The 144,179-nt window shown below is 38.7% G+C and overlaps 2 protein-coding genes and 3 pseudogenes across 5 annotated transcripts; all 5 read left to right on the top strand.

Annotated features, from left to right (window-relative positions):
* The first annotated feature begins 250 nt into the window (after positions 1 to 250).
* Positions 251 to 66,301, top strand: LOC148864707 (hyperosmolality-gated Ca2+ permeable channel 1.8-like). Of its 2 annotated transcripts, XM_088974416.1 has the most exons (11): positions 251 to 901; positions 21,984 to 22,136; positions 55,312 to 55,447; positions 58,242 to 58,343; positions 58,446 to 58,565; positions 58,690 to 58,770; positions 58,929 to 59,269; positions 61,950 to 62,195; positions 63,310 to 63,634; positions 63,882 to 64,115; positions 65,862 to 66,301. In XM_088974416.1, the coding sequence occupies exons 1-11, from the start codon at positions 588 to 590 to the stop codon at positions 66,021 to 66,023; spliced, it is 2,214 nt and encodes a 737-aa protein (XP_088830542.1). In that variant the 5' UTR covers positions 251 to 587; the 3' UTR covers positions 66,024 to 66,301. The 2 variants fall into 2 exon arrangements, with proteins under 2 accessions (XP_088830542.1, XP_088830543.1); XM_088974417.1 differs by lacking the exon at positions 21,984 to 22,136 and having other exon boundaries at positions 254 to 901.
* Positions 66,302 to 88,204: 21,903 nt separating this feature from the next.
* On the top strand, positions 88,205 to 89,259 carry LOC148864708 (receptor-like serine/threonine-protein kinase SD1-8 pseudogene; annotated as a pseudogene).
* A 6,542-nt stretch (positions 89,260 to 95,801) lies between these two features.
* LOC148864709 (uncharacterized protein At4g26485-like) lies at positions 95,802 to 98,755 on the top strand. 2 transcript variants are annotated; one of them, XM_088980998.1, is made up of 4 exons: positions 95,802 to 95,905; positions 97,018 to 97,207; positions 97,325 to 97,526; positions 98,319 to 98,755. In XM_088980998.1, the coding sequence occupies exons 2-4, from the start codon at positions 97,045 to 97,047 to the stop codon at positions 98,614 to 98,616; spliced, it is 663 nt and encodes a 220-aa protein (XP_088837124.1). In that variant the 5' UTR covers positions 95,802 to 95,905; positions 97,018 to 97,044; the 3' UTR covers positions 98,617 to 98,755. The 2 variants fall into 2 exon arrangements, with proteins under 2 accessions (XP_088837124.1, XP_088837123.1); XM_088980997.1 differs by having other exon boundaries at positions 95,889 to 96,009.
* Positions 98,756 to 119,303: 20,548 nt separating this feature from the next.
* Positions 119,304 to 121,099, top strand: LOC148864710 (tetrahydroberberine oxidase pseudogene; annotated as a pseudogene). Its single transcript, XR_016110487.1, has one exon. The product of XR_016110487.1 is annotated as a tetrahydroberberine oxidase pseudogene (transcript).
* Positions 121,100 to 128,828: 7,729 nt separating this feature from the next.
* On the top strand, positions 128,829 to 130,403 carry LOC148864711 (tetrahydroberberine oxidase pseudogene; annotated as a pseudogene).
* Positions 130,404 to 144,179: the final 13,776 nt, after the last annotated feature.

Consider the following 144,179-nt stretch of genomic DNA (forward strand, 5'->3'; position numbering starts at 1 on the left):
ACATATATGCTATTCTTTGGGTTATACATGGCCCAGCTTTGGGATTCAAACGGTGAATTGCTTTGACCTCGGAATTCAAATTCCCTGATCAGAATATTCCAATCTAAAGGTCATTTCTAATTAAAGTCCTTGGAACTGGTTATAGATCCAACACATACCCTATCAGATCCCTCTCACTCTAGAGTCTTACCGTTAATCCGTAAACCGAAACCGTCCCATCTTTAGCAGGATTTGCTTTGTCTCGACTCTTGTACTGACTGCAGACAGCTTTCAGACACGCGGAAAAGCTGAAGCCGAGATAGAGGAATGGCAACTCCTGCACACAAACGTTGAATGTTGAAACAAAAATGGCAACCAGAGCTACCTTCCTTCCACATTCTACTATTTGTTTTAAGCAAGCAAAATCAGTAAAGAAAAACTATAAAAGCCAGAGGCCATGTCAGCCCATTAACTTTAAAGTCTTTTGCAACAATATTCTTATCTTCTTCTCTGGTTATTCCATTCTTGTTTTCTAACCATTATTTTCTTCTCAACCCTTTTCTTCTTCTGTGCTGCTTCTCTGCCTGTTTCTCTGTCTCTGAGTTCTAATGGCGTCTCTTGGAGATATTGGAGTATCTGCATTCATTAACATTCTCAGTGCATTTGCATTTTTGCTGGCTTTTGCTCTTCTGAGGCTTCAGCCTGTGAATGACAGAGTTTATTTTCCAAAATGGTACATAACTGGCGGAAGGAGAAGCCCGAGGCATACTGGGAATTTCGTTGGGAGGGTCGTCAACCTCAACCTCAAGACTTACCTCACTTTTCTCAACTGGATGCCTGAGGCTCTGAGAATGAGCGAGTCTGAGCTTATTGACCACGCCGGCCTCGACTCTGCTGTTTTTCTTCGAATTTTTCTACTCGGGTATGTGGATTTTTCGTGGTTTCTTTTTTTTTTTTTCAAAATTTCCTCGAATTATTTCCGGGGTATTGAACCATTGGTTTTCACAGTTATATAGATATGAATTATTTCTGCTGGTTTGAATGCATTAACTTTTAAACGTGGAGAATTTAATGAAAGCCCGCATTCTTTGCAAGTCTTAAATAAATTTGTCAACTTCTTTTCCCCGTTCATTTTCTAATTTGACTATTTTGTTTCTTTCTCTTGTTTCCCTTGTAGTTACTATTAGGAGCTATATTTTGTTATACTTCAGACCGGCATGTAGTTGAATGTGGCAACTTACTCTTATTGGATTCCCTGCAGATAGAATGTGCTTTAACTTCAATCTGTAACTCTTATTAGAGTTAGTTATACAATATGGCTGATCTACATGTCTTTCTTTTTTTTTTTGCTTCATTTCTTTTCCCCTTCTTTTTTCCATTTACGTTTCATTCCTCTGAGTTTTAATGTGTGTTTATTGGTCCAAGTGTTACACATTTTAGAATTTAGTATGTGAACGTAGTCGAATGAGGGTAACTTGAAGAGAATTTTCGACGCCTTTTATGCAAATGTAGTGTTTCGCATTTTTAGAATCTATGTTTCTAGACCTACTGATTTAATTTAGTATGTAAATGCAAATGCAGCTGAATGAGAGGAGCTTGAAATCCCTACTGATTTAATTTAATTTGGTTTTGCAGTTGATTTTGTGGAATTTGAAAAAAATTTTTGTGTTTCTAGACCTTGCAGATAGATACAGATGCCATTTTTTGGATTGGAAATTTTAGAATTTGGAAAGGAGAAAATTTTAGTTGAATAAGAAGGCTAATTCTTACTGGAAGCCAACGTGGATTGAAGGTTTTCAACCATTTTTGAGTGGCTTAGAAAGTTAAGTTAGTTAGCCTTCATTATATAAACTTTGAATGTGCCTACAGAATATCTCCTTGTTATGTTATTTTTCGTAGTAAGTTCTTTTGAGTTGATGAGGAGACCTGGGCCCAAAGCTTCTTTCCTGGTTTTTGTGATTCATGAAGCCTAAAATGCAAGAGTAATAAAAAAATGAGATAACAGTGAGGTGAGTGTCATTTTCTACTTTCAAGGGTGCTTCAACTAGTAGAGTGACTTAGTAGATGTTTACCCGGCCTTGTCAAGGTTACATCAAGTTATCAACTTGAGCATCAAAGGATATTTGAGAAGCAAAGTTGATCCTCTAAGCATTCCTGAAATTTCAGGAGTTGGTTCCAGTTTTGAGAGAGAGAGAGAGAGAGAAATCTAAAAAAGTGTTGGTGGCACTAGTTCTAATTAATATATATAGGTCTAAATCAATGTTTTAAAACGTGGAGGCATGTTGCGAGGCGTTCCACTACCTAGAGGCGTGAGGCATAGTTCAGAATGCAAGAGGTATAAGCCTCCTTAAGAGGAGGGGGGTTAGGAGGAGGAAGGGGGATCTCACTTTTTCTTTATTTTTAATAAAAATCTTTTATGCTAAGAAGAATAAAGATGCATAACATTAGTGAAAGGGGGGGGGGGCTTTTCGAAGCGGAGGCGTATGCCTGAGGCATATCTCACTTTTTCTTTTTTTCCTTTTTTTTTCTGTCTTTTTATATTAGATGTGCGTGAGGTGTATGCCTCTAGCATGCCTCATGAAAAAAGCGCAAGCTCAGAGGTGTTAGCGCCTCTAGCATATGCCTTTGGGTGTTTTGGGAGCGCCTCGCTTGGAGGCGCACCTCTAGGCGTACGCCTCCCACGCCTTTTAAAACACTGGTCTAAATCCCTAGGATTGAATGGTTTCTCGATGGCATCTTATCAAGATTGTTGGGAAGTTATAAAATGTGACCTAGTGGAAGTGTTTAATGAGTTCTATCATGAAGGGGAAATCTCTCGAGGAGCAAACTCAACTTTCATTGCTTTGATCCCTTGAAAGAGGGTAGCCAAGACAATTAGGGATTTTAGACCCATAAGCTGATGAGTTACCGCTCAATTCGGAAGCCCCTTCGAGGGTGGCTTAACCTCCTAAAACAGAAGATGAAGGGGAAGAAGAGAAGGGAAGGTAGGAAGAGAATGGACTTAGAGAGAGAAAACGAAAAGATATTCATTCACACCTTTTATTATATGATTATGGCCTTATATAGCTGGCCTTGTAATCATAGAAGGAATATCCTCTGATTGTAGGGTAGCTAACTCTGGAAGATATCATGGAGGGAATATCCTCTGGCTACAAAGTAACCAAGTCTGAGTGTAACTAACTATGGGGCTCTGTTGCGTGTCCTTTTTGTCTCCTCGTGAACTGCTGATGGGTGGTGGTCTGCTCCACTCCCATAGTTGGGTTCGGGGGGAGTGTTTGGGTCCCAACAATTCCTCCCTCCTTAGCATTGATCTTGCCCTCAAGGTCTAGGTTTGGAAACCTCTCGTTCAGCCTTAGATAAGGTTCCCAAATGGCCTCCTAGGGAGGCAGGCCGACCCATTCTACCTTGGCTTCTGGCACAACCTGCCCACCTCGTTGAACCCAATGGAAATCTACAATTACGATAGGCTCTGTGTCAATGTCCCCTTCCTCAGTGAATTGGGGTAAGTTGGATGAGACAGGAGTATGGTTTCCCACAGCTTTCTTGAGAAGTGAGATGTGAAACACCGGATGAAGCTTTGAGGTAGCAGGGAGGTCCAATCTGTAAGCAACAAGGCCCACTCTCTCCAGTACCTTATAGGGCCCATAATACTTGGGAGCTAGCTTGTGCCAAGCCCGTCATACCACTGAGACCTGGCGGTAAGGTTGGAGCTTAAGGTAGACAGAATCACCCACCTGAAACTCTAATGGGCGGTGGTGAGAGTCATAGCGGACCTTCATTCGTTGTTGGGCTTTTGTCAAGTTGGTCTTAAGCAGTCTAAGGATCTCGTCTCTTGCTAGTAGGCGGGTCTCTACTTTTGCCACCTTGGACGACCCATATTCATAAGGTAATATGGGAGGGGGTTCTTTGCCTTATAGAGCCTTGAAGGGTGTCATTCCTGCAGCCGACTGATAAGTCGAGTTGTACCAGTATTCTGCCCACAGAAGCCAGTGGGCCCACTGTCTAGGCTTCTCCCCTATGAAGCATCTAAGGTAGGCTTCTAAGCATTGATTAAGAACTTCAGTCTGTCCATCAGTCTGCGGGTGATAACTTGTGGATGGGTGCAGTTGGGTTCCCTGCAATCGGAAGTATTCCTTCCAGAATGAACTCAGGAAGGCAGGGTCATGGTTCGAGACAATGGATCTTGGGGTTCCATGCAGTTTTGTGACGTCCTGTATGAAGATGTCAGCCACCATTGCTGCGGTGTAAGGGTGAGGCAATGCAGAGAAATGGCTGTACTTGGTGAGACGGTCAACCACTACCATGATAACCTCCTTCCTTGCAGAACGGGGAAGTCTCGTGATGAAGTCCATGGAGAGGTCTTTCCACACTTGCTCTGGAATCTTGAGGGGTTGTAGAAGGCCCGCGGGAGACTATGAGGAGTATTTCTGCTGTTGGCAGGTTTGGCATTTGGATACATAGTGCAACACATCCTTGCGCATTCCTACCTAATGGTAGTGGCTGCTGAGCCTCTTTAGGGTCCGTAGCACCCCTGAATGTCCCCCCAACGTGGAGTCATGAAACAACCTTAGCAGTTCAGTTTTGTGGGCGGAATTTGGGGCAACCACAAACCTGCCTCTAAAGAAAAGATCAGGTCCTACAATTTGGTAACCTGCAACTTGGGAAGGGTCACGTCTCCACTTATCCCTAATGTCCTGTAGCTGCGGATCAGACTTGGCTTCTTGCCGTATAGATTCAAACAAGGGAAAACTGAGCTGAGAGCAGGTCAGTTGGGCTAGCTCTTCTACCCGTGATAAGTACTTTGTTTGCAGGCCCAGGCTTATACTCTATGTGGTAGTCAAATCCAATCAGTTTACTAAGCCATTTTTGCTCCTTCGGGGTGTGCACCCTTTGCTCTGCTATGTACTTCAAACTTCGTTGGCCTGTCCTTATAATAAATTGGCATCCCAATAGGTATGTACGCCATTTCTGTACTGCCATTACCACAACCATCATTTCATTAACATAAGTGGACTGATTTTGGTGAGCTGTTGAGAGAGCCTTGCTGAAATAAGCAATGGGCTGCCCTTTTTGCATCATACGGCCCCTACCCCTACACCCGATGCATCACACTCTATTTCAAGGGCTGAGAGAAGTTCGGAAGAGTGAGGATTGGAGGACTAGAAACTGCTATCTTCAAGTCTTCAAAAGCCCGTTGGGCATCATCAGCCCAACCGAAAGAATCCTTCTTTAACAGACGCGTTAGAAGGGGCGGCCATAAGTCCATACCCCTTAATGAAGCACCTATAATAACCGGTAAGCCCAAGAAAACCCCTGAGAGCCTTTACAGTAGTGGGCTTGGGCCACTTTTGGATGGCGTCTATCTTTTCTGGGTCTGCCATGACCCGCCCTACTGCAACCACATGGCCTAAGTACTGAATTTGTCTTTGTCCAAAGGAACACTTTGTCATTTTGGCATGTAACTGGTTCTCCCTTGGAGTTGTGAGGGTAAGTTTCAGATGTTCCATATGGGTGTCCCAATCCCTGCTGTAAACCAGAATGTCATCGAAAAACACCAGAATAAATTGCCTTAGGAATGGCCTGAAGATGTCATTCATGAGGGCCTGAAAGGTGGAGGGGGCATTGGTGAGTCCAAACGGCATAACCAGAAACTCATAATGACCATCGCGGGTTCTAAAGGCCATCTTGTGGATGTCAGCCTGGTCAACCCGGATCTAATGATACCCGGACCGTAGGTCTAGTTTGGAGAACACTTGTGCTTCCCCTAACTCGTCCAGTAGTTCATCAATGAGGGGTATCGGAAACTTGTCCTTCACTGTAATCTGATTTAGGGCCCGGTAATCTACGCAAAAACACCAACTACCATCCTTCTTCTTCACTAGGAGTACAGGGGATGAAAAAGTGTTGGTGCTGGTCTGTATATTCCCTTTGTCCAATAGCTCTCTTACTGCCTTCTCAATTTCTAGCTTCTGGAAATAAGGGTATCTATATGGCCTCACATTGGCCGGTTTGGAATCTGGTAAGAGGGGTATCTGATGGTCATGGGCCCGGGGTGGAGGTAATTGGTTCGGTTCCTTGAATATGTCACCAAACTGATCGAGTATTGATCGTAAGGCCTCGTGTTGGGCTTCCGTGGGTTGGTCACAACCTTGATTGTTTAAAATTGGGACTGTGGACCGAATGCCTAAGTGCATAAATAAGGGCTGTCCAGCATCCTTGGAGGCCTGTATCATGGAAGCTAAAGTATCACCTTGGGGACTAGGGGGCTGTACCCCTTGTAAATGACAAGTCTGACCATCCTGGTAAAAATCCATTGTCATTTTGGCCCAATCACAAAGTGCAGGACCTAGGCCACGTAACCAATGAATCCCCAAAATAATATCAGCCCCCGAGAAATCCAATGGGTGGAGATCTACCACGAAATTATGGCCCTGTATGAGGTTCTTTTCCTTCTTACATACACCATCACATAACATCTGACTCCCATTAGCCACATGGATCGAAAAGAGAGGAGTGGGTTGTATAGTCATACCTAGTTGCTTTGCCAAACGACAACTGATGAAATTTAGGGTAGAGCCACTGCCAATCAAGATCATCACAGACCGACCAACCAATCTTCCTTCTACTCGCATGGACTAAAGAGGGTTGAGGCCCATGAGAGCGTGTAAGGAAATCGACTCCGACAGGTTCTGGTTCGTCGGATATCAATTCACAGTCTTCTAAGTGCTCTGGTTCTGTCCCTTCCGACTCTTCCTCTGTCTGAAGAAGAAACACTCACTGGACCCGACACTTATGGCCCGACCCAAACTTGTCACCACAGTTGTAACAGAGGCCCTTCTCCGGCCATCCATGTACCCTAGTCGCCATTCTCTCGAACTCGAGCTGGTAGTCTGGTACTGTCCCAGTCTGCTTTAACCGAGTGAGGAGTTCATCGTAATCCATGAACTTTATCGGCCCAAAACGGATGCACAAAGCTTCAGTGAACTCTGCCCAAGTTACCTGGAGATGATTTTGACGATACCACTGGAGCCATAGAATCGTGTCTCCTTCTAGGTGGATGGAAGCCATGGAGACGCGCTGGTGTGTAGGGTTTTCGTGGTACTCGAAAAATCTTTCTGCTCTAAAGATCCAAGGAATGGGATCTCCACCGGAATAGTTGGGAAAGTTGATATTAGTGACTTTTCCGGTGGGGTAACACCTTGTTCGTTGGCTACTGGAAGCAGAGGCTTCCGCCCCTACTGGGTGACTAGTCTCGCTGGATTGTTGCTGAGAGGCGATGCTGGAGACGACCACTTTGAGTTCCCTGAGTTCGTTCAACACTTGGTGGAATCCAATCTCAAGCTGATCGACTCTATCATCCAGGAACGTGTCTGTGGCATAGCTGGCCTGGCTCTGATACCAACTTGATGAGTTACCGCTCACCTCAGAAGCCCCTTCGAGGGTGGCTTAACCTTCTGAAACAGAAGATGAAGGGGAAGAAGAGAAGGGAAGGTAGGAAGAGAATGGACTTAGAGAGAGAAAATGAAGAGATATTCATTCACACCTTTTATTATATGATTATGGCCTTATATAGCTGGCCTACAGGTGTAATCATAGGGGGAGTATCCTCTGATTGCAGGGTAACTAACTCTGGAAGATATCATGGAGGGAATATCCTCTGGCTGCAGAGTAACCAACTCTGAGTGTAACTAACTATGGGGCTCTGTCGCGTGTCCTTTCTGTCTCCTTGTAAACTGCTGATGGGTGGTGGTCTGCTCCACTCCCATAGTTGGGTTCGGGGGGAGTGTTTGGGTCCCAACATAAGCCTTCTGGGTAGTCTCTATAAAATTTTTTCTAAGCTCTTGGCTGAAGGGTTTAAAAAATTATTGCCATCGGTTAACTCTCAATTCCAAGGAGCTTTTGTGGAAGGGAGACAGATCATTGACCAAACCTTGGTGGCAAATGAGTGCGTAGCCGAGAAGAGGAGAAAGAAAGAAAAAGGCCTAATTTGCAAGCTAGATTTAGAGAAGGTTTATGATCTTGTGGATTGGTCTCTCATCTTTGAAATATTAGAGAAGATTGGGGTAGGAGAGAGGTGGAGGAAATGGATTGGTGGTTGCTTAAGTTTAGTGCATTATTTATTTTTGATCAATAAGTTTAGTGCATTATTATTCATCAAAAACAAAAAAAGTTTAGTGCATTATTCAGTCTTAGTTAATGGAGTGGTTGGAGATTTTTTCCTGCTAGATAGCGTTTGAGACAAAGAGACCCCTTATCCTCTTTCCTCTTTACTATAGTGTTAAGTAGGATGTTTATTAAGTCTAACCATGAGAGGGTTCTTAGAGGATGGAGGGTAGGTAGGAATGAGGTGACTGCCACACACTTGTAGTTTGCTGATGACGTAATCATGTTTTGTGAAGAAGGCAGTCTTGAGGACTTGAGGAGCATGAAGGACACCTTTTTTTTTTCCTTTGAAGCAGTTTCTAATTTGAGAGTAAACTTGGGGAAGAGTTGTGTAGCACGAATTAATATGGAGGAGGACGAATTAAGATCTTTGGCAAGACTCTAGGGTGTGAGGTAAGGAATTTGCTTTTAGATTATCTCAGTCTCCCATTAGGTGGAAACCCGAGGTCAGAAGTCTTTCGGAAGCCGGCTTTAGAAAGGTTCACTAAAAAACTTGCACATTGGAAAAAAATTACATTTCTTTGGGTGGAAGAATAACATTGATCTGGGTAACATTAGCCAATTTACCTATTTACTATCTTTCCACTTTTAGAATCCAGCTAAAGTAGCAAGTCAAATAGAGAAAATCATGAGAGACTTCCTTTGAGAATTAGGGGACAAGAAGAGGGATCATTTGGTGAAGTGGGAGCAAGTTAGTAAACCCAAGGAGAAGGGTGGATTGGAATAGGGAACCTAACCTCTGGAAATACAACATTTTTAGGGAAATGCTTATGGAGATTTCCGATGGAAAATGGCAGACTGCATAAGGTTATCGCAAGAATTCATTGGATAACGAACAATAGATTGGATGCAAAAATAGCCTCTTCAACAACATCACTATGTCCTTGGAAATCAATATAGGCGGTATACCCAAATTTCACAATTATATCAGATATAATGTAGGAAGTGGGATCCAAGTATTGTTTTGGGAAGACCTTTGACTAGCTAAACCCCTCTTTAGTTTGTTTTTTCTAGCCATTATTCCTTGTCGAACTATAAACGACAACCTGTTTCGAGATTTGCTTCCTTGACTCCTTCAGGGATTAACTGGGATTTTGGGTTTAGAAGGGACTTGAGGGACAATGAGTGTGAGGCATGAAAGAATGGTAGGATCCATCTAATGGACGCCAAGAAGGTTGCGGAAAGGGTGGGCGAATTTAAAAAATTTCCTACCTTCTTCCAACTGGGAATCATATTCCCTAAATTTAGAATACATTATTCAAGGATTCTACTTGAACCATAATCAAACCAGATCTGAACTAAAAGAAAACAGGAAGGATTATACCTGATCCGGAGAAACAATATCTCCCAAAGTTGGTGTTCACGCCCAAAGAAGAAACCAAGATCCGCTCCTACTGAAGATGACACAGCTGTGGATGGAACAGAACCAGCAGGGTGCATCCTACACACTGGATTCTTCGCAAGAATCCTCTGGAAACCTTGAACACCGAATCCTTTTGGTTTTTCTTGCAAGACTGTTGTCAAGAACTGATTTCTTGACTTCCTGTTGCTACAAAGATCTAATCTTCCAACAGGGAATGGTGGCGGCTGGAGGAGGAGAAATCCAGGGACGAAGAGGGCAGAACTGTCTCTTCTCTCTGGGGTCTGTGAGAGATCTGATCTCAATTAACAGGATGTGTTTCTTGCTTACTCAAACCCCCTAGTTCGAAATCTGATATTTCTGCTAGGGTTTTCTCCTCTTTCTTCTTGATTAAGAAACCTCCCAATATTTTTGGGAGTTATCCCATTCCAAATCAGTATTTGGATAGGGGATAATTTTTATCCTATCTGTAGATTAAGTTAGTTAACTCTTGATCTTATCAGGAGGTTACCAGATTCAAATCTAATTTGAATTTGGTCTCTTAGAGTGGATAAGGTTAAATATCCAATCCTTTTACTAACATTAATCTCAGATTCGCCCCATGAACAGGTGATCATATCAGCCCAGTTCGAAATGGGCTTTTGTCCCATTAAGTGTTCAGTGTTTAATCAGTTTCCAATTTGCTGCCCAGTTGGGCTTCTTTGTATGGCGTGGGACCCAAGCATTGATCTACACACCAGCCACATGGGTTCGGCGCCCAGCCGAATTCACTGAAAGACTCAGTGACCCCCTTGTGCTCATCACATGGACCCTATGGGCCCAACACTTACATTAAGTGGTCCCTGGGCCAAGCCATCTTATAAAAACCCAGGGACTGTGGGCAGGTGCAAGATTAGCCCATCAGGTATTATCCTAAATGGTCTTACACTTAACCTCTCAACCCTTAATGATCAAGCACTGCTCGACAAGAGAAGACCTCTCTCTCGGCTGCAAGGAACAGTGCCGCACTCTCTACTCACATGGATTCCAACGAGTGAAATCAACTGCCGGCAGTTTGGTTTCCATCAGAGAGAGTGCATTCCCGATCATTACCATTGTCCGACAAAGGGGCTAATCATGTCACTATGGCCACTCACTCAGATGAATTCTCAGACTGCCCCAACATGTCCAAGTTTTGACCCCCACTAAGGATCTCACTGATTGACACATCAAAGACAGCCCGATCTGACACCTAGTGATGTGTCATAATCAAGTCTAGGGGTCAGGTGCAACTTTCCAGTTTTGCCCATCTGTCTCCAAGGTCTAGGGCAATACTGGAAATCTGGTCCGGTTCAAGGGTTCAAGCAATCCCATACTGCATGTGCCTTGGGTCTTACCCTGATGGCCGAAACAAGCCATCCCAACACTTGGTGGCACATAAGTATCAGCCTTGGCAGGATAAATCTCCCTAGACTTATCCAATGGCTGTGAACATTTAAAACTAACACAAGTTTCTATAAGTGTCCAGTTTTAGGGTCTTACACAGAATTATACCTAACAACATGAATCAAACATGCACTTTAATTTATTTCCACTAAATAACAAAAGTACATCAAATCTGATTGAAGCTAAGGGCATACAAGACTGTCTAACAAGGCACTCATCCAATTACTGGGTAAGCTCTACTAAATTTTCCTTGATCAGTCAATGGAGGACACTAGAGTTCGGTCTTGTACCCCTAATGGTGTTTTCACTTGTGCTTCCTTAATGCTCCCTTGTAGTCCAATAACTTGGAGAACTTCCTTGTGAAAGAAGTGTTAAGAGTGTAAGGGCATTTTTGTGCTTTATGAATATTTATATTTGGGCGCCTATTCAAGGGCACCTTTGTAATCTTGCTTGTGAAGTAAAATGAAAAGTCTCTTTTCAACATCTCTAAACCTTCCAACTTGGTATCAAAGTGTCACACGATCAAGGAAACTATCTGCTGTTGGTTGTGATTCACAGACTGACATGTTGATGTCAGCACACTGCCGGTTGACGTCAACAGTCTGTACAGTCTGCGACATCCTCATGGGTTTTTGATGGTCGTTGATTCGCCCTGATTTTAGGGGAATTTTGGTTTTGCATGGTGGTTTGAAGGTGTTTTGGATTTTTTGGATGTAAATTGGCAAAAAATCAAGATCTGGAGTTTAGGGCTTGCATGCTCGTATGGTATTAAACCCTTGGGACTGCAAGAAGTAGTCCCGAATTTTTTGAAGCCCTAAAATTTTCTTGGAAAATTTCTTTCTTCCCATGTTTTGCAGCAAGTACCTATTTTTCCTAGTTTTTTAGTTGTAACTCGTGTCTAACCTTGTGGGAAAGGTGTTTGGGAGTTCAACTGGTGTTGGAATACTATGGTGCTGGTGAGAAATATTTTTGAGGGGCTGTGATCGATGGACTCACACAAGGATGTCCACGTACCTACCTATGTTCTCCCGGGAAGCAATGACAATGCCCAAGGGCAGAGTACTAACTATAAAATTTGATGGAACAAATTTTCTTGAATGGTCTCTGTTGTAAGGCTTATTTAATTGTTACTTTATAGTTGTTGTTAGTAGGCTGACTTCTTAAGATACTGTCAGTTAGGTACTTGTCTTTTTTTTTCTTATTAGTTTGGTTCTAGGGTGTGCCGTTAGGGGCATACTTGTAATTTCTATTCTTTTTATTAAGTTAATATAAATAGAGAACTGGTGGCAGCCAGTAGCATCTTTTTTCCTTCTCAATCGTATCTCCCTCTTCTTCTCTTTCTCTCTCTCTCTCTCTCTCTCTCTCGTCTCCCACTCTCCATGAATGATTACATGGTATCAGAGCAAATTTTTTGGGCTGTAAAAGACCTACGATTCCTCCTGTTTTGAGCAAGGTTTCCTTCTTTAAATTCTTGGATGTGGAAGACAGAGAAACCCTAGTAGGTTTTTGGCAGAAACCCTAGAAGATTTCTAGCGGCACTTCCTGTGGTTTTTTTCCTTGGTCGTAATATCAAGGAAACCCTAGTTGGAGAAGGGCGATGTTGATAGAGACTCTTTTCCTTCTTTGTTCGATGCTATGAAGTTGATTTCAGGTTGGCACCTTTGTATAGGTGCTGGACAGGTGTGTTCTTGTTTGTGTCTTCTTTGGCCAGTGGTATGAAGGGCTTATTCCTTGGTTATATATACTTGTTTGGATGCTGGATTGTTAGACTGTATGAACTGCAGTCGGACTGATAGCAATGTCTGCCTTGGTTGTGTTGAACTGATTACCGGTCTGGTTTAATGACTGAACCATCTCAGAGTTGATTTCAGCAGTGTCTTGTTCTCTTCCTCACATCCTAGAAGTAAATTCCTTGAGGGTTGGTTTTCTGTTTGTGGCTGTTGTGTAGTTGGGTGGTGTTTGGACTGGTTTTCAGCAGTATCTTATGGCGAGTCATGAATCAACCTCATCGGGGGTTACACCAACCCGCAGCACAGCTGGTATGGGATGTGAAAACATGATTTTTCCCACGCCAATTACCCCTTTAAATGGTCTGAACTACCTGAAGTGAGCTAAAAGTGTAAAACTCTATGTAACGACAAGGGGTAAAGCTGGTTACATTAATGAAAGGGTGAAAGAACCCAAGGGTGAGACAGCTGAACATGATAGGTGGGACCAAGAAAACATTATGGTGATGTCTTGGCTCCTTGAAGCCATGGAACCTGATGTGAAGAAGAACTTTATGTGGGCAGACACCGCTAGTGAAATCTGGGAACATGCCAAAACTACCTATTCTGAGCAAAGGCATTATGCCTAGGTTTACCAGTTACAAACTGAATCTTCAACCTATAAACAGGGAAACTGTAGTTTGTCTTCATATTATTCAGCCCTTACCTCCATATGGAAAGAATTGGATCATTATCAGGCTATAGAGTGGAAACACGATGATGATGCTAAGGCCTACAGGAAGCTGGTCTCTTAGCAACGTGTGTTTGCCTTCTTGTTGGGACTGAACCCTACATATGAAACGTTGAGGGTTCAGATCCTAGGAAGCAAAGAGTTGCCTGGTTCACGAGGTATACTCCCTTGTTCAATCGGAAGAAAGCAGGCGGAGTGTGATGGTTACAGTTGAGGGGGAGCAACAAGTTGCTTTGGTTGCAATGAATAATAACTCCACGTGGAAGAAAAGTGACACTAAGAAGACTGATGATAAAGATAGGTTGTTCTGTACCCACTGTCGGCGTTCACGGCATACACGTGACACTTGTTGGGACATCCCCAGGAAACCCAAGTGGGTAGTGAAGAATCAAGAACAGGGTAAAAGTCAAGGTCAGAAGAAGGTGAACACAACATAGGATGCAACACATGTGACAACCCAAGAAACTCAGGTTGCCGGTAGTACCCAAGACCACCCTAATAAGTCTGACCCGAATTCCTTCAGAGAGCACATGGTAGAGCTTTGCGACAAATGGACAACTCAGTCACTGGTACTCCCTCTACTTCATTTGCATCTACTTCAGGTAATACGGTTTCTGCATTCCATGTCACTTCCAAGGATTCCCCTTGGATCATTGACTCAGGGGCCTCCAACCACATGACCGGTAAGCTGAACTTGTTTCAGATTTGTAGCCTTTTGTCAAGAAGGGATAGAGTGAGACTTGCAAATGGTTATTTTTCCTCCATTGCAGGCCAATGATCAATATCTCTTCCACACGGCCTTAACCTGAATTGTATATTGCATGTCCCTCAACTTCCTATAAATTTGCTTAAAATTAGTAGCATTACAAGCTCTTTAAACTGTAGTGTAACCTTTTTTGCTGACTCATGTGTTTTTCAGGACCTAACTTCTGGGAGGACGATTGGTAAAGGGAGCCTAGTGGATGGTCTCTACATTCTCGACAACAAAGCTGATATCTCGGTGTCATCCTCAGAGTCACATAGTCAGTCAAATGTTTTTGTGGCATAGTCGTTTAGGTCATGTTTCTTTTGAAATAATAAAGTCTTTGTTTACGGTTTTATTTAAGTCATGTTCAGTGTCAAACGTGTCAGTTAAGCAAACAATGTAGAACAACTTTTCACTCAAGTAATAAAAGATCAAATGTTTATTTTCATGTTGTGTATTCTGATGTATGGGGGCCTACCAATGTAATCTCTGAGGGTAGATATAAGTACTTTATCACAATGATCGATGATTACTCTCGCTATCCATGGGTAATTCCTATGCGTAGTAGAGACGAAGTTCCAAAGATTGTGAAAGACTTCCAGAGGATGGTATTTACGCAGTTCCATGTTGAAATACAAATCTTCCAATCCGACAATGCAAAAGAATACTTCCATGGTGATCTCAATGAGTTCTTTGTCTCCCACGGATCTATTCATAGGAGCTCATGTGCAAGAACACCACAACAAAATGGTGTTGCCGAAAGAAAAAATAGACACCTCCTTGAGGTAGCTCGCGGGATGATGCTACATATGAATGTTCCAAAAAGGTTTTGGGTGGATGCTATACTTGCAACTGCTTATGTCATCAATCGCATGCCCTCCAAAGTGCTGAACTACATGGCCCCTCATCAGTTATTGTACCCTCAGTCTCCTTTATTTTCTATTCCCATGAGAGTCTTTGGTTGTCGTGCCTTTGTCCATGATTTGTCTCCATCTTGAGGTAAGTTAGACCCTTGGTCCATTCCTTGTGTTTTTTTGGGGTATTCCTCCTCTCAAAAAGGGTATCGGTGCTTTGATCCCGTTATTTGTAAGTTTTTTGTGTCTATGGATGTGTCCTTTGAGTCTGAGCCATTCTTCCTTGCTTCTCCTCAAGGGGAGAGTTGTAGTGTGGAAGAGGAGAAGCAGGTTCAGGTATCTCTTCCTTCTATTCCAGACCTTGCTCCCTTTCGTGTCTTCCAACGTACACGCCGTAGAGATCAGCGATGTGATAGAGATGTAGAGTAGCCAAACACTGAGCAACTGACACCGTTAGACTCTTAGGAGGTAAGTCCACTCCCTAACCCTACTCCTACTGTAGATGACCTTGACATTCCTATTGCTCAACGAAAGGGAGTCAGGTCATACACTACCAAACACCCCATTACCCATTTTGTCTCCTATGATCACTTTTCCCCCTCATACCGAGCCTTCTTATCTGCAGTTGATTTCATCCCTGTTCCTAGAAATGTTGCAAAAGCCTTAAAATACCCTGAATGGACAGATGCCATGAAGGAGGAGATTAATGCTCTTCACAAAAATCAAACTTGGGAATTGGTGGATCTTCCAAAGGGGGGAAAGACCCCGTGGGGTGTAAATGGGTGTTCACGGTTAAGCACAAGGCAGACGAAACATTTGAAAGGTACAAAGCAAGATTAGTAGCTAAGGGGTACACACAAGTATACAGGGTTGACTATGGTGAGACTTTTGCTCTAGTAGCTAAGATGAACTCAATTAGGGTTCTTTGCTCTAGTAGCTAAGATGAACTCAATTAGGGTTCTCCTGTTCTTAGTTGCTAATTTTGACTGGGAATTGCATCAACTGGACATAAAGAATGCTTTTCTGAATGGTGATTTAGAGGAGTAAGTATACATGGTTCAATCCCCTGGATTCTGTGCCAAGGGAAGTGAAAATAAGTTGTGCAAGCTGCAAAAGTCTCTTTATGGCTCAAAACAGTCTCCTGGAGCCTGGTTCAGTAAGTTTCACATGGCGGTTCAACAGATGGGCTTCAAACAATGTCGGTTTGATCATATACTCTTTGTGAAGAGATGTCAGGAACAAGGTGTTGTATTGATAGTGTATGTGGATGATATCATCATTACAGGAAGTTGGAGCTCAGAGATACAAAAATTGAAACAATTTCTTGCATATAAATTTGAAGTGAAAGATCTAGGTCCCCTGAAGTATTTCCTTGGGATTGAAGTTGCCCACTCAGAAAAGGGTATCTTTATCTCTCAAAGGAAATACACCCTTGATCTATTACAGGATACAGGAAAATTAGGTGCAAGGCTGGTAGATACTCCCATGGATGTTGACCACAAGTTTGGTGACTGTGTTGGTGAACCTCTGAAAGATGTGAAATAGTTCCAAAGGTTAGTGGGAAAGCTGATTTATTTGTCCATGACTCGTCCAGACATTGCCTATTCCGTTGGGGTCCTAAGCCAGTTCATACACTCTCTTAAGAAACCACACATGGAGGCAGCGGAGAGAGGAGTTCTTAGATACTTGAAGAAATATCCCGGAACAGGTCTACTATTCAGTAAACACAATCACCTAAAGGTGGAAGTCTTTACAGATGCTGATTGGGCAGGAGCTGTGGATGACAAAAAGTCCACAAGTTGGTATTGCACATTTGTGGGAGGAAATCTAGTGACATGGAAGAGCAAGAAACAAAGTGTGGTAGCGAGGTCAAGCGCTGAAGCTGAATATAGAGCTATGGCACATGGGATGGCTGAAGTCCTTTGGCTAAAGAATCTTCTAGGGGAGCTTGGAGTTGCTATTCATAGTCCTATGCCTCTTTACTGTGATAACAAGGTTGCAATAAACATTGCCAGCAACCCTGTCCTACATGAGAGGACCAAGCGCATTGAGGTGGACAAACACTTCATATGGGAAAAATTGGAAAAAAGGGAAATTTGCATCCCTTATGTCAACTCCAAGGAACAACTTGCTGATGTCCTCACAAAGGGGCTTCTATACTCGCGGCACAATGAGTTATGTGACAAGCTGGGCATGATAGACATATTCATCCCAACTTGAGGGGGAGTGTTGTAAGGCTTATTTAATTGTTACTTTATAGTTGCTGTTAGTAGGCTGACTTCTTAAGATACTGTCAGCTAGGTATTTGTCTTTTTTTTTTTCTTATTAGTTTGGTTCTAGGGTGTGCCGCCAGGGGCATACTTGTAATTCCTATTCTTTTTTTTTTTTTAAGTTAATATAAATAGAGAACTGACGGTAGCCAGTAGCATCTTTTTTCCTTCTCAATCATATCTCCCTCTTCTTCTCTTTCTCTCTCTCGTCTCCCACTCTCCATGAATGATTATAGTCTCAATCAGCCAAGCTTACAATTGGTGGAAGAGGTAAGCTCGGATTTATTACCAGTATGGAAGCTAAGCCGAAGCCTAGAGATACAAACTATTCCAAATGGGAGCAGGATAATCTGCTGGTTATGTCATGGCTTGTATGCTCTATGCAGCCACACATTGCCCATAAGTATATGTTCCTTCCAATAGCTAAAGATATTTGGGATAGAATAACTGCAACTTATTCTCAAGCGAAAAACACTGCTAGAATCTATCAATTGCAAAAAGAGCATGTAACATCCAATAGGGGGAGAAATTAGTAGCCATGTATTTCTCCTCCTTACAATTAATTTGGGAAGAAATTGATCATCTTTAGGCTTTGGAGTGGAAGGATCCTGTTGATGCTGAACAGTACAGGAAGTACACTGAAAAAACTGAGTTTTTGGTTTTATTGCTGGGTTGAATGCTGATTATGACTTAAATGGGCAACACATCCTTAGTGTTGATATTTTGTCACTCTCCACAGCATATTCTCTTGTGCAGAATGAAGAGAGTAGGAGGATTATGATGCAAGTGTATGTAGGTGAGCACATTGCTCTTGTTTCCACAAAGCCTAAGCAAAGTTTTGGTAAACCTGAAGAGCTATTTTCTGAATATCGTAAGAATCCGAAGCATATGAAGGAGAGATGCTAAAAACTAAATCCCCACCTGAAACCTGAGAAGTTTAAGACTGGAAAGAAAGTAAATGCTCATGTTGCTACTGCAAGTCATGATTCTCAGGCTCACATGCTTGAGGGAAATCCTCCTGCTCCGGCATCTACTCATGACACCTTTGATGTGATGGAAAATTTGAGAGGCATCTAACTCCATATTGAAAAGAGTGGGTTGCCTACATCAGCATTGCAGCCAATCCTGTTCTCCATGATAGAACTAAACACATAGAGGTTGACAAACACTTCATCAGGGTAAAATTGGAAAAAGGAGAAGTTTGCACTCCCTACATAAGCTTTTAGGAACAACTTGCAGACATCCTTACCAAAGGATTAAACTTCATGCGGCACTATAATCTTTGTGACAAGTTGGGGATGATTGATATCTATGCCCCAACTTAAGGGGGATTGATGTAATCTTAGTTATGTGTTGCAAGGGCACTTTTGTCTTTTCATGTTTTATATTTCATATTGTTGCCCTAACATATAAATACAAAGACCGGTGCCGCCAACCATACTTTTTGGTCTCCAATCTTTTCTTCTCTCTCTCTCTCTCTCTCTTCTTCTTCTTCTTCTTCTTCTCCTCTCTTCTCTACTTCACTCTTGATCGAAAACAGTGATCTCACTAAAGAGGTATATATGTCCCTTCCTCTTGGTATATGGCAAGGAAATGCAGGTAAGGTGTGTAGATTGAAGAAATCACTTTATATCCTAGAACAATCTCCACGAGCTTGGTTTGACATGTTTAGGGCTGCTCTTGTTTAGTTTGGCTACACTCAGACTCAATCAGATCATACCTTCTTTGTTAAGAGAAAAGGCACTTTGGTGACATTCCTTATAGTTTATGTAGATGATATTGTGGTTATTGGCAGTGATATAGAAGAAGTTAGTGGTGCTCTCAAGAAGTTTCTCAATTCTGAATTTGAAATTAAAGATTTAGGGGAGTTGTGGTATTTTCTAGGCATTGAGGTTGCTAAGTCCAAGGAAGGTGTCTTTATTTCTCAATGGAAGTATGTGCTAGACCTTCTTACTGAGACTGGAAAACTTGGTGCTAAACCTGCATCAACCCCTATTGATGTGAATCATAAACTCTTAACTAATGATGGAGAACTTTTAGCTGATAGGGGAGTGTTTCAGAGGTTATTGGGGAAACTTCTTTATCTATGTATGACTTGTCCAGACATTTCTTATGTTGTGAGTGTCATCAGCCAGTTCGTACATGCTCCCAAGGACACACGTATGGTTGTTGCAGAAAGGGTGTTATGCTACCTTAAGGGAACCCCTAGGAAGGGTATATTATTTGCTAAACATGGACACATGAAGGTAAAAACATATACAAATGTTGATTGTGTAGGAAATGTGGATGACAGGAGATCCACATCAGGATTTTGTGCTATTCTGAGTTGTTATTGGCTTAGATCTCTCTTTAATGAGATGGGTGTTTCATGTGATGGGCTACTGATGTTGTATTGTGATAACCAAGCTGTTATTAACATTGGTTACAACCCAGTTCAACATGATAGAACCAATGTTTTAAAATGCGGAGGCGTGACGCAAGGCGCTCCACTACCTAGAGGCGTGAGGCGTAGTTCAGAACGCAAGAGGCGTAAGCCTCCCGAACACAAGGAGGTGTAAGCCTCCTTAAGAGGAGGGGGGTTAGGAGGAGGATGAAGAGGAAGGGGGGATCTCATTTTGTCTTTAATTTTAATAAAAATCTTTTATATTAAGAAGAATAAAGATGCATAACATTAGTTTAAAGGGGGGGGGTCTTATCGAAGCGGAGCAAGACCCCCCTAACTCAAAAGAAAAAAAAAAACAAATTGGGTTGCATCAAATAGGGGGCGGGGGGGGGGGCAAGGTGCAAGCCACTTTCTTTCCCCTTATCTTTTCTTCCCTTCCTTTCCTTTCATTTCCTCTTTTTTTTTTCTTCTCTTTCTTTTCCTTTCCTTTCCTTTTTTTTTTCCGTCTTTTTATATCAGATGTGCATGAGGCACATGAGGCGTATGCCTCTAGCATGCCTCATGAAAAAAGCGCAAGAGGCATACGCCTTAGAGGTGTCAGTGCCTCTAGCATACGCCTCAGGGCGTTTTGGGAGCACCTTGCCTGGAGGCGCACCTCCAGGCGTATGCCTCCTATGCCTTTTAAATCACTGGATAGAACTAAGCACATTGAGGTATACAAACACTTTATATGGGAGAGAGTGGCTTCAGAATAGATGTGCCTACCTCTCATTGCATCAGAAGAGCAACTAGCGGATTTTCTAACTAAGGGAGTCCCAAAGGCAAAACTTCAACAGTATGTAAGTAAGCTGGGTGTGATTGACATCTATGCTCAGCTTGAGGGGGAGTGTAGTGAGAATGGGCCCTAGTGTCTTTATTTCTTTTCAGTAATGTTTAAAAGTTATGTTTTCTAGTTATGGGCCTTTTATTTATTTTTAATTATTTCTTTAGTGCTGGCTGCCCCATTAAGGGCATTCAAGTTATTGTATTCAGACTTAGAATTATTAATAAAAGTGATGAAAGGGGGATAGAATTATTAAGGGCATTCAAGTTATGGGCCTTCTTTTCTTCTTCTTTCTCTTTCTCTCTTTTCTTCTTTTCTTGCATTATCTGAATTACTGTAGGTGTAATTTTCAACTAACCATAATATGGAGTTATAAATATTTTTGCTTTGGAAATGGTTCATAATGCAGTTGACTAGGTTTATTGGTAAATGAATTGAATTTAATTGTTATAACAGTAATATCAGGTAAGTAAAACACATTGCCACCTTGGAAGGCCATGTGATCTACTATGGTACTTGGATTATTTAAAGGAGTAGAAATAAGAAAATAATTGTTATCTTCATGGTGCATTTCTATGTAATGAGATTGAGCTTATGTCAGTTTGTTTTCTTCCTTAGGTTTCCTTTTACCTGTAAATTTCATAAGCACAAACCAATGTACTATGTTTCATTGTTAGGAACTCTTCCTATAAGAAGACCTTGGGCCAAGTTGTGGTATTATTGCAAGGATTAACGTTGGGGAAATCCTTATATACAAACATATAATTGTGGAAGGAGATTCAAAAGTTGTGGGGTGTATAACAAATAACAGTCAAGGTTTGTGGCAGCATTGGCAGGTTGTGAGGGAGATAAATCATCTTCCATTGAACTAGTTTGCACTTTTTTTTGGATACCAAGATTAGCAAATAGTTTGGTGGATGCTCTTTCCAAACAAGGGGTAACAAGGGCACAATTGTTTAGGGCTAATATTATGTAGTCAGTTATTGGGTCAGAAGGGCTAGTCCTGGTTTAATCTTGGGATGCTGGGCATACTGTACACAAACCTTTATTCTATTATTTATTCTCGATAAAGTTACAGTTAACTATTGAAAAAAAATCTTTCTTTAAGAAATAAAAATTCTGAGAAGAGTATGATATGTACTCATGGTTGTTTGAAGTCCCATTGTTTTCTCTTTCTTTCTCTCTCTCTTTCAATGTCTCTAATACGCCAATTTATGCATTTACATTCAGTGGTTTATCTTCTGCTACATTCAAATTACCTCCTATTTACTTAATTAATTTTTGGAGCAGAACAATTCCATGTTTGGCTATTTTGTATCTTATCTGAATGAGAGATGTAGACTCTTACTGTTGGTACATCATGCTAGAATTGCATTTGCTGCTTAAAGAAATAAATACTTTTGAGTTTGTATTTGGCATTACGTGGAAAGGATAATATTGGCTACTTTTTGTGCATCTCATGGTCAGTGAAATAACTTTATTCTGGTATCAAATCTCACACCTTTTTATTTTGTTCTCTAACAGCTTGAAGATTTTCATACCAATTACAATCCTCACAATCTTAGTTCTTGTTCCAATCAACGTGTCAGGTGGAACACTATTTTTTCTAAGAAAAGAATTAGTAGTCAGTGACATTGACAAACTTTCAATATCAAATATTCGACCTAAATCTCAGAAGTAAGTTGATATTTTTCTTACATGGTGATATATATGCTAAATGCAAGTTTGATCTCTATCTCACTCAGTCATTCACACACACACACACAGAGTTAATGCGGTATATAAGGACTGTTACTACAAGCAGCACTACACCTTTGATCGTGAAATATTGATTGCTTGTTGAACCCCGTGAATTGCGTGAAAGTAGGATACTCCAAATTTGGGGGTCAAAGAGTTTTATAAAACGTTCTTGATGGAAAAAATGTGAGTAAAAGATCCCACTAAAACAAATTTGGTCTATGAATCTAAGAAATAGTGAGAGCACACATCTAAACACAGAGTTAAATCTATTGGTGTAGGTTTCTTTAGATGTTGAAGATTTTCTATTTGATTAAAGAAAGTTGATTATTTGTGAGTAAAGATTGGAATAGTACACACTATTTCTTCACCCAAAAATATTACACTTTTTCACAATGTTATTATTACTTTTGAACCAAACTGCCCAAAGATGACATTTGCCTAATTTTTGGAAACAAATAGAGTTCTATGCAATGCTTTCTAGAAATTTCACATTTAAAATGTTTATTTGAGTAAAATTACTCCTCAAGTGAAAAATATTGGCTGGATTGCTTGGTTTTGTTGTTTTCTAATGATGATAGTAACTGCATTAGATCTGCAAGATCTAATTATTGGACCTGATAATAGGCACCTAGAAAGAAATTACAAAATTTTAGGTGGAATGTGTCTAAAAGAAAACTGTAGAGCTAGAGGTGTTAGACATTGTATGCCTGCAAGATCTGATAATTTAATTGTGTTTTTAAATAAAATGATTTATTTGTTTTTTGGATGGATAACATTAACTTTTACAAATAATTATAGACAAATAAAGTATTTAGAAAGTTACAACAACCCTCCTCATTTAGGGTGACAAACCACCCCCTCATAGGCACCCAGAACAAACTTTCTCTGCTCACACCTTCTTATGCTAATCCATGAGCCATAGAATTTGCTGATCTTTTAACCCAATGGAATGTATGGTGTTTAAGTCATTGGCCAGATGCCTTATCTCCTTCATATTGTTCCTGTAGTTTTACGATCCTTTATTCTTCTTGTCTACCATCCCACCACTGCCTTTGAATTCCCTTCCACAATGATATTTCTGAAATTTAACCACTTACCAATCCTGAATCCTTGGACTTTGGCCAACAACTTTTCTCTCAATGACTTTCCCAGCCCTACCAACCTTGAAAAGAGAGCTAATTATAATCCTTGAATACCCCACAAATACTAGACACAATCCTGGATTTCCTAGACAGCAACCATCAAAATTTAGTTTTATATAGTTGGAACCGGGTCGGGCCCATTGTTGCTGCAGCAGTGACCTGGAGGCTGATTAGGATTCTATCTCAGACCATATTCAGTCCATAGAGAAAGGGTCAAACGGTGGTAGGGTCTTTACCAAATGTATCACTTTGATTATGGCACTTTCAATGGTTTCTTCCATCGCATGTGATTTCTCCTTTAAAATAATAGGAGTCCTTTTTTCCTAAATTGTCCACATCATAGCTGCCTTTGTACACCTTCATGGTACTCTCCTTTTGGCCAAGGATCTGTATTGAACAAACTACTCACATATGTTGGAAGAGACCACCTACAACCAGAAAATGAGATGGACCATGTCCAAACACAGGAAAAAAAGGAGCAGAAGATACCTAAATGGTGTATAGTCTCTCTATTACATTACAATGAAAACACCAATGAGGAGAAAGACACTAGTTGAGCCTTTTTCTTTGTAGCATGGCCAAGTAGCTTTTCTCAAGGAACACCTCCCAACAAAAGGCCCTAAATCTGCAAAACCAATTCACTTTAAATTTATTTGGCTAGAATTGGTTAGGGAGAGGAAGAGGAGGAACTAAAGAGAATCACATGAAAAACTTGAAGGGCAAGGTTTCCAAATTCTGCCATCTAGTGGGGAATTATCCAAGAAATGCCCCTCAAGAGAATCCTAGAGATTGCTATCACTTACTGATTTCCTGTCCCCTTTTTGTAGCTATTTCGCAATGGCTTTTCTCTTTGTTTGGGTGCAGGTGGACTTTACCGATGGAGGTTAATATGCTTTGATCCTTCTATGCTCACTTGGCCCAAAAAAAGGGGAAGAGTAATGTGGAGATGCATGAGAGTAGCCTTGGTTTGGACTATTTGGGAAGAAAGGAATGCAAGAATTTTCTTAGAGGAGAAAAGCATGGAAGAGAATAGGGTTTGTGTGATGGTCAGGGTGATCCATTGAATCAAGACTTTGGAGTTGTTTTCCCAGTTTTCTTTTGATGATGTCTAGAGAAATTTGAAAGTAGTTGCGGAAAGGTCTTCAAAAAAGGAAAGAGTGGAGGTTCATTGGCTACCTCCACCGGAAGGCTTTGTAAAACTGAACTTTAATGGGAGCAGTCAAGGTAATCTAGGCCCTTTTCGAATAGGAGGGGCTTTGAGAGGTCTAGAAGGTAAACTCATAGTGCTGTTTTTGGACCTTTGGGTATGGGTAGACTCTCTTAAAGCAGAATTGTTTGCTGCAATTCTAAAAGTGTAGATTGCTAGTGAGCTGAACATAATGGATGTAATGATTGAAGTGGACTCAAAATTGGTAGGGGTTGGTGGTTAAAGGATCCGGAATCCATAATTGTTAGACAGTGTATGCCCTTAGCTCCAATCAGATTGATGTACATTACGACATTTATTGTAAATGAATAAAGTATATATTTGATTCATGTTATAGTGGTGTGTTTCTGTGTAATACCCTTAAATTGGACATTTGAGACTCGTGTTAGTTTAGAATGTTCACAGCCGTTGGATAAGTCTGGGGAGATTTATCTTGCTAAGGCTGACACTGATGTGTCGCCAAGTGTTGGAGTGGCCTGTCTCAGTTGACAGGGTAAGACCCAAGGTACATGCAGTGTAGGTTTACTTGAAACCCTGAACCAGACTAGATTTCCAGTATTGCCCTAGACCTTGGTGATTAGTGGGCAGAACTGGAAAGTTACACTTGACCCCTAGACTCGATTATGATACTACACTTGGTGTCGGATTGGGCTGTCTTTGATATGTCAATCAGTGAGATCCTTAGCGGGGGTCAAAACTTGGGTATGTTGGGACAGTCCGAGAATTCATCTGAGTGGGTAATCATAGTGACAGGATCAGCCCTTTTGTCGGACAAAGGTAATTATCGGGTATGCACTCTCTCTGATGGAAACCAAGACTACCGACAACCGATTTCAATCGTTGAAATTTGTTTTGCAAAATATATTTATATACGGATAAACATATATATATATATATTTATATTATGGTTTCAAAATGTTTGCAAATGATTTTAATTCTCGGGATCCATGTGAGTAGAGAGTGCAACACTGTTCCTTGCATCCGAGGGAGATGTCCTCTCTTGTTGGGCAGTGTTTGATCATTATGGGCTGAGAGGTTAAGTGTAAGACCATTGAGGGTAATACTTGATGGGCTAATCTTGCATCTGCCCACAGTCCCTGGGTTTTTATAAGGTGGTTTGGCCCAGGTACCACTTAGTGTAAGTGTTGGGCCCACTAGGAGCCCATTTGATGGGCTTCAGGGGGATTCACTGTCTTTTCAGTGAATTCGACAGGCCTTGTAACAGAGGCTAGGCTGAACCCATGTGGCTGATGTGTAGATCAATGTTTGGGTCCCACGCCATACAAAGAAGCCCAACTGGGCAGCAGTTTGGAAGGTTAATGAGCACTTAGACTTATTAGGCCTGAAGCCCATTTTGAACTGGTTTAGTTGGACTAATTAAAAGAGGGGCGGATCTGGGATTGGATCAGTAGATAGGATAGGGTCTTACCCTGTTCACTCAGAGAGTCCAGATCTGAATTTAGATCTGGAAACCTCCTAATGAGATTAGGAGAGAGTTGATCTAATCTGCAGATAAGATAAGGACTTATCCTTATCTCTTAAAGAGGACTCCTTATCTAAATACAGATTTGGATTAGGAAACTCCTAATGAGATTATGAGCTCTCTTTAAGCCTATAAAAGGAGGAGGGGGCGAACCATTCAACCCATCCCAAAAATCTCAGAGATCAGATCTCAGAGCACCCAGAGAGAAGACAGCAACAGTGTGACTGTGCCATCTTCTCCCTGTGTTTTTCCTCCAGTTTCCGCCACAGCCAGTTCGATCTCCATTGTTGTAGGAGCGTTCAAGAAGCATTCTTGATATCAATTTTGGTGAAAAACTGATTGGGAGTCGTGCTCACCTACCCTCTAGCGAATTCTTGGTGAAGTATTTGGTTCTTTGGAAGAACACTACTGATTCTGCTCCACCCTGCACTGTGTCATCTTTAGTGGGAGCAGTCTTTGGATCCTTCATTGGGCGTGAACACCTTCATTGGAAGATATTGTTTATTCAAATAGGGTATATCCCTCTCCTACTGTTTTGGTTCAGATCTGCTTCGGTTCTTGGTTCAAGATTGATCATTGAAAAATGTAGTTTTTCTAAATATAGGGAATGTGATTCCCACATGGGAGAGGGAAATTTTCGAAAATTTGCCCTACCTTCCTGTAGGGTTCGGCCATCCATATGATGGATCTCTCATCCCTTCAGTGGTATCAGAGCCATGGTTCAAATCTTGAACCGAAATAGACTAGATCTGAACCTGCGCAAATGGGCAGAAGGCGTTCTACCCGATTTGCGCAGATTAGGGTTTTTCTTGGAAATCGATTCCCAGTTAAAGGGCGAATGATCTGAAATTAATTTTTATAAATCTGGAATTTATTTAGAACAGTTCTTTGTTATTTTCTTGATTTATGGGCTGTTCGTACAAATAGAGATCGAAATCTTGATTGGCGCAGTAAACCTGCGATTTGCAGTTTTTTACATTATGGTCAGTAATTTTTTTTTAATTTTTAGACTGAATGTATAGGTATTCAATCTAATGTAATATTAATAGAAAATTAAGGTTTTTTCTATTTTATTTTATTTAAGATCGAAGTTGCATGCGCTGGAGAGAGAGATTTCGTAGATAGGAAAATCGCTATCTGCGATTTGCAGTTTATGAAACTGCAAACTGTGATCTGACATTTGTTTTGCAGGTTGGAGGTGTGCGAACAACCCTGTGACTGATTCTTGTTTGTTCTTTAATCAGTAAATTTAATTTCATATCATTTCTTGAATTGAATCTTTAATTAAAAATCAAACCCTAGACCCATTCGAACCAGACTGGTCCAAACTAGTTGGACCGAATCTGTGGTTCGATGAAGGCTGATGTTAGCCCTAATTTCCCATTTTTGGGTCAGAGGATTGATGGTTAATTATGAGATTTAATTCGGCTCACACCTGTAGGGCCTAGTTTTAAAGAGTTAAAACTACTAAAGCCCACTAACTGGAGGAAAGCTATATGGGCCGAACTGCTAACTGCTATTCAGCCCATATACCTAGATAATATTAATCAGTAATATTATGGATTAAATTTGGGCTTTAATAATGGGCTTTACAGATATTAATTGATTGGATCAATTTTATCCCTACATGTGATGTATGGATGTGTGATGTGCAACGTACATGGGCCATAAGTACTTGGCCCATGCTGATACGATAGTGGCTCTTGCGCGCACCATGGCTGAATGCACATCATTGCCATGGTGTCCCTATGGGTCATTGGATGACCTCCCTCAGTGGTGGGCCCCACGCCCCTGAAAAGGATACGTGCGGAACTCTAGCCGTTTAGGGCCCACCAGAAATCTGGCTTTATGAAAGTCAGTGGGAGCCACTTTGGTTTGACCTAAATTAATCTAGGGCGTAACTTTTGTTCCCTCCTGAAATATGAGTGCATGTGATAGGGAGGTTCATATGATGAACTCTCTAAAGGCCTTCCATCATTAGCATGAAGATGGGTCCTTCAGTAATGAGGAAACACACCATAAAATTGGGCAGACCATTTGCTGCTGGATTTGTCGGAGTGTTTCATAAGATGATAGGGGCGTCATAGACCGATGTGGGAGGACCTCACCAGAAAATGGGAGACTCTCACGGTACCTTGGCGTTCACGAATATGATGGGTGAGCACTCATTAGACAGAAATGTTTAACCTAAAATGGAAATGAACCTTGTCTGACAGAGGCCAAAGGGAAAGCTTATATGATGAGTGGATATGATCCTTCATAGAAAATGACAAACAGATAATTTGCGAAGCTTTTGGATGACAATAAGCTTAAGGGCCCAAACTATGCTGATTGGTACCGTAACCTAATGTTGGTCTTCACCTTTGAAAAACTGGATAAGGTGGCTAAGAATCCTGCCCTGAAATGTCTGGGAGATAGGGCTTCTGAGGCACGGAGAATGGACTATCAGGAATGTGAGGAGAAAAACTCTCTCGCTCGGTGCTATATCATTGCCTCACTGGACAATCCGATACAGAGGCAGTTTGATCAGATCGAATTTGCCAAGGACATATTGGATAGTTTAAAGACAATGTACGAAGAGCAGAATCGTTCTACTCGGCAAAAGGTCTTGAAACAGTTCATGACCACGCAGATGTCCAAGGGGCAACAAGTTCATGACCATTGTCTCCGGATGATGGGCTACATCAATGAGCTTGAGGTTCTTGGATCCGGGCTGGATCATACGACCTAGATAGACGCCATTCTCAACTTTTTGCCTCCGTCATTCAATCTGTTCATTAAGAACTATAATATGAATAAACTGAATGTCAGCGTTCAGGAACTCAGCAATATGTTGCAGAGGGCTGAAGAACTGATCAAGAAGGATGAGCCCCTAACCATGCTTGTTGAATCTGGCAAGAAGGGCAAGAAGAGGAGGGCAAAGAGAAAGCCCCAGAAGAAGGCCACCAAACCCAAGAAGTAGAGGAAAGACAAGGCATCAGATGCCTGTCATTTTTGTAAGCAGACTGACCACTGGAAGAGGAACCGTCCTCAATACCTGAAATCAAAGAAAGGTAATTTCGAATCCTGTGTCATAGAAACCAATTTGTTGGTAACTTTTACGCCTTGATGTATTGACTCCGGGGATTCAACTCATGCGTGTAACTCACTACAGGGGTTCAAGGTAAGCAGAAGACTGAGTGAAGGAGATGTGACACTTTACTTGGGGACTTCTGCAAGTGTTGCAGCTACGGCCATAGGAACCGTAGAACTAATTTTTAGAGAAGAATCAATTGTACTGAAAGATCGTCTTTATGTACAAAATTTGAGAAGAAATTTAATTTTTGTTTCAAAATTGTGCGGATGGATATTCTGTCTTTTTTAGTAATACGATTACTATTAAGAGAAACAACAGATTAATCGCATACAGAGAACTTGAGAATGGTCTCTATGTTCTCTATCCTTTAGAAACTAACATAGCCAAAACTACATCGGCTGATATCCCCAAGAAAAGAATCCGTGATATAGTTAATCTCATGTGCCTGTGGCATTACCGACTTGGCCATATCAGTATTGATTGTATCACAAGGTTGGTAAAGGATGATCCTTTGGATTTTCTAACTGTTGAAGATCCTCCCACTTGTGAGCCTTGCCTTCAGGGTAAGATGACGAAACGACCATTTAACGGTAAGCCTGAAAGATGTACAGGCACGCTTGACCTTATACATAGTGATATATGTCGTCCCCTGAGTGTTAGGACTCGTAACCTGCACGTGTATTTCATTACATTCACCGATGATTATTCTCGGTATGGTTACGTGTACCTAATGAGACACAAGTCCGAATCCTTTGAAAAGTTCAAGGGGTTCAGATAAGAGGTCGAGAAACAGTTAGGGAGAGAAATTAAGACCCCTCGATCGGATCGAGGTGGCGAGTATCTCTCTGACGAATTCAGGGATTACTTGAAGGTCAATGGGATAGTATCACAGTTAGCTCCTCCTGCTACACCATAGCTTAACGGTGGTTTAGAGAGGAGGAACATGACCTTATTGGATACGGTCCGGTCACTTCTCGTACACTCAGAGTTACCCACATCCTTTTGGGGATACGCATTAGAGACTGTGATATATGCGTTGAATCGGGTTCCAGCCAAATCAGTTCCGAATACTCCATATGAACTTTGGACCGGAAAGAAACCAAGTGTCAGACACTTGAAGATTTGGGGTTGTCCAATACACGTTAAAAGAACGAGTGCGAACAAATTGGAATGCAAGACCAGCAGTTGCCTATTCGTAAGCTACTCCAAAGGGTCTGTGGGTTACCTATTCTATGACCTAGGAGAACAAAAGGTGTTCTGTAGTCGGAGTGCCCATTTCTTGGAGGATGACTATATCTTGAACAATCATCGTTAGGAAGTTGTTGTTGAAGAGGAGAGCTCAGGAGTAGTGGGAGGTGTCCCACAGGTTCTAGGTATTGACTAACCTAGAAGATCTTCCTGGGTATCCAGGCCACTAGTCTGTTTTGGATATGACCAGGATAGTTACCTGGTGGAAGCTATGAATAGTGAGGAGGATCCCGTGACTTATGTGGAAGCTATGTTGGACATAGATTCCTTGAAGTGGGTAGATGCCATGAGAGCTGAGATGGACTCAATGGAGACCAATGGAGTCTGGACTCTGGTAGATCCGCCCCCCGGGGTAAAAATAATTGGTTGCAAATGGAATTATAAGAGGAAGAAGGGCTCCGGTGGTAAGGTTGAGACCTACAAAGCTCGTTTGGTGGCGAAAGGGTATACTCAGAAAGAGGGCATCGATTATGAGGAAACCTTTTCGCCCGTGGCTATGCTTAAATCCATTAGGATCCTGGTAGCTGTAGCAGCATACCATGACTACGAGATTTGGCAAATGGATGTCAAAACTGTGTTCTTGAATGGAGATCTTAACGAAGATATCTATATGCAGCAACTGCAAGGTTTCATAGTTGCGGGTCAGGAACACATGGTATGTAAATTAAATAGATCCATATATGGACTTAAAAAAGCTTCTAGGAGTTTGAACATCTGATTTGACTCTACTGTCAAAAGGTTTGACTTTGAGCAGAATCCGGATGAGCCCTATGTTTACAAGAAGTCTAGTGGGGACAAGGTTACGTTTCTGGTTCTGTATGTAGACGACATTCTACTCATTGGGAATGATGTAGGAATATTGACTACGGTGAAAGTATGGCTTTCACAGCAATTCTCCATGAAAGACCTTGGAGAAGCCTCCTATATACTAGGTCTTCAATTCTATTTTGATAGATCGAAGAGAATAATAGGATTATTCCAATCTGCTTACATTGACAAAATAGCCAAAAGATACAGCATGGAGAACTCCAAGAAGGGAAATGTTCCTTTCAGGCACGGAGTCACTCTCTCCAAGAAGATGTCTCTCAAGACTTTTGAGGAGATTGAGGGCATGAAGGATGTTCCCTATGCCCCAGCCATAGGGAGCATCATGTATGCCATGCTGTGCACTCGTCCTGACATTGCTCAGGAAGTGAGTGTGGTAAGCAGATTCCAGGCCAATCCAGGGCAGGAGCACTGGACTGTTGTGAAGAATATTCCTAAGTACCTTCGAAGGACAAAAGAGTTTTGTCTGGTATTCGATGGTAGTTCACTACAGATACAAGGGTATACTGATGCCGATTTTCAGTCGGATCCAGATGATAGAAAGTCTACATCTGGGTATGTTTTAACGATAGGATCATGTGTTGTTTGCTGGAAAAACAACAAACAGGGGTCCACGACAGATTCCACAACCGAAGCCGAATACATTGCTGCAAGTGAAGCTACCAAAGAAGCCGTGTGGATGAAAAAGTTCGTTCACGAATTGGGAATAGTTCCGTCCAACACATCACCCATCTCGTTGTTGTGTGAAAACAATGGAGCTATCACTCAGGCTAAGGAGCTACGAGCCCACTCGAAGTCGAAGCACATCGAGAGGGGACGTCCTGATTCAGAAGGTAGCGTCAACGGAGAATGTAGCAAACCCATTGGCTAAGCCATTCACACAGAAAGTGTTTAAGAAACACGTGGAAAGCATGGGACTTCGGCTTATACCAGATTGGACCTAAGTGCAAGTGGGAGCTGTTAGACAGTGTATGCCCTTAGCTCCAATTAGATTGATGTACATTATGACATTTATTATAAATTAATAAAGTACATATTTGATTCATGTTATAGTGGTGTGTTTCTGTGTAATATCCTTAAACTGGACACTTAAGAGACTCGTGTTAGTTTAGAATGTTCACAACCGTTGGATAAGTCTGGGGAGATTTATCTTGCTAAGGCTGACACTGATGTGCCGCCAAGTGGTGGGGTGGCCTGTCTCAGCTTCCATGGTAAGACCCAAGGTACATGTTGTGTAGGTTTACTTGAAACCCTGAACCGGATCAGATTTTCAGTATTGCCCTGGACCTTGGTGATTAGTGGGCAGAACTGGCAAGTTACACCTGACCCCTAGACTCGATTATGATACTGCACTAGGTGTTGGACTGGGCTGTCTTTGATATGCCAATTAGTAAGATCCTTAGCGGGGGTCGGGTATGTTGGGACAGTCCGAGAATTCATCTGAGTGGGTAATCATAGTGACGGGATCAGCCATTTTGTCGGACAAAGGTAATGATCGGGGATGCACTCTCTTTGATGGAAACCAAGACTGCTGGCAGCCGATTTCAATCGTTGAAATTTGTATTGCAATATCTATATATATATATATATATATATATATAATGGTTTCAAAATGTTTGCAAATGGTCGTCTCTTGTTGGTCAGTGTTGATCATTATGGGCTGAGAGGTTAAGTGTAAGACCATTGAGGGTAATACTTGATGGGCTAATCTTGCATCTGCCCACAGTCCCTGGGTTTTTATAAGGTGGCTTGGCCCAAAGACCACTTAGTGTAAGTGTTGGGCCCATTAGGAGCCCATGTGATGGGCTTCAGGGGGTTCACTGTCTTTTCAGTGAATTCGGCCAGGCCTTGTAACAGAGGCTGGGCTGAACCCATGTGCCTGATGTGTAGATCAATGTTTGGGTCCCACGCCATACAAAGAAGCCCAACTGGGAAGCAATTTGGAAGGTTAATGAGCACTTAGACTTATTGGGCCTGAAGCCCATTTTGAACTGGTTTAGTTGGACTAATTAAAAGAGGGGCGGATCTGGGATTGGATCAATACATAGGATCTTACCCTATCCACTCAGAGTGTCCAGATCTGAATTTGGATTTGGAAACCTCCTAATGAGATTAGGAGAGAGTTGATCTAATCTGCAGATAAGATAAGGACTTATCCTTATATCTTAAAGAGGACTTCTTATCCAAATACAGATTTTGATTAGGAAACTCCTAATGAGATTAGGAGCTCTCTTTAAGCCTATAAAAGGAGGAGGGGGCGAACCATTCAGCCCATCCCAAAAATCTCAGAGATCAGATCTCAGAGCACCCAGAGAGAAGACAGCAACAGTGTGATTGTGCCATCTTCTCCCTACGTTTTTCCTCCAGTTGCCGCCACAGCTAGTTCGATCTCCATTGTTGTAGGAGCGATCAAGAAGCATTCTTGATATCAATTTTGGTGAAAAACTGATTGGGAGTCGTGCTCACTCACCCTCCAGCGAATTCTTGGTGAAGTATTTGGTTCTTTGGAAGAACACTACTGATTCTGCTCCACGCTGCACTGTGTCATCTTCAGTGGGAGCAGTCTTTGGATCCTTCATTGGGCGTGAACACCTTCATTGGAAGATATTGTTTATTCGAATAGGGTATATCCCTCTCCTACTATTTTGGTTCAGATCTGGTTCGGTTCTTGGTTCAAAATTGATCATTGAAAAATGCAAATTTTCTAAATACAGGGAATGTGATTCCCACATGGGAGAGAGAAATTTTCGAAAATTCGCCCTACCTTCTTGCAGGGTTCAGCCATCCATATATGATGGATCTCTCTTCCCTTCAATAATTGGGTTCTATTGGAGTGAAATGAAAAAAAAAATTAAATGGTTTACTAGGAATATGAACTTGAGGATACAATGGCTGAGGACATTAGCAAATGGGATGGTAGATGCTTTGGCCAAGCAAGGGGTGAATAGAACTCATTTGTTTTGGGCTCAAATGTAATTTTCTTTTGTTGTTTTATAGAGAGATAGCATGAGGAAAGCTTGTAAAATTTTATTACCTTAAGGTTTAATAAAATTTAAAGTTATTTATAAAAAAAGAATCCAAGAGATTAATGGTTTCTTGCATTTCATAGCCCCTAATAAATCAAATTTCCAATTTAGACCAAAGTTTTAAAACACGAAGGCATGACACGAGGCATTCCACTACTTGGAGGTGTGAGGTGTAGTTTAGAATGCAGGAGGCATAGGCCTCCTAAGCATGAGAAGGCATAAACCTGAAAAAGAGGAGGAGGAGGAGGACTTCTTGTTTTTATATTGGCAAGCCAGATGCCTGGCCTGGCCCTACTCACGATCATCTTTTCATGTCTGAGAAGGTAGGGTTTTGGGTAAGAAGTAAAACATAAGCATTTTTTTCATAAGAAAATGTGAGCAGGGAAAAGTTTTGGAACAAAAAAATTCATAAAACACCTCATAGCACGTTAAGAGTATGATGAACCTCTTAGTTACTAAGAAGCATTCTGAAATCTCAGACTTGGACCTCTGAAATGTCATTATCAGAGCTAAGAGGTCAATTCATTGTAAACAAGCACCTTCATAATCTATAATAGTTGATCTCCTAGACCTTGACATGGGGATCACAAGAGATTTGTATGATAAGTTGGTAGAACAGTTCATGTTTGAGAATGATAGTTGCAGGGATAATATCATCAGTTAATGAAACAGTTATTATTCAATTACCAGCCTAGTGTTTTTTCCTGAGCAGTAACTGACATCATTTATTAATCAAGGACATAGCAAATATGTAGAATGCAAAGCATCACCCCGCTAAGAGAGCTAACCTTCTTACCATTACAACATAGAGCCCTTTACATTTGGTTTATGATTCCCCAAAGCATTTCACTTCTGTTAACTTCAAGCTTGGCTGACCCATCAGCCTTCCTTTTCTTTTGACCTAGGAGTCCAAGAGAAAGAGCATCTCAATTCTGTAACCAGAGATTTTCTCTCTCTCAGGGCATATCTAAATCGCCAAGCACCTATATCCCCATTCTTCAACCATCCTATTACCACTTGAGTCTTCTTTTATCGGAATATTCTTAAAATTTATGGATTTATCCAGACTGAGCCCCTGTAATATAGCCAGCATTTCTACTCTAGTGGAATCCCCTGCACCTAAATGGTCCAGAGTATACAATCGCTAAATTACATTTGCATTTATGAAAACACCTTCTTTGGATGGGATTGGGTTGCCCAAATCAACACTTGTCTTAATCATTAATCTTGAGATGGGTTCCAATTACCAGTGTGTGTTACTTGTCCTATATCAGTGCCTCAACATCAGGCTAAAGGATGCTCTATCAAATAGGAAATGTGTAAAGGAAGGGGAAAAAGGGGTTGCCTCGGGTCTTGGAAATGCCATTGTTTTGTGGCTATTCCATTGAGGTGCTACTTTTTTGTTTGTTATTTTTTCCTCCGGGTCTGGAGTGTTTCGTTTTTCTGTTTAAGTTCCATGATAGTTGCATTTTTTTGAACAGGTAAGGTGTAATATTGATGCCTACATGCTCTTGTAGGCTCTTATGGGCTTCTATTATTGTCAAATTTTTAGTTGTATAATGGTTAGTATTGGGTCATCTGCATGGTCTGGATGCAGAGAAACATTTCACTAAGAACTCTTTTTTTTTAATAGAAAAGAAAATTGCCATTCCAATAGAAAAACAGGTAACAGAGTCCTCAAAAAAGGAGGAGAAGCCAACCAGAACGCCTCCTCATTAAAGTTTTAGCCCTCTTAACTGTTTCACGGGCCAACGTATTCCTAGATCTAGGAGTGAACTTAAAAATAACAAAAATATTTAAAGACAAAAGGATTTTGTGGTCCACCAAATGCCACAGTTCAGGAGTACACCATCACCTCTGGAATTCAAAATGTTTACAGCTATTAAAGAGTCCAAAAAGAGATAATATTTTTGTAATTGCTCCTCGAGGCAAACAAAACAGCAGCCTAAATAGCTCTCAGCTCCATACCCAGCACAGATCCGTTCAACTGAGACCTCCCTCCTGTAGCAGCCTGGAAAGAATGGTCATTAGACAAGCCAACAAATGCATAAGACCCTAACCCATTGCTGCTTAAATTCCCATTACAGAAGAAAATATAATTCACATTATCAGGCAGGCTGCTAAGAGAAGATATTGCATGAGGCATTTTCTTGGATTCACCCAGGTCTCCCAATCTAGAGACACCACCTGGTTCCTGCATTGCACTTAAAATGTGATTCACAGCTTTCTGGGGAGCAGAATTTTCCTCTTGTAATCATTCATGGAGAGAGAGAGAGACGAGAGAGAGAAAGAGAAGAGGAAGATATGATTGAGAGACAAAAAAACCAACTACTTCTGGCCGCCACCAGTTTAGTTATTTATATTAACTTAATATAAAAGGAATGGGAGATTACAAGTATGCCCCTGGTGGCACTCCCTAGAAACAAACTAATAAGAAAGAAAGAAACTAATTGTCTGAGAGCATCTTAAGCTGACAACCCACTAACAGCAACTATAAAATAACAATTAAATAATCCTCACAACACTCCCCCTCAAGTTGGGCTGAATATGTGTATCATGCCCAGCTTGTCACATAACCCATTGTGCCGCGAGTATGGAAGCCCTTTTGTGAGGACATCAGCGAGTTGTTCCTTGGAGTTGACATAAGGGATGCAAATTTCTCTTTTTTCCAATTTTTCCCTTATGAAGTTGTAGAGAACACTGATGTGGGCCCCACAGCTGTGGTCCCACTCTGTCCGTAGGGTAGAATGTGCCCTAGTCATCCTAGGGTTAGTTGATGGTCAATCTGTTATTCCAGTTGTTATTTATATTTCAGTTTTATATTGTTTTATGTGTTATGTAAATACCAAGGGCAGATTTGTCCTTTCATGTAACTAGCATAACCTATAAATACTAAATAGAAGTGGCGGTGGTAGAACATTTTTAGATTCTGTCATTCCTTTCAATTCTTGTGTTCTACCGCTCTCTGTCTCTACTCTTTCTCCTCTCTCCTCTATAACTTTTTCTCCTTTTCGAACCTGAAATCTATTAGGGTTCAAGGCTGATAGCAGTCTTGAACATCTATTTGGTATCAGAGCAAGGTTAGGGTTTCTCATGTGAGTCTAGTCCAGCTGACCACATGAGAATCCCTTAGGACTAGAAGTTGAGAAAGTGGAGTTCATGGATTGATTCTTGGGGATCGCCAGAGGATTTAGCAGCTGTTGAAGACTTGTCACAGTTGCAGAGTGTTGGTGATCAGGAAGAATAAGAGAAGACTAGGGTTCGGGTAACCTTGGAAGGCAGCGAACAGTTTTTTCTTGTAAGTTATCTATTTTCTAAGAGAAGTACTATCAGAGAGGATAGGTTGGACCTATCTGGAAAGGGCGGCCGAACCATTCTAGGGTTTTGTCCCTTCTATTCTCTAGGGTTTTACAGCAAACCCTACTATTGGGCTGAACTGCCTTAAGGTTCTTTTCTCCTACTCTAGGGTTTGAAAGTGATCTTGCGGCAAACCCTAATAAGCTTGCGGCAAGCCCTAATGTTAGACTGAACCTTGCGATTTACCTGGAGCTGTCCTCAAGTTTTTGTTAGCATTGATAAGCTTTTAGGGTTTCATATTAACCCTACTACAAGTCTATCTGTATGGTATTGATTGGAATGTGCAACTGAAATGTTTTCTTTAAGGACTGATTAAAACCCTAATTCTGCCAAGCATATCAGACCTGCTTCTAAGCTGATTTTTCAGATCTTTTTGGGGTTTTCGAACTCTCTTAAGGGGTGAGAATTGTTCGGACTGCTGTTGTTGTGTTTGCTAGTTGGTTTCAGATCAGATTTATACCTGTTTTGTGCACATACACTGTGAATACAGATTGGTCCTACACTGTTTTGATTGTGATTGGTAGTCCAAGTGCTGTTTTTGAGACTTGACCGAGATGGAGTTTAAAAATCAGGCAGAAGGCAGTTTTGGGAACAACAGTTATGGTAGTGTTTCTGAGACAGGCGGTCAGATTACAACCGTAAAGTTTGATGGATCAAACTATTTGGAATGGGCCCAATCAGTCGTGATGGCTATTGGGGGAAGATGTAAATTAGGGTACCTCTTGGGAGATGTGAAAGAACCCCCCAAGGGAGACCCTACGTATACCAAGTGGATCCAAGAAAACTACTTGGTTATGACATGGCTGTGTAATTCTATGCAGCCTCATATTAGCCAAAATAAATTGTGGGCAAAGGCAACTAAGGAGATATGGGATGTTATGAAAAAAACTTATTCCCAACCCCTTAATGTTGCCAGAGCATATGAGTTGAAATGTGAAGTGGAAAACCTTAAACAAGGAGAGAAACCAATTGTAGTATACTTCTCTACCTTGCAGTCTCTGTGGCGTGAGATTGATCACTTAGAGACTCTTGAGTGGGAGAGTCCCAAAGATGCACAGATATATAGAAAGCTGGTTGAGACAAACCAGGTGTTTGAGTTTCTGGCGAGCCTAAATTCAGAGTGTGATATTGTGCGGCAAGAGATTTTGACTAGAGACAGTGTGACTCTCTCTCAGGCATACTCCTTAGTACATAGAGAAGAGACCAGAAGGAAAGTTATGATGCAACCTCAGCCTCTCACACCAGCCTTTGTAGCTGTTAAACCCAAATCAGGGGGTGATTCAGATAAGGACAGGAGGAAGGAAGACAAAAAGGATGTGGTATGTTAACATTGTAAGAAACCCAAACATACAAAAGAAATATGTTAGAAACTGCATCCTCACTTGGTTTCGGCAAAGTTGAGAAGCAAGAAGGGCAATGCTCATGTGGCCGTGAACACTGATTCAGCATCCTCGTCTGGCACAAGAGGAACACCTTTAGAGACCCTAGCTGCAGTTCGGCTGCCCTAATACAGTTAGAAAAGGAAGTTGGAAGTTCAGCTCAGCCACCGCAACCACCATCAGCTCCTGCCACATCTGCCTTTGCACATTTAGGGACTCGAGCTTCAGCCTACCATGCCTCAGCTCCAAGTACTATTGAACCTTGTTGGGTAATAGATTTAGGTGCATCCGACCACATGACTAGCTTACCTTCATTGTTTACCACTTACCATTTGTCTTTGGGTAGGAATAAAGTATTTATTGCTGATGGCTCCCTGGTCCCTATTTCTGGGAAGGGTCACATCAAGTTATCAGATACTATCTCCCTGTCATCTGTTTTGCACGTTCCTAAGCTTGATACTAATCTTCTTTCAGTCAGTAGTATTACCAAGCATATGAACTGCTCAGTAACCTTCTTCCCTAACCGATGTGTTTTTCAGGACTTGGAGACGAAGAAGGTGATTGAGACTGGCCGTGAGACGAATGAGATTTATCTATTCGGGGAGAGGTCTCGTCAGGAAGAGTTAGTAGAGAAGATGTCTTTTGTTTCTCAGAGTGTGAGTTCGGTTATGCTTTGGCATAACCGATTGGGTCATTTGTCTTTTCGGTCTCTAAAGAGTCTGTTTCCTACTTTATTTGAGTCTATTGAGTTGTCTCAGTTGTAGTGTGAAAGTTGTGAGTTTGCTAAACATTGTAGAAAGTCTTATTTATTGAGTAATAAAAGGAGTAATAATTCTTTTGATATTGTGCACACTGATGTTTAGGGGCCTTATCACATCCCTTCCATGGGTGGGTATAGATATTTCTTGTTATTTGTTGATGACCATACTCGTTTTTCTTGGGTTTATCTCATGCGTTCACGAGATGAGGTTCCTGCCCTGGCCCAAAACTTTCACCAAATGATCCTAACCCAATTTGATGCCAAGATCAAAGTTCTTAGATCCGATAACACAAATGAATACTTTGCTAAACCATTGGCATCTTACCTTCTTAATCATGGGGTTATACACCAGAGCTCTTGCCCTCATACACCTCAGCAGAATAGAGTTGCAGAAAGGAAGAATAGGCACATCTTGGAGGTGGCTAGAAGTCTTATATTTATCTCCAATGTCTCTATTCGCTTCTAGGGTGATGCTATCCTCACGGTGGTATATCTTATTAATCGGGTTCCTTCCCGGGTCCTTGATATGAGATCTCCTTTTTCCCTTCTATACCCAAGTGAGGAGTTGTTTTCTATTCCCCTTAAAACATTTGGTTGTACCTACTTTGTTCAGCTTCTCGGACCCCATCACTCCAAGTTCGATCCCAAGGCCTCCAAATGCATTTTCCTTGGTTATGCACAAACTCAAAAGGGTTATTGCTGCTATGATCCTGTCTAAGGGAGGAAGTTTGTCTCCATGGATGTCACTTTCTTTGAGGAGACACCCTATTATCCTCGGGTTTCTCCTTAGGGGGAGAGCAGTGAGAGTGGGGGTTTGGGTCCTTTTCTTCCACGGGAGAGTAGTGAGAGTGGGGGTTTGAGTCCTTTTCTTCAAGGGGAGAGCAGTGAGAGTGGGGCAGTTCCTTTACCTATTCCATTGGGTGATGAGAGCTGCAATGGTGAGGGTGGTTAGAGGGATCAGGAGTTGAGGGTCTATCGTAGGCGATGCAGGCAGGTTGATCCCGGTCATCAGCAGTCCAGGCCAGCTCCAATCTCATCTGCAGATCCAAGTCCAGGTATTACAGTCCTAGGGCCCACAGAGACTTCCTCTATTGTTGCCATTTCACCTCCTACAGATGACCTTGACCTTCTGATTGGCATCCGTAAAGGGAAACAACATTGTTCCACATCTACAGCCCACTGTATTTCCCAGTTTTTATCCTATGATCGCTTATCTCCTACCTACGTGTCCTACTTTAGTTCCGTTGCCAATGTCCCTATTCCAAGAACAATGCAAGAAGCCTTATCCGTCCCGGAATGGAAAGATGCAATGCAGGTTGAGATGGATGCCTTGTTGAAGAATAACACCTGGGAGCTAGTTGATCTGCCCAAAGGAAAGAAACCAGTTGGCTGCAGATGGGTATTTACCGTGAAGCACAATGCAGATGGATCCATTGAGTGGTATAAAGCTCGGTTAGTTGCAAAAGGTTTCACCCAGACTTATGATATAGATTACTTGGAGACCTTTGCCCCGGTAGCCAAAATGACCACCATTCGAGTCATATTATCCCTTGCAGCAAGTCACACTTGGCCTTTATACCTGTTGTCAGTTGTTTATGTTTATGTATTGTCTATGTTTATGTATTCAGGTTTAGTATCATAAGGGTACTGTTGTAATTTCCTCTTTGATTACATTGTTCGGCTGTACTAGTATAGATAATAATAGATCATTCTTTCGCCCCCTAAGTTCAATAGGGGCTTTCAGTCCTCTCGGCACTCCTCTCCTCTCTCCCTCTCTTCTCTCCTCTTGTCTCTCACTTGCTCTCGCTCTTGCTCAACATGGTATCAGAGCAAGTCGTCCAGGCCTGAAGGGTGGTGTCAAGCAAACAGTAGTAGATAGTCCTTTCATCTCCCAAGGCTGTATCCATCGAACTGCTAATCAGTTGTATTCAGTTTGACCCAGAAGTTGTAGAGACTTTTCTTCTTCCAGCCCAGAAGTGGTATTCATTGTCGATTCGACTGTAGAGAGGCTATCATCTGAGGTTTGTAGAGGGAGTTTTTGTCTTACAGAGAGGCTATCATCTGAAGTTAAAAGAGGTACTGTTCATTTACTGTTCGGCTGCCCTACGGATTGGTTGTTTATTGATTGACTGTTCAGCTGATTGATGGACTATTGAGGAACTATGTTTTTTTTAACAAAGTAGTTGTATTCAACTTTGTTTTGTAGTCCTTTACCCCTTCGATGGACTGTTGATGTCCTAAAACAGATTTTTGTATTGATCTCAGTCATTGACTGTTCGGCTACCAGACCTGCCGATTAGGGGTGTGGTGATCTTCACCTGTTTTTTCTATTCTGTTGGAGGGTCATATGACATCTATACAACTGTAGGTCATACAGACCTGATTGTGTACTGCAACTGCAGTGTTCTCTTCTTGGATTCCTACAAGACCATAGGTTATACAACTGTAGGTCATACAGACCTGATTGTGTACTGCAACTGCAGTGTTCTCTTCTTGGATTCCTACAAGACCGTAGGTTATACAGACCTGTTCCATAGGTCAGAAGGACCTGTTTCTATAATAGCCGTGTACGGAAGTACTCCTTTGTTTTTTTTTTTTAAACCAGGAATCATGAGTAGTGAAGATTCAACCTCATCTGGAGTTTCCTCAATGCCGAATGGAATGGGTGGGGGTGACCTGTCCTTTCATATGGCTGTTGTCCCTCTTGATGGTTTAAATTACCTAGAGTGGTCAAGAGGGATCAAGTTATACATCACTGCAAGAGGGAAGATAGGCTACATTAATGGGAGGATAAAGAACCATCCTCCGGGAGTGCTGAATATGATAGATGGAATCAGGAGAACAATATTGTTATGTCCTAGCTCTTGGTTTCCATGCAACCTCAAATTAGGAAGAATTTCATGTGGGTTGAAACTGCGATTGAAATTTGGGAACAAGCAAAGTCTACATATTCAGAATTGAGACACTATGCCAAAATTTATCAACTGCAGGCAGCATCTTCTACTTGTAGACAGGGGGAGAGGTGTTTATCGGTCTGTTACTCTGACTTAACATCTGCCTGGAAGGAGTTGGATCACTACCAGAGTGTGGATTGGAAGTGTGATGAGGATGCTAAGAAGTACAAACAGATTGTCTCCCAGCAAAGGGTGTTTGCATTCTTACATGGTCTGAATCCTATGTATGAATCTATCAGAGTTCAGATTCTCAGCTCTAAGGATCTTCCTTCTGTTCAGGACGTCTATGCTCTTGTACAATCGAAAGAAAGCAGAAAAAAATTGATGAACAACCCTGGTGGGGATGCTGTTGTGTTAGTTGCAAAAGGGGGTGTATCTACTGGTGGGGGATCTTCTTCCCGGAAAGGAGATCTCTAGAAAAAAACAGAAGATAAGGAAAAATTGTGGTGCACTCATTGCCAGAAACCCCGACACACCAAAGATACCTATTGGGATCTTCATGGGAAACCAAAATGGGCTCAAGATCTGACTAAGAAGCATAGTTCAGAGGTGAATAAGAAGTACGGGCAGCAAAATACAAAGAAACATCACATGGCCAACATGGCTACCCGGGAGCATCAGCCTACCATTTCTACTGTGACTCAGACACATCTCACTGGACCTGACTCGAGGGAGGACATTATGAATTCCTTCCGTGACCATTTAGAGCTCTATGGTAGAGCAATTTGTCAGATGGATACTCCTCCCTCAACCTCATTTGCATCTACGTCAGGTAACCCTGCCACTGCTTTCCATGTTGCTTCTCACACCCATGCCTCTCCATGGATCATTGATTCTGGAGCATCAAAACGTATGACTGGTACGTCCTCTTACTTTCGAACCTATCACCCTCTTTCTGGAAGAGACAAGGTGAGACTAGCCGATGGATCATACTCTTCCTCTTGGCCTTACCCTCTCTGATGTTCTTCATGTTCCAAACTTTCCCATTAATTTGTTCTCTGTTAGTAGTGTTACTAATTCCTTGAATTGCTCAGTGACTTTTTTCCCTTCTCATTGTGTGATTCAGGATTTGGCATCGGGGAGGACGATTGGTAGGGGTCGTATGGCTGATGGACTTTACATGCTGGAGAATAAGGCTGGTCTTCATGTTACAGACTCTATGAGTCAGTCCTATAAGAAAAAAGTCTATTTATGGCATTGTCGTCTTGGTCATTTGTCTTTTGAGTCTTTGAAAGTTGTATTCCCAGAACTGTTTAAGTCAATGTCTGTCTCTGACTTTTCTTGTCAAACGTGTCAGTTGAGTAAACATTATAGAACTCATTTTCTTCAAAGACATAGTAAATCTGAATCTCCATTTCACATTGTTCATTCTGATGTGTGGGGCCCTGTTACTTTACCATCTGAGAGTGGTTATAAGTATTTCATTACCCTCATTGATGATTATTCTAGATTTACGTGGGTATACCCCATGCGAACCAGGGAAGAAGTGCCAAAAATCATTCAAGATTTTCAGCGGATGGTCTTCACTCAATTTCAAGCTGAAATCCAAATTTTCCAATCAGATAATGCAAAATAATTTTTTCATAGTGACCTGACGGAATTTTTTGCTTCGCATGGTTCCCTTCACCGTAGCTCTTGTGCCCGCACACCACAACAAAATGGTGTGGCCGAACGGAAGAACCGACATCTCCTTGAAGTGGCTCGAGGTCTACTACTTCATATGAATGTTCCCAAACGGTTTTGGCTTGAAGTTGTTCTTTGTTCCACTTACCTTATAAACCATATGCCCTCTCGTCGGTTAGAGTACAAAGCCCCACATCAACTTCTCTTTCCTAAGGCTCCCCTTCTTTCTATTCCTCTTCGTGTCTTTGGTTGTCGGTGTTTTGTCCAAAATCTGTCTCCCACCCGTGGGAAATTGGACTCTCGTGCTATACCTTGCATATTTCTTGGTTACTCTTTCACTTAAAAGGGCTATCATGTTTTTGATCCTGTTTCTCGTAAATTCTATGTCTCCATGGATGTTTCTTTCTTTGAAGATGAACCTTTCTATCCTGTTTCTCCTTAGGGGGGAGTGTAGACATGAGGAGAAACTAGTTCAGCTTTCCTCTCTCCCTGACCCTCCACCTTTTCGTGTTTTTTCTTGTTGTCGCAAAGGCCAGCCATATCCAAGAGCTGTAGAGAATCCGGAAACTGTAACTCCAGTGCCACCAGACTCCTCGAGGGAGGATCATTCTCACTCAGGTATTTTAGCTCCCAATGATGTCCTTGAATCTATTGAAAATGATTCCTCTACTGCTAATGATCTTGACCGTCCTATTGCTCACATGAAGGGTGTTAGATTGTGCACCACAAAACATCCCATTTCCAACTTTGTCTCCTATGAGAATATTTCACCCTCATTCCGTGCCTTTCTTACCTCTATTGACAGTGTCCCTATCCCTAAAAATGTGGCAGAAGCTCTTTCAGTTCCTAAATGGACAAATGCCATGAGGGAAGAAGTTAATGCCCTTCACAAAAATGGCACATGGGAACTTGTTGATCTTCCCAAGGGAAATGTTCCAGTTGGATGTAAATGGGTGTTCACAGTCAAGTATAAGGCTGATGGAACAGTGGAAAGGTATAAAGCTCGCTTAGTGGCAAATGGATTCACTCAAGTGTATGGAGTTGATTATGCTGAAACTTTTGCCCCCGTCGCCAAGATGAATTCCATTAGAGTCATTTTCTCTCTTGCAGCCAATCTGGATTGGGTTTTACACCAACTGGACATCAAGAATGCATTCTTGAATGGTGACCTTGAAGAGGAAGTGTACATGATTCAACCTCCTGGGTTTCTAGCCCAAGGCAATGAAAAGAAAGTGTGCAAGTTGAAGAAGTCCTTATACGGGCTGAAACAATCACCAAGAGCTTGGTTCAGTAGATTCCATGTGGCAGTTCAGCAGAAAGGATACAGGCAATGTCAATCAGATCACACACTGTTCGTGAAAAAAGGAGAAGGTAAAATTGCTGCTCTAATTGTTTATGTGGATGACATAATTGTTACTGGTGATTGGGAGGATGAAATTCAAAAATTGAAACTTTTCCTTGCAACTCAGTTTGAAGTGAAGGATCTAGGACCCTCCAGATACTTCCTTGGAATTGAAGTTGCCTGATCAAAGAAGGGTATCTTCATTTCTCAAAGGAAATACGTCCTAGATTTACTTTAGGACATTGGAAAGATGGGGGTGAAGTCAGTTGACTCTCCCATTGACCCCAACCATAAATTAGGTGACAACAGTGGTGAATCACTTGAGGATGTGAAACAGTTTTAGAGGCTTGTAGGGAGATTGTTATACCTTTCTATGACTCGCCCAGACATTGCATATGCTGTTGGTGTTTTCAGTCAATTCATGCATGCTCCTAAGTCTTCTCATCTTGAAGCAGCAGAGAGAATCCTCCGATATTTGAAGAAGTATCCGGGTATTGGTTTGTTGTTTCAAAAGCACGGACATTTGAAAGTTGAAGTTTATACAAATGCAGATTGGGCTGGATCCCAAAGTGACAGAAAGTCTACCAGTGGCTACTGCACATTTATAGGAGGGAACCTTGTTACATGGAGAAGTAAAAAGCAAAATGTGGTAGCTAGATCCAGTGCTGAAGCTGAATATCGTGCTATGGCCTACGTGGTTGCTGAAGGCATGTGGATAAAGAATTTGTTGGGGGAGTTGGGTTTCCCAGTGACCAAACCTATAACACTATTTTGTGATAACAAAGCAGCTATAAGCATTGCTGCCAATCCGATGCTACATGATAGAACAAAACACATTGAAGTTGACAAGCATTTTATCAGAGAGAGTTATCACAGGCGAAGTGTGTACCCCTTATGTCACTTCTGAGAACCAGCTTGCAGACATCTTTACAAAGGGTTTAAACCTTTCCAGACATCATGATCTTTGTGACAAGTGGGGCATGATTGATATCTATGCTCCAACTTGAGGGGGAGTGTTGTCAGTTGTTTATGTTTATGTATTGTTTATGTTTATGTATTCAGGTTTAGTATCATAAGGGTACTGTTGTAATTTCCTCTTTGATTACATTGTTCGACTGTACTAGTATAAATAATAATAGATCATTCTTTCACCCCCTAAGTTCAATAGGGGCTTTCAGTCCTCTCGGCACTCCTCTCCTCTCTCCCTCTCTTCTCTCCTCTTGTCTCTCACTTGCTCTCACTCTTGCTCAACAATACCAAATGGACGTGAAAAATGCTTTTCTGAATGGAGACCTACAGGAAGTGGTTTACATGTGTTTGCCCCCTGTATTCTATGATGCAGAAACAGGTAAGAAGGTCTGCCGGCTCAACAAGGCTTTGTATGGTTCGAAGCAGTCACCTAGGGCGTGGTTCGATAGATTCAGACTAGCCCTTGTGAAGTTCGGTTATGTACAGGCCCAGTCAGATCATACTCTATTCATCAAGAGGGTAGAGTCCTCCTTGACACTACTTGCAGTATATGTTGATGATATTGTGGTGACAGGGAATGATAGCCATGAGGTTGAGTCCCTTAAACAGCTCATTCATCAAGAATTTGAGGTGAAAGACCTTGGTGTGCTTTGGTATTTTTTGGGTATTGAGGTTGCTAGATCCAAACAGGGGATCTTTATCTCTCAGAGGAAATATGTCCTAAATCTGCTGGCAGAAACTGGAAAGTTAGGTGTCAAGCTTGTGGATACACCCATTGAACAAAACCACAGGATTAGTGCAGAGAGTGGGGAGCCTCTTGAAGACAAGGTTATGTTCCAGCGATTGGTAGGAAAGCTCCTATATCTCTGCCTCACTCGGCCAGATATTACTTATGCTGTTAGTGTTGTCAGCCAGTACATGCATTCTCCTAGAACTACACATCTTGCAGTAGAAAGGATATTAGCATACTTAAAGAGATGCCTCGATAAGGGTATACTGTTCAAGAACAATAACCACATGAAGGTGGAGGTCTATACGAATGCCGATTGGGTTGGGAGTGTTGATGACAGAAGGTCTACCTTAGGATATTGTGCTCTTGTGGGAGGTAATCTTGTCTCTTGGAGAAATAAGGAACAAAGTGTTGTCTCCCGATCTAGTGCTGAAGCATAATACAGGTCCATGGCTAACGGAGTGGCTGAAATCCTATGGCTGAGATCTCTACTTGAGGAGTTGGGTATTGAGTATGAGAAGCCCCTGATGCTGTATTGTGATAATCAAGCAGCTATTAATATAGCATATAATCCGGTGCAGCATGACAAAACCAAACACATTGAAGTTGACTGACATTTTCTACGAGAGAGGGTCTCATCTCAAGAAGTTTGCCTCCCTTACATCACATCCAGTATGCAACTAGTAGATATCCTCACTAAAGCCGTATCAAGAAAGAAGCTAGAGGCAGATCTATCCAAGTTGGGAATGATAAACATTTATTCCCAACTTGAGGGAGAGTGTAGAGAACACTGATGTGGGCCCCACAGCTGTGGTCCCACTCTGTCCGTTGGGTAGAATGTGCCCTAGTCATCCTAGGGTTAGCTGATGGTCAATCTGTTATTCCAGTTGTCATTTATATTTCAGTTTTATATTGTTTTGTGTTATGTAAATACCAAGGGCAGATTTGTCCTTTCATGTAACTAGCATAACCTATAAATACTAAATAGAAGTGGTGGCGGCAAAACATTTTTAGATTCTGTCATTCCTTTCAATTCTTGTGTTCTACTGCTCTCTCTCTCTCTACTCTTTCTCCTCTCTCCTCTATACTTTTTTCTCCTTTTTGAACTTGAAATCTATTAGGGTTCAAGGCTGATAGCAGTCTTGAACATCTATTCAAGTGTTTGTCTACCTCAATGTGCTTGGTTCTCTCATGTAGAACAAGGTTGCTGGCGATATTTATAGCTGCCTTGTTGTCAAAGTAAAGAGACATAGGATTATGAACAACAACTCCAAGCTCCCCTAGAAGATTTTTTAGCCAAAGGACTTCAGCCACCCCATGTGCCATAGCTCTATATTTAGCTTCAGCACTTGACCTTGCTACCACACTTCGTTTCTTGCTTTTCCAGGTCACTAGGTTTCCTCCCACAAATGTGCAATACCCACTCGTGGACTTTCTATCATCCACAACACTTGCCCAATCAACATCTATAAAGACTTCCACCTTTAGGTGATTATGTTTACTGAATAGTAGACCTGTTCCGAGAAACTTTTTTAAGTATCTAAGAACTCTCTATGATGCCTCCATGTGTGGTTTCTTAGGAGAGTGCATGAATTGGCTTAGAACCCCAATTGAATAGGCAATGTCTGGATGGGTCATGGATAAAAAAATCAGTTTTCCCACTAATCTTTGGAACTGTTTCACATTTTTCAGAGGTTCACCATCACAGTCACCCAACTTGTGATCAACATCCATGGGAGAATTTGTTGGCCTTGCACCTAATTTGCCTGTGTCTTGTAATAGATCAAGGGTGTATTTCCTTTGAGAAATGAAGATACCCTTTTCCGAGCAGGCGACTTCAATTCCAAGGAAATACTTCAGGGGACCTAAATCTTTAACTTCAAATTTAGATGCAAGGAATTGTTTCAATTTTTGTATTTCAGAACTCCAATTTCCTGTAATGATGATATCATCCACATACACTATCAATACAGCAACCTGTTCCTGACATCTCTTCACAAAGAGTGTATGATCAGGCTAACATTGTTTGAAGCCTACCTGTTGAACTGCTATGTGAAACTTACTGAACCAAGCTCTGGGAGATTGTTTTAAACCATAAAGAGATTTTCTCAGCTTGCACACCTTATTTTCACTTCCCTTGGCACAGAATCCAGGGGGTTGAATCATGTATACTTCCTCCTCTAGGTCACCATTTAAAAAAGCATTCTTTATAGCCAGTTGATGCAATTCCCAGTCAAGGTTAGCAGCTAATGCCAGGAGAACCCTAATTGAGTTCATCTTAGCTACTGGAGCAAAAGTCTCATCATAGTCAACCCCGTACACTTGAGTGTACCCTATGGCTACTAATCTTGCTTTGTACCTTTCAACTGTCCCGTCTGCCTTGTGTTTAACTGTAAACACCCACTTACACCCCACGGGGTCTTTCTCCCTTGGAAGATCCACCAATTCCCAAGTTTGATTTTTATGAAGAGCATTAATCTCCTCCTTCATGGCATCTGCCAATTCGGGGCATTTTAAGGCTTCTGCAACATTTATGGGAATAGGGATGCAATCAACCGCGGATAGAAAGGCTCGGTATGAGGGGGAAATGTTATCATTAGAGACATACTGGGTAATAGGGTGTTTGGTAGTGCATGACTTGACTCCCTTTCTTTGAGCAATAGGAATGTCGAGGTCATCCACAGTAGGAGTAGGGGTATCAGTAGGTGCAACAGGGATTTGACTTACCTCCTGGGAGTCTAACAGTGTCGGTTGCTCAATGTTTGGCTGCTCTGCATCTCTATCACATTGCTGATCTCTACGGTGTGTACATTGGAAGACACGAAAGGGAGCAAGGTTTGGAATAGAAGGAAGAGAGACTTGGCGGACCTGAACCTGCTTTTCCTCTTCCACATTACTACTCTCCCCCTAAGGAGAAGCAGGGAAGAATGGTTCAAACTCAAAGAAAGACACATCCATAGACACAAAAAACTTATGACTAATGGGATCAAAGCAATGATACCCTTTTTGAGAGGAGGGATACCTCATAAAGATACAAGGAATGGACCGAGGGTCTAACTTACCTCGGGACGAAGACAAATCATGGACAATGGCACGACAACCTAAAACTTTCATGGGAATGGAAAAGAACGGGGACTGAGGGAACAACAACTGATGAGGGGCCATGTAGTTCAGCACTCTGGAGGGCATGCGATTGATGGCATTAGTAGCTACAAGTATAGCACCCATTCAAAACTTTTTTGGAATATTCATGTGTAACATCATCTTGTGAGCTACCTCAAGGAGGTGTCTATTTTTTCTTTCTGCATCACCATTTTGTTGTGTTGTTCTTGCGCATGAGCTCCTATGAATAGACCCATGGGAGGCAAAGAACTCATTGAGCTCACCATGGATATATTCTTTTGCATTGTCTGATTGGAAGATTTGTATTTTAACAAGAAATTGCGTAAATACCATCCTCTGGAAGTCTTTCACATTCTTTGGAACTTCATCTCTACTACGCATAGGGAATACCCATGTATAGCGAGAGTAGTGATCGATCAATGTGATAAAGTACTTATATCCGCCCTCAGAGATTATAGTAGTAGGCCCCCATACATCAGAATACACAACATGAAAATGAACACTTGATCTTTTATTATTTGAGTGAAAAGTTGTTCTACATTGTTTGCTCAACTGACACGTTTGACACTAGAACTCTGACATTGAACATGACTTAAATAAAATAGGAAACAAAGACTTTACTATTTCAAAAGAAACATGACCTAACCGACTATGCCACAAAAATTTGACTCTTATTTGATTGACTATGTGACTCCGAGGATGACACTGAGAGACCAGTTTTGCTGTTGAGAATGTAGAGACTATCCATTAGGTTCCCTCTACCAATCGTCCTCCCAGAAGTTAGATCCTGAAAAACACATGAATCAGGAAAAAAGGTTACACTACAGTTCAAAGAGCTTGTGATACTACTAATTGAAAGCAAATTTATAGGAAGTTGAGGGTCATGCAATACACAATTCAGGTTAAGGCCATGGGGAAGAGATATTGATCTTTGGTTTGCAATGGAGGAGAATGATCCATCTGCAAGCCTCACTTTATCCCTTCTTGACAAAAGGCTATAAGTCTAAAACAAGTTCGGCTTACCGGTCATGTGGTTAGAGGCCCCTGAGTCAATGATCTAAGGGGAACCAGTGGTAGTAGTGACATGGAATGCAGAAGCTGCATTACCTGATCTAAGGGGAACCAGTGATGTAGATGCAAAGGAGTACCAGTGACTGAACTATCCATCTGTCGCAAAGCCCTACCATATGACTCCAAGTGGTCTCTGAAGGAATTCATTATATCTTCCTTGGGGTCAGAATTAGTAAGGTGGTCCCGGGTAGTACCGACAACCTGAGTATCTTGGGTTGCCACATGTGCTGCATTATGTGCTGTGTTCATCTTCTTTTGACCTTGCCCTTTACCCTGTTCTTGGTTCTTCACTGATCACTTGGGTTTCTCGTGAATGTCCCAGCATGTGTCACGTGTATGCCGTGAGCACCGACAATGGATACAAAACAACTTGTGTTTATCATCAGCCTTCTTGGTGTCACTTTTCTTCCCCATGTTGTTATTACTCATTGCAGCCAAAGCAACTTGTTGCTCCCCCTCAGTTGTAACCATCACATTTTGCCTTTTTTCTTCCAATTGAACAAGGGCATATACCTCGTGAATCGACGACAACTCTTTGCTTCCTAAGATCTGAACTCTCGAGGGTTCATAGGCAGGGTTCAGTCCCAACAAGAAGGCAAACACACGCTACTGAGAAATCAGCTTCCTGTAGGCCTTAGCATCGTCATCATGTTTCCACTCTATAGCCTGATAATGACCCAATTCTTTCCATGCAGAAGTAAGGGCTGAATAATAGGAAGACAAACTACGATTTCCCTGTTTACAGGTTGAGGATTCAGCTTGCAACTGGTAAACCTTGGTATATTGCCTTTGCTCAGAATAGGTTGTTTTGGCTTGTTCCCAAATCTCACTAGCGGTGTCTGCCCACATAAAGTTCTTCTTCACATCAGGTTCCATGTCTGCAAGGAGCCAAGACATCACCATACTGTTTTCTTGGTCCCACCTATCATGTTCAACTGTCTTACTCTTGGGTTCTTTCACCCTTCCATTTATGTAACCAGCTTTTCCCCTTGCCGTTACATAAAGTTTTACACTTTTAACCCACTCTTGGTAGTTTAGACCATTTAAAAGGGTAATGGGCATGGGAAACATCATGTTTTCATTTCCCATACCAGATGTGCTGCGGGTCGGTGTAACCCTCGATGAAGTTGAATCATAGTTTGCCATAGAGTACTGCTGAATCAGACCAAATCCCACACAACTACACAACAGCCACAATCAGAATACCAACCCTCAAGGAATTTACTTCTGGAATGTGGGAAAAAAAAAACTGCTGAAATCAACTCGGTGATGGTTCAGTCATTAAAACAGCCCAGTAATCAGTCCAACTCCATCCGTTAGAATAGTATACTAGCAGTCCGACTACAGCCCATGCAATCTAACAATCCAGCATCCAAACGAAGGTATAAAACCAAGAAATAAGGCCTTCACACCATTGGCCATAAAAAAAAAAAAAAAAAGAAAAAACAAGAACACATACCCTGTCCAGCACCTGTACGAAGGTGCCAACCAGAAACTAACTTCACAGCATCGAACAGATAAGAAAGGGAGTCTTTTTCTGCATCGCCCTTCTTCTACTAGGGTCTCATTGATATTACGACCAAGGAATAACCCAAAGGAAGAGCCGTAAGTAGTCTGCTAGTGTTGCTCTGTCTTCCACGTCCAAGAAATCAAAGAAGAAAAGAGGATGAAGCAGGTTCAAATGGGAGAAACCGATCCTTGCTCTAATACCATGTTATCATTCATGGAGAGAGAGGGAGACGAGAGAGAGAAAGAGAAGAGGAACATATGATTGAGAGACAAAAAAACCAACTACTTCTGGCTGCCGCTACTTTAGTTATTTATATTAACTTAATGTAAAAGGAATTGGAGATTACAATTATGCCCCTGGTGGCACTCCCTAGAAGCAAACTAATAAGAAAGAAAGAAACTGACTGACAGCATCTTAAGCTGACAACCCACTAACAGCAACTATAAAATAACAATTAAATAATCCTCACAACACCTCTAAACAAGAAATCATTTCGGAACCATGAAATATGATACAGAATTACAGCCACCCAACAAAGGAAAGATTTCCTATCCTGGTTTGAACTTGAAAAATGCAGGGAGTGCAAAAGAAGATTAAGCACAAAAGCATGACCTCCAGAGATGAGACTCCCCATAGGAGAGGGAAACCAAATAGCACAAGTGTAAGGAGAATAGAAGAAAAGATGCATATCAGATTCAATAGCTGAATGACAAAAAGTACAAGTGAATTGGCAAGCAAAACCCCTGGCTTCCAGAATCTCAGAAGAGAGGACAAAGCACCGTAAAACTCTCCAGAAGAAAAGCCTATAACATGGCAGAAGAGGAAGATTCCACACTTTTCTGATGAGGGTTACCATATGTTGGGCCAAGTTAGAACCCCTACCTGACCAAAAAATATTGAATTGCTGAATTTATGGAAAAATTTCCCAGATTTACTAAGACTCCAGTAAAATATATTCCTACCTGGGCTCTACAAATATGGGTGTTGCAAATCATCTCTAATCAATCCCCACCAAAGCACTGCCGAAGGACAGTGACATTCCAACCCCATTCCCATCAATGATGTCAGCCAAAGTTAGGTTAGCCTGGCCGAGAGGAGCTGGCCCCATAGGAGCCAAGAAGCTAGAAGGAAAACTGATCCAACGAACTCCCCAGATACCGACTTAAGAAGAATTTCTAACCCTTAATCCAAGCAAGGGAGAGTTTTCCATTAAAGCTTTTGGAAGGTTTTTCTAGAAAAAGGATGATTTCTTTCTAAACCGAGTAAGAAAAAGATCATTATTTTTAGATATATACATTTTAATAATTGAACCCATACAGAATCACTATGCTCTAGGAAAGACTAAGCAATTTTCAACTGAAAAGCTTTATTAATTTATTTAGCTTTCCTAAGACCAAGGCCCCCTACTGACTTAGGAGAACAAATTGTATCCCAATTAGCCCAGTGCGTTCGTTGGGAATCCCAATTAAAGTTCCACTAAAAGTCCCTTTATTTTTTATAAATTTTTTCATTAGCTTTTTTTTGGGAGTTCAAACATAGACATGACATGATTAGACACAGCTTGGAGAACCGGCTTAGCAAGAACTAGCTTCCCTGCTTGAGATAATGTAGAAGTTTTCCAAGAATTCAATTTTGAAGCCAGATTATCAATCGGAAAGCCTGCATGCTGTGCCTTGCTCTTTTTCCAAAATGTGGGACTCCTAAATAACGGGATTGACAGTCTAGGTTCCCCATTCTCAGCTGTCTCCTAAGCAACCTCTCCCCTTTATGACCAACTCCCTTGCTACAAAACCATACTTTCCACAATTTATGAGCTGGTCAAACATGAGTTGAAATTTGTTAAGGATTTCCAACAAGTTAGCAACCATATCCCTTGAGGCCTGAATGAACAAAAATACATCATCAGCAAAAAATAAGTGGGAAATTGACGGGGTATTCCTCATGTTGAGCAGGCAATAAGTCAATAAGTCAATAAGTCAATATGCAATTATTCTTGGTAAATTATAGACGAGGCCCAGGTTGTTTTCCAGGGAAAATGGCATCTATTCAGTCTATCTGTATCCATGCCTAGGGGACCTTGTGGGCACTTAGTTGTATTGGTGTGGATTTCCTTGATTTCAAGTGGAAGGTGTACTAAATGCATGTTACCTGAAGGGCTGAAACAGTTTTTATTAGAGTACAAGTTTTTATATATTTGGTTTTCATAGTCTTAAGTTCCATCTTGTTGTAGTCCTATTTTATTGTACGTTTTGAAACTAAGAAAAGAGATCTTATGGTTCATTTTCAGATTTTGGGCACACCTATCAATGGCATATTTGTTCACAATATGGACCTGCTACATGCTTTACAAGGAGTATGATAGAGTAGCATTTATGCGGTTACATTATTTGGCATCACGACAACGGCGTGTAGATCAATTCACTGTGAGGATCACTTGAATTTAATTTTTTGCAACTATCGTGGAATGTGGAATAGTTGCACATTGAATGATCATTAAGTAGGATTTCTCACGAGAAAAAGGCTGTGTGCCCTGTCTTAACTTCATTTGTTATCAATTGGGTTATAATTTATGATTGGCATGAAATTGAAAAAGTAATGGAATGATTGCACATTAAATGCTCATCAAACAGTGTTCTTACAATAACCCTTCTATTCCTTACCCCCAGGGATCAAAATTTCATCACATATCGGCTGATACATATCGTACCGGAGCCTTCCCAATATGCCCCTACAGGGAGTTTTTGGGTTGACAAGTGGTTCAGAGGGTAGACTGGCCTTAAACCGGACCCTCTGAACCAGTTTCAAAAAAAAAAAAAAAAACATAAAAAACAGTACCGATACAGGTCGATACGCCCTACCAGTGTATCACCTTATATTGATGTTTTGAACCTTGCTTACCCTACAGACATTGTGGAACCTATGGAAAGACAGACTACAGGACAAAGTTTGATGTGTCTTTTATGGGTCCCTCCTTGTCTAAAAGGTGATAAAAACCAAGAGTTGGATATACTCATTCATTCTTTACTAGCATTCGTGTGTTAAACTTTTCTTCTTTTATCAGTTGAAGAAAAAGGCAATAACCTCATTCAGCTCTGATTATGTAGAAGCAAATTTAATGGCTAATCTCATGCATGATATCAATCTCAGAATACAAATTTAAAAGGTGAATGCATTATGATGTTCTTTGGATACATTCATACAAGTTTATTGAAAACTGTTATCATGGCTGTTACAACCGTTACATAGATGTTTCTTTTTGTATCCATTGTCATTTTATTTTGATTACTTACCATAAAACACAATTTATTAATGATGGAAAGTTTTCCTAGAAAAAGTGCTGAACAAAGTCGAGCTCCCATGTCCAGACGAAGCCAGGGTTTTCTTGTGTACCCGACAGTAGTGAGAGATTATCCTTTAGTTCTCTAAGATGAATTCAACAGATTTCTTCATTGCATCTTGGCTCAGAATTCAGATACCATGTCACCCTATCTAGGGTGTCTGGTATGCAACGAAGAAGAAGATGAATAGATTAGGGGGTGTACTTGAATGAATTTCCCCACTCCCAAAGAGCAATGTTTTATGGAGATGGGCATAGGATATGTACATATACACAAATATCCTTATTAGGAGGGCAAGTTAAAGAAACAAGAAAGACAAGCAAGAAATAAGAAATACATGATATCCTATATTATATATACAGTATTACAGTAGGGCAACTAGGACTGTCAACACTATGGACCTTCATAAGTACCATCTAATTAGTTGAGACATATCTTGCCATAGGTAAGAGACAAAAGTGAAGTCATGGATGTAGTCAAGCTGATTAGATCCTTGTAATAGCTAGTTGTCTCCATGTTAGAATCTTCAAGTTATCTTGTTCTAGAGAAGCTTTGAAGTGTTTTTTTTTATTGGTAGAGTAGCTTTGGAGTACTGCTGCCAAGATTACATTATGGACCCATTTAGGAGGGCTGAGCTGAAGATTCAGCTAGGCTGGTTCAGCTGCTTTGAAGAACTCCAGATAAGCTAATGTTGAAGCAGACAGCCTTTCAAATGACTGACTGACAGCAGATTTTGTCTCTCTGGATTTTTCACCAAATGTAGCTTATAGGCTGTCCGAATGGGCTCCACCTCAAAAAGCCAGAAGCTGCTGTGTTTCAGCCCTCCTAAATGGGCGCTATTTCTTTTCAGGTAAGCTAGCTGGTGGTAAGTAACCTTTTTTTGGTTGAGTGGTAAAATCTTGGGCTGGAAAGTGTGAAAATGTGGATTTGAGTCCGAGAGTGGCCACTATGCCAAAGTTTAGGACTGTATCTGGTCTACCCCTTCTAAGACCCCAGAAAGCTAGGACCAACATTGGGTAATGGCCTTTAAGCTAGCTGGTGGTAGCTGGAGGATGAGTGTTGGAGTGTTTAGTTTGCATGAGGAGTGGAGTTGCTTCAAGCAGAAAAATTATGACTTAGGAATTTTAATGTATATAAGGAATCTCTTATAAGTGAGAGTGAGAGAGAGAGAGAGAGAGAAAATTTGGCATGCGGTTTGTTGAACCTAATATTTTCTGTTCTCTACTTGTTCTCCCTTCTTTTTTTCCCTTATTTATTTGTTATTCATGACAAGAAATAGAATGGTGAGAATCATTGTTAAACGTGAGTGACAATAACATAATGTTCCTCCATGCATATGCTAATTTGTGAAGGATGAACATCATTATATTGTAATGGTCTAATGGAGGATGACAGATGTGATTGTGTACTCCTACAGAAGCATCTGGAAAGGGAGAACGTGAGAAGGCCTGAGGATAGGGAGGCTGAATCCGCTAAGGGCAATAATTGAACAAAGCCCCCTGAAACTGCAGGCAGGATTGCCCAGAGAAGGATCTTACCCTCAAAAATCAATCACTAAAAAAGAGATGATGGATTGCATTTTGCAATCCCTCCTTAGTCCTGCAAACCCTTTTTTGAGCCTTACTTTTCCTCTTTCTTTTGTTACCTTTGGTGAGTTCTAAAATTGTAGAACACTATAACAATACATGAGTAAATATGCATTCTTAATATGGATCTTTTTTATAATATCATGCATTCTGAATAAGAGTTTAACTTTATTATTACTTTGTACTTGTAGCAATGATCATGTAACGAAATTTATACTACATAGTTGTTGGGGGCATTTCCCTTTTTATTGGAAGTTCATAAGCAATGCTGCTTTCCATCTGGATATATGCAGGTAGTGGTTAGAAATGTACCTCATGTTTCTGGTCACTCAATATCACAAAGTGTGGACCATTTTTTCCAAACTAACCATCCAAATCATTATCTTGGTCACCAGGTATTACAATTCTTGTTATTTAGACTTATGTATGCATGTATATATGCATTTATCTTGTTGCATTGTATAATTTATTCAAGGGGGTACTTATTCTTAATTCAGGCTGTGTATAATGCAAATAAATTTGCCAAACTTGTGAAACAAAGAGAAAGGCTCCAAAATTGGCTGGATTATAACCAACTTAAGTATGAAAGAAATCCAGAAAAGAGGCCGACTAGAAAGGTATAGACTTAAAATAGTTTTGAAGCCCTTTTTTACTTGGATATTTATGTCCATAAAACCTAGTTGGTTTTAGAGTGTGTGCAGAACTTTGATAAAATGGCTTATATACCTTCTTACATTTCAGACAGGATTTCTAGGCCTTTGGGGTGAAAGAGTGGATTCAATTGAATTTTATAAGCAAAAGATGAAGGATCTTGACAAAAGGGTAAGTTGTCACTTGATTCCTTGATTTTACATGACGTATGATAGCTCTTATATTTATTAGATGCCTTCGTAATAGGATCAATGTGTATAACTGTGATAACTTGATTGAAAGATCAAATGATCTTCTGGAATCCTTTTTATCAATGTTCTTTGCTTCAGATGGCATTGGAACGCCAGACGATTCTCAAGGATCCAAAATCTATAATGCCAGTAGCTTTTGTTTCATTCAATTCGCGATGGGGGACTGCTGTATGTGCACAGACACAACAGAGCAAGAATCCTACACTATGGCTTACTAATTGGGCTCCAGAACCACGTGATGTGTATTGGAGGAATCTTGCTATACCATTTATGTCTCTGAGCATCCGGAAGCTTGTAATATCAATATCACTGTTTGCATTGGTGTTCTTTTACATGATACCCATTGCTTTTGTCCAATCGCTTGCAAATCTTGAGGGTCTTGAAAGGGTTGCTCCTTGGATCAGACCAGTCATAGAATTGTAAGTAACTTCTACACATGGTCTGAAGTTAAGTGCTTGTGCATTTCTAGTGAGGGTCAACTAAAAGTCTGCAATGGTTTGGTGTTGAGATAAAATTTTATAGGTAATGAATGGTTATATTAAATATGCGCCTGATACAATATATCCTAGCATCCTAAATGATAAAGAAAAGAACAAAAGAAATTTCACATTATGCTTCTTTTTTCTGCCCTACATTAGTGCTTCACAGTATCAGCCCATTGTCTCCTTGTATCTTTTTCTGTGTTGTCCTTAAGCTCTTTCAGAACTGGTAAACCCATAATGTATAGGCACACATCTTTGTATTTTCTTTTTATGGCTTTTGAGTTGGCCTAAAATATCCTCCTATTTCTTTCTTGCCATATCCTCCAAACGACTACATTGTGCTGACATAAACTTCATTTCATTGCTTGATAACTATTAGGCAGGCATAATGGTGTAGGACTGCTTGCTCTGGTACCAATTGATGTGGGGCATGAATGACCAAAAGAGGAACTTAGGAGGGTTAGGGTGGGCTTAGGAGTGATTTAGGACAATAAACAAAAATTGGCTATGGCAGAAAAATCCATGGGCTTGAATGCAAAAATTGTAATTTATCCCAGAATGGTGAAAATTTTCAAAATGGTAATTATAGGTCTGAGATAGGAACTATTTAGTGAAATTTTATAGATGGGGTTAGAATGGATAGTTGTAGGGGGTGATCAAGTTTGGTCTGATTTTAGGTACTGTTGGAATAATGTTAGAATAACTTAGTTGCAGTTGTTAGGGCCTGTTTGTCTAATTAAAGTGTTTTTTTTTATTTCGTTTTTTATTTCTGTTATGTTTGTTATTGTACTCAGGGGCACAAGGGTCTTTTCCCTTGTTATTTCTGTCGCCCTATATATATTAAATAAACACTGGCGCCGCCAGTACTGTTGCATTGCAAACTCTCTCTTTTCTTTTCTCTTCTCTTCTCTTCTCTTCTCTCCTCTTCCACCTATCTCTGGCCGGCTACACTGCCAAGAGGTACATTTTGCATGAAACTATGATTTTTTTTTGGATTGGGAGAAAAACTCAAAAACTAAGAAATCAAGGATTCCAAGTGAAATTTAGGAATGGTTTTTGGATGGATGAAATGATGTAAGGATGTATGGGGGGTGTCCAAATATGGGATGGATTGGAGATGGTTTGTCACAGAATGATGAAAATAGAATGGGAAAATATTGGGTTTTGACGAAAATTAAATGACAAATCACCTAGATAAGTTCTATCTTTGAGAACTTTGAATGAATGTAATTTGATGAATAACTTATGGCTATTGATGGCTGTAATGGTTTCTTGAAGGATTAAAGAGAAAATAAAGAGAGAATGAAGAGAGAGAAAATCCAGAATCACTCAACAAAGTTCCTAGAATTTGCTCTAGGGCATGGGAGTCACTCACCACACGTAGTATATTATCTGTAATATCTCAAATAAACTCCATTTGTTTATCACATCCATGTTTTTTGCACTTTAACATATATACATAGTATATAAGTGACAAGGAAAAACAGAAATTACAGAATTGTACTATCATAAGAAAATAACTCCTAAGCTACTTAACCAACGGGCTTGAAATTATAACAACAAAATGACTATACAAATCAAACTGCTAGGCTAAACCCCACTTACAACATATAAAATGACGAAAATACTCCTACTGTGTAAAAAATACATGAAGGTTTCAAAGCATTTCAGTTTTGGCTTATTTTCTCTTGTATCACACAACTCTGCAAGTAGAGAGAGAGAGAGAGAGATTATGAATACTGGTTCTCTAAAAATGTCAAGAAAGCTGGCCCATGGTCTGGGAATCCAATGAAAGGAGATGCAAAAACAGCTTAAACAAGTAGACTATCCTACAAGTAGAAGATAAAAATTCCGAATACAATAACTACTCATAATCTAACCCTAGCATAATTATACACCATGTAATTAGCAAACCTTGGGAAATGAAGGCTCCTTTCTCAATGATAAAATCTGTCTCCCAATGCCACTAAAACCAATTTTCATCCATCAAATGATCACATAGGGTCCTCTGACTCTTAATTTAATTAGTAATTATATCAAGAATTTTATTAATCAAAAGTGGTGATAGAGAATGATTACACCAATTAACTTGGAAGATATAGCCTGATCACTCAATGCTGTCAGGCTAGGATGGACATAACATGTCAATTAATCTCTTCTTTTCAACAGCTTCTTTCTCTGGGAATTTAGTCAAGACAGGACTAAATCTAGCTGCTTGGTCTAGAAGAGCCTATTGCTTTATGAGCCCTTGGATACTCAGGGCTTGACCATGGTGCATAAAAAGGTGGAGTAGAGGCTACATGCTTAGTTGCAATATGCCTTGGCTAGGTCCATCCATAGGCCCTCAGGCAAGTACCATGCAAATTGCCAATACATGAAATTGTGTTGACTTATTATTCGTATTTACCTTTGAGTTACATGGTTTTCTGAAGAAAACCTTATTTTTGAATCGTCCTAGTTGATTTGTTTAAACCCTATTCCTTCTTCTGGCTTGAACACGTCTTCATATGAGCATTACAAACATTTTACTGAATCTCTTGATAGAATATCTACAAGACAGTATTTTCTTCTGTTTTTTTTACAAATGTTGACTATGGATACTTGTATTATTATGCAGGAAGATCATCAAATCATTCCTCCAGGGTTTCCTTCCTGGTCTAGCTCTTAAGATTTTCATGTACATTCTTCCTATTATTCTAAAGATAATGTCAAAAGTCGAAGGCCATTTATCAATATCAACAATTGAAAGAAGTACGGCGGCTAAATATTACTATTTTATGTTGGTAAATGTCTTCTTGGGAAGCATAGTTACTGGAACTGCTTTTGAGCAACTTGATTCTTTCCTTCATCAATCACCTACCCAGTAATATTTCTTATCCCTCTGATGGACTTTCTCTAGTGAATTAAGAAGTTCTATGTTCTTGTTTGCTGTTTTGCTATTCTACTTTCATTCTACAATGTAAAGTACCTGTAGAATATTGATGTTGGGAAGAAAACATTGTGCATTTAAGCAAAGATAATATAACATCTTGGTTAAGGAACCAATCTTCTTGGGTCAACTGAGTAGCATTATAACCTTGAAAAACTGAAATGTGAAAGTTTCTCATCTAGAAATGGTTATTTTTATGGTCTAATTTTGCTTTTGTATTTAAACTATCCTCTAATTCATTAACTCATAACACACTTTTTTTAATTTTCTTTTATTGTTAGTAGGACTCATATTAATTATTAGAAGCTTGATTTTGAATTTGAAGTGGATAGTGCTTGTGGTTGGGGGTAGCATGTCAATATCAATATGATAGGCAACTTAGGGTTGAATACAGTACGAAGTCTTTCACATCTGAGGAGGCATCTGTCAACAAGTTAACTATTGTTTACTAAGCTTTAGTGCACACGAGTCTTCATCATTTGCCTTTTGTTGTGCTTCCCAGAATTCTAATGTTATCAAGAAATGATTGCAGAATTTCTGCTGACTTTATTCAAGTGACTTTCTTTCCTAATTCTTGATACATTCCCAATTTCCAACTAAAACAACTAAAAATATCTTTACAACTAAGTGTTAATATGAGTGACTAGGCAATTGTAACATTGAAAAAGTGACCATGGGATGTAGAAATTTTCAATTTAAAGAAACAAATTTCAAGAGAACTGATAGTAAACTAAATCTAGGTAATGGTTCAACCATAGTTTTCAGCTTTGTGTTAAGCCAAATGTTTAAACTGAAACATTTTGGTTTTAATGACATTCAAATTGAAGCAGTTGTAAAAAATAATATATCTATTACATTTTGATCAAACTGTGTTTTGTTTAGTTAGTGTTGACTGGAATATTCTATTCTTAGAGCTTCATAACTTGGTTTGGGCATCCATTTTCTTGGTTTGGGAATTCATACATACATATATTCTTTTAAAACCTTCTTTTTGCTAACTCCTATATTACAAATGGTTGAGTCCTTGATATGTTTGTCTTTTTCACAGAATCCCTAGAACCATTGGGGTTTCAATACCAATGAAGGCCACATTTTTTATTACATATATAATGGTTGATGGTTGGGCTGGTATTGCAAGTGAGATTTTCCGACTGAAGAAACTTGTGATATTTCACCTTAAGAACATGTTCCTAGTTAAAACAGAAAGAGACAAAGAGAAGGCAATGGACCCTGGAAGTGTGAAACTCTCAGAGACTCTGCCAACCCTCCAGCTATATTTCCTTCTTGGGATTGTGTATGCTGTGGTCACTCCAATCCTTCTTCCTTTCATACTCGTGTTCTTTGGATTTGCATACCTTGTTTACCGGCATCAGGTCGCTAAATTCTCACTGCTTGGTTTTGTTTTCCTTCATGATTTATCTCTATTGTTCTTGTTAATTAAGCAGTTTCAGAAAAATACATGATGGAATTGGTTGAAACTTTTCTTTAAAAACAGAGTAGCAATTTGGATGTGGTATTCTTGCAAAACAAATTAATCTGTATTCTAGCAAATTTACTTTATATTTTGACTCTTTCCTGCTTTGACTTCTGGTAATGGAGTTTGTTTGTTGGATCTTGTAGATAATTAATGTGTATAATCAACAATATGAGAGTGTTGCTGCATTCTGGCCACATGTCCATAACCGCATAATTGCAAGTTTGTTGATATCTCACCTTCTTCTAATGGGCCTTCTCAGCACAAAAAAGGCTGCTAACTCTACCCCTCTACTTGTTGTACTACCTATATTAACTTTGTGGTTCCACAAATACTGCAAAAGTCGCTTTGAACCTGCATTCAGAAGATACCCACTGGAGGTAAGCTCCATAGAATGCTGTATGTATTTTATTTCATTTGCGCTATGTTTCTATAAGGAAGTAAATTGAATATCGTTTCTCAGGAGTCAGGAGTTGCAGGGAAATGCCATTTTAAATTTTTATTTATGAAAATTTTGGTTTCTATCCTGATCAATGACAACTAAAATGGACATATTGTAGTTTGTTGTACTGGTCTCCAATTTCCAATATAATGCAGGCCTCTTTTACATGGATGAAGATTTCCACTATTATCTAATCTGTGGTTACCATACAGAAAGACATGATACCGGAAGGGCTATGACCAATCAACCCCCTCCCCCCCCCCCCAAAAAAAAAAAAAAAAACACAATGAATTTGATAAAAAACTACCTGATTGGTTACCACATTTATGATACCAGTTTGATTGGTTACAAGTTTTCCTCACATCATAGTCGAACTCTTAAGTTACAAGTGTCATTCCTCATATGAGGAGGAGAGGGTACTTACTACTGTCAAAGTTGGCCATCACGGTGGACGTCAGCATCTTTGTTGCTGTGACACGTGGAAATTGGCATTAAGCTCTCCCTCTCTCTCTCATATACACACACATCTAAATCCTTGGCAGCGATGGGAGTCTGCTGCATCGCTGACTGTGTTCACTTTGTTACTGTTTTTTTTAATAGAAAAAGTAAAAATTTCATTACAAGGAAAAAATTAGAACCTGATTAGGTGTTAAGGAAAATACTTACAAGTAATGCAACAACAGAAAAAAAAAATAATAATGAGGACCAGTCGTCCAAATTACATATATGTAATCATTTATCAAAAAAAAAATTACATATATGTAATCCCAACACCTCTCAATGTCTGTCCCCAAGATTTTCTTTCTTGTGTAAATTCAGGTAACACCAAAACCCAATCTGAGACAGATTTTCCAACAGCCACCACTAGTCTATATTCCAAATTCCAGGCCTTGTCTTCTATTCCTTTCCTTCCAAATACCCAAATATTCCAAAATATGGCAAATGATATACAGCTCCAAATCAATCTGGCCATCTTGCTACTTCCAAGTCTTGGCCATTGGAAGGAGTACAAATACAAATATGTACAGTATAAAAATACATACGTAATAATACCAAGTATATGGTTTTGCACATTACATATTTGTATTTGTGCTCCTTCCAAACAGAGCCTAAAGAAAAGATCTCTGCAGGAGACCTTGGCTGAAAGTTCCTAACCCCAAACAGTGTTGTGAAGAGTTTTCAGATGAACCCAGAAATTTTACTGGAAATGAATAGATGGCTGACTGATTCCTGTTCTTTACGTATTTGTTGCTGCTCGTTTTGCTATCATGTCATTGTCATCATGATCTCTCTCTCTCTCTATGGTTTTTTGTACATTACCAGGTCTGGAGTAACAGACCTATCTTCTATTCAAGTTGACCAGTTGAATGGGCTGACTGGATAGGTTAATGACGAATCACAGACATTGATAGAATTTGTATTACCCAGATTGGTAGTCAAAAAAGTTGAGGGAGCAGTGTCCATGCCAAGGTTTTGAAGTAACTTGTATCCATCATTGCTAAAATGGCATGTTTCACCGTACTTGTTTTTTATTTTGACCTTTAAATATATCAAAATAATATTCTTTTGTTCCATTGTTTTAGGTTTGTGTTATGTGTTGCTTGCTTTATACTTAACTGGGTGTGCTATTGCTCATTTTTGATGAATTGTTCTGTTATTGACTTATTTCTCTTGGTTATTTTAGGAGGCCATGGCAAAGGACACAGCGGAGAGAGCTTCAGAACCGGACCTAAACTTAAAATCTTACTTGGCTGATGCATACCTGCACCCTATTTTCCGGTCATATGAAGAAATGGAGTTATTAGAAGTTAGAGTAGACAAGAATCAACCTCACATGACTAGTTGACTACCCATCAATGAGCGAACTATATTCCCCCTCCCTACCTCCTTATGTTTAACATCATGAGAAGGAGCCATGAATCGGAAACTTTGATGCCTGCAAGGTCCCAAGCCTTCTTCCTGTAATTTTAGTTTCATTCAGTTTAAAACTTTTAATGTAAACGAGTAGTAATAACCTTTCATTCAGTTTAAAACTTGAAAGTGATCATAGGATTGAGATGCTCCAGTTCTTGTAATTGTATATTAATAGAATAATCCATATTTTATGTAGTTTCGGTTATGTTACTCTTTTCTTGAACTTCGCTCCAGATCTTATGGCAGAAACGCTTTTGAGTATTTTATCATTTTAGGCTCAATATATTTGTACTGTACATATTCATATTTGTATCCCTTCCAAATGAAGTTTTAAGCTCAGTTTGGAAGGAGTACAAATACAAATAAAATAATACAAAATGTAACGTTTCACACTCTACATATTTGTATTTATACTTTTTCCAAACTGAGCCTTAGGTATTCCGTGACCTCGTCTCAATATATACAGGGGCTAAAGCTCAGTTTGGAAGTACAAATACAAATATGTATAGTACAAATACATACAAAATATAAGTTTTTACACTCTACATATTTATATTTGAACTCCTTCCAAAATGAGCTTAAAATATAATTGTAACTTGATTGTAGAATTTGCCTGCTTTGAATGGTTGTTGAGAGTTTTTGGACGTCCTTGGTATTATTCACATGTATACAGATTTGATGAATGAAAGGTATTATTATTTACGAGTGGCCACAATACGAATAGAGAGAGTTGTATCAGCGTGACGGGCCGTATGTCTCAGATACTAGCTTGATATATGTACGGCCTGTGAAAATATAGCCGTTGGGGGCTTTTTTTTTGGGTATTTTGACTAAAAAACCCACCAATAGCTATAAACCAGTATTTATGTATTTTGGATCATGGGGAAATGATCAAAAGTCAAATAACATATATAACATATGAATTTAAGTTAAATAATGTATAAATCTTTAAAATGATCAAAAGTCAAATAACATATAATCCTTTAAAATGATCAAAGTACACTTTTTAATAGTCACAAATAAATAGTTTTTGGAGGGTATGTTGGTCAAATTAATTCCTGAATTTTTATAAATACCCCTCCCTACTCTCCTTCATTCTCACAACAACTCTCATATTCTGTTACATATTTTTTTTCCTTTTTGAACCCCTAAATTTACTCCTTGGTGGTGGAGCAGCCACCTAAATTCTCATATTCTATTACTCTTTACAATTTACACACTCATATTTCCTAATTTTCTCAATTTTAATTTTTTATTCCAATCTCCAAGTTTTAGCAAGGAGCTTGCCTTAAGTGTTTTAGGTTTGCAAACGAAAGATTGCAAATTGGGAGGCTTTGAAAGCTTATTAGTTGAAATCAATGATATTAGCTGTCGGACTAAGTAGTAGACTATTTCTTTTTAATTTTAATTTTCATTACAATGGTCGGCTCTTCCTAAACTCCTTTTTGTTTTGTTGATGAAGCCCAATATCAGTATGACAACACTAAAAATATCAATGTCAGTAATGTTGCTTTAAATATGGCTTCTCCAAGTGGTGCTATTATTAGTAATGCCAAGTCTACTAGTAAGAAAAGGACTAGCAATGTCTAGAACATGTTTAATATTGAGAAAATCCCTAAAAAGAGAAGAGTAGTTTGTAAAAATTGCAAGCATGATTTCAGCTACTAGAGTAGTGGTGGCATTGGTCATTTGTCTATACATGGCACCTCAATTGAGACAGGGTGATGACTCAAACCAAAGGCAGATTTCTAATGGGGTGTTTGGTAATTTTCAATATTCTCAAGAGAAAATGAGACAAGAATTAACTAAATATATTGTCCATGTTGAATAACCCTTTATTTTTTCTGAAGAATCTAGGTTAGAAATTTTTTTGCAACGTTCTATTAATCCTTAATTTAGAAAATTTTTAGGAATACAACTAGAAATGACGCTTAAACAAGATTTAATTTTAATTCTTTTTAATTAATTTAGATTCTAAAATATCTCTTACATCTGCTATATGGACATCCAAATATAACATTAGTTATATTTGTGTTGTTGCACATTTTATTAATCAAGATTGGAATTTGCAAAAGAGAATTTTTATGTTTTACTAAACTTAAATGGACACATATTAGCATTGAAATTTTGGAAGTATTTTAAATACTTTATATGAATGTAAGTTGAAAATATTTTTTTATTATTTTTTATAATGCTAGTAATAATGATTTTACTATAAATGTGTTAAAAAATCAATTAAAACTAATTTTTAATGAAAAATGATTTCATATGAGGTGTGCATGTCACGTAATTAAATTTGTGTACAAGATTCATTAGAATTTATTTCACCCTATATTAAGAAAGTTAGAATTTGTATTATGTATGTTAGAACTTCATGGGTTAGAAAACAAGAATTTAAAAATTTATGTAAAAAATATGAAAAAAATAAAAAATATAAAAGATTGTGTTAAATGCACAACATAAGTGGAACTTAACATATTCAATGTTAGAATGTTGTTTATCATGTAAAGATGTTTTAATAAGTTTTCATTGAAAAAATGTCCAATGATTACATAGCTGATGAAGATTTGGAAGTTGCAATTTGTGTAAAAGATTTTTTATAAATTTTTTATGATGCAACTAATTTATTTTCAAGAGCACATAATTCTACTTTATGTTTATTAGTTAATAAATTATTTATAATTAGTTATTTTTTTCAAAATAAATTCTACAAACAAAATTTAAAAAATATTAGAAAAATATTTCTCCTTCATATTGTTTAGCTATAAATTTTGATCCAAGAATTAGAAAGACCAGGTTTAGATGTTTTACTTGATGTTTATCATATAAATATGATAACTCAAATTGGAACAAAAAAAGATGATGAAATTAATACTTTATTATTTCAAATGTATTAAATGTATAAATCCCAAAACTTCAATAAGAAATAGGATAAGTTTAACAACTACACAATGTAAAGTGGTAGTGGACCATAATAAGTAGAGGAAGCTAGGCAACAATCAATTGCCACCTTTTCTTTAAGTTCATAATTTAGTGAACTTCAATTTTATGTGCAACAATCAGTTCATAATCCAGGTCCATTATATTTTTTTTCAATTTTATCATTTTATTTGTTCAATTACATTGTATTATTTTTCAATGTAATTTTTATCTTTTTTTATACACTAAATTTGAAATGAAATAAAATTTTCACAGATTTTCCAGCATATTATCTATTTTTCCTATTCATGTTAATTTTTTGTTGTTAAAATAGGCCCCGCCTGCTATGGGCTTGGTTCTTCAAGCTTAACACTGGCTTGACTCAGCATGATTGGGAGCAGGGCCATGGGCTGTACCGGGCCTGACCTAGGAGGGGGACTGTGCTGCCTAGGCATAGATTACGTGTGGGCTGCCTACAATCCGGTGGTAGAGGGGTCAAATTTACCAATGTTTCGGTTCTCCAATGTATGTTTATTACTTTTTAGGTCCCCGTCAAAAGAAAACCCTACCTCCGCCCCTGTATATATTTGAACACCGCCTCTCCGTCATTTTTCTTTTTCTTTCTTGTACCTTTATTTATTTATGGGATATTATAAAAAAATTCACCATGACTTTTAAAAACATCCCGTGAGTTTTATTGGGAATAATTACTTAAGCTATCCTTGAACTAACTGACATTACTTAAAGTACCCCTCCCCTTTAAAACCCTATTTAAGATACCCTTAAACCTTAAGAAATTTAACTTATAAGTGCCCTTCCGTTATTTGACGGTGAGAAATTGCATATGTGTGACATCACGTGATGCATTTACAAACCCCTACTCTGTCAAGTCGAGGCAAGGAAGCCAAAGACAATCCAAGCGAAGAGTCCAGATCTCTTGCCCATACAAATTCTGTTCCTGTCTACCCACATAATATTGCAGCTAAGCATGGAGAACATCTCATCCTCCTATATAGTATTATGTAGGGGAGATGTTCCCAGTTCATGGGAGTAGTGTGTTGTGGGTAGGAGATCCGGAGTCCCGAGCGAAGGCCAAAACCGCTAGCACCTACTTCTTTTTCTCCAACTGCAGCCATCAGGAAGAGTTGCCTCTTACAAAAACCGGCAACAATCAATTGCCAATATGGCTCTGGTTTTGGATTACCTGTGGGATAGAAGAAGGGAGGGGAGAGAGAGAGAGGCCAATCACGTGGCTTTGGTTTGGTGGTTTGTGTTTGAAAATGGAGCATGAGAGGGTAGGAAAAGAAAATGAGAGAAGGTATGTTTTAAAAATTTAAAGAACAATTAAGGGTAAATGAGTCTTTTTATCTAATTTAACAACACTTCACTGACCAAACCTTAAGGGTACTTTAAGTAGGGCTTTAAACCTTACGGTACTTGATTAATTGCAAAATAGTTTAGGGGTATTTTAAGTAATTATCTTGTTTTATTGTCTAAAATTCACCAGGTTTTCATTAAATCATCCTTAGTGCTTATTAATAGAAGTTGTTAGTGTAAGCATTTAAAGGCTAATCAACCTTATCAAATATTCGGGCAATTTCCTTAAACTATACCTATTGTTTGCGAACTTAATTAAGTATATCCTTACTGTTTGACTATTGTCTAATAGTATTCCTATTGTTTCGGAAAATTACCATTATTGTTAAAATATTGACGGAAGGGATGAAATGGCCATTTTGCCCTTAAATCAAATTCGAAGCTCCACCGCTGCAACTTCTAACAACAGTGGTCCTCCTCTCTCTCTCTTTCATTCCCGAGATTTGGGCCGGATCCTCCGTGTACAGTTCCTTTACAAGGACAATAAATGCTTTCAATGTCGTAGTCCAGGTTCTTTATGATTTCATGACAGGGTGAACGAACAAAACCAAAAGGGAGCCATTTTGGTTTCTATAAGGGTTTCTACCAGAGCCCTTGTAGAGAAGGGCGTAGTCCTGGAACTTCATCAATATGAGGGATCTCTCAAAATAGAAAAGGGTGGGTAGGGCTTCTACAAGAGCCCTTGTAGAAGGAGATAAACAAACATACACCTTTGTTTCAGGGTGGGGCCACCCTCCCTCCTACGATTCCCAGCCCATGGTAGTGGTGATTATGGCAGTGGCGGCAGTTACAATGGTTTCCATGATAGTTGTTAAATACCGTAACAGATGAAGGGGATGTGAGAGAGAGAGAGAGAGCACTACCCCGTCTCTGAAATTGAAGGAATGCCTGCCATTTCCAAGGCAGCTATGACAGAAACAACCGAATAAACAAAAGGATGAAACCTTATATGGGCTAATCCGCCCTAGCCCATTATGGGCTGGGGCATCCAGCCCACGGGCACCAACAGGGGTCCAATCTAGCGTAGCAGGGGCTACCCTGCTCCCATCGCACAAGGCCAACCGCAGAGCGCCCCAGCATCTTAGCAGGTACCCGCTATCTGCCTTCGTATAGTACTCATCTGGGGCGTCTATCTCCACCTACCTCCAGGAAGTCCAAGTATAAAAATGAGGTACCCCCCTCAGGTAAAGGATCTGATCTTGGAACCTTAGTAGCCCTAGGCATACTTCTGACTAGGAGCCTAGTGCCTACGAACGACCTCATCCGAGCTCTTGTTTGCACCAGACCCCCTCTTTACTCCTTGTACTAACTTGATTGTCGGAGCCTTTGCCTCAGGTTCTCACCCGAGGTCTCTGACATCTCCTATCTTGCAAAACATCCTAACCTCTTCCGGACGCCTCACCTCGGCTACTAGCCTCGTATAAGGGAACTTTGCCTTAGCTATGAGCCCTCAGCCCCCTTGACCTCTAGGAGACCATTCCCCTCGGCATCCATTCCTTCACCTCGGATCACGCCCTCCAGAGCCTCGGAGCCCTCAGCTCTCCACCAGAGCTCAACAATGAATTGACTTTGTTGCCCTAGGCCAATTTGAGTGTCAAGAATTGGTGCTGTTTGTGGGAAATGTCACTAAGACACTCCCATCTAACTTAAACCTTGAAATTCTTGAGCACTGATCACCATGGTACAAAGAGCCAGGAACACTCAAAACATTGTCACTCATGAAAAGTTCCAGGCGGTCCTTGATCGCCTAGACCACCTCACAAGGCACGTGGAGCAAGTTTGCCCCTAGGCTGGAGGTCCCCCTCGGGGCGACCGCCCCATCGGGGGATCAGAACTCTTGAGCTAATGAGAGCATGTCCAGCCACCAGCCCTCGGCCTAGCCGACCCCCAACCGGTCGAGCCTACAGAGTTTGGTAGCAGTTGGCCTGCAAGCCCAACACACAGGAATGGAAAACCTATTAACCAAAGGGAAGAAGAGCAAGAGCAGTCCAAAAACAGCCACCAACCCTTTGAACAACATCACCGCCACAGGAGGTAGAACCCTCAAGAAAAAGGCAGGCGCTTCATCCATTGTAGCACCCACTCAAGGGCCGAGGGCCGATGCCACGCCTCTCTCCCACCAGACGAGAAGTGTGCAGTCCAGCCTTGGAGCACTCTGAGGTCCATGCCGACCCCCATCAAGACAAAGATTGGAGGTAGGCTCTGCCCAACCCTCAGATTACGGAACTACGAGCCAAACTCGGGTCTATCAAGGATGAGCTCTGCTAAGTTCAAGAGAGCCGAGTTAACGCCTCGACCAACTAGAGTAATCTGATGAGGAGGATAGACGCTTCACCCTAGATATCATCTCTGAGCTTCTCCCACAGCACTTCAAGGCTCCCATGTTGGAAATGTACGATGGGAACTCAGACCCCGAGGACCACCTAGAGAGTTTTAGAGTGCTCATGATACTCTATGGGTATTTCGACGCCTTGATGTGCTGGACTTTCTATACCACTTTCAATGGGGCCGCCCATCGTTGGTTGTCCAGTCTCCTGCTTCGGTCGTTCAGCTCATGGGAGCAGTTCGCCAATCTATTCCTTGCTCACTTCATTAGCAACAGACGATGCCAGAAGAGCATGGTCTCGCTAATGTCCATTGATAACTCTACATTTTGATGCCTTAAGGTCATCATTTCAGGGGCATTTTCGACCTTAGAATAGTCAAGATGTGTCATTTTCCTAGTTAAATGCAATGTTGTGGCCTCCAAGTGTCTTTATGCAAATTCTAGAAAAAACTGGGAAGTTTTCATGGCTGAAATACAGATTTTGGGAAGTTGGTGTGAAATCCAACTGAGAGAGGGGGTGTTTTTGTGAAAAACTAAAAGCAAGAGGGTGCCTCCTACTATATTAGCATGCTCCTCATGCCTTAGCAAACCCTAGGGTGCCTTTTAACCCATTCTTTTCACTCTTAACAAACCCTACCTGCCCCTAATTGCTAAATCCTCACCTTCCAATCTCCTAGCTGCTAAGCAGGAGGGCACTCTCTTTTTAGCATTCTAACCCTAGAAGCCACCTAACTTCTAATCTTCACCATTCAACCTTTAGCCATTAAATCTCAGCCTTACATAATATTGGGTGCCTTCTCTTTTTCTTCTCAGCCTTAGGATCACCCTAGAACCATCCTAACCCTTCATTTTAAACCCTAGGGCACCCATATTTTTGATAAAACTCAGTTGCCACCCCCTCTTTCTCTCTAATTCTAGTTATATCCACCATTCTTTATAAAAAGGACCCCAAGGGCCCTGGAGAAGGGGTTGGTCAATTCACCCTGTTAACAAGGCTAAGGTTTCTTGAGGAGTTCAAGGGCTATAGAAGGGGAGGACGCCCAGATCTTGTCAGGAGGGGTTCCTGCAAGTTGCTAAATCATTCTGCAACTACCGCCACTGGATCTGATCAACCATTCTTTTCTTTTCTTTATTTTCTTTTCTGTTATTTTTATTTCGAAAATCTTTTAGATTTAATTTTTGTTCATTTCTCTGTTTTGCAGATCTGAATTCGTTCGGTTCAAGGCTAAGGTGTCTCGAGGGGTTTGAGGGTTGTAGAAAGCACAAACGCCTGGTTCTTGTCAGGAGGGGTTTTTGTAAGCTGTCTGGTCGTTCTATTGCTACCGCCACCGGATCCAGATTCTGGATCATCTTTTTTATTCATTTCTTTTATTTCTTTTGTTGATTCCCATACTTTATTAAATTCTGGTTTTTATTTATTATCTTGTGTAAATTTGAAACATTTAATTTCAGTAATAATAGATTTTATTTTTGTATTTTCATATTTTCGAGGTTTGTGACCTTGATCCCATGGTCTCTATGCATGCTGCTATCAAGGGGCTCTGCCTTAAGAAAGTCCAAAAATACATCGTAGTTGAGGAGGCTTTAGCCGTGGATCACCAAGAGCAAGAAGTTGAGCGCAACCATGGACCCCTGAAGAAGAAAAGAAAGAGCGGAGACCATTGCAACAACAACAACAAGGACAACAAGAAGCCATCGACCTCGGCCCTGCCTTACAACTAGTATACGCTACTCAACTCCACCTAGATCTAGAACCCAATGCAAGTTGGTGAGGAGAAGTACGTGAAGTGGCTAGAGAACATGAAGAGGAACCCCAAGAGGGGGAACCCGAAAAAATATTGTAAGTATCACCATGGCACCGACTACAACATTGAGGACTGCTATGATTTAAAAAAATGAGATAGAATCCTTCATCTAGCGAGGGTACCTTAAGCAGTTCATCAGAGGCGACTCGGTGCCTCATCCTCCCATCAACACCAACAGTAGATAACCAGAGTCATCAACGTTATCACCGGGGGCACGACCTCAAGTGGGGCCTCGGCTTCGAGCCACAAGGCCTATGCCAGGTAGTTAAATATCCAGAGGCTTGCCCCAAGAAGTCGAAGCAGCAGGAGACCCTCTCCTTCACGGACAAGGACTTGAAGGGAGTCATAGTCCCTTATGATGATGCTTTGGTGATCTCGATCATCATTGCAAACTTCGAAGTCAAGAGGATTCTCATCGACAGTGGCTCCTCGACTGACATCCTCTTCTACGAAGTCTTTCAGAAGATGAAGAAAGTGCCAGAGCACCTCTAGGTAGCCAATGTCCCACTAGTTGGCTTCTCCAGTAACGTGGTTAGACCGGAGGGAAAAATTACCCTACTTGTCTTGGTAGGAAATGAGCCTCAGTAGGTGACAAGGATGAATGAGTTCCTGGTCGTGAAGATTGGCTCACCCTACAATGCAATCATGGGGAGGCCAAACCTTCAGGCGCTTAGGGTAGCCATCTCCTGTACCACATTGCCCTCAAGTTCCCCACCAAGCATGGCGTCATAGTCATTTGTGGGGACCAGTAAGCGGCCTGCCAGTGCTATGTGGTGACACTAAAGGGCAAGAGCAAGGAAGCACTACCACTAGAAGGCTTCGACCTCAGGGAGGAACCAACAAGCCAAGGACCTCACTTCGGTTCCCCTTGATGAGGTCAAGCCTGAGAAGACAGTCCATGTCCGGTCCAACCTTCCCCCAGAGAGCCTATCCGAATTGGTAAGTTTCCTCAAAACTAATGCCAATGTCTTTTCTTGGTCTACCGCTGACATGCCTAGTATTGGCCCTTTGTTCATCACTCACAGGCTGAGCATGGACACGAGCTCTAGGCCAGTTCGGCAGAAAAAGATGAACTTTGCATCGAAGCGTTGGAAGGCCATAGGTGAGGAAGTTGGCAAGCTACTCGATGCCGACTTCATCTGAGAGGTATACTACCCTATCCGGTTGTCAAACATGGTTTTATTAAAGAAAGCTGATGGGAAGTGATAGATCTGTATTGATTTCACTAACCTCAACCAAGCCTGCCCTAAGGACAATTTTCCTTTGTCGAGGATAGACCACTTCGCCAATGCCACTGCGGGGTATGAACTACTTAGTTTTATGGATGCCTTCTCCGGATACAATAAGATAAAAATGCACTTTGAGGACGAGGAGAATACCTCATTCATCACCGAGCATGATACCTACTACTACAAAGTGATGCCCTTCAGCCTCAAGAATACAGTAGCTACCTACCAACGCCTCATCAACAAGTTGTTCAAAAATCAGATGGGTTGGAACATCGAAGCCTATGTAGATGATATGGAGGTGAAGAGCCTAAAAGCCAAGATGCACACCTCAAACCTGGCCGAGACCTTTGACACGTTGAGAAAGTTCAACATGAATCTTAATCCAAGCAAGTGTGCCTTCAGCGTCACCACAGGCAAGTTCTTAGGCTTCATCGATACACAAAGAGGCATTGAGGCCAACCTGGACAAGATACAAGCCATTTGGACATGGCACCCCCTTGGCCGGTGAAGGAGACTCAGAGACTCACTGTTCAAATAGTTGTCGTTAACTGCTTCATGTCGAAGTTGGCCAACTGCTGTCCGCCCTTCTTCCACGCCATCAAGAAACTGAAAGGCTTCCAATGGACGATGGAGTGTCAGCATGCTTTCGATGAACTCAAGGCATACCTCGCCTCGCCTCTCCTCCTCGCTTGGCCAGTTCTAGGAGAAACCCTATATCTATACTTGTCGGCCAGGGACAAGGTAATCAGCTCAGTTTTGATAAAAGAAGATGGAATGCAAAAGTTGATATACTACATCAGTAAGGTCCTCTACGACGCCGAAACTAGGTATACCGAGGTGAAGAAATTGGCGTTCACCCTCGTGGTCTCGTCTAGAAAGCTCAGGTCATATTTTCAAGCTCATACTATAGCAATCCTAACGAACCATCCCCTTAGGGCTGTCCTCACCAAACCTGAAACCTTGGGGCGCTTAACTAAGTGGGGCATCGAGCTCTCTGAATTCGACATACAGTACCAACCATGGCCTGCCATCAAAGCACACATTCTAGAAGGCTTCGTAGCAGGGTGCACCTTCAACCAAGCTCTCTGCCGAGCCTCCAAATATGTTGAAGGGGACCGCTTGACCGAGGAGGCTCACCCCAAATGGAAACTCTTTGTTGATGGTTCATCCAACACCAAGGGAAGTGGAGTGGTCCTTATCCTCTTCACCCCAGATGATGTAGTCATATAGTATGCATTAAGGTTCAACTTTTTGACATTCATCAATGAAGTTGAGTACGAGGCCCTCCTCGTTGGATTGAAGCTTGCCAAGGACCTCGACTCCCTTCACATTGAAGCTTTTAGCAATTCACAAACTGGTGGTGAACCAAGTCAATGACGAGTATGATGCCAAAGAGCAAAGCATGTCCAAGTACCTCGCTAAAGTTGAAGAGATAGCCTGTCACTTCCAACGCTTCTCCCTGTAGCAAGTCCCACGAGCTGAGAACATAAGAGTCGATACCCTTTCTAATTTGGCAAGCACCTCGGATGCAACCCTCGGTCGCACTATCTGCATGGAGAAGCTACCTCAACCCTCTATAGAAGAAGCCCAAGTACTCCTAATGGAGGTCGAACCGTCATGGATGGACCCTATCATCAACTTCCTACTAATAGAGTGATTGCTCAACAACAGGAATGAAGTCAGGTGACTCCGACATCAGGTAGCCCACTACAACTTGTTAGAAGGAAAGTTATACAGAAGGTTATTCACCTTGCCTTACCTCCGATGCCTTCGCTAGGAGGAGGGTGAGTAGTGCTCTGAAAAATTCATGAAGGCATTTGTGGTAACCACCTTGAAGGTCGAGCCCTAGCTCAGAAAGCTCTAAAGTAGGGGTATTTTTGGCTAACTCTCCAAAAGGATGCAACCGAGATGGTACGGAGATGCGATAAATGCCAAAGTCATGCTAACGTTATCCATCAACTAGCCACAACCCTCTCAGGCAGCCCTTGGCCCTTCGCCAAGTGGGGAATGAACCTCCTGGCCCCTTCCCTCAAGCAATGGGGGGTAGGAAATACCTCGTCATTGTCGTGGACTACTTCACCGAGTGGATAAAAGCTATACCCCTGGATACCATCACAGCTCAAGCAATCCAAAGCTTCTTTTGGAAGAGCATCATCTGCCATTTCTGCCTCCTCTACATGTTGGTTACTAACAACAAAAAGCAATTTGGCAGTGCCAGGTTTTGGAAATGGTGTGCCTCCCTTGGCATCAAGCAGTAGTACAACTCAGTAGGCTATCCCCAAACAAATGGCCTAGTCGAGGTCACCAATAGAACCATCTTAGATGGACTAAAGACCAGATTAGACCGAACCAAAGGCCTATGGCCTGATGAGCTGAGGAGTGTCCTCTGGGCATACCGAACCACACCTCGAACGGCCAAGGGAGAGACCCCATTTGGCCTGACCTACAATACCGAAGTTGTTATCCTAGAAGAAATCAACCAGCCAATGTTCCAAACTGAAGCATGCGACGAGGCCAAGAACAACGAAGCACTTAGACTAAACATGTACTTGTTGGAAGAAGCCTGAGAGAAAGCACAAGTAAGGGTGGCCGCCTACCAGCAACAATTGGCCCACTACTACAACTTGAAGGTGAAAGAAAGACACTATTGAGAGGGGACCTTGTCCTCAGGAAGGTCATGGTCCCTGAACCTGGAGTAGGAAAGCTGGGCCCCAACAGGGAAGGCTCCTACAAGGTCAAGTAAGTCCTCGGCCCTGTCACCTTTCGTCTGGAACACTTAGATGGAAGATCCATCCCTCGGATGTGGAACTTGGAGAACCTTTGGATGTACTACCAGTAAATGCAAATTTTGATGGACAAATTGATGAATGAAATGCAAAGTTCCTCTTCGGCTCAATGTTTAGTGTGTGATCACAGTAAGTCCCTAGGACCCCTCGGGTTCATGACTGGCCAAAGCGTGCAGCTTTTCTCGAGGACCATGCACTCGTGTTGGACCATCGCCAGGGCACATAGCCAGTGGCAAAGACCCAAACTTAACGTCTCGCCAAACGGAAACACATTAGGATGGCTAAGGTATCGCATGCCTCACCACCCACCTCGGTGGCGGATGACCTCTCCTGGTCCTATACACTTAGCGTGATTAAATAAAGATGGCAACCTCGACCAACTTGGCGGTTTGCCTCGGCCTGAGACCACGACCTCTCTAGAGTGTCACCTCAACCTCGCCGAAGTAACTATTTGGGAAAGAGGTTAGCTAGGTGAGCTACACCTCAGCCTTGGCCTCTCTCCCCCACACTTCGAAAGGCCACCTGGCCTTGCCTAAGTAGACAATTGGGAGGAAGTGAGCTAGGTAAACCACACCTTGATCGCACACCTTATGCCTCGGCCTCGATTCCCCAACTATCTAAAGCAAGCGTATAGATAAAGCAAGCCATTATGAGCCATCTTTTGAACTGCGATCTCTTCGTTGGGAGGGGAAAGGACCCATCGGTAAAAAAAAAAGGAGAAAGAAGAAGGAGAGGACATTGTACAAAAACTGCTCTGATCATTCATTCATTTATCTTGTATAAACATTTACAAATTCATGGGCTCGGCTGCCGAGCACATGTAGATCACAAAAAATAAACAAACAACAACAAAAAAAAAAAACAAGCACACAAGGAGAATCCCGCTAAGCTTGACCACTAGCTAGGGGAGGGAGAATCCCCAGTGCCATTAGCATCCTAGTCAAGGACTTCAATAGATTCTTCGGGGAGTCCGGAATCACCTTCAGCCCGTCGACGTTGAAGTCGGGCATCACAGGTACGTCAGAGACTCATAGTTCGTGAGGGCTTTCTGGTACTTGTGAGATTGTTCAAAGGCCTCCACCGCCTCAGTCGCCTGCTTCTCGTTTTCAATGGCCCACTTTTGGCCTGTGTTGCTCGCTGCTGAGCCTCCACGACAATACTATCGAGGCGAGCCCTGTCCTCCTCGAACTTCTTCAATGCCTCTTGCACTTGGATGAGGCGGGCATGTGTTGCCTTCAAGTCATCCTCTAGCATCTTCCAAAGTTGCTACTCATCCTTGTGGGCTGCCCTGAACCTGTCCCATTTTCTCTCAGCAGTGGCAACCGCTACCTGGAGCTTCTCGTTGATTTTTTCGAGCCTATCCAAGCGCTCCAAGGTGAGGCCCATCCGGTCTCCCAAACTGACAAAGTGGTGGCAAACCTGCATCAAGTATCATCAATAAGAGTCATAACAAAGAAAGAAAGAAAAAAAAAAGAGAACTATGGAGAAAAAGACGAAGTATGAGGGAGAAGGCATACTTTGGTTGTGTGATAGAGGCCCTCATTGCGAATGGTCTAGGGGTCACTCTACATCATCTCGAAGTGATCCTTCGGATGATCACCTTGCTCACTAGGACCTTCCCACCCCTCCTTCAACAATCAAATCCCCCTCATGGATCGTCCACTGGGGGCGAAAGATCCTAGAGAGCTGCCCGGTTTCCTCGGTAGGCTCTTGTGTAGATGCGGGGGCGGCCGAGAGCCTTGTAGGATACCCCTCCATAGAGGGCCTCTTCGGCACAGTGCCCCTAGTAGGATGCTCCTTGTGGGCCACCTTCTTCGGTAGCTACTCTCTTGTGGCCACCCTGGCGGGCCTCTTCCTACCCGCCTCAGCCACCTTGACAGGCCTCTTCTTATTCACCTTAGTCAACTTCTTCTTCTATCAGTTTCCTCAACTTTTTCTATTTGGGAATCTCTTTTAATGTTAAGAACTTCTAAAATTTTCAGTGAAATTTTTAGTACTGCATTTCTAAAGGCTTAGCTTCAATTTTTTTTTCAAATTTTCTCTCTCTTTCCTCACCCCCCAACTTAAGTGCCATTGTCCCTAATGGCATGACTAGACTAATGTAAAGGGACTTGGGTCAAAGTGAACAATCAAGAGGATTTTCCCAAGGGCTTCAAGGTCTACCAATTGGTCTCGAATCAAGAAACAAAAACTCTAATCCTACAGACAACTGGAAACTTATGTTGGGTTGCCTCCCAACCAATGCTAAATTTAATGTCTTCAGCTAGACACATTCACACACTTCTCTCATCTATACTCACAAACCCGCTTTCTTCTTCCCACAAACAAGATTCAGATTGGGCTAACCAAGGGGTAGGCAGGGCATCTAAAAGATTGTCCACTACATATACCTTGAACTCATCTTCCCCTAGGTTTGGATATTTAGTGGCACTAAATACATTTAATTGGACTTTTTGGTCCCTAAATGAAATCTCTATTTCTCCTGATTTATATTTGATTTTTGCATTGACCGTTGCTAAAATCGGACATCCTAAGATTATTGGGTTAAGTTCAGTTCCTCGGTTGGGGTCATGTTTAGGACAACAAAATCTATTGGGAAGTAACAATCCCCTATCCTAACAATGATGTCCTCAATAACACCTTGAGAAGTCTTGACTGACCGATCAGTGAGTTGCAAAATTACCGAGGTAGGTTTTAACTCGTTGATCCCGAGCCTTTCACAAATAATTAAGGGAAGCAAATTTACACTAACCCCAAGATCCAATAGGGCCCAATTGAAAGTGATTCTAGAGATAATACATCTTATGAGAGGAGCACCATGGTTTTTCATTTTTCGGGGAAGTTGGTTTAAGAGAATCGCACTAACATCTGCTAAGAGCATCACTTTTTGTGGGGCCAATTGTGGCACCCTCTTTTGAGTGCATAGCTCTTTCAAGAACTTGGCATAGGTCAGGACATGTTGGATTGCGTCGAGGAGAGGGATGTTAACATGGACTTGCTTGAATAACTCCCTGATCTCCTGGTTGCGAGTTTCTTTTTTCTTTCGCAATGGCCTGATAGTGAGTGCGGTTGAAAAGGGAACTACAAGTTGGTTCACTATAGGCTCTTCTTCTAAATTTTCCTTTCCTTTTTCTCTCCCCCCCCAAACTTAGGGTCTTCTTGCCCATTTTCTTCTTCACTAACTCTATTTTTCTCATATGGGTCTTCTAAAATCCTCAAACTCCTTAGGGTTGTAACAAATTTGGAATTTTAAAATTGAGGGTTCTTAGGAGGTGGTTGAATCTATTGTGGAGGAAAACCCGATGGCTGATTTCTAGGATTCGTAACCAGTTGACTCAGTAGTTTCCCTACTTCTCTCTCTGCATTGGCTTCAGATAGCTTTCCTATTTGGCTCTCTAATCTAGCGATGGACTACTATTGAGTTAGGATCAGTTGCAAAAGCAGCACCAATTGGTCATCAACTGTATGGGTCTGAGGAGGTTGTGGATAATCTTGATAAGGTTGGGCTGGTTGGTTCCTAGAGTACATCAGCTAGAATTGACCTTACACTTGTGGCCTCTAAAATTGCTAGGTCATGGAGTTAGATGAGTGGTACTGTTGGGACTGTGTGTTAGGTTGATGTGTCTTCCAAGAGAAGTTAGGGTTATTTCTCCACCCATGGTTGTAAGTATTTGAGAATGGGTCATTATTGGGCCTCGAGAAACTCTGGGCTGCTTGAACCTGTTCTTGGATAAACGGAAAAAACAGGGCCGCCATGTGACAATCATCAACCTGGTGGGCTGGGCTGGCACAAATGGAACAAATTTAGGATAGGGTATAGATGGGCCCGGTTGTCGGTTATAGGTGAAGAATTGATCAAGCTTTTGGGCTAGAAGATCTACCATGTCCGATTTTCTAAAGATTGCATTTAGGTCCATTCTTGCCTCAAGCTCTATACTGTTCTTGACTTCGTAGAGCCCTGCCTTCTTTAAGGGTCCCACCGACCTTTCATAGGAATACAATGATGCATTGTTGATGGAGATTTCACTCAAGGTCTCAAAAAGAGCATACACTTCATCCTCACTTTTGCTCATAAATGCCCCCCCACAAGAGGCATCTGCCATTTGCCAGTATTGATCAGTCAAACCTTCATAGAAGGCTTGAACAAATTGCCACTGAGACAGGCCATGGTGTGGGCATTTTCTCATCAACTCTTTCATTCTCCCCAAGACTTGTGAATTTGTTCACTCGGTGTTTGGATGAATCCAATGGTGGCTCTTCTCATAGTGTTGGTTTGTCCTATAGGGTAGAACTTTCTAAGGAATTCTTGTTGCATTTTTGCCCAAGTTCTAATAGGTCTCCCTATAGTTCCCAACTAGTGCTTGGCCTTGTCTTTCAAGGAGAAGGGGAAAAGAATTAACCTAATGGCATCATCATTAAAGTTTTGGATCCTTAAAGCGGAACAGATTTCCAGAAACTCGTCTATGTATTTGTATGGGTCCTCACCCAGGTTCTCATAGAAAAAGGGAAGCATTTGGATTGTGCTTGATTTAATCTCATACCACAAGGCTTGGGTATCTGGAAATTGTATGTAGGATGAAGGGTTATATTGGGTTGGAGTGAAATACTCCTTCAGATTTTTGGGTTGTGCATCATTGATTCCGGCCATTTCATTGTGTTGTTGGTGATGGAGGTATCTCTCTATCTTAGGTATGGGTTCTACTGTTTCTCTCCTCAGAGATCTCCTTCCCAACATACAACTAGGAAGTCTCTTTTTCTTCTTTTTGAAATTTGAAATTTAAATTTTTGAATTTTAATTTCAAATTTAGATTTTGAATTTTAATTTCAAATTTAGATTTTGAAATTTAAACTCAAATTTAAATTTATTTTTTTTTATTTTTCCTTTTTTTTTGGAATTTGAAATTTAAATTTTTGAAATTTAAATTGAAATTTAGAATTTGATATTTAAATTCCTAAAATTTAAATTCAAATTTGAAATTTTTAAATTAAAAAAAATAGAAGAAATTCAAACATACAACCTACGAGCTCTAAGGTTTCCTAAACTAGTGGTTCAATCAATGTGAATCCTCTTTGGTTCACTTGGAATTACGCCACTTCCTTTGGTTAGCCAGGTAAGAGGTGGGGATGTGGTAAACTCCCCTTGCTCTCGCAAGGACCTAATTAAGTAACCACACAACCCACTTAGGCTTAGCCATTTAACCTCTTTCCTTAGACACCAACCGCCGTTTATGGATTGCTCTTAAATGGATTAATGGAAAAAATCCCCACCTTATCTTATTTAAATTGGATTGCCCTTAAATAGATTAATGGAAAACACAATAAACAAAATAAATGCAACTAATTATGCAATTCAACAATTTAACATAAAATAATAAAACAAACTAATTCAGCAAAAGGAGCAAAAAAAAAAAAAGATAAACCCTAACACATTAACAACTAACAAGATAATTTCAACAATTAAATAATCCTATATGACGCATGCTATAGAACATAGTAAATCCTAAATGTTGAAATGTAAATGCAAAAAAAAAAAATTAAAATATTTTTTTGGTGTAATTCAAAATTTAAAATTTAAACTTTGAAATATAAATTCAAATTCACATTCAGATTCAAATTAAAATTAATATTTTGAAATTAAAACTTAAATTCAAAATTTTGAATAATTTCCTATGAAAAATTAATTAATCAATTAAATAATTAATTAATTAAAGGGGCAATTAAGTAAAGCAACAAATAATTAATTATGCTAAAAATGAATTAAGAACTACAAGAATAAATGCTAAGAAGGGAAATCACTACTCTAAGGGTTAAACAGAAAATAAATAAAAAAAAAGAAAATAAATATATAAAAAAATAATAATATGCGACAATAAAAAAAATAAAATAAAAAAACGAAGTGAGTTTCTAATCTAAAAATAAAGAAAAAATAGAACCTAACAATCCTAAACAGAAATCTATTTCACTCAAGAAACGAAAACAAAGTAAAAAAATAGATATAAGCACAAGACAAAAAATAATTCTAAAAAAAATAAATCGAATCTATCAAGAAAAGAAAACAATTAACTAAGAATTTGAAAGCACTACTTTACGAAAAATAATTTGAAAAAAAAAGAATAAATTGGGAGACTACACCTAAATTGCAATCATAATTTCTCTTCTCTTCTCTTTTCTTCATCAATCTGACAATGCTTTGGTACCCCACCTTTTGCTATTACGTCTTGTAAAATCAAAGAGAAACAAGAATTAAAATGAGATTACAGATTAAGTAATCAAACGGAAAAAAAATAATGAAACAGATCCGAACAAAGCAAATAAAAATTTTTCTCCGTTGCTTCCCCGACAACGACGGCAAGAACTTGGTGTATCCGAAAGCATGTCGTTAACCACTTCGGAACACCAGTTTAGAGATTTATAAATTTTACCAATCCTTATGTAACCTTAAACAACGTAGTACATGGTGAGGAAGGGGTTGAACCCACAGGGAAGAGAGGAACAATTATTATTTTCTCATTTCAGACAAATAAAAAAAGAAAATGGAAGTGGGGTTTGCAGAAAATAAGAAAATAAAATTTATTAATGCTGAAATTAAATGTTTGGAATTAAACAAGACAATAATCAAAATTCAAAAATAAAAGAACACTGAAATCAACAAAAGAAATAAATAAAAGTGATCCCAAAATTTGGATCTAGTGGTGGTCATTGTAGATTGGCTGGATGGCTTGCAAGAACCCCTCTTGACATGATCTGGGCGTCCTTCCCTTCTCTAGCCTTCAAACCCCTCGAGACACATTTGCCTTGAATAAGACGAATTCAAATATGCAAAACACACAAATGAACAGAAATTAAATCTAAAAGATTGCTGAAATAAAAATAACATGAAGGAAAATAAAGAAAATAAAAGGATGGTTGATTAGATCCAGTGGCGGTAGCTGTAGATTGGCTGGACTACTTGCAGGAACCCCTCCTAACAAGAGTTGGGCATCCTTCCCTTCTACAACCCTTGAACTCCTCAAGAACCTTAGCCTTGTGAATTGGGTGAATTGACAAATCTCTTCTCTAGGGCCCCTAGGGTCATTTTTATACAAAAAGGTGGATAAAATTGGAATTAGAGAGAAAGAGGGGGCGGTAGCTTGGTTTTTGCAGACATATGGGCACCCTAGGTTTTAGAATGGAGGGTTAGGATTGTTCTAAGGTGATCCTAAGGTTGAAAAGAAAAGGAGAGGGTGCCCAATATTATGTATGGCTAAGATTTGGGATCCTCATATTGGATGGTGGAGATTTTGGCACATAGAGATGAAAGGTGGATATTAAAAGGAGTGGGTGGTGCCCTAGAGTGAATGGCTGAGATAGAGAGTAAAATAGAGGGCTGAGATCTAGTGGATAAAGGTTGAATGGTGAGGATTAGAAGTTAGGTGGTGCCCTAGGGTTAGAATGCACTCAAAAGATGGTGCCCCAGAATGAAGGGTGAAGATTAAATGTTAGGAAGGGATGGAAGGTGAGGATTTAGCAGTTAGGGGCAGCTAGGGTTTGTTAGAGATGAAAAGAATGAGTGGAGAGGCGCCCAAGGATTTGCAAGGGAGAGGGGAGGATGCTAATACAGTAGGAGGGGCACCATTTTGGGTTTAGCAGATAGGAGGTGCCCTCTTATGCACAACTTTTCATAAAAACACTCATTCTCTCGGTTGGAATTCACACCAGATTCCCAAAAACTACATTTCAGCTTTGAAACTTTACCAATTTTCCCAGGATTTGCATAAAAACCCTCAGAGGTCACAATCTTGAATTTAACTAGGAAAATGACACATTTTGACTATTCTAAGGCCTAAAATACCCTTGAAATGATGCCCTTAAGGCATTAAACTACAGAGTTATCACAAACAAAAGAAGACAAGTCAATATCATCAGACGAGGACAAATGGGACGTGTTGAAAGACTACGAGACCTCTCCTACAAAGGGGGTAGGGTTGAGCCCCGTGAATACCAAAGGGAACTCCATCTTCACCAAAGTCTTGGCTTGGATTCTCCCTAGCATGAGTAGGTGAGCTAAGTCAGCGGCCTCCTCGTCCCAAAGCGTGGGGGGACACCTCTCAACTGTTGTGCATGCCTCTCTCCACATTGACTTGAACGACTAACCCTCGGGGTAGGACATAGAGAAAAAATTGTCCTTCCAATTGTGGACATATGAAGGGTTGTCAATGGGTTTACCCCTTTGAGGCTGAAAATAATACATGCCAGCCTCAAAGGAATGCTTCCTTGGCATGAACATGGCCCGGAACAATTTCGGCATCAGCTTCACTTCTTGAAGTCGAGCCACCACCAACATGGCAGTCATGGTCCTAAGGGTGTTTGGGACTAGCTGGATAATGATAATCCCGTACCACCTCAACAGCTTAGAAATTATGGGGTGAAGGGGGAACCCAAGGCTGAACTTGAGGAAATGCTGGCAAACGTAGATCTCCCCCTCTTTGGGAGTGCATGGCCGGTCACCTACATCAGGCACCCAAAGGGAATAGGACCGAGGTATGTAGAATCGTCGGGCCAAGGACCTCACCTGGTTCACATCCAGAGCACTATCAAACTCCAAATGTGGCAAGTTAGCCATGGCCACCCCTCAGGCCATACTTTCGGCCATCGTCCTCGGCATGGGCTTTTGGGCCCGCTACCCCTTGGTTTGGGGGGACCCCTCTAGCTCCCTCGGCATCATAGATGAGACACTCTCACAGGGAGGGTCATCGCCTTGGTGGCTACCCTCAGCACCCCTGGAGGCTATGCTCTCCCTCAACACCATTGCCTCTCGTTGAGGGGGGACGATGGCTAGTGGACCTAAGGAAGAGAAGGGGTTAGGAGAATCAGGAGAGCTCCCTTCAGATCCAGTTGAAAGTTCATAACACTTAGGGCCAGAGTTGGAGTGATACATGGTTCGAGGTGTTACCTAAAGACAAAGGTGAAAAGGAGGAAGGCGAAGTGTGTTGGTTGAAGGTCTGGGAGTAGTGTTCAATCAACAACAAGGGCGCCTAGAGACAAATGACAAAGAAAAATCATGGCTAAGGTCCCTATTTATAGAAGAACAAATGGTGTAGATCTCGCCGGATCCAACAGTTGTAAGGCCTCTGCTTCCACAACCCAACCGCGGCATGCCACTTGGCACCCATCCTTGGAAGACGAAACAATGACCAGGCGAACCAATGGACCTGCTCACTGTAATCCATTGGATCAGGCTCTTTGACCCAATGAACGCGCATACCAGTCCACCCGGAAGGCTGTTCCACCTATGGGATACTCCCCCCGTGTCCGACCCGTGTAGGGAACGTTCCCAACTTGCTAACCCCAAGTGCCAGTATCACATGCACCTTCAAGCTGCCGACACATGAAGACACGGGATCAGCTCCTCTGAGACCCTTTTGCTCAAAATCCTTGCTGAAGAGCAGAAGCCTACCTACAACCTCATTCTCCTCCCACGAAAACAAACCGGATGAAGGCAGGGGTAAGATAGATTTGACGCCACTGCAAGGTACCCCTCGCCTGATGGGCTCATTGGCGCCCACCATCGCTACTCCCATTGGTTGAAGCCAAAGCCTCCACCTCGGCCTCGGGAGTGGGGGGCAAGTGATGTGGGCTCATTGCCACATCTGAATTTGGAATGCAGTGACTATATGTCCCCTGAATACGCAATGAAGGGAATATTCTCTGTGAAATCTGATGCCTTTAGCTTTGGAGTCTTGTTAGTGGAGATCATCAGTTCCAAGAAGAATACCAGCATTTATAATTCCGACCGCTGCCTGAATCTTATTGAATATGTGAGTGACTAAAGCAGTATCTCTTCACTTCTGCTTAATTTAAGGTCCCATTTGTTCACGGAAATTGGAGTCTGGAATCATTCCCATTCTTGGTGGAATAGCATTGCCCCATTTGAGGGAATGTTGTTCCCTCTCCATCCCTTGGGAATGAAATTCCATTTCAGATGATTTCAATTTCCATTCTGATTCCTGTATGAACCAAATAGTTTATGGGAAATGAGAATAGACCATTCTGATTCCAATTCTAAGTAACAAACAAACCAAGGGCCCATTTGGTTTGTAGTCGGAATCGGAATGGTCTATTCCCATAGTCTATTTGGCTCAGACAGGAATGAGAATGAGAATTAGAATTAAAATCAGCAGGAACGAGATTTCATTCCCAATGAAGAGGCACCAGGGAATGGCCATTCTCTCAAATGGGGGAATGTTATTCCAGCATAAATGAGAATGGGATTCTGATTCCGCCCAACCAAACAATTGGAATCAGAATAATTCATTCCGATTCTGATTCCAGACCCCTATTCGTGTGAAGCTAACGGGGCCCAAGTTGTGATATCTGCTCATTCTCACTTGATGAACACTTGTGATACTTTTAATTTCTTACAACGTGGTTGCAGGCTTGGGAATTGTGGAATGATGGAAGGGGAATGGAGTTGATAGATTCAACATTGTATGACTCAACATCCCCTAATAATGAATTGCTGAGATACGTTCATGTCGCACTCTTGTGCGTGCAACAGAATGCAAATGATAGACCAACAATTGTAGAAGTGGTCTCTATGCTCGGCAATGGAACTCAAACTCTGCCTCCACCCAAACAACCTGCATTTTCAATTGCAAGAAAGGAAGTTGAGGTTGATCCAATTGCAAACCATGGTGAAATGTATTCACTAAATGATTTAACTGCTTCTCTTGTAGAAGCCCGATAATGAAATAGCTACAACAATTTAATTTTAATAGGTCGGCTTAAATGGCAAACCCACCTTGATCCGTTCCTACTGTATCAGGTTCATGTTTGTGAGAAGCAGGACTAAATATATATGTCTCATCACATACACGAGCTAATTGAATTCTATGTATATAATTTTCACGAAATCTGAAAATGCCTTTCCATTGCAAATATTGACATAATCAAGGCAAAAATGGGCCTTGACATCAGTCAATGGTAAGCAAACACCACCTCCTCCTCTTTGGGTTAAGGTTTCCTCATTAATTTTTGTTTTTTGGTAATTTGGTTATAGTTTTGATAAAATATATTAATATAATTGGGCCTTTTGTTTTTTCTTTTAAACCATTAATTGTGTGGGATCAGGGGGAATGTATTTCATACTCTCATATAGTTTCTTCTCTTTCCATGTAGGCTATTAAATTGAACCACATAAATGTTGGTGTTTTATATATTTTTTTGCTTATTTTCTTTTTGTTACTATTCTCTTTTCTAATAGTTGGCATTGATAGGGGATGGGTAGTGATATTCTCACTCCGCCCTGGCCCCAATGTAAATATATATATATATATATATATATATATATATATATATATATATATAAATATTATCTATATTTTAAAATTTTTATATTAAGTAAATCCATTTTATCAAAATATACTTTTAATTAAAAAATTTAGGGATTTGGATCTAGTAAAATAATTCTTATGTAGAGGTGTAAAACGGGCATGGCATGGCATGGCCTGTGGGTGGCCTGTGCAAAGAGTGGGCCGTCCTAGGCCATGCAGCCCTCCCCTGGGATAACTTGTGGGGTTGGCTTGGCATAGCCCATGGCCCAAGCCCGTGTGGGCCCGTGTCATGCCGTTGGTCAAGCTGGTCCATGGGCTAAGTCGGGCCAGAGCTATTTTTGCCTATTTATTTTAAAAAATTGAAAAAAAAAACTTACAATTTTACTTTTATATGAATTTTGATGTATACAATTGCTTATATATACAATAATTAAATAAATTAGTATAATAAAATTGAAAACAACTATTTATTTTATTAATATATTTTTTATATAATGTATTATATTATATATATAAATATATAATATATAAATAATACGTATGGGTTGTGCTAGCAAGCGGGCCACAGGCGAGATAAGCACACGGCCCGCTTGGTCGTGTCGTGCCAATTCGGCCTACGGACCTAAGACCCTAGGCCTAGCATGGTCAGACCGTTGTGTTGGGCTTGGCACGACATGCGTGCTGTCATGCCAGGTCGGGCCTAGTTAGGCCACGAGTGGCACGACCTAAATTACACCTCTACTCTTATCCCTGACGTGGATTTTAATCGGGATTGAAGATAGAGAATATGATATTCCTACCTTGAACTAGAACGGGATCTACTCCTCACACATGGATCTTAATCGGTGCAAAGCACCCTAACAGATCTCCCCTGAACCCGTCTTGTTATCATTCCTAACCACTAATGGACACACCAATCTATATATCTATCTAGATCAACGTTTTAAAAAACAACCCAAAAACGAAACTGTTCTAGGCACTCGTTTTTGAGTCAATGGTCCGATCGTCCGGTTTGAATGAACAGCCCATTTTGACAACAAAATTAAAAAATATAAAAAAAAAAATGGTCAAAAACAATTTAACAGGTCGATGAATCAATGGTTTAATCACCTGGATCAATAATTTGTTGACTTTTTCAATAATTTTTGACGAAATTCCGAATTTTAGATAAACAAAACCGATTGCCTTAACGGTTCCTATGTCGAACCGTTCGAAAACGTTGATCTAAATAATAAATTGGGCGTGCTATGTCAGTACATCACTCCTTTTTCCCCACTCTTTCCTAATTTCTCAAATTTTTGAATATTTTCAATTTTTCTGAAAGATTAATGAGCCCTGTCATCATACTCATTCACATCATTATTGACCTTTCGTTTCCCATTCCCAAAAGGTTTCTCGCAACTATCACCATGTCAATTACACTCCATTATGCGGAAAAAGAAGTACACTCACCATTAAAAAGACGCGAATCTCGAGCCAGAGACCATTTGTCTTCTCTCAAATCTCGTTTTCTGCTCCATCCTTGAAAAAGACAGACCTCTTCGTATATGACGTTCTAAGGTTGAGAAGAGATTATGCAGATTCAGGTTGAATACAGCCATTGTTCTAACGATTTTGGGCTTCAAGTTTCAAAAATCTTTTTCCATTTGGCAGTGCCACTCATTTCAGAAGGCTCATTTAGGTCAGCTCCAATCTTCGGAACGGCCCATTTGTCTAGAGGATGAAGTGATGCTATATCGTCCTTAGAGAACAATTTTATAGATCAATGAAACGGAACAACTGGATGATCAATGATCCTCTTAAAAAGACACGTATTGGACACTACTTGTAAAAACATCAAATTGACATTTCATGTAGAAACAACTATGCTAATAAACATTCTAGGTAACATTGATTCTCACCTGTGATATGTGATGACACATTTCTTTTAATTAATTTTTACCATAAAAAGTAAAAATAAATTATTTTAAACAAATGTGAAAACTAAATTAATAAAATATGATTAATAGTCATATCAATATTAATATTATAACATTTAGCGAGAATGACGGTTCAGCCTAGGGTTAGAATATTTAGGGCCAATACATATCGGCCCTATATTGGCCCATATGTATCATTCCAGGATTCCTTCGTTATGCCTCTATAGTGGGTGCATCGGAGGCTTGACTGGTTCGGGGGTAGAGGAGACCTAAACCACCCCTTGAACTGGTTGCAAAAAAAATAAAAAAAAGGCAATAAAAATGTGTATTGATTCGCCCGATATGTCCCTATCGGCATATCGGGCGTATCGATATTTTGAACCTTGGCCCAAAGTAATATTTGACATTTTGAATGTTTAGTGGAATTCAAAAATCTGCATTGGACCTATCTGTACTTTTCCATAATATTTATAATTAATTATACATGGGTAATTCCATTTTTAAATATAATTACACTTTATAACTTTCATTAAAATTTTAAAATTATTAATTCTAAATTATTACACATGAAATTTGCCACACACAATCTATCATTAGGGGTTCAACTTTTATTGGACGTGTAAAATGACCCAAAAATAATTCTTGAGTTGGACCTAAATAAGTTTGACTTAGGTGGAGTTCAATAGCATATATATATATCACAGATGTAATCATTTTGGTTCTGTCCACAATAAGATATGACGTTCTACTATGTGTGGATGGTCCCCGTTCACAAAATAATGTGGAGAGGGACGAGTCACACTACAATTTATCATCCATAGTATTTTCTCATGAATGATCCGCACTATGGTGTGGACAATTTGTGGAAAGGTTTTAGTAACGCACTTGCGTTACATTGGTCCAATTACTTTCATTTTATTTAATCTTTTAATAATTTTCAAAATTTTAATATTTTATCAATAATAAAATGTTAATTCTAGCACAAGTTTGATTGTTTTCCTTCTCAACTCTTTTTTTCATTATTTAAATATTAATTTTTTAATTTTTTTATATTTAATTTTTATTTTTAACATTTAAAATAATATTTCTTAATTACTTAAAAAATGCTATTGTAGTCTAATATTGATGACTTTTTTTTCATTTTATTTATCGAATAAAATGCAAAAATTAGACATTTATGATCGACTGTGTAAATCTCTCATAAAATGTATATGAGATATATGGAATCAACACCACACCTATAGAACACCATTATGGGTGTGGGCTGGTCTGGTCCAGTCCACGCAATTTATCTATAGTTCAGAAAAAACTATGGGACTATGGTGTGGTATAGATTGGCCCCTACCATAGGGTGTGGTGTAGACCAGTCCACACCACTAATTTCTCATCTACACTATAGAACACCCCCTTAGTTCAGCATGCCTCTCCTTCCAGCAAAGGTATTTACCTAGTTTCTCTTTTTTGCATTTTTCTAATTTTCTTTTTATTTAAAAATATAATAAAGTAATCATGGTAGACACAGAATTAAAAGAGAGAGATATTATATTATTAAATAAGGAGAGACATAGAAAGACTTTTGGATTTTAGGTTATCTCATCTCAATGCATGCTACTATACATTTAAGAGTAGTAGTAATAGTTAATAATTATTAATAAAACTTAGTAAAAATTAAAACAAATTTATCTTATAATAGTTAATAAAAATTAAGAAATTAGGTTTCCTTAAGATGTTAATTAAAAATATTTCAATTCTAATTAAAAATCAAATTTAATAAACACTAATAAAATAAAAAGAAACTAAATTAAAAAAAAATGATGGAATGTCTTAAAAATATTGACTTAAAATCCATTGGATATAATAAACATGGGTTTGATATATTGTACATAGAACATAGATTCTATTGTTGTATCATGTTTTGTTTATTCTTTTCATTTTATTGTAATGCATTTTAAAAAGATTAGTTTAATAATATTTTATTACTTTAATAATATTAGGGTTTTGGGGGTTTTGTATTATGAGTTCTTTAGTCCTTAAAGGGAGCCAAAAATACTCAAACATCCTTACATCACCCCCTTTCTTTCTTTAATTATATAAATTCTATCTCTCTCTCTTTCTCATTAACTCTCTATTAATTAGAACTATTCATGGGTCAGGCTTAGGCTTGGCTTTTGCCAAAATTTGAATGGGCCCAGCCCGAAGCCCGAGCCTGATATAGTGTAAAGTCAGGCCTAAAGCTTAGCCCATGAACAGGTCTAATAGTGTGCAATTTTAATATTAATGATATCAATTTTGTTAATGATAATAATTATTGTTTTAAAATTTTAAAACAAAAGGAAATAAGAAAAATACAAAAAAGGAGAAAATAGATAAATACCTATGCTACTTTTTGTAAATACAAATATAATTATTATTTTATATTTTTAAATAAATGATTATTTTATTATTTTATTATTAATTTTAATTATCCTATTAATATTAATTATACTAATTCTTATAAATGGTCATCCCTAAGTACAAATTAATACTAGTTTTATTAATTTCTTATCTTTTAATAGTTGCTAGATAAAAACTTGCTAAGTTTTAATATTTGTTTTAATTTTAGTGATTTTTTATTAATTATAGTTATTAGGTTTCAAATTATACATTATTATTATTAATTTTATTATTATTATTATTATTGTATGTCATGTATCACATGTTACAAGTTTTTATACAAACCCGTTTAGCTTGTCTTCTTCATATAAATGATAAAACAGGTTCTATATTTTAAATTTTCATTAACTTTTTATTTCTATATCATTTTTAATGGGTCTTCTATTCTATATAAGTCTTTTGTGTAGTATGGGCACTATGCACAATAAATGTCTTAACTCATAAAAATTATTAATTTTAATAATATTATTACTTAATTAATTAATTAAAATTATATTAATACAAATTTATCTAATAAAATAAAAAACAATATATTAATAAATGTTTCTAATTTTATTAATGTTTATTAAGTATGATTTTTATTAGTGTTTTTAATTTTTACTAAGTTTTATTAATATTTATTAGTTTTAAGTGGAGGTTTAGTGGATTCTTAAATTAATATTTTCATTTTTGTTGTTTTATGTTTGATTGTTAAACCTGAACCTATTTATATTATTTGACTTATTAATATTTTACTTTATTGTGTTGTATTACTCAAAGTTTTAAAAAATGACATAAAAACGGAATCGTTCTAGCCACCGTTTTCTAGGTTAACAATCTAACCGTCCAATTCGAATGGACGGCCTGTTCTGACAAACAAATTAGAAAATAATTAAAATAACAATAAAAAACTATTGAATGGGTTGATGGTTCGACTACCAGGGTGAACGGGTTGTTGACTTTTTTGATAGTTTTTGGCCAAAGACCGGGTTTGGGGTAAAACAAAGCTGGTTGCCTAGACAATTCCCAAGCTGAATGGTCCGACTGTCTACATCAACGACAGTTTGAAAGACTTGGTGTTACTACTCTCTCTCTCTCTCTTAAATGTCTTTTTTAAATGTAATAATAACATGCATTAAAATAAGAGATTTTGGCAAACCAAAATGTCACTCTTTCTCTCTCTAATAGTGTGAATTTAATTTAATCAAAATAGGTAATGATTATTTTTTTTTATATTTTTTAAACAAAAAAATAAAAAAATAAAAAAATAGAGAAAATAGATAAATAACTTCTCTCAAGAAGAGATATGCGACATGGACCATCCAACCTAACCCAACCTAAGTATTTTCCCAAAGGTCTGTAGATTCCTCTTTCCTGATACATTTCCAAAGAGCTTTCTTAATATATTCCTTTCCCGCACCACACGCCTCCAGATCGTAGAATGTTCTTGCTTTGCTTCGAATTGAATTAAATAATCTTTCCCTCACCTATACTTCATTCGAGTTTTTTTGAAAATATTGAATCTTCCCTTTTCCAAACTTCACACGCAATCTCAGCAAGAAAAGCCTGGTTAGGAATATTTGAATCCATAGCACCGACAACTCCGTACTAGGTGGAATGCTTGCTTCCCAATAAGAATTTTATTTTTTTAATTTATCCAAGTTGTGTGACACAGGTTCGTTGGAAGTTTCATCATTTGCATTGTGGCATATATTGTACTGAGAGAGAGGTAAACTTTGATATGTGTACAAGGCAGCTGAGCCACATTAGTGATTTGGTGCGGTTTGAAATTTAATTTCCCCATTTAATTATTTCTCTGTTTTCAGTTTTCAAGTAAGTATCACTAACTAATGTGGTATTTGGTTTCATTGTTATTTTATGAGAAAATAGTGTTAAATCGGAGTCACATTAATGATTCATCTTTCAATGATCAAATCTGTTATTTGGTTGGCCGTTTTCTTAGAAAATGGAAAAGAACACTGATTCTCAAAATTCAAAAAAATTGGGAAATGTCAATTTTGACGTTTTTCTTTTCTCTAAATGTTGCAAGGCATGACCACTGATGTGGCTCGATTTGGTTCGGTTTTCTTACCAAAGACCTCCAAACATTGAAAACACCAGACCATTGCATTGCCATTTTCTGAGAAGACAAGACGTAATGTAACCAAACACCTTCTAATAATATTCATTTATGCTGTATTTGATTAAAAGATGAGGAAGGGAAAGGAAGGGAAAGGAAGGAAAACCATTACAAACCTTCATTTCCTTTCGTTTCTCTACTATTTTTTTCATCAAACCAAACAAGCTAGCCTCAAGGAAAGACATAAACAGCCCCCTATATAGAATTCTAGAGCAACAAATGTTTCAGCAGCTCCCTTACCTGGGAAGTCGGAAGGACAGTCAAACCCACCAACCCCTAAGGTTCAGTTTTGAAGGAGTATAAATATAAATATGTATATAGAATAATACAAAATATGAGGTTTTGCATTATACAAATTTGCATTTGTACTCTTTTCAAACTGAGCCTAAGAAACTCATCCAGTACTTACTAAAGAGTAAAGAACGCACAGAGGGAAATTGAATCATTGAAGGGTCTTAAATTTGATTCTATTAATTCACTCCTTGGGCTGAGTTTGGAAGGAGTACAAATGCAAATATGTAGAGGACAAAACCTATATTTTGTATGTATTTACGCTGTACATATTTGCATTCGTACTCCTTGAAAACAAAACGTGCTTTTACAAAACAACGAATCCTAATTAATGGAACAACATTAATTGCATTACTTACTTTTGTATAGATTATATATATAGCACCCACGAGACACCTCTCACTTGCTAGGTCTAGAAAAGGTGACCAACAAACCTGATGACGATCATGCTTTGTTTACGTGGAGAGAGAAGGATAACACATTACAGCAACTCTCATCAGATACTGTTGGTTGGGGAGGGAGATTTCTCCTTCTCTGCTTGCTTAGCCAAGGCCTTCCGCTCCGCTACAAACATGGTCTCCACTTCCTTGGATTCTAGAAGTAATACACTATCTTTTCTGGTTTTCTGTTATCAATTTTTTTTTTCTGCAAGTCAAGAGTGTTCAATTGGGTGGTGCCTTATTCTAATCTGAATCTTTTGGGTATGAAAACACACAGAAATGCTTTTGTTTAAACACCCAACAGCAAGGGAGAACTTGGACGTACTGGAGAGCCTGGGTGGCGCTATTGTGCATGGAATGGATTCACATACCATGGTGCAGCATCCTTTCCTCGAGGATAGAAAGTTTGACAGAATAGTCTTTAATTTTCCTCATGCGGGCCTTATCTACCCGTCTGAATGTGTGCAGGACCAAATTAGGCAAGCTTCCACACAAACAAACTGAACTGCTTTACGTATTGTGGGCTCTGTTCAATTCACATCTGCGCCCCATAACACATCCCAACCGTATATTGGGATGTGAATGTGGGAGATGTTCTCGGTGCATGCTGAGATGTGCATGTGGGGGCGCCCATGAAACCCTCTTTATTGGGCGCAGACGTCAACTCGGCTCAGTTGTATATCAACCATGCATACGACATCATCTTCTGTTGGTCTACTTTTCTTTGTCAAAACTCAAAACAATTGAACCACTTCAACTTCTGTCATTTCTTCGTGGAGTTGAAGCCCAGACCAAAGCTAGAAAATCCAAGCCCAATCCTTTCACAAATCCTGTTTGGTACAAGATGGGCCCACCTTTGTGTGGTTTCTCCACTACAACTCTACAAATCCTGTTTGGTACACATACATAAAGATAAAGGCCTAGAGTTAAGGGGGTGATCATTTGTAGCCCTGCCCCAGAATTTTCAGGCTTGGACAACCTCGCTGTAGCCCCGGCCTACAACATCAAGCCTGGAAATTCCTGGGCCTTGGCCCAATATCTTAGGCCCAGCCCGACCTGCAGTCCTACTTACTTCCATGCATGTGGCATGCAGCTGTAAGAACTAAAATAGTGCTAGTAACTTAACCTTCCTTTGGATGTCATATTCCAATCGGATGATTCAAAATGAATCAGCTAGCATTTGTAGAACATGCATTGATAAACTGTGTAAAGAAAACCTGAAGATTTATTACTTAACCTTGATATATATGTTCATGTTCCCTGGCCTGCAGGCTTCATCAAGGGGTGGTGAAAGGTTTCTTTAGAAATGCACGTGACATGCTGACAGAAAAGGGAGAAGTTCACGTGACACATAAGACAACTCATCCTTACAATAAGTGGGAGGTGGAGAAGCTAGCGGAAGAGGAGGGACTCTGTTTGGTTGAAGAAGTAGGTTTCTCTAAGAAGGACTATCCAGGATATCACAACAAGAGAGGTTATGGAAGGAAAAGTAACCGGACTTTTCGAGTGGGAATGTGCAGCACATTCAAATTCTCTTTGTCCAAGTCAACAAAACAGTCCGATATATAATTATAGGCCTTTATATTGGACTACAAGAGATCCAACTTCTTTCCCCAATTATTATTCTGGTGAAAAAATGAGATTGTGTACAAGCTAAGTGCATCATGTGAATCTCTTACAGTAGATTCAAGGTTCAAAATTTTCTAAATCGCCATCGTATCATGGGTTCACTTAAACGCCAGTCCCAACTATAGTCGCATATTGGGAACATCTCCCTCTGAATGGCAAGATAGATGTTCCCAATATGCGGCTACAGTGTCCTGTTGGGACAGTATTGGGAGCTTTTTGTTTGTACTAGATCCCTATTCTTTTTAAAGTTTTCCCCACAACCGAAACTTGGGTTTTTTAAACATTTAAAACTGATTCTATGGCTCATTATAAATACAAATATGTACAGTTTTGAAGGAGTACAAATACAAATACAAGTTTTAAACTCTACATATTTGCATTTGTATTCCATCCAAACTGAGCTTTTGTAAAATCATCATAGTGAAAAAGATAAAAAGGTACACCCAAAAGAAGATTGGAGTTTTGATAATTTACACCTCGAATGGATTTTTTCCTATTTATATTTGGGGTTGGGACCTGTTTGGGAGAATTGGAGTTTTCATTGCGCAAACACTGGCCCAGAGCCTCAGAATGGATCCTTATTTGATCAAATTATAAGCATGGACGTTTAAAAAATTATCAGATTGAATACTGTTTATGGGTGCAACTCAGATTGGTCCAAGTTAGCATTTTTAGACTGTTTTAGGCTTGGGCCTTTGGGCTGGGCCCATTCAAAATTTGACAGAAGCCCAACCCAATCTTGTTCAAGTTGCACCATTAATTGTATCAAATTCGATCACAGTTGTTTCATATTTGGTACAAATTTAAGATCACCTTTATTTAGTCAGACTCAAAATCTAATTCAAACAAATGCATGACATTTGAATCTCCTTAATATAAAGATGAACTGGCCATGAATAGGGAAACAACATACCTCTCATAAGTTATCTGGTAAGACAACGATTATCTAGAGGTTATGCCTTTTAACTTTTTATTATGATCTACTCTGAATCAAGTTGAAAAGAACCTAAGGCAAATTTGGCCCTATGGGTGGTATGGACTCGATCCGTTTTCATCTTATAGATCTGACCCGTATGTGCTATATATTGTTTGGGGGCTTTCTCTTTTATGCATCTTTTGGCTTATAAAATTGTGCTATATATTGGGTGAAACTCAATTTAGAGGAAATTGGATCTGATCCTCACCAAATTGTGCTTATACCGTTTTCACAGCCTTTTTCACTTATGCATCGGGAATATCTCATGATTCAAATATGGAGATATTCATAATGCTCGCCTGAAAAGGGCTGTTGAAACAAGTACTTGAAGGTAATAATGCCCATCCAAATGTTTTTATTGAGCCTGAGAAGGCGCTAATGGAATAAAACACTTTTGTAGTAGGCAACAAAAGCTGGTGATGGTAGGCTCCAAGTTTATCATGGCCAATAGCGAATCAATGGTGCTGGGATGATCATGAGATTGGAATCAATGAGAATGTAGAACTCCTTTTTAGTAGAGCTCGTCAATATAGAGTCAGGACATTCCTTAAAGCAAAATAAGAAAATAATCCTAGGCAGGTTGCCATTCCCACGAACAAAGATAATCATGTAGTTGATAATCTAATTAGAGATGATTTCAAAGAGAAGATTGATTCTAATAAAAAAGAATGGGTGACAATGGGAAATAAAAAGAAGAAAAAAAATCCTAGTCCAAGAAGGTTGAAGAAATAATTTAAACGAAAATTGTTTGCAAGTCATCTAGAAATAATTTAAGTTTCTTTTTTCCTATTAGTTTATTTTTGCCTTTTGTTTGAACTTTAGGCTGTGTTTGGAAACAATGCAGATAGAGTATAAATCCCAGTTCAGAGTAAATTTGCAATCTGGTTCACTTTTGCCTGTGTTTGACAACATTACATTTATGCATTGATAAATGAGAGATAATGCATATTTACATTGATAATAAGGTGTAAAGTACATCAATAAAAAATAATTAAATTTGAATTCATGTGGGATTTTGATAAAAAAAAAAACATATTCTTTATTGGAATTCATGTTTGCATCCAGGTAAATTTGTCAATGCAAAACTAACCCAATTTTGTAATTTATATGAACCGTTTTACACTCTACATATTTGCATCCACACTTATTTACATTGTTTCCAAACGCGGCATTAGTTCCTAGTGTTGTTTCGAGGGTAAGTCTCATGCCCCCCTCCTTATCATTAATAAATCCTTTTTTTTTTTTTTTTTTTTAGGCTGCGTTTGGTTGCAATGCAATATTTTGCACTAGTACAAATGCATGAGTGTAAATGAAAAAAATGCAAATTCTTGTTTAATTATGTTGTGGTTTTATTTTATTCTGCTTCATGTCTTAATTCACTTAATTTGTACTGCAATCAAACAAAATAAGCTAAAATTTGAAACAAAAATAGGTCAAAATTTACACTCAAATCATTTGCACTGCCATGATTTTGCATTAATGCAAATTTATTTGCATTGCAACCAAAGGCAGCCTTAAGAAAAAAAGATAATGGTCTTGATACGTAAAATAAATTCAACAAATTTATGTTTGGAGTACTCAATGACAACAAACAATATGAACTTTCAATTACAGAATGTGATATGAAAAAAAAACCGAGTTTTACCTAAAGAGAAAGGAAGGGAAAAAGATATCCTATTTCGATAAAAAAGTCTAGTAGAAGTTTTGAGGATAAAGGATGATGATTAAGGAGATATTTTAATTGAAGTATGTCAACACAATTTGACTCTATGGATCATGTTCATCTATATCTTTTTTGTTGTATTAATTTTACTATTTTCTTTGTAAAAACTTCGGGCAGGATTGAGGGTGAAGTTGATAGATTTCTTAGTCTTTTTTTCTTAATATTTAGATTTTTAAGGCCGCATTTGGCAAGTTTTTTTGCATGGGTTTCGGGCTGTTTAGAAGCCCAGAAGCCTGAATTTTGTGCTTTTCCTGTTTGGCAATAGAAAGATCTAATCGGGAAAAGTTCCAGCCCATAAAAGACGCCAAAAACCCGAATTTGGGCTTTTTTAGGAAGCTTCAAATGAAGTTTTTAGTCTTTTAGCGCCATGTCTTCTTTGAACATGTGGTATGATGTACATGCTTGAGAGAAAATGGGTCATCTTTCCACAAAAACTATTTGAATGTGTAAGTGGGACCTACCAATGATATGTGTGGCCTACCTTGGGAAATGTATGTAGGGCCCACATTAGGTATTATGTGGGACCCACCTTAAAAAATGTATGTGGGCCCCACATACATGTCCACCAATGGCATGTGGGGCCCACTTTGCAAAATATATGAGGACCCCACACATGTCTACACATGAACCCTACATACATGTCCACCAATGGTATGTGGGGCCCACCTTGCAAAATGTATGTGGGCCCACATTGAAAAATGTATGTGGGCCCACATACATGTCCAAACATGATCCCACATGCATGTCCACCAATGGCATGTGGGGCCCACCTTAATAAAATGTATGTGCACACGGACTCTACATGCATGTCCACCAATGGTATGTGGGGCCCACCTTGCAAAATATATGTGGGCCTCACATACATGTCCACCAATAGTATGTTGGGCTTACCTTGTAAAATGTACATGGGCCCCACATACATGTCCACCAATAGTATGTGGGTCCCATATTATAAAGCATATGTGGGTCTCACGTGTAAAATGAAAGGTTTGTTAGCCCACTCACAAGACATTCACATTATCAAACAGTCTTCAAGCTTTTATGGTCTTTTGTAAGATCTATGTAAAATATTTCAGCCAACAGTCTTCCAAGATCTATTTGTAAAAACTCATCCTATCTTTTAACCATTAAGTCTTGTAACACCTCTTTCGAAAAAGACTTACCAAACAAGCACTAAGTCTTTTTAAATCCCAAAAGTGTGAATGAGATTTCTAAGGGGTGTTATGTAGTGTGGATGAGAAATTGGTGGGTGTGGATTGGTCCACACCACACACTGTGATAGGGACCAATTTACACCACACCATAGTCCATAGCTATTCTGAACTGTGGACAAATTGCGTTGATTGGACCACTGCATACCCATAGTGGCATTTTGTAGGTGTGGTGTGGACCAGTCCACACCATACTTTTTTATTCGGATATATCTCATATACATTTATGAATGATCTACACCAACATTTTAAAAATCGACCCGAAAACAAAACTGTTCTGGCCACCGGTTTCTAGGTCGATAGTCCGATTGTCTAGTTCAAACAAACGGCCCACTCTAACAGACAAATTTAAAAAATAAAAAATGGTAACGAACTGTTGAATGGGTCAATGGTTTGACCGCTTTGGTTAACAAGTTGACTTTTTCAATGGTTTTTGGCCAAAAGCTAGGTTTGGGGTAAAACGAAACCACTTGCTTGGACGGTTCTTGGGCCGAATGGTCTGATCGTCTAGGTCAACGGCGGTTCAAAAACCTTGATCTACACAATTAATCATAATTATCTTATTTTTGCATTTTATATGATAAATATATTGAAAAATGCATCAAGGAATTAATATTAACCAATAAATATTATTTTTTATAAAAACAATAGTAAAATAATTAAAATTTTAAAAAATATATTTTAATATATTATTTTATTGATAAAACATTAAAAATTAAAAAGAATAAAAAATTAAGTAAAGAAATTAATATTTATTAACAAAAATATTAAAATGAGAAACGAACAATAGGGTTTCAGCCTTTGAGGGAAAGTGTGAAGTAGGGGATCAAAAATCAAGTGTGGATAGTCCCTAATCACGAGATTTTGCCATGGATGAGAATTACAGAACAGGTGTTCATCCTATGGACAAGACCGACAAGACCAAATGGTCTTGTCCACAAGATGAACACGGTGTCAAACACTACCTAGATCTCCCATAAAATGTATATGGGATACATGGAATCAAAAAATATGGTGTTAACTAATCCACATCACACCTACAGAACGCCACCATGGGTGTGGGTTGCTCTTGACCACACAATCTATCCACAATTTAGAACAATTGTGGACTATGGTGTGGTGTGGATTGGTCATTGCCACAAGGTGTGGGGTGGACGTGGACCAATCTACACCCACCAATTTCTCATCCACATTATAGAACAATCCTAGTTTAGCATGTCTCTCCTTCCAGGAAAGATATTTACCTATTTTCTCTTTTTTTGCAGTTTTCTAATTTTTTCTTTAAAAATATGAAAAAGTAATCATTGTAGATACATAATTGAAAGAGAGAGATATTATACTATTAAATATGGAGAGAGAGATAGAATGACTTTTGGATTTTAAGTTATCTCTTCTCAATGCATGTTATTATACATTTAAGAAATACATTTAAGAGAAGTAGTAGTAGTTAATAATTATTAATAAAACTTAGTAAACATTAAAACACATTTATCTTATAATAGTTAATAAAAATTAAGAAATTTGGTTTCCTTAAGATGTTAAGTAAAAATATTTCAATTCCACTTAAAAATCAAATTTAATAAACACTAATAAAATAAAAGGAATCTAAATACAAAAAAATATTGATAGAATGTTTTAATAGTATTATGATTTAAAATCCACTGGATATAATAAACATGGGTTTGATATATTGTACATTGAACCTGTGTGCTAATGTTGTATCATGTTTTGTTTTTTCTTTTCATTTTATTAGATAACTTTATATTAATGCATTTTAATAAGATTAATTTAATAATATTTTGTTACTTGATTAATATTAGTGTTTTGTACCTTGATTTCTTTAGTCCTTAAGGGGAGCTAAAAATACCCAAACATCCTTACATCACCTCCTTCTCTCTTTAATAATATAAAAGCTATCTCTCTTTTCTCATTAACTCTCTTTTAATTAGACCTGTTCATGGGCTAGGCTCGGGCTTGGCTTTTGCCAAAAGTTGAATGGGCCTGGCCTGAAGCTTGAGCCTGTTACAGTGTAAAGTCAGTTCTGAAGCTTGGTCTGTGAGCAGGTCTACTTTTAATTGTCTTTCTTTTGTAGTATAATCTCTTTGTTTCTATCTTTAATAGTATAATATATTGGTAATAGTTTGCAACTTTAAATATTAATGATATATAATTTTGTTAATGACAATAGTTATTATTTTATATTTTTAAAATAAAAGAAAATAAGATAAATACAAAAAGGAGAAAATAGATAAATACCTATGCTGATTTTTGTAAAAACAAAAATAATAATTATTTTATATTTTTAATTAAATGGTTATTTTATTACTTTTTATATTTATTTATTTATTATTATTAATTTTAATTATCCTATTAATATTAATTATACTAATTCATAAAAATTGTCATCCCTAAGTACAAATTAATACAAATTTTCTTAATTTCTTATCTTTTAATAGTTGCTAGATAAAAACTTGGTAAATTTTAATATTTATTTTAATTTTTATTAATTACAATTATTAGGTTTCAAATTATATAAATGATAAAGCTTGTTCTATATTTTAAAATTTCATTAATTTTTTATTTTTATGTCATTTTTAATGTGCCTTTTATTTTATATAAGTCTCTTGTGTAGTATGGGCATTATGCACAATAAAGGTCTTAACTTGTAAAAATTATTAATTTTAACAATATTAATTAATTAAGATTATATTAATACAAAGTTATCTAATAAAATAAAAAAGAATATATTAATTAAAATTATATTAATAAATGTTTATCAAGTTTGATTTTTATTAGTGCTTATAATATTTACTAAGTTTTATTAATATTTATAAGTTTTAAGTGGAGGTTTAGTGGATTTTTAAATTAATATTTTTATTTTTGTTGTTTTTTGTTTGATTGTTTAACCTCAACCTATTTATATTATTTGCCTTATTAATATTTTACTTTATCATGTTGTATTACTCAATGTTTTAAAAAACGACCTGAAAATGGGACCATTCTGGCCACCAGTTTTTGGGTCGACGATCCGACCATTCAGTTCGAATGGATGGGCCATTTTGACAAACAAATTATAAAAATAAAAAATAATTAGAAAATGATAAAAAACTGTTGAATGGGTCGATGATTTGACTACCCAAGTCAATGGATTGTTGACTTTTTTCAACGGTTTTGGCCAAAGATTGGGTTTGGGGTAAAATGGAACTGGTTGCCTAGATGGTTCCCAAGGCAAATGGTCTGACCCTCCATGTCAATGGCGGTTCGAAAACATTGGTATTACTACTCTCTCCTTCCCTCCCTCTCTTTCTCTCTCTTAAATGTCTTTTTTAAATGTAATAATAACATGCATTAAAATAAGAGTCATTGAAAATCACAAAGGTCTCTTTTTAATAATGTAAATCTTTATTAATCTAATCAAAATAGGTAATGATTAATTTTTTATATTTTTAAAACAAAAGAAATAATAAAAATACAAAAAATGAAAAAAATAGATAAATAACTTCTGTCAAAAGAGAGACATTATGACATAGACCGTCCAATCCAACCCAACCCAAATGTTTTCCCAAAATTCTGATGATTCTTTACTCGTGATACATTTCCAAAGACCTCTCTTAAGATATTCCTTCCCCTAACACCACACGCCTCCAGATCCTCTAATCTTCTTGCTTTGCTCCGAATTGAATTAAATAAATTCTCCCTCACCCATGCTTCATCAGGAGTTTTTTTGAAGATTTTTAATCTTTCTTGCTTCCCAATAAGAATTTCATTTTTTAATTTATCCAAGTTGTGTGACACAGGGTCGTTGGAAGTTTCATCATTTGCGTTGTGGCATATATTTGTACTGGGAGAGAGAGGTAAACTTGGATAAGTGTATAAGGCAGCCGAGTGTATTAATTTCCTTTCCACCCAGCCACTATCGTTTGAAATTTAATTTCTCCATATAATTATTTCTCTGTTTTCACTTTCCAAGTTTCATCTTTAATGATCAAATCTGTTGTTTGGTTGGTCGTTTTCTCAGAAAATGGAAAAAAAATGGAAAAAGAACATCGATTCTCAAAATTCAAAAAAATTGGGAAATGTCATTTTTAAAGTTTTTTTTTTCCTGTCTAAATGTTGCAAGGTATGATCACTGATGTGGCTCGATTTGGTGCAGTTTTCTTACCAAAGACCTCCAAACGTTGAAAACACCAGACCATTGCATTGCCATTTTCTGAGAAGACAAGACAAGAGCAGCTGAAACATTTGTCTCTTTCCTTGAGGCTGTGTTTGGTTCGATGAAAGAAATAATAGAGAAAGAAAAGGAAATGAAAGGTTTGTAATGGTTCTCTACTCACTAAAAAGTAAGAACGCACAGAGGGAGATTGAATCATTGAAGGGTCTTCCAAACTGAGCCTTGGAAACAAAACGTGCTTTTACAGAACAATGAATCCTAGTTAATGGAACAACATTAATTGCATTACTTACTTTTGTATAGATTATATATATAAGAAAAGGTGACCAACAAACCTGATGACGATCATGTTTTGTTTACGTGGAGAGAGAAGGATAACACATTACAGCAGCTCTCATCAGATACTGTTGGTTGGGGAGGGAGATTTCTCCTTCTCTGCTTGCTTAGCCAAGGCCTTCCGCTCCGCTACAAACATGGTCTCCACTTCCTTGGATTCTAGAGGTAATACACCAACAACCTTTTCTAGCTTGTTTTCTGTTATCATGACTAAATTACTAGGTATCACAAACTTGATATCAATTTCTTGCTTCCACAAACCATAGTTTATTTTTTTCTGCAAGTCAAGAGTAGTGTTCAATCGGGTCGTGCCTTATTCTAACCTGAATCTTTTGGGACACGCTTTTTCTTAAACACCCAACAGCTTAGCTCAACTTGGAAGAACTTGAGAAGCTGGGCGGCGCTATTGTGCATGGAGTGAATTCACTTACCATGGTACAGCATCCTTTCCTCAAGGATAGAAAGTTAGACAGAATAGTCTTCAATTTTCGTCATGCGGTCTTTGTCCACCGGTCTCAGTCTGAATGTTTAAGTAAGCTTCTACCCAAACGAACTGAACTGCTTTAGGTGTTGTGGGTTCTGTTGAATTCACTTCTGCGCCCCACAGAACATTCCAACCTTCTATTAGAATTGGGATGTGGGATGTACATGCGGAAGATGTCCCACGGCACATCTCCGCCGTGTCCGATGAGGCGATGATAATACCAGAACGGTTGATTTCATCCTCGGCATCGGAAGATGTTTCCAATACATAGCAGGCAATCTTGTGCGGGGCTGATTGAACCCTCGAGAACCACTTCAACTTCTGGCATATCTTCTTGGAGTTGAAGCCCAGACCAAAGCTAGAAAATCCAAGCCCAATCCTTTTGATACACGATGGGCCCACCTTTGTCTGTTCTCTCCACTACAAGTCTACAATTGACAAATCCTGTTAGGTAACGTGCATAAAGATACAGAGCTAGAGTGAAGGGGTGATCATTTGTAACCCAGCCCCTGAATTTTCAGGCTTGGACAACCTCGGTGTAGTCCTGCGGCCTATAGCATCAAGCCTGGAAATTCCTGGGCCCAGCTCGACTGTAAGAATTAAAACGGTATTAGCAACATAACCTTCTATTGGCTGTCATATTCCAATTGGATGATTCAAAATGAAGCAGCTAGCATTTGTAGAACATGCCGCATCCTAGTCCCATACGCCATAACTCGAATCACCATTGATAAACTTTGTAAAGAAAACCTAAAGATTTATTACTTAACCTTGATATATATCATCCAAGGCGTCACCAAGATGTACTGATAAGTTCTTTAGAAATGCACGTGACATGCCGACAGAAAAGGGGAGAAGTTCACGTGGCACACCAAACGGTTTATCCTTACAGTGAGTGGGAGGTGAAGCTAGCGGAAGAGGAAGGACTCTGTTTGGTTGAGGAAGTAGCGTTCTTTAAGTGGGACTATCCAGGATATAACAACAAGAGAGATTGTGGAAGGAAAAGTAATCGGACTTTTCCATTGCGAAGATGCAGCACATTCAAATTCGCTTTGCCAAAGTCTACAAAACAGAGTCCTATATATAATTGTGGGCCTTTATGTGTTGGACTACAAGAAACCCGACTTCTCTTTTATTCATCTTTTGGCTTACAAAACAAGTTCAACTTTGAAAGATTGGGTGTATCGGGTTGAGGGTCTCTGCGAGTGCGAGAGAGATGATTTATTGATTTGTACTTGACTTATCTCTGCTTTCTCTGCTCTGCTTTTTGTCCTTATGTTTTCCTACTTTTTGCTAATCGCTTGGAGGTCTTGGGTTTGTTCTACAATACTGATGCCCTCTTTAATGTATTCATTCCATTCGCATGCCCTGTTTGGCAAGGTTTTTCCGTGGAGCCTTTTGGCTTAATGAAGTTTGGTGAAAAAACCAGCCACAGAAGGGTAACATCTCCGGACTCTTGAACCCTTTTTTTTTTATCAAGCCCCAAAATTTACATTCGCTGGAGGGATGTAGAACCGTTACCCTCTCATAAGGATCTATACATGACGTCGTCGGCTCAATATATACAATTAAATTTTGAAAAACTCCAAAAAAGAGTAATAAAACCAAAATAATCGACATGATTGAAGGTAAGGAAGCCTTGTGCCGTCCTCTTCTAGAGCAAATTGGGCAAGCCCATGGGCTGCTTTATTATAGGACCGAGGGGTGTGATACCAAGCACAGGATAAGAAGGATCTTGAGATGGTTTTACAATCCAAGGCAAACTAACAACGATCTCCAAGGGGGTTCCAGATCCGAAGAGAGAACTTGGATAGAAACTTTCGCATCACTTTCTATGATAATTGGGTCCATGATGAAAGATTTTGCTAGTCGAAGACCCTCTAAAATTGCTTTTAATTCAAATTCAATGGGAGAAGAACTCTTCACCAATAAGGCTCTAGCAACCAGGAGAGGTCCAAATTCATCTCGAACAAGGACACCAACTGCAGTTTTTAATGGAGTCCATGCTCCATCAGTATTGATTTTGATGTGCAGATGAGGAGGTTTGTTCCAAACTGTTGAGGTCCATTGAAGAGAAGAATGAGGAGCAGAACCCGAGTTTCCTATCTGGGTCATCAAAGGTCTTCCACGCATGTTCACCTAGTCTCCAAGGTGGGCATTATAGGGAATGAGAACGGCTGAATGAGTGAATGGCTTCTCATTAAAATAGGTTTGACAACTAGCATTCCAAATATACCACAGTAGAATAGTGCCTCTAGCAAATAAGGAGAGATCAGACTCTTCTTTAATAATGTTATCAATTTTCCTCCATTCCTCTAACCAGAAAAGAATACCTTGATCATTGCAAATGTTGACTCGCAAACCCATGGACGAGGCAAACCGGATTGGTTGAACCACTGGGTAGTGAAAGGATAAGTGGTCCAAAGTTTCAGGATCTTCATGGTATAGTCTACAGATGGGATCAATGTGATTCGATCTCTTGGCAAGATTAGTAGACATAGGAAGGGCTCCTTTGCAAACAACGCTAAATAAAGGATATTATTCTAAGTATGATGAATTTTATCTTTCAAAAAGATTTCCAGCTCAGTCCTGGACAAACCCACATAGAGTGTAAAGATTATGGAGAATTGGAAATAAACTTGTATCCTGAATTACAAGTGTAGTTACCATGAGGAGTTAAAGTCCAAACCAGGGTATCCCCATGGGAATGAGAAGAAGAAGGGATACTAGTTCTCAAATCATACTAACTATCTCCTCATTGAAAATCTGTGTGCACATAGCATTACTCCAATTATGAGAGTGCTGATTTATAAGAGTAGCCACCATGTTTGTGGGCTGGTTCCAAGTTGCAGGTTTGTCTATAAGACCAATTGGCAACCAAGGATTCATAAAAAATGTTAACATTCCACCCGCTACAGATAATCCACTTATACCCTTTAATTAAGCCATTTCTCAATCAAGAACAACACTCCAAAGAGGTGAAACACTAGATTTTTTCTTCTGACGCCAAAAAGAACCATTTAGAAGATATTTTGCATGGAGAACCTGGGCCCATAAAGAGTTATTTTCCTTTAAGAAATGCCAAGCAATCTTCATTTTGAGTGCTTTGTTGACCAAGCCAAAATGTCTGAACCATAGACCACCTTTCTCATTGGGAAGTAAAAATGAATTCCAAGCCTTGAGCTAAAGAGGTGTTTTCCCATGAGACACACCCCACCAGAAGTCTCTATAGATGGCAGTTAGATCCTTACAAATGGTTGAGGGCATAGAGTAAGATAGCATGTGGTAAATAGGCATCGAGGTAAGAGTAGATTTAATAAGAGTAACTCTTCCTGCATAAGAGAGAACCCCCACCTTCCAGCCTTTGAGTTTAGCTTTAACTTTGTCCAACAAAAACTAACTGCCAAGAAGAGAATTTCTGCTAACTCCTATGAGTGGACCACTGAGGTAGGTATCATCATTTTTCATTTCAGCAACACCCAACAAATTCTTAATTGAGTTTTGTGTAGATGATGAGGTACTTTTACTAAAAAAAATAGATGATTTCTCAAGGTTAATCACTTGACTTGTCCAATAATAGATTTTTTTTTTTAAATGGCATTCAAGTGCTGGACTTCTTCAATTTCAACTCTTCCCACTAGTAATAAATCATCAGCGAACATCAAGTGGTTGATGTTCACATTTGACCCGCTGAATCTAAAGCCTTTTAACGTGCCAGTCTCCAAACCTTTTCCACTCATGCATTAGAAACATCTCTACATAAATAAAAAGATACAAATATGGAGATACTCAATGCTCGGCTGAAAAGGGTTGTTGAAACAAGTATTTGAAGGTAATAATACCCATCCAAATGTTTTTATAAAGCCTGTGAAGGCTCTAATGGAATAAAACACTTTTGTAGTAGGCAACAAAAGGTTGTGATGGTAGGCTATAAGTTTTTCATGGCCAATAGCGAATCAATGGTGCTGGGATGATCATGAAATTGGAATCAATGAGAATGTAGAACTCCTTTTTAGTAGAGCTCGTCAATATAGAGCTCGGGGCATTCCTTAATGCAAAATAAGAAACTAATCCTAGTCAGGTTACCATTCCCACGAAGAAAGATAATCATGTTGTTAAGAATCCAATTAGAGATGATTTCAAAGAGAAGATTGATTCTAATAAAGAATGGGTGACAATGGGAACCTTTTAGCTTATTTTTGTCTTTTGTTTGAACTTTAGTTCCTAGTGTTGTTTGGAGGGTAAGGTTTGTTTGGAATTTTCCTTTATTCTGTTTCATGTCTTAATTCACTTTATCTGTATCACAGTCAAACAAAATAAGCTAAAATTTGAAACAAAAATAGGTCAAAATTTACACTCAAATCATTTGCACTGCCATGGTTTTACATCAATACAAATTTATTTGCATTGCAACTAAACACAGTCTTAGAAAAAAAGATAATGATCTTGATATGTAAAATGAATTCAAAAAATTTATGTTGGAGTACTCAATTACAACAAACAATATTTATTTTCAATTTTAGAATGTGATATGATAAAAAAACAGAGTTTTACCTAATGGAAAGGAAGGGAAAAAGATATCCTAATTCGATAAAAATCTAGTAAAAGTTTTGAAGATAAAGGACGATGATTAAGGAGATATTTTAATTGAAGTATACCAACACAAATTGAATTCATAGATCATGTAAAACCTTGATTTTTCTTATTTTCGTCTCTATCTTTTTGTTATATTAATTTTACTATTTTCTTTGTTGAAATTTCGTGCAGGATTGAGGGTGAAGTTGATAGATTTCTTAGTCTTCTTTTTCTTAATATTGAGACTTCTAAGTCTTTTGCAACATTCTGTCACTTATAAACCTAGTTAGTATAAAATCTCGGATTTTTTATGGTTCAGTCCACCACTAGGTGGAGCTAGGATTTTTTAGGGGTGGACTGAATACTGCTCATGAATTGATGCTAAATTCATGGGTAGGATATGGTTTATAGGGCAGACTGTTAGTAGAGTAGGAAGGAGCGGCAAATCAGAATTCTGAAGTAGATTACAGGCTAAAAATCCCTAAAATCTCTACATGAAACCAAGCCTTGACTCTAACTTCCATTGATCTGATGACCCATCACCAATACTATAAATAAAATATGATTTATATATATATGATTATTGTAATTAGGTAAAACAGTGTAAGCCACTTAGCCACAGTTGTATGAAATAACTAATAACCCTAAAAAAAGTCTAATAAGTGATTGGCATATCTGCATCTCGTGATTGATGAGATAAATAAAGATTATTAAATATAAAATTGGATTTGTCTATAAATGAATTCTCAAAAATAAGATATTTTAAAATAAGGGCTTTCAGACTTAAGGCATGATATAGATTCATACAAAGAAATAATTTATGACTGTATTCATGGATTCAAAATATGTCAAACCCCATTCTTTGGTTCTTCTTGTTAAGATTAGAAATGGATCAAAATTTTGGAATGACATGATGAATCTCAAAGACATAACATTACAGCATTGTCAATGACTAATTGGAAAGGAAATGTTTCTTTTTTGTATGATAATTGGTCAGGTTTGGGTGCTCTCATTTATGAATTGGAAGACAATGAGGTCCACGATATTCCCTTAGACCACGTATTAAAGTGGATGGTAGTTGGAATTTTGTCCGAAGATATTCTCCAAAAGATAATTGATATCTTATATATATATATTAATACAATTGAGATGCTCTCTCAGTGCGAATAGATTCACATCACCCACTTCTTATTAATTATATATAATTACCTAATTATATAAATATATAATAGTTATTATATATAATTATAAATATTGTTATTGTAATTATCTAATTATTGTTTATATAATTTTCTAATTCTACAAATAAATAATAGTTGTTACAAATATTGTTAATAAGTAGATATCGAACCATTTAAACCGTTGGAACAGTTGTGACCATTTTATATTTTTTAATTTTTTTTATTTTTGTCAGAACGGGTTGACCGTTCGACCTGGTAATCGGACCCCTTACCAGTTCGATCTCTGGGTCGGCTTTATAAACCATGATGTTATGTCATTTGAGCGTGTAACTCATACGACCCAAAAATGGAACTGTTCTATCCATCGGTTTTCGGGTCGATGGTTCGACCATCCAGTTTGAATGGTCGGACTGTTCGACTCGGTAACTTGACTCCTGATCGGTTCGGTCTCTGGGTCGATTTTAAAAACCATGATGTTATGCCATTCGTGCGTGTGACTCATATGACTCGAAAATGGAACCATTCTGGCCACTGTTTTTGGGTTGATGATTCGACCATTTGACAACAAAAATAAAAAAAATAAAAAACGGTCAAAAACCATTGAACAGGTCAACAGGTTGATGGTTCAACCACTCAGGTCAATGGGTTGTTGACCGATTCAATGGTTTTTGGCCAGGGACCAGGATTGGTGTAAAACGGAACTGGTTGCCTGGACAGTTCCCAATTAAAAAAAAAGGACAACCCATTCTGACAACAAAAATTACAAGCAAAAAATTGAGTGTTTGAGGTCCATTAAGCAGTACCATACATGTTATGTCATTCGAGCGTGTGACTCATACGACCTAAAAACAGAATCGTTCTGACCACCGGTTTTCGGGTCGACAGTTTGATTATTCAGTTCGAATGGATGGCCCGTTCTAACAAAAAAATTAATAAAATAAAAATGACCAAAAACCATTTAACGGGTCAATGGTTCGAATGCCCGAGTTAATGGGTCGTTGACCAATTCAACGATTTTTTGGCTAGGGACCAAGATTAGGATAAAACGGAACTGGTTGCCTAGATGGTTTCCAATTAAAAAAAATAAAAAAAGCTAATTTTATGGGTCAACGGGTCAATGGTTCGACTACTCGAGTCAATTGGTCATTGAATGATTCAACGGTTTTTGGCCAAGGACCGGGTCAAAGGATCAATAGGTTGACGGTTCCATTCTGACAACAAAAATTATACGCAAAAAAATTGAGTTTGTGAGGTCCATTAAGTAGTACCATATGTGTTATGTCATTTGAGCGTGTGACTCATACGACTCGAAAACGGAACCGTTATGGCCACCAATTTTTGGGTCGACGGTTTGACCATTTAGTTCAAACGGATGACCCGTTTTGACAACAAAAAATTATAGAACCGTTATAGCCACCGATTTTTGGGTTGACGGTTCAGTTCGAATGGATGATCCATTCTAACAACAAAAATTATAGGCGAAAAATTGAGTATGAGGTCCATTAAGCAATATCATGTGTTATGTCATTCGAGCATGTGACTCGTATAACCTGAAAATGGAACTATTATGAACATCGGTTTTTGGGGTGACTGTTCGACCGTCCGATTCGAACGGATGACCCGTTCTGACAACAAAAATTAAAAAATAAAAAAATGGCCAAAAACCATTGAACCGGTCAACGAGTTAACGGTTCGACCATTCGGGTCAATGGGTCATTGACTTATTTAACGGTTTTTGGCTAGGGACCAGGATGGGGTAAAACAAAACTGGTTGCATGGATAGTTCCCAATTAAAAAATAAAAAAACAGATGGCCCGTTTTGACAAAAAAAATTACAAGTAAAAAAGTGAGTGTGTGAGGTTCATTAAGCAGTACCATACGTGTTATGCAATTCGAGCTTGTGACTCATATGACTTGAAAATGGAACTGTTTTGGGCACTGGTTTTCGAGTCGATGGTTCGACTATTCAGTTCGAATGGATGGCCCGTTTTGACAACAAATATTAAAAGAAATGACCAAAAACTATTGAACGGGTCATTGGTTTGATTGCCTGGATCAACGATTTCTGGCCAAGGACCGAAATTAGGATAAAACGGAATAGATTACCTGGATGGTTCCCAATGAAAAAAAACGGCCAAAAACTATTGAACATGTCAACAAGTCAATGATTTGACTACTTAGGTCAATGAATCATTGACCGATTCAACGGTTTTTAGCCAAGAACCGAATCAATGGGTCAACGGGTTGACAGTTCTATTCCAGGCCCTGCTTCGCAAGGCCCCTTCGCTAGTGATTAAAGATGTGAAGCTTTCTTTGCATGACAAAGATGACAAATGGCTTTTGAAAATTTGGAATGAGAATTTATAAATGGCTTTTGGAAATTAACTTGCTTCAGGGCAATCCGTCAGATCTTGAGGTAAACTCCCTTGCTCTTGAACATTCCCATTAAACCTATTAATAAAGGGAAAACATCGATGGGTATATTGGGAGTTTCTTAGTGAATTCTACTTTAAAGTTAGGGGGCATTCTTTTTTTTTTGGATTTTGAGAGGGGAAAAAGTTAGTCAATGGGATTTTGGTTCTCATTGACCAAGAATCCCATATTTTCAGATTAATGTGGCCGGGGATTAGGGAAAGTTTATTTTCCTGGATACCACTTACCCAGGTAAGTGATACCCATCTCCTAGGTGGGTAAATAATTTTCCCACCTAGGAAGAAAGTCGCTAACACTTGAATGGGACAAAGATGCCTCATTTAATAATGGATTTTTATGACTAAAATGGTCATTACCTTATTTACATGACAAATAAAAGAATATGGGTAAATACAATTACCTGTTTACCGAGATAATTGTATTTGCCCGGATATATAATTTACCAAAAAACGAACGAGGCCTTAATATTGATGATGCTTGTCATAGAAATCCAGGTGAGAGTGCAAGTGGAGGCATCACGAGGGATAGGAATGGTGTTTTTTCTTTTTTTCTTTTTTCTTTTTTTGTCTTGGATTTTATAATTTTTATGGAAATGGAACTTCTATAATGGCTGAATTCTTAGCTCTCTATGACGGGTTAATTAACTATATGCTATAATAGTGACATTACTGAGATTGAGGTAGAGAGTGATAACAAGACTTTAGTTGAGATTTTGCTTCAAAAGACTTGTTATCATTGGAATATTACTTAAGAAATATCAAGAAAAAAATAGATGTGTAGACTTCTTGGCGAACATGGGAATTAGAGAAAAGATATTCCAGAGTTTTAGTTCAATTCAAAATATTCCTCAAGACCTTAGAAATTTTTTGAAGGAAGTCTATATGACGATCCATGTCTTACATATTGATTATTGTATTTGTTTTCTTGTTTATGTTTGGCTTTTAATGCTTGTGGGCTGGGTTTAGACTTGAGAGTGTAAGGAAGAGTGATCTTTTGTGTGCTATGCTGATGTCTCTCATGCTATGTACTAAGGTCCAATTATTGATCTTGGTCTCTATGTTGTCTGTCTCAACTTGTAATCCTGGTAGCCCAAAATGCAAATGGCATGCTAAATCCTGATAATTGATCTTGGGGAAATTGCTAAATCCTGATAATTGATCTTGGGGAAATTGTCTAAAACTCATCATGACTCTAGCATTTTTCTTAAATTCATCCAAAGTTTTATAAGGTTCTAGGGAACCCTATGTCAGTGATTTTTATTTTCCAAAACTCACCATTCGTTAGACCACCATTGGTGTACATTGAAAGAAGTTGTCCACATCAGCATAAATGAAAATTTCTTAACAAAACTGCCCCTGAATGTAAGTCAATCTTTTTAAACATAATTTTTATGATTAAAATGCCCTTAAAACTCCCAACTGCTTTATATATAAGATTTGTACTCATTGAGAGACATTTTGCTCTCATTGTGCTGCTTGAAAGTATTCCAAGGAAGCTAAAAAATGGGTTTTGCGTCAAATATATAATGACAGGGGTATATCTAAAATATAGAAAATATTTAGAATATAACAAAGGGTAAAATGGTAATCTGTTAACACACATTAGTCCATTTAACGTCAAATTATTGACACGGGATTCCTTGGGCGTTTTGAAAAGTTATGGTGACATCAAATTCACATCATCACCCCACAGGACGTGCCACAATAACACTTTCTTTCCTTTTTTTTTTCTTGACTTCTTTTGTAGGGCTACACCTTGCCCAATCCATAACCCCCCTCCCCAATTTATGTGTAGGTGGGATTGGATCCCAAGTCTATATTGGAGGACATTGTTTTCAGAACCGGACTGGACCGGATGGTCGGACCGAAAAAATTGGGAACCGGTCATCTGACTAGTTCCGTTTTCCTCCAAAACAGTTTTTTTCCCCAAAATCATTGATTTTGGTCAATAAACTGCTGAACCGGCCAGTTAACCATTCAAACCGTTTGAATCATTTGAACGATTTTGACCGTTTTCCAATTTTTTATTTTTTTGTCAGAATGGGCTGGTCATTCGGGTTGAATGGCCGGACCGTTCGAACCGATAATCAGACCCCTGGTCGATTCGATCACCAGTTCATTTTTAAAAACCATGCTGGAGGAGACCTTACCAACCAACTGTAAAGATGTTCTCAATGCACACTAAGATGTGCATGTGGGACACTTGTGGGGTGCCAATGTGAACTGATACATATCATTTCATGAAGTAGTGACTTGAAAACCAGATTCAGTAAGTGCAAAGCCCATTTAAGTGCAAAGCCCATTTGAACACCTATGATAGGCTTGTGTTGGGAATATTCCCCATTAAATGAAACACAAAAGTGTGGAGATATTCCTGATGCAAGGCTATTCAAACGGTGTTCCAACGGGCCCCGCACTAACTGAAGCCGATCTCAGTAACTTGACCATGCTCCCATCATCTGAAAAGTAGCAACTAGGTATTCCAAGGGGTCGGGTTAGTTGCCGATTGACTCAACCCAATTCGAAGCCACTCCAAACCCAAACTGCCCCATCCCACTTGAGCCACAAATCCCATACGGACCCAATGACATCCCTAATCGCAATTATTACTTTTATAGTTTCAGTGATGGAAGGACAATATTTTTGCAATCCTCCCTCCATGTGTCATATAAATTATACAAGGACCCCTTCTGTTAATTTGAGTAGAGGGATGAGTGTTAAAGTTTTAACAAATGTTTTTACTTTCTCTGTATTTTGACCTCTCCAAATTCCTCAATTGATATCTTAGAGAAATAGTACAATAGATCCCTTTTGTCAGTGTTTCAATAATAGATTTATATTATAATAAAAAAGGTTTTTCCTATTTATTGAAATAATAATATATTATTTAAAGGGCCCTTTGGGGATATTTTGGACAATAAATACTTCAATGTTGTCATTCATAAGCAAATTGGAAAATTTAAAATGTTTAACAAAAAAATAATTATAAGTAGTTTGCCCTTATTATTATTTCTTCCAAATTTTAATCCCTTATTATTTTACAAAACCTTTCAAAATCATTATTATAGTTAGGTTTGGTTGTTGAGTATGATGAGATTGGTCAACAGCGACGACGACATGGCAAAACAGCCTGGGCTGTTTTGAAGCTTTATGTGCAACAGTGCAAGACACCATAGCATGTGTGTAGGGTTAAAAAGTAATTTTAATCTTTATTTTTAATTAAAAAGACAATTAAGAAATGAATGAGATTATATATTATGTGCAATCTAAATTTCGTCATGATGAACTCAGTCCAAATTTAGGGATTTCAAGGGAATTTTTGACAAGTTTTAAATAGTTATCTTTATTTTTAGTATTTACAATATTGTTTCAATTCTATGTACATTATTTTATTTTCAAAATATATGAAAATATTGAGGTGAAATAATCATACAAATTAAAAAATTTAGGCCGAAATAAATTTGCCGCATAATTTATGTTCATAATATGCCTACAAATAAGCAAAGCCTCTAACAAACCAACCATCCCCCTGCAAGAGATGAGGACTTCAGGCTTTCCTATGATCTTATTACTTCCAGTTTCAGTACTGCTGTTATCAGTTCCTTGGGCAACCTCAAGTTCTTCAATCCATGAAAACTTTCTCCATTGTCTTTCCCTTCAATCTGATCCATCAATCCCGATCTCCAAAGTACGAACAATTCTTCATACGCAGCTATTTTAAAATCTTCAGTAAAAAACCTCAGGATTTTGTCAACCAACACCTTAAAACCTCAACTTATCATTACACCCGTGGACGAAACCCACGTCCAAGCAGCTGTGATTTGTTCCAGGAAGCATGGTCTGCAGATCAGAGTTAGAAGTGGAGGCCATGACTACGAGGGCCTCTCTTTTATATCTGATGTCCCATTCGTCATTGTTGACATGGCCAATCTCCGATCAATCAGTGTCAACATAGAAGATAACAGTGCATGGGTTCAGACTGGCGCAACCATAGGCGAAGTTTACTACAGAATTGCAGAGAAGAGTAAGACCCATGGCTTCCCATCTGCAGACTGCATCACTGTAGGTGTAGGTGGGCTCTTCAGCGGCGGGGGTTATGGCACCCTGTTGAGAAAATATGGCCTCTCTGTAGACAACATCATCGGCGCTCGTCTAGTCGATGCTAATGGCAGAATTCTCAATAGGGAATCAATGGGGGAAGATCTGTTTTGGGCCATCAGAGGTGGAGGAAGCTTTGGACTCATTCTCTCATGGAAAATCAGATTGGTTCCTGTTCCGGCTACTGTAACTGTTTTCAGAATTGCCAAGACATTAGAAGAAGGTGCGACCAAGCTTGTCCACAGGTGGCAATACGTTGCGCTCAAGCTTCACGAAGATCTCTTCATCAGAGTCTTCGTAGTTGTCATGAATTCAACCAGAACCGCAGAGAGAACAGTTATTGCTTCATTTCTCTCCCTGTTCCTTGGTGGTGTTAACGAACTTCTCCCGTTGATGAATGAGAAATTTCCTGAACTGGGTTTGAAGCGCAATGACTGTACCGAAATGAGTTGGATCGAATCAGTCCTCTACAGAGCAGCTTCTACTGGACTGTCAAATAGAACCCTGGATGCCTTACTTGACAGGAATCCTTCTCGAGTCAAAGTAAGGTTCAAGGGAAAATCTGACTATGTCAAGCAACCCATTCCCCGAAGTGGGTTGGAGGGCTTATGGGCAAGATTATTGCAAGTGGAGCAACCTGTGCTGAGCATCAGTCCTTTTGGTGGAAGGATGAGTGAAATACCAGAGTCTGCAACTCCTTTTCCACACAGAGAAGGAAACCTCTATAAGATTCTGTACTTGGTGAACTGGCAAGAAGAAGGGTCTAAAGCATCAGAGAAGCATATCAGTTGGATGAGAAGTCTGTACAGCTACATGGCTCCTTATGTTTCCAAGTTCCCAAGGGAAGCATATCTGAATTACAGGGATCTCGATTTGGGTACCAACAACATTATTGGTAATACAAGCTACGAACAAGCTAGTGTTTGGGGTCGCAAGTATTTCAAGAATAATTTCGAAAGATTGGTAGAGGTGAAGAGAAAAGTTGATCCAAGTAATTTCTTTAGAAACGAGCAAAGCATTCCGGTGGGTACATTGTAAAGTAAACAAGAGACTAGCTAGTGATCCCCTAGTCCTGGTGGTCCGCTTTAATCTTGTCTCTCCGAAGTCCGGTGTTGCTTCAGATAGTTTCTTAATTGCATTGTAAATCTGATCCAGATATAAGTTTTATATGCAGTTCTGTTTTGCATCATTGTAACAACCATATTTGCACTTGGTGAAAAATTTGCATCTGAAGAACTGATGAAAAATTCACTAATAACCATATTAACTAGAGAATGGACCTGTGCAGTCCAATACCTGAGGTGCCGATCACATGTCTAACAACCTCGGGATTGGGATACGTTAAATTTGTGAGGAACTCACAAAATGATAATGAGGCCAAATCGACTTGGTTTTGCTTCTACGGTACTCCGTTATGTCACGAGGCCTTCATTTCATCATTTAGTCTAAACCTTGTCATAAATATGTACTCACCATCTTATATCAAATGGAGATGACATCAATTTGTTTTCCACATTATTCCTCCCAAACAAATGACCTTCTATGGGCCTTCATTCTCTTTCATAGTTTCATATAAGTGAGGGCCACATCATTGTCTTTTCTTTTTGCAAACAAACAAAAGGAAGCTTAGTCTAAAGGAAAATTAAACCAGGATTTATACTTAGGCCATATTTGGGAGTGCTTAAGTTAAAAACAGGTGCTTATTCAAATAAGCATTTGTTTGTATTTGGCATCCAACTTTTTAAAGTGCTTATTTTTTAAAATAACTTATTTTATATTGGGCATTTGGTAGTCTTTTTCTCTAATAAGAACTTAAATAAACATTTTTTACTATTTTGTCGTCCATTTTTTTTCAAATGTTCAAAATTTACCCTTTGAAAGTACTTTTATAAAAAAATTTTATGAAAGCACTTTTATAAAAGTACTTTTACGAAAGCACTTTTAAGAAAGTACCCTTATGAAAGCAGTTTTAAGAAAATACCCTTATGAAAGCACTTTTATGAAAAAGAATTTTTATGAAAGTACTTTTATGAAGTGCTTTAATAAAACTATCGTAAAAGTGCTCTCATAAAAGTATTTTCATAAAGCGCTTTCATAAAAGCACTTTCGTAAAAGTGTTTTCCCAAGTGCTTTCATAAAAGTACTTTCTTAAAAGTACCTTCGTAAAAGTTCTTTTATAAAAGTACTTTCATAAAAGTGCTTTCATAAAAGTGTTTTCTTAAAAATACTTACTTAAAACTGTTCGTAAAAGTACTTTTATAAAATTGATTTTGTAAAAGTGATTTCATAAAAATATTTTTTATAAAAGTGCTTTCATAAAAGTGATTTCATAAAAATACTTTTATAAAATTCAACCGGGGATAATTTTATAAGTGATATTTTAAAATTCAACTAGGGATACTTTTGGAAGAAAAATTGAATAAGTGATTATTGTATAAACACTTAAAAAAAAAAACTGGAAATTTGAGCTGAAAAATAAACCCTTATTTTTAAAATAAGCACTTATTTTGGGTTTATTTCCCAAATACCAATAAGTGCTTAATGGCCCACATAAACACTCTTAAACATGGCCTTAGCTCATTTACAGTATTCCTATTCATTTATACCAGTGCAAATTAAATTTGCACTTCGAATGAAGGTTTAAAATTCTGTTCCATATTGGCTGATACATATTGTAACGGTGGGTCACTGATATTCCAAATATGCATGCTTTGGTGTTTTCACTGAAAACTATTAAGAGAGAGAGAGAGCAAACAAAGATTGACAAAAAATTGGAACGTTACTTCAAAGTGCAAACAAACGGAACCAAAAGATTGACAAAGATTTCTAAAGTGTTGATTTTATAAAACAAAGTATTTAATTTAGTGCTTTTTAACAGCCATTTTTGCCTTCAGATTTCAGATCTCCTACCCACAGCACTCCACAGCCGCACATCCGAAATAACTAACCCATGTGAGATGTTCTTGATGTGCATCTGTGGTGTCCTGTGGGTAATCCAAACCCATGCTAATCAACAAGTTTCTGTGCCTGTGGAAAACGAGTGTACTGTAGGAGATCCGGACTGCTTGTTTTTAGGCAAATATTAAGTGCAGTCAGGAAAGTTGGTAACCAAACAAGAATGTTAATGGAGAACCGGTTCGGGGTGAGGGTCATATTCTGAGACCGAATCAGCCCCCTACAACGTCGCACAGCACATCTTTGCCATGTATTGGAAACATCTCCCGATGTCGGGGATATGCTGTGGGACATTGTGGGGGGCTGATTTGAATTCTCATATTCTCCGTTTTTAATTCTGATTTTAAATTAATTCTTGTTTTCAATCCTGATCCCGATCTCTTTTTGAGAAAAATTTAGGTAATGTTTAGTATTGATGATGATTTCTTGAAAATCATTGTTATGTTAGAGTCACATCAGCATTAGAGGAATCATTGTTAACATTTCTGTTTCGTTGGCCGATTTTGATGATCTTTAGTAATCAGCCAAAAAGCAATTCTTGAAATTGACCTTTTTCAGGGATCACCTTTTTTGCTGATTTTCTGATTTTTTGACGAAATGACATCTAACATAGTATTGAATAATAACTCTAACACAAAAATTATCGATTCTTGAGAATCAGAACCAAATAGACTCAAAATCAATGCAGAAATGACAAAATAACAAAATTTATGGATTTTAAAAAAACGACAGGGAAGAATCAATAAAGAAGAATTATCATTAATGCCAAACATCAGCTAGATCTTCATATATATATCCCCAATTGGGATCATGTTGGAAGCGTAAACACCGATCATATGGACCCTGATATGTGTCTGCAGTTTTTGGTGGGGACTATATTCTTCGCACATCTCATATGGACATATATCGTACGTACATGTTTTTTTTTTTTTTTTGAAATGCACAGATCATACATGTTGGAAGCATATTGAGACAGTTTTACATGATTTTTCTTGCAAATCATAGTCATCTAAAATCCATCTTTCTCGTTTTTACCAGTTGGGATCTCCTGAAAAACTGTCTTAACAAGGTTCCAACATGATATGTATCTGCGGTCTGTACATCTCTCACCATTAAGACAGATGAATCATGTTGGAATGTGTATTTACTGGAAAGCTTTTATGCCTATGGCATCAATATTCCTCCATCGCATCAGATGCTGCCTTCCGTCTCCCCTCCAAGCCACATAGAAACATCATTAGAAAAAAGAGGGGTTGAAATCTTAATACCAGGTTGGATACTTCATGAGACAAGTCACATCCCAATCGCTATTAACCACTCATGTCTAGCCAAATTGGTTGATTTGTCATCATCCTTTCTTTTTCTCTAGGGTGGAGAGATGGGATGACCTTACCTACCACATCTATAGGAAGATGATAGTATCTTTTATCCTTGATGGAAGGAGGCGAAAATACAATTGCTCAACTTTTTAGCCAAAAAAAAAAAAAAATTTAAAGGAACATTTTTGTTCCACTCAAATATTGACAATTTTCCTACCAAATGGGAAAATTATTTACCCACCTCAGAGACCCAGAAAGTTTAGGCATCACAAATAATAAGCTGCAAAACCGCAAGTTTGGGCATTGCAAATTTTGGAGAAAATTTGATTATAATGCATATTGGGTGAAACTATCTATTCATATGAAAACTTGTAATTTTTTCAATGTAAAATATCTAATACCCATACTATAAAGAGAATGACATTATTTTAAATTTTATAAAATAAATAAGAAATGGTGCAACCACTTGTTTAGAGCTCTATTTGCCACATCTCTTGCAAATCTTACCATATTCTTAGAACAAAATCAAATATTATCAAAATAAAATAAAATGTTTTGAGAATAACATTTTCTACAAATTCGGTATATCAAAATTGCAAGAGAATATTTGTAGAATAGTTGTGTTGAGGATATGACAAATTTAGTAAGCTCAACAATATTTTAGTAGGTGAAGGAAGACGGGGGCAAAATAGGCAAGAATAGATGCATGGTGTAATATTCTTTGTTTGGCGTGAAGATTCAGATCATCCAAGAAGATTTAGCACATATTCGGTTTCCTTTCTGATACTAGATATTATTCTTTCAAAAATTTTATTTGTATTTTATTTTAGAGTAATGTATATACAAAAACCACCCTTAGTTTTTTTGACAATCATATAAACCTCTATTTTATTTTGACTATAACAAAAATCTCCCAGTTTTAGAAAAATATACAGTTATCACCTTTTTCTTATCTTTTTAAACAGAATATGCTAAACTAATACATTTATTTTATCAGAATACCAGATTTACCCTTTGGTGCAACTGGCGGTGTTGTTTTTTAGTGGTTTGGATTCTAGAGAAGTAAAAAAAGGAAAGGATATTTTAGTAACTTTAATGTATCCTTTACAGAAAATCCTCCCACAGGGAGGTATTTGTGCATTTTTTTCCAAATATCAAGGAAGTTTTTTTTTTTTTTTTTTTGTCAAGGTCAAAATGTAGTGGAGGTTTATATAATTATCACAAAACTAAAGGGAGGTTTTTGTATTTTACCCTTTATTTTATTCTCTACTATTATAGTATATTTGGATTGTTTACATGGGCTGAATTAGGGTTTGGGACATACTACTTAGTATTTAAACCAGCTCCCACTCTATATAATGATATTTTTGAATTAAATGGTGATTGGAATTTCTCTTGCTTGGGTGTAGTTATATTTCTCTTTTTCTTTGTTTCAACTTGGTTAGAGTTGCAAATAAAAATTAAACCCTAAATTTACTAGAGTAGTTCATACTTCATAGGTCCACCTATCACATGTTGCAGGACTTGGTGGATGTGAATTTTTTGGTTGCAGAGGAAGTCCCACCCTGTTTCTACATAACGAAGTCTGTCTCAAGGTCAGTCCAATGTGATTCTATTTTTTTCTATTCTTTGAGAGTTTCGACGAATGTAAGAGTATAAATACAAATATGTATAGTACAAAGGTTTTGAACTCTACATGTTTGTATTTTTCTAAAGTTTTTCTTTTATACAAAAAATAAATAATCTTTTAACATTTATAATTTACTTTATTCTTCTGAAATTATTGTTTTCTAATTGAAACAGAAAAAAAGTGTGAAAAACCATCTACTTTGGGTAGGTGAGCGTCTGGGTGGGCTGTGAGTCTGTGACCCACTAACAAGAATTTATAAGTGGGTCATGGTTAGTGGACCAATATGGGTGTATTGGTAACCCACAACCAAACTACCCATTTGCCACCCTATTTTACACATGTACCATTAGAGAAATTAGAGAGATAAAGAATTCTTAAAGCTAAGGAATTAAAAATTGACAGTCTTGGAAATATATTAATTTTCATTTATTGATCTTACAGTTGCCTAGTGTTGAAAATAACAATTAAACCCCAAGTTAAACTTTGATAGTAGCTTAATTTATAGCTTATTTGTCAAAACCATGAAACCATTCTCTTGGCAGTTCAGCTGCATCAACTTATTCTATTTGGGCAAGCCTAACAATATCGCTTGATAACCTAATGATGCCACTTCTACAATATGAGAATAGAGTAGATGGATACTCAACAAAAGGTAGGTATCTATTACTGTATACTAGAAAGGAAAAATTGGACCACATCATATGGCCTGTTTTTGCTTCAAATCCCCATTGTAATTTTTTCCTTTTTTTTTAGTGATGTGACATGTGCTATGCATAAGTCTATCTTGAACATTCTCAATCCAATTACATTCCTAAAATCTATTCTCTCATATATATATATATATAGATAAGTAGATAGATAGATAAATAGGTAGGTAGATTTAGATATAGATATAGATATAGGTATAAATATACATCTGTGTGATTGTCTATCTATCTATAGGCCAAAGCCAATTCAGACCTAATTAATACCTGGCGGAGATGGGGAAGGGATACCCCACCCCGCACCTCTATCGCCATTCCTATCATCATTCCCTCTTCTCCTTGGCAGTGATCATTTTAGCTCAGCGTAACCTGAAAATTCCAAGTTTAGGCCATGGTTTTGTGTCCAGGCTTGTCCCAGGCCTACACCAGTCCCTCAAATTTTAGGGCCAAGCTTGGATCCAATACCTAAAGAATGACCCACAAATGTTTATGTATGTGTCAATAATATATAATTCATACACAAATTAATAAAAAATAATTTTATTAACTTAAAGTAAATTTAAAATTTATAAAAATTCATGAAAGTATATGTAACAATGACTAATATACATAAAATATTAATGAAATGAATAATTAACAAATATTGCTAAAATGTAAAAATCCATTTAGATTCCATTTAAAAATAATAAAAGTTTAGTAATTATAAAATATTTTTTATTTTGAAGCACATATAATAATAATAATAATAATAATAATAAGAAATTTATCTAAAAATACATTACCTAAAAATAATAGTTGGATTGGACTTTGACTAACTATCCCCAAATGGAAATGTCTTAAAGTTCCTTATAATTTTTAATTTCATTTAGCAAAGCCCGTGCATGGGATGGGTTCGTTTGGCTTAGCCTAATTATCTTGGAATTTTATAAAATTCATTATACTTTATTTTCTAGGATATAAATTGCTGAAACTTTCGATGAAGATTCTGACCATTGTTGAATCCTTTCCTAAAGCTTGGTAATTGCAATCACCTCCCCTGAACCTTTTGACACAGTTGCAAGTAGATTCCATTTGTTATATCTTCTAATAGAAGGCATGAAAATGTCCAAAATACCCATGCAATTACTACTGAGGCTGGTTTCTACAGAAAAAAAAAACAATATAAATTTTATAATCAATAAAAGAAGAAAAAAAGAATTTAAAATTGTAGCTTAACCTTTGAATTATTGATATGAAGGGTAAATTTGGAAAATAAATCAATTACAAAATATAGATAAAAAGGGTTTGGACTAGCCATTCATGTGACGAAAACATTTGGAAAGTAAACATTTTGGTCAAAAGTAGTTACATGGGTATTTTGTACATTTCCATGCATGTTTTTAAAGGATTCAAATAAAAGGGGGTCTACTTGCAACCATGTTAGAAAGTTTAGGGGAGCAGGAGTGGATTTGAGCAAAGCGGAGCCAAATACTTGGCTATTCTAGGTTGGCTTGCCAAAACAATGTTAGGCTCAAGATTGATTCAAGCTAGAGGCTTCAACTTGAATCTGGCTTGGCTCAAAAGCTCAAAAGTTCATGCAATTATTTTTTAATAACAATTTTAAAAATTATTTATTATTATACATAAAAAATAAAAAATATATTATAAAAATATGATATATATTAGATATATACATGTATATACATGTATTTATATATATATATATATATATATATATATATATATTATGTATATTTATATACACATATACGTATATTAACAAAATCCATACATTATTAGAGGGTGGGGTTCAGACTAATATGATTCATAAAACTCTGTGATAGCAAGGTAGAGTTCATGGAAGTTTTATAAGTGGAAAAAGTTTCAGTCAATGTCAATAAGGTCGAGACTCGAGAGTGGTTTTAAGAGAATTCACATAATCACATTAAATTAATAGGACTCATTTCGTTTGGGTGACAAACTATATGAAAGGGCTCTTTAAAGAGTCTCCTCTCTATTTAATTTGATTCATATGTATCGATTCAACAATAATTTATCAAAGTTTTGCCAACAAAAGGGGGTCGTCAATTGGTGCTTCAGTTCCTATTTAATGCATTGCCAAAAAAAAAACCCTATTTAATGCATGATTTACGCAACCAATTCATATTTATTAATTTCCAAATATACACCAAAGTCCAAAAACATACACCATTAAAGGCATTAGCACGCGGCGAGTGGTGGTAAAGAATCAAAAGTTGACATTCTTAGAATAGCATTAATTTTCATCTATTTATTATACTGTATAGCCTGATTATCATATAAACGAGCAAGCCCGGTCCATACACCGTCAAGAACACAAGAAAACAAAAGAAAAAGAAATGGGGACTTCAGCCTGTGTGGTTCTACTCTTACTTTCTTTTCTTCTGTTTTCAATTCCAATGGCAACCTCGAATCCAATCAATGAGACGCTCCTCCAATGTCTGTCCTCCAATTCTGACCCCTCCATTCCAATCTCCAAACTCGTCTACAGCCCAAACAATTCCTCCTATTTAGCTATCTACAATTCTTCTATACAGAACCTGAGATTCTTGTCATCCGACACACCGAAGCCTCTGTTTATAATTACACCGTCGGATGCTTCCCATGTCAAAGCAGCTGTTATTTGTTCTAGAGTACATGGACTGCAGATCAGAGTTCGAAGCGGTGGCCATGACTATGAGGGTCTCTCTTATGTATCAAAAATCCCATTCATCATCGTTGATGTATGCAATCTCCGTGCAGTCAGTATCAATATAAGTGATAACATTGCATGGGTTCAGGCCGGTGCAACTATAGGTGAGGTTTATTATAGAATTGCAGAGAAAAGCAGAATCCATGGCTTCCCAGCTGGGTTATGTCTAACCCTAGGCGTTGGTGGACACTTCAGTGGAGGTGGGTATGGTACCTTGATGAGAAAGTATGGCCTTGCTGCTGATAACATTATAGATGCTGTTTTGGTCGATGTAAATGGAAGGATTCTTAACAGAGAATCCATGGGAGAAGATCTGTTTTGGGCCATCAGAGGAGGTGGAGGAGCAAGCTTTGGGGTTATCCTCTCATGGAAAATCAGACTGGTTCCTGTACCACCTACTGTGACTGTTTTCAGACTAGTCAGGACCTTAGAAGAAGGTGCAATTGATCTTGTCCACAGGTGGCAAGAAATTGCTAGTAATCTTCATGAGAATCTTTTTGTAAGAGTAATCCTAGGTTTCGACAAAAACAAAACAATGAACCCTTTGTTCATCTCATTGTTCCTTGGTGGTGCGGACAAGCTGCTGCCGCTGATGAATGAGAGCTTCCCTGAGTTGGGTTTGGAGCGTAAAGACTGTATGGAAATGAGTTGGATCGAGTCTATGCTTTATTTTGGAGGCCAGGAAAACAAAAGTCTAGAGGTTTTACTCGACAGGAATATTCAGGACAGAAGAATCTACAAAGCAAAATCTGACTATGTGAAGGAACCCATTCCAAAAAGTGTTTTGGAAAGTGTCTTGATGAAAAGCTTTTACGAAGTGGAGCAACCTGTGATGATCTTAAGTCCTTATGGTGGAAGGATGAGTGAAATTGCAGAGTCTGAAATTCCTTTTCCACATAGAAAAGGGAACCTGTATAAGATTCAGTACCTGGTCTACTGGAAGGAAAACGGGACTGAAGCATCCATCCAACATATTGGTTGGATGAGAAGGTTGTATAACTACATGACTCCTTATGTTTCCAAGTCCCCAAGGGAAGCATATCTGAGCTACAGGGATCTGGATTTGGGCAGAAACAATATTGGCAATACAAGCTATGAACAGGCTAGTGTTTGGGGTCTCAAGTATTTCAAGAATAATTTCGAACGACTAGTGCAAGTGAAGACCAAGGTTGATCCAAATAATTTCTTCAGAGATGATCAAAGCATTCCAGCTACTACATGAAAAAGGAGGAATTCAATGCATTAGCAAAGGTCCATATTTAGGTTTGTCTTGGGTTATCCCTTAACCTGATCCAGTCCATCCTAATTTATATGTTTACTTTATTAGAAAGAGCCAAATTAAAAGGAATTGACAGACGTAAGAGGAAAGGAGGAATTGACAGATTTAGGAATGATCTTATTGAAGAGAATAATGATGGGTTTTATTGGAAATAATTGAGACCGAAAAGATATTTTATTTTGACGTCTTTTTATTTTTTATAATTTAATTTAAAAATAAATAATCACATCAAAATAGTGAAGAGATAGAGGTTGGAACAAAATAGAGATAGAGCCCTGCAATCGGCATTAATAATCATTGTTAAGATCAATGGTGGTTTCGAGCTTTCCACCGAGAAGAGCTCAACAATGATCTTAGGCTCTTAGTGTCACCTTCGGTGATAAGAGTGTAGCTGCGAAGCAAAGCTTAAACTTTTATGTATATTAAATTAATTTTAGTACAGAGGGGACGAGTATTAGACGTAAAATTTAGGCTTAACCTCAGACTCCGGCTGGGCTCAGACTTTAAGCCCAACTCTTAGAGTTGGGCCTGGGTAGAGCTAAAATCCAGTCCAACCAACCCGACTTATACCCCTCCTTCTGGGTACTCTATAAATATGTTGATGTAGTGCCTAACTAAAGATAGTCTTGAAGGAAGTGCATTTTTTAAAGTATGTTTGGTTTGAACGAAAAAATAGGGAAAGGAAAGAGTAAGTTCAGTGAATGAAAAAATATGTTGATGTAGTGCCCACTTTTCCCTTACTTTCTTTATCTTTTCCTTCAAACCAAACATAATCTTATCTTTTTCATAGGAGTAACTTCAGTGAAGGAGTAAGTTTATTCGCATTGCAGAGGTTCTGCCTCATAGCCATCAGTGCGTAATGGAGCAATTTGTAGAAGAGCTTGGGCGCTGTCAGCCCATCATAAATTATTATTATCATTATTATTATTATTATTAATTTTGTATTTTATTTCCATCATAAATAAAAATAATTTTTATTTTAACAATTTTTTATTTTATTTGATGAATATATAACATTCAAAATGTCCCCAAATGTTTTCGATAAAATTGTATACTTTTCATTTTTTGTGTTCTATCATTTTTAAATATTTATTATTCAATTATGACATCACCATGAGTTTATTTGAAAAGGTTGATCATTAACCCACCATCTAGATAGGAAAATATCCTTACTTTCAAGTCGATTTTAAATTATATATTTCATCTACATTATATAAATAATGTTTCTTTATCATACTTAATTTTTATCTGATATAATTAATATATAATATTAGATATATGTCCAATTTATTTTTATAATTTTTATATTTTTGATTACTTGTGCCTTATTTATTTTTTAAAAATTTATTATTTTATTATAACATCATTGGTTAATCTATTTGACCCAACGCAGTAAGCCACCACCCAAACCATTTATTATTGCATTTTTTTCATTCATAAAATTATGTATAATACTTATTTTTATTGAATATAATGAACGTATAATATTATAGATGGACCCAAGATTTTATTTTTTTTATAAATATATAACAATCTATATGTGCCCAAATTGTTCTCTAATTTTTTTTTTCTTTATTTTTGTGATTTTTTAAAATTTTTATTTTAAAAATTTTATTATTTGACTATGACATCATTTAATTTAATTTCAAGGTTTATTCTATATTTGTAATTCCATTTTCATCGTTAATAAAAATATTTCTTACATTTCATACTTAACTTTATTTAGTATAATGAATATATAATATTGGAGGTATGCTCAATTCCTTTTTTTGTATTTTTATATATTATTTATTTTGATTTTTTATTATTTAATTATGGAATTATTGGTTAACCCATTTGACCCAAATGGTTAAATTTCTTACCCATCACCAAGAGGGAAGAAAATGGTTTTATTTCCAAATTATTTTTCAAAATATTTATTTTTATACTTTTAAAATCAATGTTGTGGATTTAATTAATAGAATTTAATAATGAGAAAAATATATCTTATATATAGAATTTAATGGGAGAATATGCCTTAGATATGAGACTTAATGAGAGAGAATAAGAAAATAATTTTATTTCTAATTGGTCTTAAAATTTGTATTCAATTTCTATCATTAGTAAAATTATTTCTTATTTATCATACTTATTATTGTCTAATATGATTAATATATGATATTAAAGATTTTACCAATTTTTTCTTTAATTTCCATATGTTTTGCATTTTATCAAGTTTTAATGTTTTATTGTTTAATTGTGGCAACAATGCAACATGCTTGGCCTATTTAACCCAAAATTATTTAATTTTTTATATTATTAAAATTATTTATGTATGGATTTAAATCATGCTTTAAATGTACGGATAATAAAGGTGAATGAGAATTAATACCTTAAATGGAATTTAATGAGAGGGAAGTGAATGCAATGAATAATTGTATTCAATTTACATTTTCTACCCTCATAATAGATAGGGGCCCTATTTCAAAAAAGGGATATTTTAGTCTAGAAAAATTCCAAAAATCTTAGACCCTGTTCATACTTTTTTTAGTAGTATAGATAAGTATCGGCCAAGTGCACATATATACAAACGGAACTCATAATATGAAGTGTTCTAAAGGCAATACAATTCCTTTGCTCGACTCCATTTGTTTTATGACTAAACCTGTTCACCATGTCGTCTACCTCAACCAACACTCAATGGCAACAATGCAATCTCTTCTCGGCCATTGACATTGATACTTCAACCACCATTAGTTGGTGCCAATTTTGGGCAACTTAATTGGTAATATTTGATAAGACCCATTTAACTATCTTTTCTGGAATCTGTTTTTTTTCTTTTTTTTTTTTTTTTTTGGATTTTGAGAGGGAAAATTTGGTCAATGGGTTGGTTCCTATTGACCAAGAAACTCATGTTTCTTTTTCAGATTAAAATGGGGTCTACAGAAATTTTATTTTTCCATCTCTCAGATGTACAATTAAGTTTTTCACATTGGGGAAAATTATCGACACTTTGATGGGACAAAATTACCCCCTTCTAATAATGATTTCTTATGGTTAAAATGAACATTATCTTGTTTACCCAAAAAAATAAAATAACATGAATAAATTAATGCAGTGCTATAAACTCACCACATTTATCCCAACAAATAACTTACTGAAAAGCAAATGAGGCCTTAGTGTTTTCAAGATGGAAAATGTATTGACTGTATCTTTGAACCTACCTTGCCCTACCAAATTTTAAGGTCAAACTCGTTGTTGGAGACCACTACAAATCGTAGGTTAAGCGTTAAGCAAGATCATATGTTACTCAGCTGGATGTTGGCTTCACTCACCGAACCAATTCTCACCCAAGTAGTAAGATGCACCAATAGCAAACAGGTTTGGTACTTAGAATCCTACTAACCCAAATCCATGTCCTGGCCCTATAAGCTTAAGGGACGATCTTGTTGTTCTCGATAAGGGTGACGATATGGCCGCTAATTGCAAAAAATCAGTGCAGTCACATCACCTACATCAATTGGTTCATCCACCTCACAATCCTCTTCCCTCCTCTCCCCCACCAACCGACACCAAGAGACTTCTGGCCATTTCGGCACCAAAGCTTCACTTTCTAAGTGAAAAATCTCCATTGTGCTTTCTTGCCCTTAAAGAATGAAAAGGCCTGTCACTTTACTATCATGGGAGATCGCATCTACGCCCCACAAAGGAAACATCTCCAAAAATTGGTCCCAATATCAATTTTAGTAAACGGTTGGGATATGCTGTGGGGCACAGATATGAATTCCTAATGGTTTTTGGAATTCACGATAGAGAGCGCACTGATGTTTCTTGATTTGGAGTCGATGCCTGCATTGGTCCAAAGGAAATTACCCCATCCCATCTTCCACCACCTCCATAATTTGGTCCCAATACCACCTGAGACCAGCTCATGATATAATGTATAGTTATATTCTATGTGTAATATATGTATTATTTTATATTTAATTTATATTTTTTTAATTCAATTCTTTTTTTATTTATAGAAAATTTAAAAATTATGATTTGAATTCAGAAAAAAGGTTTTTTTACAAAAATACTAGAGAAAGCACCTTGGGACAAAAATCTCAAAAAGTTACCCAAATTGAAAAAAAGATCTCCCTGATCGAATATCTTAGCACAAAGTTATGGCCTTTAAAAATTTGCATACACTTTTAGTATGCAAACCCAGGTCACTGGACTGAATGGGTCAATGGTTCAATCACCCAAATCAGATGGTTTTTGACTAGATCAATGCTTTTTGACCAATCATTGGGTTTTAAAAGTATTGGGATTGGGTGATGGTTCAAACAGTTTGACTGATCGGGTCAACAACAGATTAAAATCATTGATACGTGCCAAGAAATCTGTGTACGTTAATGGAAAACTATTAAACCTCCCTCCTTCACTTCATTGCAAGACGAGGATTCAAAACTCAAAGACAAGACATGGTCATTAACCCATTCTTCATTCTAACTTTTCTTTTCTTATTATTATTTTTTTTTGTAGGTAACAGATAGCCATCTCGTACTTATAGTATTTTGTGACCCCGTTCTAAATTTCTAATTTTCGACACTTTGCCACAGTTTTGTTAACAGGATTGGTTGGAATAAATTACCAAATTGTGTATTTAAGACTCAACGATAGAGAGCAACAAATATCAAAATGATGAAAATAACTATATATTTAAAAGCACACGTTATTCTCAAAGGATTCTCAAGATAAACCTTTTCGAAGAAAGTGAAGGGAAACATAAGAAAAAGATTTTAGAAAATATAAGGAAAATTGTCCCATAAAATAATACAATGGTAGTTTAGGGTTTTAGAATTGTTTAATGGAATATTTCATTGAGTTGGGTTCAGATGGAGGCCCATCCCAAGGCCCATCTCACTCCTAGGGGCGGCAGCTCCTAGGATAAGGCCAAGAGTCCAAGATAATTCAAGAATTCAAGAATTATCAAAATTCAAGAATTCAAGATCCATCAAGAATTCAAGAATTCAAGACTTATCAAAATTCAAGAATTCAAGATCTATCAAGAATTCAAGATTTCAAGACTCATCAAGAATTCAAGAATTCTAGATAATTCAAGATTCATGCATGGATAAGATCAAGGAGATCGGACGGGGGAGATCAAGTCAAGAAGAGTTCGATCCTATCTACAAGTCAAGAAGAGTTCGATCCTATCTACAAGTTTGAGACGTTTAGATCAAATCTAATTTCTTTTCCTAGTTCTTTTATAATTTCTCAATGTATTATAAATACTGCTATTTCCCAGAATTATGAATCAATTCATACTTCAGATTTTCAGAATTTCTTCAAGTTCTCTTCTTCCTATTTTCGCTACCTTTTTCTCTCTCCTAGAGAAATCGGTGTTTTTCGCTAGGTGCTAGCGGACGCCCGGTGCTTGCATAGCCAGCTCCGGTTCTCATTGCTTCCACGCTGCGTCAGGTGGTATCAGAGCAGGGAATTCGCCCAGTCATGTCCAACCCAGACGGTAGCAGTCGCAACCCACCCCGTGACGGAGATCAGGGGTTCCCAGCTGTTTGGAGAACAATCGAAGAGCAACGTACAGCCACACGTAACATCGAACAGCAGTTGGCAAAGGTGACTGAACAATTGCAAACCTTGTTACGGGAGGTTGTCCCACGAATCCGGGAAAATCCACAGCAGATCGCTGGAGACGACCACGACAGACCATCCGTCGCTACTGCGTCCCGACGTCCAGTTCTTGACGATGACAGTGATGATGATTTCGAATTTGGTGGTGCTCCAATTCTTCCCGGCAATGACAGAAACGGTAGAAATTGGCACAATCAAGGTAATTTCAACCCCCGTAGGAATAATGATGAATTTAAACTCAATGTAGATATTCCTACTTTTAGTGGAGATCTTGGTATAGAGGGACTTCTGGATTGGATCACAGAAGTCGATAGGTTCTTTGATTACATGGAAATACCAGAGGAACGAAGGGTAAAATTAGTAGCTTTCCGATTAAAGGGAGGCGCATCTGTTTGGTGGGAACGGATGAGAGAGACCCGAATGAGAGAAGGAAGGGGTCCTGTTCGAACCTGGAGGCACATGAAACAATTAATTAGAGGTAGATTTTTACCTCCTGACTATGAACAATATATGTTTGAATCTTATCAGAGGTGTGCGCAGGGTTCTCGTAGTGTTAATGAATATACATCTGAATTTTTGAGATTAGCTGAAAGAAATCAATTATCTGAAAGTGATAACCAGCAGGCAGCCCGTTATCTAAGCGGTTTGAGACCGTCTATCAGAGATAAAATTGGTGTACAGATGGTTCTTAGTGTGCAGGAAGCAAAGAACCTAGCCTTGAAAGCAGAATTAATGTTCCAGGACAAGGCACGCAGTGATAATTATCGCCAGTACAGCGGGAGCGACAATAGGCCAGCAATTGTCGACAGGAACAAGTCAGTACCGGCAGCACAACCTTCTCACCCGGCAAGTACAAGTAACGCCGGTAAGGCTACTACAGGAGGACATACTCGAGGTAATCCTTCCAACCCTCCTAAACCCAGTAACCCTTATGCAAGGCTTGCTCCTATTAAATGTTTTAAATGTAATGAGGTTGGACATAGATCCAGTGACTGTCCCAGGAGGAAGGCAGTTAATATGGTAGAAAGGGAAGAGGAAGAAGATATTGAGAAAGAGGTATATTGTGGACCTGATGGGGAGGATGAAGAGGGTCCATATGAACATGAGGAGTATACTTGTGTGGTAAGAAAATTAATGTTGTCCCAGAAAAATAAGGATACTTCTCAACGGCACAGATTATTTCGTACCAGATGTACTATCAAGGGAAAATTATTTAATTTAATTATTGACAGTGGTAGTCAAGAAAATATTATTTGCAGGGATGTCATCCAACAATTACAGTTGATTCCTGAAAAACATCCCAACCCATACACAATTGGGTGGATCAAGGAAGGCGGCGGCGTATGAGTGGAAGAACGCTGCAAGGTACCTTTTTCAATTGGTAAGTACCATGATGAAGCATATTGTGATATTGTAGATATGGATGCTTGCCATATTTTGTTAGGGAGGCCTTGGCAATTTGATACAGATGCAAGGTACATGGGTAGGAAGAATACCTACCAACTTGAAAAAGAAGGTACACGCTATACTATGTTACCCATTGCAGAAAAAAAATGTTACAAATACTCCAAAGGCACATGAGAAAAATTTCCTTACCATCACCCATCATCATGCTGAATTTGTTAAAGAATGTAAGGATACTCATGAGATACATTTGTTAGTAGTAAAAGGAGAAGATGTTAATGATGAAAATACAATTCCAACTGAAATACAGGGACTACTGGATGAATTTAATGATGTAGTTCCAGAGGAGTTACCAAATGAACTCCCTCCCATGAGAGATATACAGCACCATATTGATTTTGTTCCAGGTGCTAGTCTACCTAACCTCCCACATTACAGGATGAGTCCCAAGGAGAATGAAATTTTACGTGAAAATGTAGAAGAATTATTGAAAAGGGGACACATTCAAATCAGCATGAGTCCTTGTGCAGTACCTGCCTTATTAACACCTAAAAAGGATGGCAGTTGGAGAATGTGTGTCGACAGCAGGGCCATTAACAAGATCACCATTGGGTACAAATTTTCCATTCCTCGGCTGGACGACATGCTGGATCAACTAAGCGGAGCTGTAGTTATCTCAAAAATAGATCTCAGGAGTGGATATCATCAAATCAGGATCCGTCCTGGAGATGGATGGAAGACAGCCTTCAAGACTAGAGATGGCTTGTTCGAGTGGTTGGTCATGCCCTTTGGACTAACCAACGCACCCAGCACTTTCATGAGGCTGATGAACCAGGTATTGCGCCCCTTCATTGGTAAATTTGTGGTAGTCTATTTTGATGATATTTTGATATACAGCAAATCTATCACTGAGCATGTGGGACATATTAGGGAGGTCTTGAAAACATTGAGGGAAAATAAATTATATGCCAATTTGAAGAAATGCATCTTTATGAATGATAATTTATTATTCCTGTGATTTATTATAAGCAAGGATGGTGTGAAAGTAGATGAGGAAAAGGTGAAAGCCATTAGGGAGTGGCCGACCCCATCCACTGTCACAAATGTCAGGCGATTTCATGGGTTGGCAACCTTCTATAGGCATTTTATTAAGAATTTTAGTAGTATCATGGCTCTCATTACTGAATGCTTGAAAAAGGGGAAATTTCAATGGGGAGAAGAACAAGAGCAAAGTTTTGCTCTCATAAAAGAAAAGTTATGTACTGCTCCTGTTCTTGCCTTACCTGATTTCAATAAATTATTTGAGGTTGAATGTGACGCTAGTGGAGTTGGCATAGGAGCTGTATTGTCCCAAGAAAAAAGGCCCATTGCTTTCTTTAGTGAAAAATTATGTGAAGCCAGGAGAAAGTGGTCTACCTATGACAAGGAATTTTATGCTATGATAAGAGCCTTGAAAACATGGGAACACTATTTAATTGCAAAAGAATTTGTTCTCTATACTGACCACCAGGCCCTAAAATATCTTAGTGGGCAAAAGCAATTAAGGAGTGATTTACATGCCAGATGGTCTGCTTTCCTAGACAAGTTCCCATATAAAATTGTGTATAAGACAGGGCAGCAAAATAAAGTGGCTGATGCACTTAGTAGGCGTGTAGCTCTCATCAAGACTCTCAGCGTTGAAATCATGGGTTTTGAGTGCCTAAAAGACTTATATGCCCGAGATGAAGACTTCCAACAGGTATGGGAGAAATGTGTGAATAAGCAGCCAGCGGAAGACTTCTTTATTTATGACGGGTTCCTTATGAAAGGGGAACAGCTGTGTATCCCTTGCACCTCCCTCCGCGAAAAGATCATCAGGGATTTGCATGGGGGTGGACTAACAGGACACTTGGGAAGGGACAAAACAATAGAAGCTGTTAAGGGGCGATATTACTGGCCGAAATTGAGAAGGGACGTCTCTACCATCGTAAGCAGGTGCTATGTTTGTTAGACAGCTAAGGGACAAACCCAGAACACAGGTCTCTACATGCCCCTACCCGTTCCTACTGCTATATGGGAAGACTTGTCCATGGATTTTGTTCTCGGCTTGCCAAAGACCTAGAGGAACATGGACTCCGTCTTCGTGGTGGTTGATAGGTTCTCAAAAATGGCTCACTTCCTCCCATGCAAGAAAACTGCAGATGCATCCGCAACAGCCAAATTATTTTTCAGGGAGATTGTTCGCTTACATGGGGTACCCAAGACCATCACTTCAGATCGCGACACACGGTTCCTTAGTCACTTTTGGATGACCCTGTGGAGGTTGTTCGATTCATCACTTAATTTCAGCAGTACAGCCCATCCGCAGACAGATGGACAAACAGAAGTGGTAAATCGAACCTTAGGGAATTTAATTCGCAGCATATGCCGGGAATGGCTGAAATAGTGGGATTTTGCCATAGCCCAGAACGAGTTCACCTATAACAATGCAGTGCATAGTTCTACAGGCAGATCCCCATTCTCCATCGTGTACATGAAGGTCCCTAACCATGCACTGGATTTAGTGAAACTACCCAAGGCACCCAACGCCAGTATCTTAGCAGAACAGATGGCAGAACAAATCCGGTCCGTCCAAGACGCCGTGAAGCAGAAGCTAGAGCAATCCAACGCCAAGTACAGGATGGCCGCAGACAAACACCGCCGACCTCAAGTGTTTGATGTAGGTGATGAGGTTATGGTCTTCTTAAGAAAGGAAAGAATTCCCGTAGGTACCTACAACAAGTTGAAGCCTCGGAAGTATGGTCCATACAAGATCGTGAAGAAGATTAATGATAATGCCTATATAGTAGACCTACCAGATCATATGGGTATATCCAAGACCTTCAATGTTGCTGACCTTCACCGGTACCTACCAGAGATAACACTTGCCTATCCCCGTCCCGACTCGGGGTCAAGTTCTCTCCAAGTGGGGGAGAATGATGGAGGCCCATCCCAAGGCCCATCTCACTCCTAGGGGCGGCAGCTCCTAGGATAAGGCCAAGAGTCCAAGATAATTCAAGAATTCAAGATCCATCAAGAATTCAAGACTTATCAAAATTCAAGAATTCAATAATTCAAGACTCATCAAGAATTCAAGAATTCTAGATAATCCAAGATTCATGCATGGATAAGATCAAGGAGATCGGATGGGGGAGATCAAGTCAAGAAGAGTTCGATCCTATCTACAAGTTTGAGATGTTAGATCAAGTCTAATTTCTTTTCCTAGTTCTTTTATAATTTCTCAATGTATTATAAATACTGTTATTTCCCAGAATTATGAATCAATTCATACTTCAGATTTTCAGAATTTCTTCAAGTTCTCTTCTTCCTATTTTCGCTACCTTTTTCTCTCTCCTAGAGAAATCGGTGTTTTTCGCTAGGTGCTAGCGGACGCCCGGTGCTTGCATAGCCAGCTCCGGTTCTCATTGCTTCCACGTTGCGTCAGGTTCTGGTCCTCAAAGAGTGCACCTATCCCAATGTGTATTAGGGTTGTAAGCCGGGCCAGGTTAGGTCGGGTTGAAGCCAACCCTAAGTTTTAAAGCCCCAACCCTAACCCAACCCAATCCGAAGTAAACTTTGGGTTGGGCTGGGCTCGGGTTGGACCCAACCTAACCTTCTTCCCATCCCTTAGAATCTCAAATATTAGTCCTATATGTTTTATTAGTGTTTGTTGATGTTTTTGTTAGTTCTTTTAGTATAAAATTTAGAAAAATAAGTGTTTGAAATGACTATAGTTTATTATGACTTATGATTTATGATAGATCATCTATGAGCGACAAACATTAGAGAAGAGATAAAGATTAAAATATTTAAAAAAAACTTAAAATATGTTATTAAGGTTTTAGACTTTTCATTTGGGATTAAATAATGTGATTATTTTAAAAGAAAAACATGATAATATGTAGTGAGGGCTATACAGCATCATCTAGACGAATCATGAATGTATGATATATAATATATGTATATAACATATATTTATATATGACATGTACTATAGAATTGGGTTGGACAAGGGGTCAACCTAACGCAACCTGAAATAAAGTTGGATTCATGAATTTCAACCCTAACCCTAACCCGAGCATCAGGCCAACCCAACCCTACCCAACTTCTTCACGTTGGGTTCAGGCCAACCTGACCTAAGTTGCAGCCTTGCATGTATTAAAAACATTTCCCTGTGAATAATAATACAAAGTAGGGGGGGATGTTCCCAATGAAGTCATTGTGTGGTCAATCCAGTCTCTATTTCATTAGGCTGTATTTGATTTGATAGAATATGTTAGAGAAACAAAAATAAGGTTATGGGAAGTTCTTAAAAAAAATTGACAAAAGTCATAAATAACTTTCTCTCAACTTTCCTTTTCACTTTTATTTTCTATTAAATCAAACATAGATTAAAGTGTCAATGAAATGTAGTTTAAAGTTCAAGTGGATCTTTATCGCAAAACAAAATTTAGGGGACATTTTCATCATCAGTTCAATTCAGTTTTCTGTTCGTGTGGGATCTAACAGCACTGACATCTATTAATATATACCACTTTTAGATTTTTTTTTACATGCCCAGTGGTTCCTTTTCCATATTGTTACGACTTACGATAACTTATTAGTTTTATCTTAACGAAGTATTTTATTAGGATGCATGCATCAATGCAGTATATTTGCTTATTATTCTAGCCACAACATTATTTATTTATTAATTTTCACCTTTTGATCAGGATTCTGCTTGACTCGGAAGAGTGACGACTCGTTCGCAATAGAAACGTAGAAACGTAGAAAGTGGAATTGAATCATGACGAGGAGGTGAAAGTAGAAACGAAGTCCGAAGAAAACGGACTGAGGTGATATTTATTCGCTGATTGCTGTGCAATGTGCCATTGACTTGATTTGAAGGGTTGACTCAGAAACTTGGTGGAAACAAGGCCTTATCTACCAATAATACCCTAATTATACATTCATCTCCCCCTCCAAACTCTAAAATTCTAATGATGATGATATGATGAGGTTTTATTAGTTACTTGCAGAGAGACAGATACAGAGAAAGAGAACCTGCAGGCTGTGAATAGAGAATAGAAATGGAACATAAACACACAATGGTGGAGGAGGAGCATCACCTCAGTTATCTCTATGCCGAATCAGAAGTTGAGATTTTCTACAAATATGAATGGTACCCTGCGATCATTCTACGGGCAAAGCAATTGACAGAGCAGGACCAGGACGAGGGAGAGAGACATTATTACGAAATAGATTATCGGCTGTTGATGGACAAAGAGAAATGGCTTCTGCACAGGAAAGCCGGGGGATCAAAGAGAAAGTGGATGGATCCTTTGCCTCTTTATCTAATGGATAAGATCAGCTGCAAGAAGATATCATATGAATATTGTTCCTGCATGATCAGGCCTCCTCCACAGCCTTCCTCCGTAAGGTGGAAAAAGGGGGATCAAGTTGAAGCTTTCTTTGGCACTTTCTGGCTTGAGGGAGAAGTAACCCAACTACTCAACGACTCTAAGTATATTGTCACATTTTGTTTGAACTTCAGTGAAGAATTCGAAGAATCAGAGTTAAGGAAGCTGCAAAATTGGACCGGTGGAAAATGGGGTCGTATTCGTGTTCGGTATTATGAAAAGTCTAGCTATATTGAATTTGAAGAGGTTATATTTTTTTTATTTAATAAAAATTTTCATTTGTTTTGTTATTGGCTAAACAAATAAACAAAGAAGAAGGGGAAGGAAAACGATGTGTATGCATGTGTATTTTAATTCTTACACATGGTTTTGAATATATTCCCATGCGTATTTTTCAGAAATTCGAAAGAGCTACAAGAGCTTTAGAAGGAAAACGTGATGATGATGATGATGATGACGAAGGGAGTGATAGCTTCCCAACGGAACTTCTCCTTCATCACATATTGAACTCCTCTACTGTTATGATGATGATCATCATCATTATATCTGCTACCATGCGATCATCAAAAAATCAAGGCAGATATACGCGTCCAATGGTTATGAAATCGAGTGTGAGGTGTTGATAGACATTAACAAGTGGATGTTTCACTGAAGAGATTGGATTATGATCCACTCCCTCTTTTCTTATCTAATATTACTCACCATAAAGGCTTACGGATAAAGAAAGATCCTTATTGGGAACCTCTGAATGATCAGCACGTGCAAGATTGGAAAGAGGGAGAACGGGTTGACGCATTCTTTGGCGGTTTCTGGACACACGGACGAATAATCGATGTTCTTAAGGATTCAAGATATCTTGTCAAATTTTATGACTTGGGTGTAGGTGTATTCGGACAGAGGGACTTACGGCTTCCTGGAATTTCTCAGTATCCACGATATACAATTTTGAGGAAAGACATTTGGGAACAGGTATGCTCGTAGCTATAAAATGATTAATTAGCTAAAACTTACTTTCAAATTAGTTTATTTTGTTGTTAAAATTCCTTTATTTGCTCAAAATACATTAGTTAGTTTTATTGTTGACAGAGATATAAATGAATAACAGGGATAACAATAAACAAATTAGTTTCGTCCCTTTTAATTTTTAATTTGGATCCATTTACTTCATTTTTAAATAGGGACTGTTAACCTCACGAACAGTGTGCATTCACCATTAATGCTTTTGCTTTGTCATAGCTAGGGACTAGGGAATATAAATTATATACATAACAAAAACAAACAC

This window comes from Nelumbo lutea, chromosome 3 (assembly GCF_056320005.1).
Source record: "Nelumbo lutea isolate HS-2025 chromosome 3, American lotus-T2T, whole genome shotgun sequence".
Taxonomy (NCBI): domain Eukaryota; kingdom Viridiplantae; phylum Streptophyta; class Magnoliopsida; order Proteales; family Nelumbonaceae; genus Nelumbo; species Nelumbo lutea.

What these genes read in the sequence shown, in the direction of transcription:
- LOC148864707 (XM_088974416.1), top strand. Translation starts at nt 588, where the DNA reads ATGGCGTCTCTTGGAGATATTGGAGTATCTGCATTCATTAACATTCTC. An exon ending in AAAAGAGGCCGACTAGAAAG is followed by an intron (nt 58,566 to 58,689) that starts GTATAGACTTAA and finishes CTTACATTTCAG; the next exon opens with ACAGGATTTCTAGGCCTTTG. An exon ending in TCAGAAGATACCCACTGGAG is followed by an intron (nt 64,116 to 65,861) that starts GTAAGCTCCATA and finishes TGGTTATTTTAG; the next exon opens with GAGGCCATGGCAAAGGACAC.
- LOC148864709 (XM_088980998.1), top strand. Translation starts at nt 97,045, where the DNA reads ATGACGATCATGCTTTGTTTACGTGGAGAGAGAAGGATAACACATTAC. An exon ending in CACTTCCTTGGATTCTAGAA is followed by an intron (nt 97,208 to 97,324) that starts GTAATACACTAT and finishes GAAAACACACAG; the next exon opens with AAATGCTTTTGTTTAAACAC. An exon ending in TGTGTGCAGGACCAAATTAG is followed by an intron (nt 97,527 to 98,318) that starts GCAAGCTTCCAC and finishes CCTGGCCTGCAG; the next exon opens with GCTTCATCAAGGGGTGGTGA.